Source organism: Dryas octopetala, chromosome 1 (genome assembly GCF_963921425.1).
Source record: "Dryas octopetala chromosome 1, drDryOcto1.1, whole genome shotgun sequence".
Taxonomy (NCBI): Eukaryota; Viridiplantae; Streptophyta; class Magnoliopsida; order Rosales; family Rosaceae; genus Dryas; species Dryas octopetala.
Window position 1 is genome coordinate 17,834,975 of NC_141366.1, and position 133,687 is coordinate 17,968,661.

At 36.2% G+C, this 133,687-nt stretch overlaps 13 protein-coding genes and 1 non-coding gene across 17 annotated transcripts; 6 read left to right on the forward strand and 8 right to left on the reverse strand.

Moving 5' to 3' along the window:
- Window positions 1–4,126: 4,126 nt before the first annotated feature.
- LOC147298734 (uncharacterized) lies at window positions 4,127–5,326 on the reverse strand. The gene has a single exon (XM_086229381.1). The coding sequence runs from the start codon at window positions 5,189–5,191 to the stop codon at window positions 4,286–4,288; it is 906 nt and encodes a 301-aa protein (XP_086085507.1). The 5' UTR covers window positions 5,192–5,326; the 3' UTR covers window positions 4,127–4,285.
- Window positions 5,327–10,461: 5,135 nt separating this feature from the next.
- On the reverse strand, window positions 10,462–13,894 carry LOC147298735 (uncharacterized). Its single transcript, XM_086228218.1, has 9 exons — window positions 13,699–13,894; window positions 12,754–13,517; window positions 12,429–12,617; window positions 12,219–12,327; window positions 12,080–12,138; window positions 11,825–11,999; window positions 11,651–11,727; window positions 10,995–11,433; window positions 10,462–10,904 (listed from the first exon to the last, which is right to left on the reverse strand). Exons 1-9 carry the CDS (start codon window positions 13,838–13,840, stop codon window positions 10,801–10,803), a joined length of 2,058 nt encoding a protein of 685 aa, XP_086084344.1. The 5' UTR covers window positions 13,841–13,894; the 3' UTR covers window positions 10,462–10,800.
- Window positions 13,895–15,548: 1,654 nt separating this feature from the next.
- Window positions 15,549–17,073, reverse strand: LOC147298736 (F-box protein At4g05010-like). The gene is made up of 4 exons (XM_086255318.1): window positions 16,916–17,073; window positions 16,447–16,761; window positions 16,243–16,317; window positions 15,549–16,154 (listed from the first exon to the last, which is right to left on the reverse strand). The coding sequence occupies exons 2-4, from the start codon at window positions 16,714–16,716 to the stop codon at window positions 15,897–15,899; spliced, it is 603 nt and encodes a 200-aa protein (XP_086111444.1). The 5' UTR covers window positions 16,717–16,761; window positions 16,916–17,073; the 3' UTR covers window positions 15,549–15,896.
- A 26,327-nt stretch (window positions 17,074–43,400) lies between these two features.
- On the reverse strand, window positions 43,401–45,109 carry LOC147298737 (putative FBD-associated F-box protein At1g61330). The gene is made up of 3 exons (XM_086227954.1): window positions 44,141–45,109; window positions 43,882–44,046; window positions 43,401–43,760 (listed from the first exon to the last, which is right to left on the reverse strand). Exons 1-3 carry the CDS (start codon window positions 45,107–45,109, stop codon window positions 43,401–43,403), a joined length of 1,494 nt encoding a protein of 497 aa, XP_086084080.1.
- Window positions 45,110–46,829: 1,720 nt separating this feature from the next.
- LOC147298738 (Transducin/WD40 repeat-like superfamily protein) lies at window positions 46,830–51,060 on the reverse strand. Its single transcript, XM_086228678.1, has 14 exons — window positions 50,677–51,060; window positions 50,513–50,575; window positions 50,263–50,315; window positions 49,916–49,996; window positions 49,661–49,734; window positions 49,367–49,449; window positions 48,918–49,024; window positions 48,681–48,823; window positions 48,558–48,605; window positions 48,291–48,343; window positions 48,099–48,183; window positions 47,916–47,982; window positions 47,678–47,809; window positions 46,830–47,172 (listed from the first exon to the last, which is right to left on the reverse strand). The coding sequence occupies exons 1-14, from the start codon at window positions 50,883–50,885 to the stop codon at window positions 47,060–47,062; spliced, it is 1,311 nt and encodes a 436-aa protein (XP_086084804.1). The 5' UTR covers window positions 50,886–51,060; the 3' UTR covers window positions 46,830–47,059.
- An 11,413-nt stretch (window positions 51,061–62,473) lies between these two features.
- On the reverse strand, window positions 62,474–66,535 carry LOC147298739 (bifunctional riboflavin kinase/FMN phosphatase-like). The gene is made up of 11 exons (XM_086243384.1): window positions 66,407–66,535; window positions 65,702–65,835; window positions 65,337–65,523; window positions 64,743–64,873; window positions 64,540–64,609; window positions 64,370–64,435; window positions 63,738–63,892; window positions 63,548–63,643; window positions 63,101–63,252; window positions 62,941–63,024; window positions 62,474–62,846 (listed from the first exon to the last, which is right to left on the reverse strand). The coding sequence occupies exons 2-11, from the start codon at window positions 65,787–65,789 to the stop codon at window positions 62,718–62,720; spliced, it is 1,158 nt and encodes a 385-aa protein (XP_086099510.1). The 5' UTR covers window positions 65,790–65,835; window positions 66,407–66,535; the 3' UTR covers window positions 62,474–62,717.
- Window positions 66,536–66,641: 106 nt separating this feature from the next.
- Window positions 66,642–66,713, forward strand: TRNAD-GUC (transfer RNA aspartic acid (anticodon GUC)). The gene has a single exon. It is a non-coding gene; the product is annotated as a tRNA-Asp (tRNA).
- Window positions 66,714–66,836: 123 nt separating this feature from the next.
- Window positions 66,837–75,267, forward strand: APC4 (Transducin/WD40 repeat-like superfamily protein). 2 transcript variants are annotated; one of them, XM_086250586.1, is made up of 19 exons: window positions 66,837–67,042; window positions 67,133–67,244; window positions 67,343–67,434; window positions 67,711–67,797; window positions 68,098–68,337; window positions 68,483–68,563; window positions 69,170–69,321; window positions 69,620–69,780; window positions 69,873–69,973; window positions 70,081–70,155; window positions 70,529–70,708; window positions 71,342–71,427; window positions 71,505–71,603; window positions 72,929–73,033; window positions 73,601–73,739; window positions 73,884–74,111; window positions 74,192–74,344; window positions 74,874–74,955; window positions 75,104–75,267. In XM_086250586.1, exons 1-19 carry the CDS (start codon window positions 66,974–66,976, stop codon window positions 75,196–75,198), a joined length of 2,337 nt encoding a protein of 778 aa, XP_086106712.1. In that variant the 5' UTR covers window positions 66,837–66,973; the 3' UTR covers window positions 75,199–75,267. The 2 variants fall into 2 exon arrangements, with proteins under 2 accessions (XP_086106712.1, XP_086106721.1); XM_086250595.1 differs by lacking the exons at window positions 66,837–67,042; window positions 67,133–67,244 and having other exon boundaries at window positions 67,707–67,797.
- Window positions 75,268–82,424: 7,157 nt separating this feature from the next.
- On the reverse strand, window positions 82,425–87,540 carry LOC147298742 (calmodulin-binding protein 60 B-like). Of its 3 annotated transcripts, none has more exons than XM_086244806.1 (9): window positions 87,394–87,540; window positions 86,943–87,092; window positions 85,904–85,979; window positions 85,330–85,388; window positions 84,707–85,200; window positions 84,455–84,615; window positions 84,171–84,374; window positions 83,782–84,013; window positions 82,425–83,546 (listed from the first exon to the last, which is right to left on the reverse strand). In XM_086244806.1, exons 2-9 carry the CDS (start codon window positions 87,053–87,055, stop codon window positions 82,975–82,977), a joined length of 1,911 nt encoding a protein of 636 aa, XP_086100932.1. In that variant the 5' UTR covers window positions 87,056–87,092; window positions 87,394–87,540; the 3' UTR covers window positions 82,425–82,974. The 3 variants fall into 3 exon arrangements, with proteins under 3 accessions (XP_086100932.1, XP_086100924.1, XP_086100940.1); XM_086244798.1 differs by having other exon boundaries at window positions 84,707–85,203; XM_086244814.1 differs by lacking the exon at window positions 87,394–87,540 and adding an exon at window positions 87,207–87,361.
- Window positions 87,541–89,000: 1,460 nt separating this feature from the next.
- LOC147298743 (ribosomal RNA-processing protein) lies at window positions 89,001–92,075 on the reverse strand. Its single transcript, XM_086229282.1, has 4 exons — window positions 91,891–92,075; window positions 91,619–91,724; window positions 90,128–90,263; window positions 89,001–89,535 (listed from the first exon to the last, which is right to left on the reverse strand). Exons 1-4 carry the CDS (start codon window positions 92,007–92,009, stop codon window positions 89,282–89,284), a joined length of 615 nt encoding a protein of 204 aa, XP_086085408.1. The 5' UTR covers window positions 92,010–92,075; the 3' UTR covers window positions 89,001–89,281.
- Window positions 92,076–95,459: 3,384 nt separating this feature from the next.
- Window positions 95,460–99,625, forward strand: LOC147298744 (sphingosine kinase 1-like). The gene is made up of 10 exons (XM_086249957.1): window positions 95,460–95,853; window positions 96,206–96,328; window positions 96,422–96,522; window positions 96,901–96,973; window positions 97,164–97,250; window positions 97,435–97,512; window positions 97,686–97,756; window positions 98,427–98,705; window positions 98,844–98,966; window positions 99,105–99,625. The coding sequence occupies exons 1-10, from the start codon at window positions 95,520–95,522 to the stop codon at window positions 99,294–99,296; spliced, it is 1,461 nt and encodes a 486-aa protein (XP_086106083.1). The 5' UTR covers window positions 95,460–95,519; the 3' UTR covers window positions 99,297–99,625.
- An 848-nt stretch (window positions 99,626–100,473) lies between these two features.
- On the forward strand, window positions 100,474–105,738 carry CARB (carbamoyl phosphate synthetase B). The gene is made up of 3 exons (XM_086235407.1): window positions 100,474–101,978; window positions 102,385–103,077; window positions 103,814–105,738. The coding sequence occupies exons 1-3, from the start codon at window positions 100,638–100,640 to the stop codon at window positions 105,362–105,364; spliced, it is 3,585 nt and encodes a 1,194-aa protein (XP_086091533.1). The 5' UTR covers window positions 100,474–100,637; the 3' UTR covers window positions 105,365–105,738.
- A 7,313-nt stretch (window positions 105,739–113,051) lies between these two features.
- On the forward strand, window positions 113,052–114,952 carry LOC147298746 (LOB domain-containing protein 1-like). Its single transcript, XM_086235418.1, has 2 exons — window positions 113,052–113,374; window positions 114,177–114,952. The coding sequence occupies exons 1-2, from the start codon at window positions 113,093–113,095 to the stop codon at window positions 114,546–114,548; spliced, it is 654 nt and encodes a 217-aa protein (XP_086091544.1). The 5' UTR covers window positions 113,052–113,092; the 3' UTR covers window positions 114,549–114,952.
- Window positions 114,953–128,806: 13,854 nt separating this feature from the next.
- Window positions 128,807–132,608, forward strand: LOC147298747 (uncharacterized). The gene is made up of 4 exons (XM_086248155.1): window positions 128,807–129,617; window positions 130,070–130,848; window positions 131,149–131,340; window positions 131,774–132,608. The coding sequence occupies exons 1-4, from the start codon at window positions 128,955–128,957 to the stop codon at window positions 132,201–132,203; spliced, it is 2,064 nt and encodes a 687-aa protein (XP_086104281.1). The 5' UTR covers window positions 128,807–128,954; the 3' UTR covers window positions 132,204–132,608.
- Window positions 132,609–133,687: the final 1,079 nt, after the last annotated feature.

A 133,687-nucleotide genomic window follows, 5' to 3' on the forward strand; every position in this document is an offset into this window, starting at 1 on the left:
TTTTGCTGCTCGATTTTTGTGCTGGGTAGCCTGGGTAATATAATGGTTGATCAGCTCGAGAAATTTTTTTATGAAGATTGGACTGTGATGATTGCGTTGCAGAAAGAAACTATGATATTTTGTTACTTTTTTTTTTCTTCTAATTTGGGTTTAAAGAGTTTTATGTTTTCTGACTTATCCGAAACAGTCTTGCTCTATATATCTTATGTTGACGTTTACTGGCAAATTCATGCACGATGAAAGTGATTTCCTCTTTAATTTCCTCTTTAAGTTTTTAACTTTTATGATATATGATTGCAATGGTTCCTTTGGATAAACTGCACATCAGATAGAACAAATGGAACTTTTCAGTTGAATTATTGATTAGGCAGAAAGATACCATGCATGGTGCCATGAGATTAGAAGTTTGACACAACCATTTGTGGTGGTGGTCACCTTGTCACCCATATGATTCTTGGTTAAATCACATCAAAATTGGGACTGCCTTCGTTTTTGGAGACAAATTAAGCACATAAGGAGATGATTCCTTGCCTAAACAGAAGCTATTTTTTAATCTGTTATACGGTTGGGTTTATCGTTTATATCTTTTTTACTTCCTTTTTTCCCACTGAAATGTTTAATTTGCTGGGTTTATGAGTCTAAGTGTCTAAGTCTAAATTCCCATATCTATTGCAATTCTAGATATGAATCAGGTATTATATGTGTTATTATATATGACTGAATTTCATTGGATCAAGTACTTTTGATCTGGATGGGCATAAGCCGCATAACCTATCTTACATATATATTATGATCTTATCATATATGTCAATTATATATGAGTATATTTGTTCAATGTTACATAAAACTTACTATATAATTTGGTAAGTTATATTCATCAGCGCGCATTATATTCATCTTATATTATATAAAACTTACTATATAATTTGGTTTCTTCAATGTTTTTTATCAATATAGTAGATAATATGTTAAATAAGTATATGGTCAAGTTTCATTCAAAATTTCCATATTTTGATAACAATTTCCGTCGTTTTTATCTAATTTTGTCGAAATCGAAATTTTAATCGAAATTTTCACGAAAATTTCCGTCGAAATTTCCATCGAAAATTTCCTCGAAACCGAAATTTTACTCCTTGGTTGCATGACTAAATGATTTATGATTTAGTTAATTTTTGTAAGAATGATTCTTGAGTGGAGATCTAACAAATTGACAGTTCGGATCATTAAATTGCATTGAGAATTCAGTTCACATGTGACCCCATTTTATGCTTATCAAGAGAGATCCCTCTTAAGAAGTTCCTTGTATATATATATATATATATATATATATATATATATATAGGAGGTGCTTCTTAATTAAGGGGATTTATTTTGACAAGCTATCTCACATTGTGAACCAATAATCTGAGCTGTCTAATTTTTAGATGCATATTTAATAATTATCTTTGCAAAATTTAGCGAAATTGGAACTCCTTTGACCATTTGATTATCATCGTGATTATTTTACTGTTTACGAAAATTGTTTACGAAAATATTTTATTCGTCTATTAATTATTAGATCACTAAATGGTTTTCGATTTAATTATTAATTTTTTTTTTGTAAAGATGATCTTTGAGTAGGTACCTAATAAATGGACAATTGAGATCGATCATTAAATTGCATTGAGAATTGGTTCTACGTAACATCCATTTTATTCTTATCAAAAGAACCCTCTAGGATTCGCCTCCTATAGAGATATATGTATGTTGTTGTTTTTCATCATACATAATTATATATATTCTTTAGCACTCAGCAGCAATTTCATTCCTTTTTCTCATCCATGTCTTTTGGGGCTTCGGCTGGCAGTGAAGGAATTTTAAGCTCAATCCATATGCTTTGCATGGGGTTGGGTTTAAAATGAGCCTAAATAGGCCCACCACAGCTGGGCCATCCTGGACTTGAACCAAAGACCTCACCCGTGAAGTAAATCATCGCACTTACGGTCCAACCAATTGGGAGAGAATCAATAGATTTCTTTTCGGGAGCGATTCATCCTTCCCGAACGTAGCATACAACTCTCTGTTGTACTGCTCTCCAAGTGTGCTTGTTCCTCCCTTCTTCCTAACCATGACAAGTCTTTGTGAAATAACTTCGATGAGAAGAAAAAAGAAGGTGTTAAGAGACCCTCCTGACTCAACCCTAGACACTCTAAGATCCTTTTTCAAACCTACTCCCATTTCGAGTCAAGAGATAGATAAATAGACACATCCCATTGCACTGATTGGGGGTGTTCGTAGTGACTGAGGGGGTTGAAGACCAAGAAGTGAGTTATGTATCAGCCAAACATTCTTCTTACGCTAGATCCAATCTCCTGGTCCTGCAGAAAGGTTAAAAAAAAAAAAAAAACAATAATAGGGACTAAGTAGTTGACTTCTTGAAATTGAAGGAAGAAATAAGGGATTGACTTATTGGTTATGACCCGACATGTATGAAAATTAATGAGAAAGTGAAGCTGTTCCTGAATTTAGGAACGAAATTAATAAAGAAGTGCAGTTAAGCACGGAAAACAAGAGAAATATAAGCATCAGACAAACATATTTAATCAAGAAAATGTCGACTAGCTATGGCCTATAGGGCTCATGAGGTATGCATGGCACAGTAATTAATGAGTACGTAAACTATTGTATCCCAAACCTTGGAGCATTGGTGTGGATCTAAACCACTATGACTGTATAGTCTGTAAATGACTCTGTATGGCATTTTATTTAGTTTAGTTCATAAGATTCTGAACCCACCCTACTGGACTTTAGTACGTCTGCAAAAGAATCTAAAACTCAAGGTGACGTAGTTGATGATCGAGAAACTTCCCACAGACAATATATTATAGAGCAAAAGCACAGAAAACTAAGTATGGGAACTCCGAACTCATATATATTATCAAACGCTTTAAAACCAAAGATTACAGAAACAGCTTATATATAACATGCATATACATAATTAGCTAGCTAGGTAGAGATTATAAAGCTCTGAATTCCAATGACTACGTAAGGGTGTACAAGATTTCATCATAATTTTGTGGTGGCCGGCCTAGGTGTTTCTATGAGAGAACAACAACAACAGATATGGGACTATAATTGATTGGCATACATGCAGACACGCAATGAAATGACTATTGAGCAACTTAGGTTTGGCATGCTAGGTGAACCTAATTATATATACACAGTGCAAAGAGTATAAGGCATAATGCACATCATATCATACCTCTGTTTCAATAGCACTGCTAAGGTTTCAAAAGCCTAGCTAGCTCATTAATTAGTCCCCCTTCATATTTTGGGCACATGTATGAGCCAGCTAGTTGGTACGTGATCGAGTCATACATTATACATATCAATTATGAATGTAAGGGAATTTTCTACATTACCGGTGTTGATATCGGCCTTAATTTTGATTTCAGATACACGTTTCATTAGCCACCTTGAAGAATATTATGAATTTGATCATAATTTTGTGCTAGCTTCGCATACATCTTTTAAGACACTCATTGAGTTGTTGGCTAGGCAGACTAAAAGGACCTCCAAGTAGGAGTAAAACTTAAATAAGACTCCGGTGTCTATTTCGATCGATCTCTCTATCTCTAGCCATCACCCTCACCACACTGAGGGTATATACAAATGTGATAAGTAAGTTTCTCTCTCTCAAGGAGGTGAATTGGCTGACTATTTCAAACATGGCGGCCTGAAAACTGAAATTGATGAAAGCCTATTATAAAAAGCAAGCTAGGCTTTTGTACTTGAGCTTTGAGGCTAGTATGCCACATGCAAACATCTAAATTGATAACTATCTATTTATCTAATTTAACATTGTCTCCTCCTCTGGTACATCAAATCTCTATCACTTTTTTTGTTTTTTTTTTTGTTGAGAATAATCTCTATCACTTCCTAATTTCCATGTTCATGTACATTGTACATGACTTTTCTCCTTATCAACTGCACTTTGAGCAAAACGTTAAATTTTCACTACCCCAAAAGCTCCACGTGTCTCTCAAGCTTTTAACCATAGTCATTGATCTTATCGAAAAACAAAAAAGTATAGGGGCAAATTAGACATTCCAATCAAACACTTAAACCTTTGGATCAGTGATTAATATGTACTTGGAACATTGGTATAATCAACGGTAAACCATTACACAAACATTCAAAACCCCAAAATCCCAAATTCTAAATTTTCACCATCTCAAAACACATTAATCCATCTTGTATTATATTAACCATGAACTAATTAATTAATTAATTGATTAACCCAACATTAGCTGAACCTGACTTCACCGGAAAACTGCCATTTCTCGCCGCAAAATTCACTGTTTCTCGTCGGCGATATATCGATCTCTATCAAATTCTCTTCCTCGACGTGAAAATCCAAGCCTCTCTTCGCGCCACCATCCAAAGCAATCTCTATCAGCCCTTCTCTGTCTTCCTCTTCCCACTTGTAGCACCTCTTCTCCGGCGAGTCCCAAGCTTCGGTCGCCGAATCATCGCCGTCGGACGAGCTATCCGAGTCCGACTCCGGGTAATACATAGACAACGAAGGGTGCCTTTCAAGACCCAGAACTCGGTTCTCTTCCTTTTGACTATTCAAATTCGGATCATTCTCATTCAGATCCAGCTCGTCTTCTTCACCTTCGGGCTCTTCGTAAATGACCTCTAGCGGTGCCTTCAGGTTCCACTCGACGAACAAGTCTTCGAAACACAGGTTCGGGTCGAAACCCGTTTCGGGTTCGGAGTCTGTTTCAGATTGGTACCCGAAAAAGCTGTGATCTTCTTCCGTACTATGAGTGAAAGTTGTATCCCTGTTTTCTGTGTTTTCTTTGCTTTCATTGCATTCTCTGCTCTCAATGGTGGTTTTGGACTCTGTAATTTCGACCTGGGAAGAAGGGTTTTCATTTAAATCTTTGTGTTCATCTTCGAATCTTTGAAATGCACCGAGTCGAAGAAGAGTGAGCAAGAGAACTGAAGTTATGATTATCACCGGCGAGAAAACAATTCGGAGAAAATGGTAGGGGAAATATAGGAGAATCAGAGCGTAGAGAGTGACAATGCTTGAAAACAGAGGACTCGAAGAAATTGAAGCCCAAAAGTACTTCATTGTATGCTCAATAAACACTAAGGATGAAATGGAATTCAATTCCCACATCAGACTCAAATTTTCTCCCATGAAGATGTCAATCCCATTAGCCAAACCAAGGTCAAGTAATGGGACTCAAAGCCTGGATTGGATGGGAATAGACATAAAGGCACCAGAGAAGAGTAAAGAGAGAGATGGGCTTGGAAGGATTTGACGGTGGGGGTTACGAGCCTTTAATAAGTCTTTTGGATTCACCATTAATTGATACAAATATTTATAGAATTTTTTTTTAAAAAGTTTTGTTTGTATAATGATTAGATTTTGTTTTTCTTTTATAATTGGTGCATAAGTGATAAAAAAAATAGCAAATTTTTAAAAAGTCAATAAAAATTCTCAATATTACTAATAGGTCGATATAAAATTTCATATCTCATATTAGTCAATAGTATATTTTGAAAAATTACATTTTAGTTAATGATTCATCCCATTTCAATCACTTGATGATGTTATGCATTTTGGTGTATTAGAAAATACTAATTTATCATCCTTTGTTTAATTATTTATAGACGTAAAATTATGACGTTACTTTTAATTTAGTTTAGGGTATAAAAATAGAGTGCATGATATATAAATAGGGTTTAGGGTTTAGAAATAGGGTTTACAGTTTAGAATTAGGATTTCGAAGCTTATGGCCGGAAGCTCAACCCTAAACCGTTTTACTGCGTAGTAGTCTAATACAAATTTAAATATGAATAATAATATATGTTTATTAATTTATTGTAATTCTTTTTTTTTTTTCATTTTAATCAATAGTGACTAAAATAAAATTATGAAAAAATGTATTGATTAAAATTTAATTGTGAAAAGTTTTGTTGACTTATTTGTAATTAGTCCTAAAAAAATGTGATTAAATTTTTAGCTTACAAGTCAAATTATGATATATGTGACTAAATATTATACGTAAATATTGAATTATTTGACATAATTAATTAAATAAATTATATAAAATTTGATTAGTATTTAATACAAATACCAAATGCCATGACAAGAACACAACTCATAAACAAGAATTACCACTTGAGAGATGGGAGAGTGATAGTGGGTGCCATATGGTTGTGTGGTTTGTGTTATGCATTTACAAGGTGACCTTTGTCTCATAAAATCTAGAAATCAACCTTAAAAGATGTTTTAAATTATGTGTGCATTCATATGAGTTTAATGTCACATTCACTTAATAAGCTCTCAGAAGCAGTCATCGGAAACATCAACCAGTCCTCATTCAAAGTTTTAATTAATCATAGGAATTTATTACAGAAAATCGACCACTTTCTGAACTCTCACTAATCTTATAAGAAATTATAAACATTTTGTTTAGTCTTCCTTTACCAGAGGCTGTCCCTTTTTTGGCTGGGCTGGTTTGTCGTCAAGTTCATGAATCAACACCCTTCTTAACTCCTAGACATACACTGATACACGAACTTATAGGAGATTTTGTTTCGATTAATTCGTAAATCGAAACCTTGTGTTTGGTAATAACCCCCATTGCAGTGAGTTCCCAAACAACCAAAAAGAAATTTTCCGTGTAAAAGTTATTAGTATTAAAGTTATTTGATATGGCTAATCAGAGAACCAAAACGAAATCAAGTCTAGCTCAATCCGACTAATTTAGTTAATCGTGAATATTGGTTCGGATGGTTTGGTTATGGTTATCTGGAAACTAAATAACAACTAGACCAAAATATTAAACCCAACTTTGTGAATTTTTTGGATAATGGCCCATTTTAGCTAAAGACTCATTTTGCACACTTCATATGGCTAGATGAAGGCCCATTTTGACAATTTAAATACTTTTCAGAAATTCAAACACAAGTTACACAAGATATACAAGTTCTATAAACTATATATAGTATATAGTATTATGAACTATATAGTATTATAAACTATATACAAAATAAACTATAATAAACATATACAAAATTACAAACAAATATAATAGGAAATTTGATTTACTCTATAATTAATAGGTATTAAAATCATATATAAAACAATTAATATATATTATCAGTGGTGGTTTGGTTCGGTTAAAACTGAAAATTTCCATATTGAAAACCAAAACCAAATCACAAAGTTTGGAAACAAAAAAAAAAAAAGACTAGACCAAACCAATCCAATCTGATTCGAAACTCGTTTTTCAATATTTTTGCACACTCCTACTAAATATTCAGAAACAAGAAGTAATCAACGAAGCATGTGGCCGGTTTAAATTTAACGACAGTGCGTTGAAAACCTGGTAGCCAAATCAGTGCCATTTTGAAAGTATGGCTAAACAAAAGTATGGTTTTAAAAGTTATGTTAAATTGAACATTAAATGTATTGTCCCTCAATAAATCCAAGAAAAATAAAATTGAAATCCACGAAAGTAAGAAAAGTCTCAACATATATGCATTGTACTAATTCTGATTAAAAGTTGTGTAAAGCTAATGACAAACCTGTAACAAGGGTTTAAGAACTAAACATATCAATCTTAATTATAATAGTTAAGAGAACCAATACTGATCCTAATTAAAAAACTAAAACTAAAACACTATAAATTGCCTAAAAATTATGATCATATATATAAACGATCTTATTTGGTTAAAAACTTAACGAGCTCATATGATTTTGTAGTTCCTCTGTCATTTTCTTCCAAATGACATATTATGGCCCAACTGCTGCTCCAAGAGTCCAAGGTACTTCAACTTGAAATATCCAAAAATATCTCATCATTTGTCTATTTAAATATCTATGCACTCTTGTTTCTGATTGTGGATGGCCTTAATTTCTTTGTTTTGCTAAGCATGAATTGACCCATTCTCATCCTACATCACCTAAATGAGAGGATATAAGTTTTTTTTGTAACCATTATTGTTTCGCACTAGAAATATATACCATCAACCCAATTGTGATAAAATCAAGCTGGCTCCTATTAGAAGCATGAGAGATGGTGGCCTGGGGAATAGTGCTAAAATGGACCAAAAGGCATCAAAGTCATATGGCATTCGACTTCCACTTTGCTTATCATACATGTGCTACTGCCTACCGGTAAAGTTATGGTGTCCATGAAAATAGCTTTTTTCACACTGAAAAAGCTAACTGGAGAAAAGAGCTTGATAGAGCAACCAAAAGAAAATGCATGCCTTTTTCGCTTTTCTAACTTCCGGGTTTGGTTAAACTGAAAGGGATAGAAGTCTCTCTCTTTTCCTCTACAATTAGTCAATTATAGTATGCCTCTCTGGACTCGATCTGGGTCTACCACTAAATCCTAGCTTGACTTTCAAGAAAATAATGCAGGGTTATGATTGGATGTGAAAGAACAACCAACCAAATCCATGTTGGGTGAATGCAGAAATATTTCATATTGCTGATGTAAATGAAGGAATTTATTGAACTGTATCTATGAGAGAGAGAGAGAGATAGAGAGAGTTAAGGGGACAAATCCATGTGATTAATGTTCCTCTCTGATTATTAAAATTGATTAGTTATACCAGTTATTAGGAATTAATGCATTTCCTAATACGAGTGAGATGCAATGATGAAAACACAACAACAAAACAATGACACAAAAGCACAAATATTTACACGATTTACTGTTTTAGAATGATGAGCCCACAAATAATTTTGAGAGTAAAAACCTAAAATAAACCTAGTCATTTAAACTGTTGTATAGTCAAGACTTGTTGGAGCGAGCTTAATTAATATAGGTTATACCAGTTGTTAGGAATTAATGCATGTTCCTAATATAGTGAGAAGCAATGATGAAGAAAATAAACACAAGAACTTCGAAAAAAATGACATAATTCACTTATTTAGAATCAGGGCCACAAACAAATCTAAGAATAAAAACCTAACATAAACTAGTAGCTTAACTAGACTTTTGTCTCATCACGATTTGTTCTAGCGAGCTTAATTACCGTATCTTGCCTGAGGGGGTTAGGTGCCCTCAACTCATTTGACATGAGTAGTCCAATTCAAACTAGTTCGCTAGTCACAATGTGCTCATATGCTTGATTTTTCTATTCATTTCATTTCAATTGGTTTCAATCAATGCAGAAGGATTCTAGCATGGAAGGAAAATGAAACGACACTCGAGCTGCTTCTAGACAGGAAACCACGCTATAAAGGCAAAGTTGATGGGCGTTGTTAGTTGTGGCAGACAACGAATCTAACCCACCAATTCATTGTTCAAAGCCAAATGGGTGATAAAACTTTAGGAAGGCTCATCACATGGTTTGGGACCCTTCACTTCTGTGTTCAAAACAAGCCAACTCATTCAGCTTGGTAGCTTGATAGATGCAACTCCCATTTTCTTAGGCATGGAAGCAATGGGCAAATGTATTATGTATAACTATAATGCGACATAGTAGAGTAATTTAGGAATTCTTATTAACCACCACTCAGGATCGGAAACGAAATGGAGAAGAGTGTGGAAAATGGTGTTTGGGAGAAAAGAAAATCTATGCCAGAGAGAATTTCTGAAACCTTTTCTCATTACTGTGATGAACATAAGGCACTGTGATGTCATATTTACACAATGAATAATCTAACTAGTCAGCTGCCAATCAGCTAGAGCCACAAGTGTAGGTAACTTGTAATAAGGATCGATCACACATAAAAATTCGCAGATCACTCAAAAGAGAGATCGTTCAGTCCACGTGTATGACCACCTAAAAGAGGGATTCCTCGTGAAGAAAGTGATGAGCATTTGTTCCGTACTGAATAAGTAAAGTCTTTAATACGGCCATAAATAGCCTTCACATAATACGTGAACTTTTAAGATGAATATTCAATAAAAATATAAGAAGACCGAATATTCAATAAAAAGAAAGCAGGACCGCAAACCAAAGGGAACGATATCCATCCATATTGAGAGAGAATGGTAGATACAGACCGCATATCAGGTAAATAAGACAGGGAACCTACATTTTACCATAGAGGGAGAGTGTAACTGTTGCAACTATGGGCATTCGGAATGTGGTGAAGCACAGAAAGAGGTGGGCATTCTTATGTGCCACAGTGCCAAGACTGTTGTCTAATGCATGTGTATTTCTAACTACCTCTCTATTCTCTACTAGCTACCGATGGAAGCGACCAGCGTGTGAAAACTGGAAAGCTCACACTGTTATGTTATGCAAGCATATTTTCTTCAATTTTTTCTTCTTAGAGGGGGAGGGCCTCCAAATAGGTACCAAAATACAATGTTTCTAGCCCTCCCCTAGATATTGGGAGAGTATTTTGAAAACAAGTTTGCCAAACCAAAAGGAAGTTCACAAAACACAGCCCTTTTAGCTATTTTCTCACAGCAAGCATGGCTACCAAAAGTTTACTGCTAATGAACAGGAGTCATATAACATCCAGTCAGGAAATAATGACACATTTAGCAGAACTAAAATGCTATAATATGCAACCCAATGTTGAATAGGTACAATTAGTTGAAGTCCCTCCCTCTCTCTAATCTTATAAAATTTCATATATCCAGAAAGAAGCAAAGGAGAAATGTTCATATTATCCTATGTAGTCATGGAAGATCATAAACTTCTAATTACAGTATGCGTTAGTTCACAAATCCTAATTTTTCTTCTACTCTTTCTCCTTCCATGAATAGGCCGACTTGAGGGGCAGTCTAAGGCATCAAAAGAATGGCCGTCAAATCTATACAGCAGTCAGTGGTATCTGGGAGCAGGAGGGGCGTACCCTGTAGGATATGGCGTGTAAGCAGGAAAATTTCTGTATTGAGGTCTAGGATCCAGAGTTCCATGTGGTGGACCTGAATTGCCGCAAATCAAAGAATCAGAACAACATGAATCAACAAAAGAAATAGGGGGAAATGTAGCAATGATAAATATAACTGAGCTACCTCCATATGCAGGCAGGGACGGACTAGGAAGAAATGTAGGGGATGGACTAGGAGGAAATGTAGGTGCTCTTGGAGCTTGCGGAGCAGGACGTCTGTTATATCCAGTACCACCAAAATGTCCAGGAGCATTGTCTGTGAATGAAGTCATTGCACTTCCTACTGGTGAGGGTTCAATTATACCACTACCGTAAGGGTTAGTGGCAGCACCAAAAGTGGTACTATTGCCTTCAAAATTTAGGCTGCTGTAGGGTTCACCTGCTCCATAACTCTGATAAGGGCCTGTACCACCCATAGGAAGGCCATTGTAACTGCCAGAGTAGCCAGAGTAAGTCGCATAAGGAGTAACTGCCCTAGGTACAGGTGAACTTTGATTTCCTTGGTACGGTACTGAGAATAATCTTGCACTCCCAACTGGTACAGCTCCCTGACATGTATTCACCTGCGAATTGAAACGTAAGCACACACCTATATGAAACTGATAATATACAACAGATGAAACATAAAGCAGATGGCATAGACATAGATAACAAGGTGAGGGTATGACTGGGAATAAATATATACACACTAAAAGTGATGAATTTCAATTCAGTCATGTCCACCCTCTCCATGGAACAATTTACAAAATATGCAAGGATCTATGAGCAACCTCAACTTACTTGGTTGGGCACTTGATAATTATTGAACTCAGATGGAGGGACAGATGAATAAGAGCCGTTCCAACTTCCAGTGGTAGCTGGATAAAAAGGAAGAACATGAGAACTGTATCCACATAAAATATTTGAATATAAGAATCCAACACCAGTTACACCCATAAAAGGATAGACATGAACATGCTAAAGCTCCTTGATATTGTGGTGATGGATATGGTGAAAAGTTATAAAACGGGCTTCCACTGGAATACGGTGAAGAGTTATTCGAGTTCAAATTAGATTGACATGCAAGTGACTGCTTCATCACATCCAAACATCCCTGTGACTCTTCACTGTTGAGTTCTACAAACATAACCTTATACAAAAAGACAAGAATTAGCCATAATGTAAAAACAGCAACTATAGTGGCATTTTTCAAGTTTTTGAATAACTTACCTGATCAAAATTCTCATCCGAACCACGCATATCCTTGCTGACAGGTAAAACATAATTGGCTGCCAGAAACATAATACGGGTCTCAATAAAACCACAGATATGAAATCAGAAAACAAATTGGTGAAGGAGAACCCATTACCCAACATCTTATTTACTTCCTCAGCAGGTACCTCCTTTCCCATTTCTTCCAATCTTTTCATAGAACGAACCTTCAAATCTTCAGGGCTTGGAAACACCACAACAGCGATCTAAAAACAGAAAATTAAAACAAATAGATCCATAGTGATTAAATAAACTGAATACAGATAACGTATCCTCCAACATAAATTTATCATGGATATGTAGCTACCTTACGGAAGAGAGCGAACGGTCTAAGTTTTCGTTTACGGGCACTCTTGTATACATTTGTCTGATCCAAAATGTAATTGCGTGGAATGTTGGCTGCTCTAGACAAAAGAGTATTGAAAATTTCAGTTGCTCGAGTTATCAGATGATCAAACCGTTCACCATAATTGTTCCTACGCAGAAGCCCTGGCACCTGCACTGAGTTTTACCTCCTGTCAAGCAGCAATGGTGGAAATATACTGAACAACAAAACAAACACCAGTAGAAGATCTACCCGGTGCATATGATGGTGATAATGAAAAATCAAAGAATACCAAACAATCATATACCTTCATCTGATCAAGAACTAAATTTGTCCCAAGCAAAACATAACGCTTCTCAGGGTGCTCTTTCACCCACTTCTCTGCCCAAGTTGTTTTGCCAGACGCAGGCAAACCCACCATCATCATCACTTCACAAACCCTCGGGTCCGAAAAAGCGGGTCCCATTATTGAATTCCCATCCTCAAGGGCACAATCCCAAGGCTTAAAACCCTCTTCAGGAACAAGTCCATCTTCAACACTGAACTGCAATTTGACCCCCACATTTTTCAGCAAAACATGTGGGAAAACCGCTGATTCCCACTGCAGCTTTCTTATTGGAGAATCCACCACTGCAAGACGCATAGGACCAGCATCAAATTTATTCGCCGTACCAAGCCATTTCCCATTCTTAGAGAAACCAATGGAAGCAAAGGGTTTCTCTTCAAGGTTGACAGCACAAACAATTGTATCCCCAACTCCAAACTTTTCACCATAACCTGTAAATCTTCCAGCATTTGAGAACTTCCCTGTTCCTCCATACCCAAAGCTGTGCTCTGTTTCCCCAAGCTTTCCCACTGCATCATCCCCTCTAGAAATTCCAAGCCGGCACAGATGTTGCTGATCAGGAGCAGTGTCCTCCATATCTACAGACTGAAAAGACACAATCTTGCAACCAAAACAGTACTTCCCTCCATTAATACCGGCATTCGCTCGAGCTCCGGACCAGCAATAAGCAAAACCCTGCTCGTAAAGTGCAGATCCTAGAAGCCCATTGCCTCCAATATTAAAATCTTCAAACATGACAACAATACATATCATTAATCACATCATCAATCACATCATTAATCACAGCATTAATCACATAATGTACATATAGTAGTACTATATTGGTTTTGGTTTAGGGTTAGGGTTTCATCCTACTTAACAAAAATCTTAAATTCCAATGACAATCCACGAAATTCAAATACCTACCTATGGCGCAATCGGCGGGGTTGAGAGCCACGAAATGCTTCTGCTTTGGTTCTGAAAAATACGACACGTCGTAGTTGGACTTGGCCTTCTTAGAGGCCTCAGGTTCGTCTTCACTGGGACCTTCGCGTTTCGTTGGAGCCATGGGAAAGAGAAGAGAAACTGTACGGAGAGGACAGAGGGATATAGAACGCGCCAAGTGAAACGGCTACGAAATTTGGGCAATTGGCTACCACTATTGGGCTTTATATACTGGGACGGTGGACTTACAACTTACAAGGACCAAATTTGAAACCGACTTATGGTTTTGGGTTTTGTCCAAAATTGGGATTTGTGAACTGGACAACGTAGGACATATGGGCCTTGTATTCATATTTGTATCAACTATCAAGTATTTCATTTATGTGTTTATTTATTTTGAAATGAGACTGAGAGTAATAAGGCTCATATAATGATCCAAAAGTCCACTATATCAATGCAAACTTAATGCTAAATATTTAAACCCGGTCCGCTTGATAAAATTATGTTGCTCTTGTTATTGTCCGTGTATTAACATTCTACAATAAATGGTAGGGAGGCTCTGAAGGCTTTCTAAGACATCGCTCGCACAAGGAACTTCAAAGCCATCCCAGCTTGCGTAGTCCCTTTTGGGCTAAAAAGTCCCTTAGCTGTGGAATCCCTTTTGTCTTGATTTAGGGGAATAGGCGTCTAAATGTGCCAAGGGTTGATCATAATTCATAAACTAGGGACGATGAAGGAATTTCCAGTGGGGAACCCGCTCATACTCAAAGGTTGGCACGCTGCTGTGTCTAGCCCGACAATCCGATTGGGGGTCAGAACATCCATAGTACTTGCAGCCCCACGAACTTCATATTCATCATTTTGAGTCGTTCGAACGCTCAATGTGAGCCGTTTGAACGATCAATATAAAACACTTAAAAATGGATTAGGTTTAACTGCTTAAATGCAATTGCACGAAATGAACATGAGACAAGCTGTAATCTTTAGAAGTCGTAGGTTGAATTCTTATAGGTATTTTAAGGTCTTATTTCCAAACAAGAGAGTGAGACATATAGATCGTTATCAAAATGTGAAATCTTTTGATAGAATATATATGTCGAGCATATGACGAAATTCCTTCGATTAACTACAGCCAACAAAACTCGATTCCTTTGAGAAGGCAGAGAAGAGGACAACAGTTGAAGTCAAGCTGATAATCAATTCTGCTTCCTTTTTTCTGGATTTGGATGCTTAACTTATGAACTCTAAAGGAAATGTTAACCAAAATAAATGCTACATATTAATCGCATACGTTATGGAATCAGACTGAAATTCCACATATAACCACATAAGCATTACAGAAATACAAGAGGGGCGCCCAGCACTACTTTACCAGAATGGCATTTACAGAAAAAATTAATTTTAACAGCTATAATTTAGGCAATCTACACTTAAACTGGTACAGCTGGTATGGCAACTACTCTTGGCCATTGAAACCTTACCAAGTTTGCAAGTGTGATGAAACATAAACCCACCAATTACTCTCAATAAGAAGATCTTCAATTGATTCTGTCCCCAAAATTTCTCATACTGTCATTAAAATTTTCAACTCAAAGTCTGAAACGTTGAAATGCTGCTTCTCAATTATTAGATGTAAATGCGTATGAATATAGATAATTTGATATGCTAAATTTGGGTTTCGAATGCGCAAGGATGTACCCTCCAAAGCTTTGTGCATTTGCACAAGCTCAAAGTGCTAACTACAGTTGTGAAATCAATCCATGAAAAATCATAGAACTAAAAAGAAAATCAATATAGTAGAAGTGTAAAACAGAGAAGAAACACAGAACAAGTGCATGGAAACATTATTGCTTTCATTGAAACTCAAAAGGTTCAGAAACAATCGTACATTCTCCATTTTATTATCAAGTGGGAAAGGGCAAAAGATTAGCCCTTCACAAAAGAACATGGATAGTGGAAAATCTCCTTCTTTCTCTCTCAAACTCCATGTACAAAGAGAGACAAACAAGCAAGTTACTAACTTCAATGATGGATTTGAAGAAACTGCTTGTAACAATTTCTCTATATGTACACTACAACTACTCCAACACCCTCTCTTTAGCTCTTTGGGGCCTAACCAACCAAATCTACAACAACAATCACAATTACAAATTTCTATTTACAAAACCCACATTGCATACTCAATTATCTGCTTCCATGAACAGCCCTTTTTTGGGTCCCTGCTCCTCATCCACTGAAGCAAACAAGTCAAACAAGTCCACGGATATCTCCTCCAGCTTCTTCCGGCTCGGCATTGTCCTGTGAAGCCTCGTCTGTCTCGGAGCATTGGGAGCTTCCATCTCATCGGCATCATTATCCAAAAAGTGAATCGAAGTTCGAAAAGCAGGGACCTTTGAAGGTGTGCTATAAGCAAAATGCCACTGCTTCGCAATCAGAGTCTGCAATCACACAAAATGCAGATCAAAACCCATCCCAATTTCCAAAACAGATTAAAATCAATCAATGAAGTAAACTATATATACTTACTGCTTCTCTAATCACTTTTGAAACGTGGATAAGCTGTTTCAAATCCTCATGATCAACCCCACACAAAATCCTAATCTGCAATGCAAAAAAAAAACCCACATTTGTATCCGATTAATAACAAATTCAATCAAAAGTCAAAACAGATTCACAAACTATACATTTCTGTATTGATTTCAATTAAAAGCTTGGAAATTTGGGACTAACCAGAATCTCCTGAGGCAGAGCTTCGAGCGGAGAAGAAGTTTCAGAGCCCCAAATCATTCTCCCACTGCGCTGCTTCTTCAATGGAGTCTTGGGGCACAAGTCGTAAGTAGGTGAAGAAGAAGCCTCGCCGCCATTACTCGAAATCACAACCCTCTTCCTCCCCAAAGCTCGCGTGTACCTCACAAACCCTAACCCCAACCCCTCTTCAGCCACCAACCCACCGCGCTTCGATTTCAAGCAACTCCCCCCGCATTTCTTTCCCAAAGCCATTTCTCCAATCACTCCAAAAATCAAATCAAACTTGATACTAAATCCCTATCCAAAAAAAAAAAATCACAAACAAGATTGAATCAATTAGCATCTAGCAAGCAACAAAAAAAACAGAAAATAAAACAATTTTCAACACCCATTTACGAAAACTAAAATGCATAAAACCCCCAAAAACCCAAGAGCAAAGAGAGTAAGAAACCTGTGCTGGACCGAACACTAGATTCGAGAGGTCTGTTTATAAAATCGTGTTTTGCTCTGTGTGTGTGTGTTTGCTGTGGAAACGGAAACAAGAAGAGAATCGAGCGATTCAGTTTTGTGCTGGGTACGCTAATTGGGTTTTATATATGGGAGCGAAAAGATAGCTTTTTGAAAACAGTGAAAAATGGTAATATCTACGCGCTTTGCGGAATCTCCTCGAATGTTCTGGGAAATAATCTTGCGCCAGTGTAATTTATCCTTTTGGCAGTTAAAATAAAAAATGGAGGTAAACTAGCCGTTTGAGTGGGACACGTGGCGGGAAACGAGGGCAGGTAGGCTGCAGCACGTGTGCTGCAGGGTGATATGGTCGGTCCGAGTCGGCTGTGTCTGTACTACAGCTTGCTCAACACGTCGTATTCGTGTTCCGTGGGCTAGGGGTCTGCTTCGGGGTTTTGCTACAGTGCGGTCAACTAGACGTAGAATTTTAGTGGAAACTGTTGTGATAGCGACACGTGTAGGTGGTATAATCGAACGGTGAGGATGGAGTCATGCAGAGAGGAGGTCCCTCTATGGCGGCTGATGGCATTGTTTGACTGAAGATTCTAGATTGGTGGGCTGACTGCTGTCGCTTTAGAAGCCGTCAATACTCGTGGACGCTTTTAGATCTCGCGAACCGAAAGCATGTCTTTTTTTAATGAAAGCGAAAGCATGCTTAATTTAAATATTTATTTATTTTCTGTGTTGGTGACTTGGTGCCTTGGTGGACTTAGTTTTACTTATTGGTTGCTATCCTTGTTTCTTTATCTTGCCCAAAATTATATTTGGAAAAGTCTATCAATTCATTTATTTTTCAAAATCAAACCTTCAAACAGTTTTTATTAAAAAAGAAAAACTTCCCAAATTTTGAAAAATATGATAACTATCTTCATTTTAAAATTTTAAATTGGTGATTTCTATTTGTTGAGGTAAGTGAAGAACAAAATTGGATAAAATATGGACACGAATTTTAAAAGACCATGAATTATCTACATTAACTTCAACATGTATCTTTTATTATTGGTTTAAAAAATTAATCTTAGGCTTTTAAAAAGAAGATTAAAAGGCAGGGGAAAAGGAGTGAGTGGATAGACTTAAAAAACAACTTACTGCAACTAACTAGTTGTGTAGTGAAGAGTGGTAGAATAAGAAACAAATAGCCAATTTTGAGGAGGCCAAACAAATGAGGAACTGTGTGAGTTTTAACAGCCTTTCATTAGATTTTTTATTTATTTCTGTATGTATGAAGTCTATACTGTTTATTGAGCTTTTGATTCTGATCTGTTATTATAGTTAGAAGATGCATGAATAATGTGGTTAAAGAAAACAAATGGGCTGCTGGGCTCGATCTTGATCTCCCCCAGCCGAGTTAGGAGAGTGATTGCCAAGGACCTTGTCTTTGTATTAGGCATGGCAATTGGACACCACTGGATTGAAGACACAAAATAACTAAACCTGGCTGGTAATTTGTTTTGGGCCTTTGGCTCCATTGAAACAATGTAACCTACCTAGAAGAGAAGAATCCAATAATCTACTCTTTATGATTGACAGAAAAGATATATAATCTCATAATGCATTAGATAAAAAACACCCCAATCGATCCATACTTGCTAGGTGTGGCAATTTTGGACATGAATCGAAAAATGACACAAAATAACTAAATCCGGCTGTCCATTTGTTTTGGGCCTTTGGCCCCATTGAAACAATTAATGTAACCTACCCATAAGAGAAAAGAGATAGATATGATCTCATAACGCATCAGATGAAAAACACCTAATCGGTCCATGCTTGCTAGGTGTGGCAATTTTGGACACGACTCAAAAAACGACACAAACTAAATGGGTTTGCATTAGGTATAAATGTATAATCATATTGGTGTCAATTAGCTTATCATGTAATCATCTTCTTTTTGAAACCCAAAAATAACAAGAATTGACACGTTTAATAATCATGTCGTTATTAATTAACTATCGTCTATGAGATTCGAACTCATGACTTACCCCAACAAAGGGAGACTGTGTATCATCTACTAAACCATACAGTCATTGGCTCGTATATATGTTTAATAATCATGTCATGTTGACACTATTATAACCTATTCTATTTAATATGGTCATAATTTATTTAGAAATTACCTTTTTTTTTTAATAGAAATTTAATTTGCATTTAAATTTAATTTCTTAATGTTATATATGATCTTTTAAGTTTAATTGTGGTGACAAATAGATAAGATTTTAATCGTATAAGGTTATAAATGTGTTAAAAAACTGGTTAATCATGTCAACCCGAAATTTTAATCGTATCAGGTTATCTGTTAGATAAACTGGTTATGCTTGTCATCTTGTTACACTTGTAATAATCATGTTGTGTTTGTGTTGATAAAATTCAACATCATGCGTGTTCGTATCGACCAATTATTATGATATGTGTGTTTCAACACGACACGCGAATCCCTATTACCACCCATCATGTTGTACTGGATTGCAATATAGCCTTTGGTGTCACTAATTAATCGATTTTATGCATAGTGTTTTCTCTATGAATCTGTCCATGAACTGATTCATGAACTAAATGGGAAGTTCTTGAAATAAAATGCAAATTAAGTTCAAATAGCCATGTAATTCCAACTGATTGAGTAACAAAAGTAATCAATCCTTTGACACTGTGGCATACATAAAATTGATGCTACAATGTTTCGCTAGAGACCATTCAATCATCTTATAGAAACATACAACACACTAATGCTATAATATTCAACATATAGACGTGTATAACAAACACTAACCTAAATGTCTATAAAGTTTTGGAACCAATTAACCATTGCTAGCTCTTCGATCTTGATCATCATCAGTACCAAGTCTAGCTTGGATTGTTTAGCATAACCATAGATCTTCTCAGTGAGAGGTTCACATATAACTATTTTGGCTCGTGAAGATAGTTTTAAAAGTGACAAAAGAGTCTGATACAAGTGGGTACATGACTTGAAAAGGCCATTTCTTGGAAGAACTAGTACCAGAAGAAGCCTTGACAAATGTAGTTCATGCCCTTGAAACTTAAAACACCTTTTGTTTTGACAAATTTGAGGTGATTGAATAAGCTAAATTAAATTTTGACAAAAAAAAATAGCTAAATTAAATTGATTAACCTAATAGATAGAAAGACTCATTGAAGAGTATTGTACTCACATTTATAAATAATTTCTCTAGGTAAGGATAATTTATAAGAAAACAAATAACATCATCAATATTGCAGAAGATTGGACCTAGCTTCTTCCATAAGCAATTCATTAAGGTTCCAAAAGTAGTATTGCGCCTTTCTGAAATACCCATCAAGAATTTTCGGGGTGTCTAAGCATTAATCTCAATCCAAATGATATTCATACACTCTTTGACCTTCAATACCTAAAGCGCTTGTTTCGAACTCGAATCCTCTGTAGCTAATGTCCTAGCAGTTACCTAAGTTGAAGGTCTCGGGGAAAGCATAATGGTAAAACACTATGTCCACCATTTTTGATAGAATATAGACTTTTCTGAGGACTAGAGTGGTGAGAAACGACAAACTTTTGAGGTTTGGGTGAGATTTAGGACCACATTAGAGAGCCTCAACATAGTGTTTTAACTTCTATAAAGCAGGGAGGTGGTAAGGTCATATTTCTTGGCAAATATGAAGATTGAACTCTTCGAGGCCTTTTTCGATGCATTTTTTGATCCATCTCTTCAACAAGGATTGGAGCCTGTTTAAGTCGAAATGGAGCCTGAGATATCTTGATCTCAAGAACTGAATCAACATCAAGAATCGGAATCGCTATAACGATGAAGTCAAACTAATTGTGCTTCATCGAAAACTCTTTGTTGAAAGTGAGTTTGCGACTAAACAACTAGGACTTCGTGGACCTCTTTTGCCACGTGGAAAGTGAGTCTGAATTGTCTTTTTTATGGAAAGAAAGTGAATATGTGTGTCGATGACCCTATTAGGGAGGCAAAAGGTACATTTTCAAGGGGTACTAATGAGATCACTGTGATTTGGTGAGACCCATTTAAATTGGGCCAATTTGTGCTATGTGTAATTGTGTTTGTGTTGGTCATCTTGTCGTGCTCGTGCTGGCCCATTTGATAATATTGTCATGCTCTTGCTAGCCCATATAGGTAAGACCTAGGACTGACACGACCTTTGGCTTGCAACTCATTCAAGCTAGTGCCTTTAATGTGTTGGCCAACATACCCTTTTCTTTAAGAGTGTAACGGGTTGAGTGGCCAAAAAAAAAAAAAGAGTGAAACGGGTTTGTGCCTAGTTTTGGCCCATTTTGTGCTCGTGCTCGTGCTCGTGTCTTGTTTAGCTTATGTCGTGCTTGTGTTGTGCCATATACCTAATGGTATTGCGTCTCTTTGATATATCTTTGGGATTTGAAAGAGATATAAAGCTACATAAGTGAGCCTCAACACTTTCGAATCATAGGTACGTTGAGATATTACCGCTCTTACTTGTGGAGACAGTTTCCAAGTGACAAAGAGTACGTTAAAAGTGGGCAAATCCTCACAATTAACCAAATTGGAAAGGTCATTCCTTGGAAGACTAGCTAGCACCATAGTTTCCAAGAACATTGACTTCCCTAAAGCACCCTTGCTAAATGTAGTTCATCCCCTTCAAACTTAAAACCTTTAATTTAGATGAATTTAAGGTGATTGAAGAAGCTGAAGGTCTTCTATACTAGTTCCCAATAATGTCCAGCACCTTTAAAAGAATGCTCACTCAGCTACAAGATGAAGAAATATTAAGACAAGATTAAAACTCTACACAAGGATGACCTTGGTTGACATCTAAAATAAGTCTTTCCATACAGATAAAGCCTAGTTTTGTTAGCGGAAGCTTCTAAATTAAAATTTGACACCCATCAAAATTGAGCTCAAATATTTGGATTTTACACATATGTACAAAGCATGAAAACAATTTGTATGTCACTGATCGAAACCATTGTTTGTAACTTTGTATTCAATCAATGTACAAAGATTAGGCAAATGATACACAACTTAATCTTTAAATATAGCAGAAGCTCGTATGAATTATCAAGTGCACACTTGGTTAGGCAGAGGCTATTGTATGTGACTAGAAATCCTGGTCATCACCATCAACTTTAACATCATTCTCCAGTCTCCACCATTAAAGCCACAAAGAAACTGCTCACAGGAGCACAGTTTTTGTCACCTAAATATCCAAGAGACATATTTTTAAATAGTAGATACACCTGTCTGAATTTTTTTTAACAATCTCTAAGTGCAATATATGACCCTTTCTTATGTGTTTTATAGTTTCAGCGGTACAAATAGTTAATTAATTAATTAAATAGTTTAAATAATTAATTAGTTGGATGCCATTTGATCGATAAATAGTTAACTAATGCTAGAAAAGTTTAAAGTAGTAATGGGCCCGTGCTGTAGTTCATAATTGAACTTAAAAGTATTTTTAGAAACATAGTTTTCGTATAAGAATTTATAACTGGAGCGCGCCCAAAATCTACTATCATGCATGTGCGAATCTCATTTTGTACATTTTACATGCAAAGCATGCATTGACGTACATACTACTATTCGATTTGCATACTCCTTATAAATTTATTTTTCGTACAAAACATCGACTTATATAAGTTATATCAAACTCGGATAACCCCTAAGATATGTTAAATAACACCACATTAGTACATTTTCAAGATTTTATCATATGATAATATGAATTTTTTATTAATTAGTTTATAAACCCTATAGTCAACAAAAACAACATAAATTAAAACATTTCACAAAAAAAAAAAAAAAAGTCACTATAATTGCATATATTGACATGAGCATTTGAGTTTTTCCTCTTAATTTGAGTGATTATGAAATAGCGAGCTGAATGGACCAAAAGGAAAAACCCCCAAAATAAAACCTTGAAATAAAATGTTGTTGGGGGCTATATATATATATAATTTCCTTGGGCCCATTACAGATCTTACGATTCGAATCGTTCATTTTTTGTGTCCTTATTTAAAGATGATTTTTACAAAAAATCATTCAAATCCAAAAGTATTTAGTAATTTGATTATTATCACAATCATTTTAATGTCATGATAATGAAACAGTCACTTTTACCAATATTTTCACAATGTTTTTTAGCCTTTAGATCTCATATACTCCAAAGCCAATGAATAAAACTGATGCTTAAGTCTCATTGAAAAGTCCGAATTGAAGTTAAAAAAAAAACCTCAAAGGACCTCATATATGATATATCATCACATATATTAAAAAGAAAACAAAACGCACAGTTTTAAAATGAAATAGGAAGGAACAAACCAACAAAACAATTACAACGAAAAGAGTTAATTACACTTACACCCCCTGAGGTTTATTGTCTTTTCACATATACTCTTGGGGTTTCAACAATTACACATACACCTCCTGAGGTTTCAAAACTATTGCATATAACCCCCTACAAGAGAAAAAAATAAATAAACAAAAAAGAAAATATTTGTATTGAGGTTGGACCTTACACCTTGAGTAATCTTATTAGGCCATTTCACCCCTTACCATGCTTTTTTGCATAATTTCTCATCATTTTTCATCTCATATAGGGGGTTATACGCAACAGTTTTGAAACCTCAAGGGGTGTATGTATAATTATTAAAACCCCAGGAGTATATGTGAAAAGATAATAAACCTCATGGTGTAAATGTAATTAACTCACAACTAAAAAGAACAATCTCAAGCGTCCGCAGCCATGTTCGCTTTCCTCTCTACCCAAGTCCAGCGCACCGAAGAAAAATGTAATCGCTGATTCAACAGCAATCTCTGTAAAGCCTTCATCTTTGGCACAAGCTAAGCCTTCACACACCGCTTTAGCCTCTACCAACACCATGTAGAGCAGACCCACCAGCCAATTACTTTGATCCAGCTGCATGGGAAACTTTGTCTCAGGAGAAAGCCAGAAACTTGGAGAAGATGAGTGAGGGAAGCTCGCCTTTCACTTTCAGAACTCACCACAAGCTCGTATAGCTTCTCTGAAAGACAGCATAACAGCGGAACTTCCAGATAGTCCAGCAAATGAAGCAAACCCAACTCAAGAGCAATCAAAACTCCTTCCCCAATTGATCCAAAATACCAAGAAGCCAATTGTCAAGCCAGGTAATCTCTGACTTTGCAACCCTGTACCCAATACATTCATACCAAACCAGATCCACCTATGGACATAATAACAGAAAATGTTCAATGGTTTTAGGGGCTTCTCCACAAATTGAACAAAGGGGATGGTTTGAAATCTTTTTCCTGGTGAAGATTGCTGTTTGTAGCCAGGGCATTTGACAACACCCTACAGATGATGTGAATCACTTTTGGCAAGGTATGAGCTTTCTATAGCATTTTCCATACTCTACAATTTTATTGATGAGATGTATGTCTAGAGATAAAATTTGGAATAATCTTCTGTGAGTGGAGCTAGTGATATCCCCTCTTAACAGTGTATGTTCCTGATTTCAAATAAGGCCTTATATATTAACTTGTCTAAAAATTACTCTGATAAGATAGGAATCTCTTCAATCTGTTTCAGTATAATAGGAGAAATATAATAGGAATCACTTGGGATATTCCACTGCTTAGCTTCCCAGTCAACAAGCTCAAACACCTTAGATGGAATGTCAGAAGCCCCAAGAATAGGATTTCAAGTAATAGGAGAACAATTACCTGGAATCCAGGTATCTTGCTAAATACTAATAGCTTTGCCATTACCAAACTGCCATCTTTCCCCAGATTTAAGAACCTCTCTTTCTTCCAGAATACTAGACCAGGCCCATGATGCATTCCTACCTTTTTGAGCACATCAAAAGTAAGAGTTAGGGAAATAGATCCATTTTAAAACCTTAGACCAATATTAATCTGGTTCATGGCACAATCTCCAAGCTTGCTAGGCTAACAAAGCCTTATTAAACTTAGACAGATTTCTGAATCCAAGTCATCCCTCTTTTTTAGATTTGCATAGCTTATTCCAACTTAACCAATGGATTTTGTCCTCGTCCTCTTTTTGCCCCCACTAGAATTTTGCTAAGATAGATTTGAACTCATCATAGAGGGATTTAGGAGATTTAATTAGATTTAATTAGAATCTCCTTTTTCTCATTTTTTAATATGTATTATATAATCTATTGTAGAATTATGACTTATTTGTATATGGTTTTATTAGTATTATGATTAAATATATTTTTTATCTTTTAAAGGTAATGCATAAGTAACTACTTTGGTTTAAAAATACAAGAAATTATGTTTAAGTTTTGGGTCACTATATATATGGGTCAACCCAAAAACGACACGAAAATAAACAGGTTGGGTTAGGGTTGAGTCTTTTGACCCGATTAATTAAACGGGTCAGATTAGAGTTGACTAATATTTAACACGAACACGGAATGACACAACACAAATCCTACATGACATGACCAATTGCTAGCCCTAGTCCCAGGATTCTGACCTATATATATGTGCATAAATTCTCTTTGCAGGACGGAATGCATATGTTTTATGGTTTTTTTTTTTATCAGTTAATCTTAAACTTGGCAGGATTTAAATATTTAGGCTATAAATCATCAATCGAGACATATTTCTTGGTTTTAACTCATGATTTTGAGTTCCCGTTCCTTGGTTAAAATTTAGGTTTTAACTCCCAAGTTTTGGGCGGTTAAAACCTAAAATATAACCTCTACAATAATTCTATACCCTTAAATAAAGAACCCTATACCATAACATGTTGAAGTACCCTATAAAAAATGGCCTAAAAATGACAAAATGTCATAGAAATACCTATGTTTGTTCTTTAACGGACGTCCTGCAGAGAATGTTTGTGTATATATGTGTGTGTATATATATATATATATATACAGGGTATACATGCCCCTTTCGTTGAGGTTTACCTCATCTTAAACATAATGAGGCATACACATATAAACCAATTTTTAATAATAAAGACAAAATTTACTGTAGCCATTTAACCAATTAGGGCCCCTTTTGCGTTCCTTGATTGCAAGACTTAATTTGGAGGCTCGTGTTATATTTGAATATGTATGTGATGGAAACATGACTTAAAAATAATATATTTGTAGTGTAAAAATACATTTAATTTGTAACTTAAAAATAAATAGAAAAAATGTGTGGGTTTATAACTAAAATGAGTTGTATTTTGGGGCTTATAACCAAAATACTCTTGTGCATATATATATATATGTATATATCTAATGCAAGTGTGGAAACCATAAATTTTTTCAATCTGTAGTCCGATTTGCGGGTACATGAATATAGACTTAAATTAATATATGGTGTAACTAATATGCATAGTGTTTTGTGTATGAATTTGTTCATAAACTAATTCATGAACTGAATGGGAAGTTGTTGAAAATGTATGAATATGAACCACATAGGAAGTTCTCTATGAATATTTTTTTCTTCAACTTGGAATGTGGGAAAATGAGAAAGACAAAATTTGAAATGAATATAAGTTCAGATATTCAAACAAAAATTTTTATCTAATTGAGTTCCAAAGGCAATGATCGTTTGACACAGTGACATACATAAAATTTATACTATAATGTTCTCTAGAGATCATTAATTCAATCATCTTTAAAAAAACATAAAACACACTAAAGCACCTATATTCAACCTATAAACTGTGTATAACAAACACTAAACATAAATGCCTATATAGTTTTGGTACAAATTAACCATTGCTAGTTCCTCTTCATCATCATCGGTACCAATTCTTGGAATGTTTAGGATAATCATAGATCTTCTCATTCATAGGATCAGATATAACCACACAATTGCTTGTGAAGACCGTTTTGCAAGTGACAAAGAGTTTGTTAAAGGTCAGTACACCATTAACCGAATTGGAAAGGCCATTCCTGAGAAGAACTAGCACTTTAGTTTCCAAGAACATGGACTTCCGTATAAGCACCCTCGCCAAATATAGTTCATCCTCTTGAAACTTAAAACCTTTAATTTTGACGAATTTGAGGTGATTGAAGGAGCCGAAGTTCTCTACCAATGGCTTTTGTACCAGTTCCTATTAATGTCTAGCACCTTTGAAAGTATCTCACTTAGCTGCAAGATGATGAGATCTCCAGGCAAGATTAAAACTCTACAAAGGTCTTTATAAATCTAAATCGAATATGTACACATACTATTAATTGTACTCACATTGATAAATAATTTCTCTAGGCATGGACAATTCATGTGGAAAGAAATAATGTCTCCACCATTGCAGAAGCTTGCATTAGACCTGGCAAATAGGTCGTGTTTTGTAGGTTCAGGTCAAACACGACACGACCCGTTAGGTTACGGGTGACAAAAATCCTAACACGAACACGACCTGTTAAGCTACGGGTGACAAAAATGCCAACACGAACACGAACACGACCCGTTTTTTTAACGAGTGAACACGACATGACCCGTTCTACCCGTTAAAAAAATTAGTATAGTAAAATTATAATTAATAAATCTTACAATACTCTAGAAAGTACATAATTTACAGCCTGAATTTATTAATTACAGCCCAAAAACTCATTGAAGCTTCAAGGCCATCATCACAATCGATTTACAAGCTCCGAGGCCGACGCCGTCAACCAAAACCTCATCGAAGAGAAGAGACCAACCCGATCCTCGCCGATGCCGATATCTAATCTCCTAACAACCCCCAATGACCCGGATGACCTAACCTAGAGAGCTAGGAAATATAGAGAGAGAGAGAGAGAGAGTGAGTGAGACAAAGAGAATCGAGAGATCAGTTATGGGTTCTTCAACCACTCGACTCGCAGCTGCTTTGGTTCAGGTCTGCGCTATTCTTCTCTGAGTCTGTCACCTCCAGACCTTCGACACACCCCGAAGGATCTGAGCTCTAGTGAGAGATCAGTGAGAGGCTAAGAGTTTGGCTGCTTAAGGCCTGATTGATTGAGTTTTCTACCTTGAAAGATTGAGAGTATGTGTTTGTGAGAGAAAGATAGAGAGAGAATGGGTCAGGGGGGCTGCTGAGAGTGCTGATTAGTGATTGCTGAATTAGGTTAGTGATTGTTAAGTGTGTAAAATTACTTGAATGCCCTTATTCTTAACAAGTCTAACAGGTTTCGCATGTTAGCACTGACACAATCCGTTATCTTAACAAGTTGTTATCAGGTCAACACGATTTTGACATGACCCAATTATCTTCAACCCAAACCCGCAAATTTACGGGTCGTGCTGGATCTGGCTTGCATGAACAATTAGAGCTCCTTCAAATTCCAAAAGATGTAGTGCAGCAGTTCTCTGAAACACTCATCACGAATTTTAGGAGACAAACCCTAATTCACAAAAGTTAATTAGTACTCAAGGAGATAAGAATTATATATTAAAATTAAAAGGAATTATTAATTACCTCAAGATATGAAGAAATAGTGGTGAAGACATCCATATACCAGATATCATAAACCAGTTTCTCAACATGCAAAAGGGCTTATGAGCCCTTTCGAGGACACAAAATCCTGCACAGCTTCATCCAAGTGTAAAATATTATCGAATACTTTGAAATGTGTAACAGCCCCATTGTAGTTAAGAGAGCGGAGGGTCGAAGCATCGATCTCAAGCCTAAAAATGTCCGTACAATCTCCGACCTTCAACACCTTGAAACGCTTAAGTTTCCGGGCTCAAATTCTTTGGTAGGTAATGCCCCAACATTCTCCCAAAGCGAAGGTCTCAAGGAAGGAAAAGTGCTTAAACACTGTGTCCACAATACTAGGGAACATACTGACTTTTCTAAGGACTATATTGGTGAAGAGGGACAAACATTTGGGATTTGGAGGGAGATTTAGGAACATATTAGAGAGCCTCAAGACTTGAGTGTTTCAACTTCAATAAAGCAGGCAAGGAGGTTGTAAACCCCTATGTAGTTGCAAATATCAATCAAACTTCGTAAGGCCTTTTTCAATTCACATATTTGAGGCCGTTCGGGTTGAAATGGAGCCTGAGAGTCTTGATCAAACTCCATAAGGCCTTTTTCAATTCAGGCCCCAAATGAGTAGCAAGAACCCGGTTGACTGCCTTGACATAGTCAAACCGGCGCCGAAACCTCATGGTGAAGTCTGTCGAAATTGAGATTTCGACTGAACAACTAGGTGTTCTTGAACCTCTTGGCCACGACGCCCGTCTGGCCGTCTGACCACATTTGTGATGGTGAGGAATGTAAATATTTGTTCAACGAGGTCGTCAGGGAGGTCAAAGGTAGGGTTTCAGCGAGTACTTATGAGATTTGTATGGTTGTTGAGGGCCTAAAGGTGGTCAAGCCCGGGTCTTTTTGGGGGTAGTACGTGGTGGACCTAACGCTAGTTTTGTTGTTGGGGCACCATTTCTTCTTACAGAAGCCATTGAGATGGTGATAATATGACGATGACAATATGATAATGAGGACTGTACGTGATGAGGAAAATGAAAATCTTATGCTTTTCTCATAAAGGCCTGTGTATAAAAAGTACTCAAGAGTAAATCTATGGGGGTGAAAAGAACCTGGTACAAGTGAATTAAAATAAAGAGGGGAGACTTCAGGTGGCTTTAGGGTATAGAGACTGCTTTCTTTAATTTTTGGTACGTATGTCGTTTATTGCGTGTTGTAGAGGAATGAAAGCAAGTGTGGCCCTATTGTTTACTAGGGCACTGGGTCAGCAGGTAAGCACAAAAACGCAATCGTGTTGTGTTGTTTGTTGTTGTGTTCACGTGCTATAGTCGGTGGCTATTCGGTAGGTACGTTCTTCTCTCCTGGACCAAACACAAGAAAACGTCCATTTTGCCTGACATGGAAGTTGACTTACGTAGTTACGTGGATATCAATTGGATATGAATTTAATTTAATTTATGAGCAAGGAAAAGTCGAGTGGTGGACCTAACGCTAGTTTTGTTGTCGGGGCACCATTTCTTCTTGGAGTAGCCATTGAGATTTGAGATGATGAAAATATGATGATGATTGATGACGATATCCTAACCAGGACTGTATGCGATGAGGAAAATGAAAAGGTTTGTATATACTAATCCATTCCCACCTTCTAGTTTATCCTCTTATTTATCTTTGATTTTCAATTTTAATTTTGTGTTTAGTTGTTAGGTAGCTTTTTTTACAATTTTGGCCTTTTTAATATAATTGGCTTGTTTAAAAATTGAATTCAATAAAGGATATTCATGTCATTTCAAAATTTGGTGAAGCTTGTAACACCAAAGGTGTCTTTTGGAAAATTTTGTTATTTTAATTTCAAGTGATATATGGAATTATTTACTCAATGTTTACAAACTTTCATAAAGGATCAGTTAGTTGGACGACATTTGATCTATAATTAGTCAATTAATGTTAGAAAAATATAAAGTAGTAATTGACGCCGTAAATATTATTTGAAATAAATGTTTAACCACTTTTCAATACATAATTAATTAAACTGAAAAGTATTTTTAGAAACACATCTTCATATAAGTACTCACAATTGGCACGCACCAAGAATCTATAATCGAGCATGCGCCGATCACATTTTGTATATTTAACATGCAAAGTACAAATATTCAATTATTACATACACCTTATAAAATGAACGTTTTAAAATGCATTAAATTATATAAGTTATATCAAACTTGGATGGTCTAAGGCCCTGTTTGGGATTGCGGTGCTGTGGATGACAATTCTCAATCACCTACAACAGTTTTGGTGTTTGGTAAAAAAATTAAAAACTGCTTTTTCTCACAATTCTCAACTCCCCACAACAAAAACAGAAAGCAGGTTTCTAGGTGTTTTTGAAAGCTGCAGTGAATCACAGCAACAATGAATATTTTATTTTACTCATAATATCCTCATTGATTTCTATATTTTTAATTTATTTATTTTAAATTAAAAAATATGTCTATTGTTAGTTATATTTTATATTGTGATAATTAATTATGATATTTTATTTGCACGATTAAAATTATAATATACCTAAAAAAATAATAGACATAGTTATTTAATAATGTTATTCTTAGAAAAATTAATGCTAATAAAAATTTGTAGCAAAAAATTTAAAAAACAAGTAAAACACATTTTATTTTTACCAAACAAATAAGTGAAAGACACTTTTAGCATCATATCTATTTTAGTAATTATACACAGTCACAGCACTTTTACATTAACATTTACCAAACACTAACACTTAACTGCTTTACTTTACAGCTGACTTTACTTCACATCTGTTTTACCTCACAGCTATTTTTTCACACAGCAATACCAAACTGGCCCTAAGTCTCTAAGATATGTTTAATAACACCAAATCTTTATATTTTTATTTAAAGATTTTATCACATGTTAATGTCACTTGTTTAATTTTTGTCGGTAGTTTATAAACCAATAGTTAACAAAAACAACTTAAATTAACATTCCACAAAAATAAAAGAACAGTCACTATGATTGTATACATTATATTGGCATGAGGAATTGAGCTTTCAATTTGGCTGAAAATGAAACAATACGAAATAGCTTAATGGACCCAAAGGAAAAAACCCCAAATAAAGCTATGAAGTAAAAGGTTGAAGGGGGCTAAGGCAGCATATATAGTTTCAGTGCATATACTTATGCAAACCAATGTCCTAAGAACAAAGATAAAATTTACTCTAGCTTAACCCAAGGATGCAGCGCACACGACTTAATTTGGAGGCTTGTATTATATTTGAATTATATGTTTGACTGGATAAGGCCTAAATAATTATGCAGATCTTAATCAAGTATGGAAACCATTAATGGTACAATTAATTTATGAACTGATTTGAAGGGTATTTCCCCCTTCTAGGGTGTAGAATGAGTTTTGTAGAGGCTACATGTTAGGTTTTAACTCCAAAATTTTGGGCGGAAAATAAAAGGACTTAATTAAAAACTCTAAATCACTACCGGTCTCAGTCTAAGAAAGACATATAAAATGGACTGGACTCTAAATCTCCCTAAAAATAAATTAGTTAGGTCTAAATAGCAGCACTCCTAACTATAATGTCTATAAAGTTTAAGTAGTTATCGGCATATGCCGCATACATTTTTTGAATTAAATGTTTTACTACTTAATTTATAACTCATATTTGAATGGAAAGTATTTCAGAAACAAAATTTTCTTATAAATACTGATAATCAGCATGTCTTGAGAATTTATTATCATGCATGTTCTGAGAATCAATTATCATGCATATGCCGAGAATCCATTATCATGCACATACGGATCTTATTTTGTATATTTTACATGCAATTAAAGCATGTATCGATGTACTACTATTCAATCTACGTATGCCTAATGAAAAGATTGTTCTAGATAACATAAACTAAGAGTTATATCAAACTCGGACGACCTATTAATATGTTAAATAACATCGAATCAGTACATTGCATGTTAAAATTTTACTATATGATAATATGGGTCGTTTTGTTTGTTTATTATTATTTTTTTGATTGAATGAGAAATTTTATTGAAATTATAAGAGAATTACAAAGTCAGTAGCAAGCTAACCATGAAGCCAAACAGGTGCTTCACCAACCCAACTCAACATCGAACCACAATACAAAGTATGCCGAGCAAGCAAATGAGCCGCTCGATTACAAGAACGAGGAACATACTGACTAGTAGAATTAGAAAACAAAGACCAATTAAATTCCCCTTCATCCATAAGATGATCATCAGGTGGTAAATCATCACTGTGCATCTGAAGTCTGGAGAGAACCACCTGAGCATCAGATTGAAGACAAATAGAACTATAACCCGCATCCAACGTGAGCTCCAACCCATGGCGAAGAGCCAAAATTTCTACTTGTTGGGGAGAAACGATGCTACCAAGAGGGAAGGGCCACAACCTCTCATGCCTCATTACGGACACCCGCATCGCCAATCCCAGTCACCATATTGTATGCTCCATCAATGTAAGTAGTTTATTTTTGGGTAAAATACAAAAATGGTCCATGAACTTTACAGTGAATCTCAATTTGGTCCACAAACTTTTCAAGTTGTACCAAAATAGTACAAACGTTAACTTCTATCAAAAAATTTAACGGAAATTGGTCATGTGCATAACAAGTGACCACATTTTCAGGGACATTTCAGTCCGTTCATCACATTTTCATGTGATTAATTCCGTTAATTTTCGGATGGAAATTAACATTTGTACTACTTCAGTAGAACTTGAAAAATTCGTGGATCAAATTAACACTTTTTATAATCACATTTTCATGTGATTAATTCCATTAATTTTCGGATGGAAATTAACATTTGTAATGCTTTGGTACAACTTGAAAAATTCATGAATCAAATTAACACTTTTTATAGTTAGTGAACCAAATTGAGAATCAGTGTAAAGTTCGTGGACCATTTTTGTATTTAACCCTTTATTTTTTAATAAGTAGTTTATAAATGCTACGATCAACATAAGCAGTATAAATTAAAAGATTTCTCAAATATAAAATAAAAAGTCACTATAATTTCATGGCATGAGGATTTGAGTTTTTACTCTTAATTTGAGTGATAGAGGAAACAATATAAAATAGCAAGCTGAATGGACCCAAAAAAAAAAAAAAAAAACCACCCAAATAAAGCCATGAAATAAAAGGTTGAGGCCTTGAGGGGGCTACGGCAGCATATATACATATCCAGTTATCTTACCAAGTTACCAGAATCTGGAGCTCATGGTCGACCGGCATGTAAAGAATAACGTTACACGTATGTAAGAGCATGCTAGAAAGTGATAATTAATCAAGCAAAATCAAACCAGGATTTCAATCTTTTATATATGAATCCTTTTTGTTCACTAAAGTTTTTTGTCAGGAGCACATAATATTTTGTCTTTTTCTAAAACCAAACACATTTCGAGTTTTCACCTCTAAAAAAGCGTTTTTGAGTACTGCATGCACATATAAACCAATGTTTTAATAACAAAGACAAAATGTATTTAAACTAAATAAACCCAATTAGGATGCAGTTTTGCGAGCCTTGATAATTTGGAGGCTCATATTATATTTGAATTATATATGTGACTGGGATAAGGCCCAAGTGAATATGCATATATGTCTAATCAAATATGGAAAGTTGGAAACAATATAATTTTTCATTTTGGGTCCAATTTGTATTGGATTGCAGACAAGAAATAAAATTTTGTGGTTCCGAGAAAATTTCGACGGAAATTTCGAAATTTTTTTAATTTCGACATAAATTAAACAGAAACGACGGAAATTATTATCAAAATACGGAAATTTTGAATGAAACTTTACCATATGTTTATTTAACATATTATCTACTATATTGATAAAAAAACATTGAAGAAACCAAATTATATAATAAGTTTCATGTGATATAAGATGAATATAATGCGCTTTGAAGAAAAATACTGTTAAATAAAATTAGTATAATGAATAAATGAAATTAGTATATTCTTTATTATAATCTATACACGAAATCCTAATACTAAACCCTATATACCCTAATACTTTTTATATTCTATAATCTATACACTAAACCCTATATACTTTATAATCTATAATCTATATTGTTTAAGATATCGTATAGAATATTAGAGTTTAGACTCTTTAGGGTATTTTTAATTATTTTTTATATAAAAATATATTAAAGTTTATTGGTTTAGGGTTTAAAAACAACTAAACGAAATCCTAAAACGACCAAACAAAATCCCAAACCATTTTTTTTCTTTCCAATTGTCCAAAAGCCCCAAACAGTCAAACACCAATCAAAAGAAAACTTTTTTTTTTTTTCTTTTCTTCTTTTTCCTTTTCTTTTTTTTTTCTTTCCTTCCTTTTCTTTCCCCATGGCTCTCATTTTCTCCTTTTCTACTTTTCTTTCCTTCCTCTCATTTCTTCTCATTTCTTCTTCTCCTGTGGCTGTTGCGCTTCTCTCTTTCTTCTTCTCTTGTGGCTACTGCGCTTCTCCTTTTCTACTTTTCTTCCTTCCTCTATCTTTCTCTCTCTGCATCTCCACCCTCACCTTCATCTCTTTCTCCCTCATCTCCCCCTGCCGCCGCTTCCTGCAGCCGAAACCCACCGAAAATCAATTCAATCCAGCCCTCATCTCTTCCTCCCTCTATCTCTTCCTCCCTCTATCTCTTTCTCCCTCATCTCCCCCATGCCGCCCCCTGCCGCCGCCCTTTCTTTCTCCCTCGATCTCACCGACCGAAAATTTCAGCGAAATTATCACGAAAAATTGAGGATTATGAGTTTCGATTTCGATCCCCTCTAAAATCGAAATTTAAACCCTTGATTGCAGGTACATGAATACAAATAAAGGTTACAATGGGCTGGGTTGGCCCGGATCCGACACTGGCACGACCTGTCCTTAATTGGGCCGGGCTGAGGCAAGGATTTTTATCCCGTTGGGCCGGTTTAGCACGAGCCTGTCTTGGGTTAGACCGGCCCAAACACGTGACAAGCTGGGGTCGACCAGAGCCCATTATGGGCCAGCCTGTTTTCATTAATTTTTCTCAATTTTTTTCAAATTTTTAAAACTAAATTTTGTCTCCATAAATGAAAATATTTATTTAAATTCAAAGATTTCCCAAAAATTAAATACAACATCATATATTTTATTCAAAAGTTATTTATTATTGATTGCTATTTTCTTAAAAAATATTTTTTCATTAATGTTTTTTTTATAAAATTTTTTCTTTATGTGACAATATTCCAATTGTACAACTAATCCTCCTATAATTATTGAGACCATGTTGAACAACTTAAAAAAAATAATTAATAATTTTTATTAAATAATTATTAAAATTTACAAATTGGAATATTGTGTTCATCAACTTGGAATGTGGGAGAATGAGAAACACAATTGAAATGCAAATCAATTAAGTTCAAATAGCCAAACAATAATTTTAACTTATTGAGTTTCAAAGGTAATGATTATTTGACATTGTACTGTGACATACATTAATTTTATACTACAATGTTTCTCTAAAGATCATTAATTCAATCATCTTTCAAAAACATACAACACTACAGAGCCTCGTATTTGGACGAACACGGTTGTTAAGGGGCTTGAAGGAGCGAGGGAGGGCATGGGCCTTTTAGGGTGGTAGTGGTGGACCTAATTAAGGCTAGTCTTTCAGTTGGGGCACCATTTCTTCTTAGAGTAGCCATTGATATGATGATGGTGATGATGATGATGATAACGAGGACTGTGATAAGAGAAAATGAAAATCTAATGCTATTTTTCTCAGAAAGGTTTGTGTATAGAAAGTGGTCAAGAGGAAATGTATGGGGGTGAAGAGAAGTTTGGTGCAAGTGACGAATCTAGAGATGAGACAACTCTATTGGATTTAGGGTTTTATAAACTGATGTTGAGGAAAATTGAGGTTTTTGCTGGTTTTGCCTTTTCTAGCTTCTCTGGAGGAATGAGAATTTTGTCCGTTTAAACTGATGTCCTACCCGATCGGTTAACACGACACAAACAATTTTGTGTTCGGGTTAAGGTTTATTATGTCGTGTTGAAATCGTGTGGACCAACTAGTAACCTATTAAGTTTTCGTGTCATTTTTTTGTTAACCCGCAAAATCCGTTAGTAACTCACTGTGAAGAAAAATATACTTTATTTTTTTTTCTTATTATATTTTTCGTATGTATTTATCATTTAATTTTCACATTTTTTAGATATTTCTTATGTATAATGTTTAAACTATACATTTATGTAATAGAATATATTTAATTTAAGATTTTTAGTTGAGAAAATGTATTTTTTTTCTTAACGAGTTTCGTGTCGTGTTCGTGTTGACATTTATTTTCACACATTGGCTTAAATGGTCGTGTTGTGTTCACCCACGACCTGAACCCGCAAAAACGTAACTCGTTTCCAGGTCTACTGTGTGTACTCTTACACATTAATTTTTCTTTTTATATTATATATTAATTTTATAATTATATATTGTTAATAAAGGAAAATATAAACATTTATCCATTCGGATTTTCAAGTGAAAAGCATATCCTCCTTTTAGTTAGCTATGAAGGATGAGGAGTTAGGAATAGCCTTTAAAATCGTTTGGAATTGACTCCTTCACATATTTCTCTCCAATATAGTTCAGCTTTTAAGCACTGGCCTTTGATTACTAATTATTTTCTTGCCATGAACTTTGTATATAGCCATATAGGTACAATATTCATCTACATTGAACCAGAGTTGTCATTGAATCTTATTGTAAAGAGTCTGGTAATGTAGTAATGTTTGATATAGTATTTATTAACCACATTACCAACCACATCTCACACATGCCTGTAGGATTCATTGACATAACTATAAGTAGCCTAAGTCAATGTTCCAAAAGAGATGCGGTCAACAAGTATGATATAGATAATTAATTTTATTCTTGCTTGTGACCTCAAGTTGTTCTATGAGGAGAAATAGGGGTGGGTATCGGTCGGGGTGGTTGGGTTGGGACCCAACCCACTGGCCGCCCAAAGGGTTCGGGTTACAGTTCCTTTAACTCGTAACCGCCCAAATAGTAGACGGTTAGCCAGGTTGTGCTAAGCTTGGGCTGTGGGTTGTGTCGATCAGGTTCAGTTGGGGTCGACAATGACGACGATAAGAGAAATTTGGTGGAAACAGAATTGAAATCCGACAAAAGCTGACTTAGAAAGTAAAGGGAGAGGAAGAAGATTGATGAAGAAGAAGTCAAGAAGACTGAAGAGGAGAGTGAGGAGGAGGAGAAGAAAAGCTTAGTGAGTGATGAGTGATCTGCTTTTCTGAATTGGAGAAGATGGGTGGCAGCTAGGTTTATGTGAAAATATCATATGGAGATTGGAGACTGAGAGGGATGAGGTATCTGAGGAGAAAGAAACAAAAGAAATAATAATAAATATAAATTATTTAATTGTGCGGGTTGGTCGGTTTGCCACCAATCGGTGGAGGCCTAAAGTCGAAATCAGACCATTTATAGTTGGGTTGGGCTGCCAATTACTAGGGGGCTATTCGCTGACGTGGACCCGACCGACCCAACCTAACCAATTGGGCTGGGCGGGTTGATGGGGTCTGTGGCCACCCCTAAGGAGAAATACTCAGATTAGATTAAGTTTACCAATAGTTATTAAATGGAAAAATTACAATAAATAATATCAATATTATTAAGTTTCATCACAATATTCATTATGCATTGAAACAAATTGTTGTTTAATCGATGATATTGTAAAGGGTGTTTGTTAATGTAGTAATATTAAATGTATCTCATTTACGAACTATATTACCAATCACATTTCTCTCATACCGTGAGAGACTCGTCATAATTGTATCCGTGCTAGTGACGTTAAATTATATTGTATGAGGAGGAACAATTAGATTAAAGTTTATTAGGAACTGTTTATTAGGCCAAAAAATATTTTTAGCCTAGCTATATGCCTATATATATGTTTTCCTGCAATTAAAAATAAAATATAAAAATAAGGGCCCAACCAAGGAGTGTAATTTCGATTTCGTGGAAATTTTCGATAGAAATTTCGATGGAAATTTTCGCGGAAATTTCGATTAAAATTTCGATTTCGATAAAATTAGACAAAAACGACGGAAATTACTATCAAAATACGGAAATTTTGAATGAAAATTGACCATATGTTTATTTAACATATTATCTACTATATAGATAAAAAATATTGAAGAAATCAAATTATATAGTAGGTTTCATGTGATATAAGGTGAATATAATGCGCACTGAATGCAAATACTATTAGAAAAATGGGTCACTGATTAATAATTATATAAATAACACCTCATACCCTAAACCCTAGACTATATACCCTCTATATACCATATATCATGTAAGGCTATAACCCTCCATATACCCTATACCATGTAAGGCTATACCCTCTATATACCATATACTGTATATTATTAAATTTACTCAACCCTACCTCCTAAACCATAAACCATCAACAATAAACCACTCCATAAACCCTAAATTATATTAAACTTATATACTTACAAACTTATATAAAATTATAAACTTAAATACTCCATAGTGATATTTAGTTTATAAACTTATATAAAATTACTAAATGCATATTATAGTTTTTCTATAAAAAAAAAACCATATTATAGTTTATATTGTTTTGAACTTTTAATTAGGTTTTATTACATTTTTAATACCCTAATATCTGACAAAAAAACATTTTTAAGTATGTAATGTATATAGTTTTAGTACAAAGTTTTTAATTAAACTAGTTAATACTTAATAGTAATACCCATAGATTATGTAATTATGTTTTTTTTTGTACAAAAATTATATAATTATGTTTATATAGTTGTTTAGTTTATATATGTTTTTATTTTTTTTATTAAGTTTCTTATACATGAAATTCCTAAAACTCTAAAACTCTAAAAAATATAAAACATGTTACTTCCACCACATGATTCGAACACAAAACCAGTAGAAGAAGGAAAGCCTCCTCCACTGGACCATTGACTTGTTATGAGCGTTTGTCTAAGATATTATATTTATACTCATATTCTTTAATAAACTAATATTAATAATTTAATATATTATATATCAAGTTGTTAACCAACCCTAACATATCTCTTCAGTGTTTCATTCTTTCTCAACTTATTTGTGCCGCCTCTTCTCTCTCTCTCTCTCTCTCTCTCTCTCTTTCTCCCCTCTCTCTGTTGCTCAGTTCTCTTTCTCCCCTCTCTCTGTTGCATCTCTGTCACCTCACTCTCTCTTGGCGCCGATCTCTGTTTTGGGTCACGAGAGGGGGAAGCCAGTGGGGGAGGGAGCTGGAAAATGTAGAGAAGTCGCCGAGGGGGCTGGGAAGTGCAGAGAACTCGTCGAGGGGAGGGCTGGAAAATGCTAAAAATGGATGGGTTTATCGAAATTTTGCCAAATTTGAGCGAAATTTCGCCGAAAGTTTACAAAAACATGTGTGTGGCAGCTTCGAAATTTCGCTCTACCGAAATTTCGTCGAAAAATTAACGAAAATTAATAGATATGTTATAAAATTTCGGGATCTCTTAAAAACGAAAATTTCGGCGAAATTTTCGAAATTTCATTCCCTGGGCCCAACAAAATATCAAGGCTAAAAAAAAGGACCCAATTGTTTCTCTTTCTTTCTTGGTCTACAGCGTGGTTTTTAACTTTCTACTCCTACATTGCTTCTCTTTTTTTTTTTTTTTAATTATTATTACATCTAACTTCCAAATTAAACTACTCTCCAAAAAAAAAAAAAGTCAGCGTGAACTGACTAATTTATCTCCATTTTTTTTTCTCATCTACTCTTCGATCAGTTCGACAGACTATTATTCACCATCCTTAACCTTTGATCAAAATTTCTTAATAAAAATTCAGCAATCATTGAGACTGTGGGCCCCAAAAACCTTTGGGATGGCTCTGGACAATGATAAGGCAAATGATGCACATCTCAATCTTTAAATACATACAGAAGCTCGTATGAATTATCAAGTGCAAGCTAGCTTGGTTAGACAGAGATTGTTGTATTATGACTAGGGATATCCTGGTGCCGGTTCTGCCTGCTCTGATCATCACCATTAATTTGAGCATCATTATCCACCATTGAAGCAACAGAGAAACTCCACACAGAAGCACAGTTTTGGTCACCTGCATACCAATAGACATACTTTTATATAGTACACACACCTACCTGATAACCTGAAAAAGAATTTAACCATCTCTAAGTGCAATGACCCTTATGTACGTGTTTCACTTTTCAGCAGTAAAATGATGCAGCTCAAATTATAACTCAGATAAGCCCTGTCAATAGCTAGCTAATTAATGACAAATTTCAATTTTCTAATGAACCCTATTATAACGTACGCCTCGTGTCATCTTAAGAGCCTGGGAAGTAGCTAAGTAATTAAGCAGTATTTAAAAAATCAACACACCACAACACTCCACCCACAGGTTCAGCTCATAATCAATACCAGCTGAAAACCTGATTTATCCAACTCCACAAGCGATGTGTCCCTTGCATCAAAAAAAATAAAATAAAGAAACCAATGTGTCCCTTTTAGTCTTTTACCATTCAGCTGGTTATAGGAGCTACCACTCAAATTCAATTCCACATTAATTGCCATCATTAGGAGCAACAAATCTTCGCTGCCCTAAAACGAAGTAGTAGCCATTGGCAGAAATGGATGAAAATTAAGAGAATCCGTTAATAGCATCTGCATAGTTTATAGAACAGAAGAACAAGTTAGTAATAGAAAATACTAAGTTATATGTGTAATCCCACCTTCACGGCCATGTAATACATATAAAAGTTCCATATTATGCCTGTTCACAATACACATGATGAGGTATGCGCACTTAATTTCAGTATTTCTTTATTATATCATCAAATTAAGCAGCTATTTAGAGAGCTAAACTAACAACTTGTACCATTCTGCCCTTCTTTATTTCCTTCAAGTGTCGAATACCGTTCAAATATATTCTCTACCAGGGCGATGTAAATCAAACACGTACCCTAACAGATTTGTTGTACCCTTGCAAAAATCCTACAAAACAAACCCAAGAGTACCATGCTGTTAAATCATCTGTTATTTCTTATTTCTATGAAACCAGCTAATTAAGTAAATTGTTTATACCAAATTAGAAGAGACACACGGGAGTGAATATGACAATTCTGAGGCAACTGTACAGACATTTCCCCATGATGTCCTATACCACAGTTCATTCTAAGACATTAGAATCCCATTTCAGTTCAAAAGTACTTATAAGTTACATCAAATCCAAAAATTAGTGTCCATTTAAATGAAGTAGAAAACATGCATTTAACATATGATATAACCCTTTAAGAAAAAATCGTGCTTACTTTGTTCCAGTGGGATTAAAGGCAATTGAAAAGGCAGCTGTGATTCACGGCATCATGATCATAAGCACAATAGGTGCAACGTAGCATCGTATGGTAATGACTAATGAGCGTCTACTAATGGAATAATATTGTTAGATGTATATTGTTTGTTGACCACTTTACCAATTTTATCTAGCTTACACATACCTTTCATTGACATAATTAAGCGGATTTAACCGTAATTCTCACGTTTGTATGTAAGAGATGTGGTCAACAAATATGGTACAAAATAATTTTACTCTTCCTATTGATATAAATAATTATATTACTCCTAGTGAAGTCAAGTTCTTCCGTGAGGAGAAATATTTAGATTCTCAATATATTACTATTTTATATATCTATTCAAAGTTTACAAACTTTAACAATGGATTAATTAATTAGTTGGATAACATTTGATGCATAAATAACTATAATGTCAGAAAAGTTTAAAGTAGTTATCGTCACGTGCCGCAAACATTTCCTGAATTAAATGCATGTTTTATTACTTTATAACTCATAATTACACTAACAATTATTTTTGGAAATACAATTTTCGTATAATTAAGTACTCATAAGTCATAACCAAATATGCGCCCAAAATCTAATATCATGCACGCACCAAGAATCTATTATCATGCACGCACAGATCTCATTTTGTATATTTTACATGCATCGACGTCGTACTATTCAATCTACGTACATGAACCTTATAAAAAGATTGTTCTAGAAAATAGAAACTATATGAGTTATATCAAACTCGGAAAACCTATAAGATATGTTAAATAACATCGAATCAGTACATTTCTAAAAAACTTTTACATGATAATATGACTCGTTTTGTTTGTTTGTTTTCTTTAAGTAGTTTATAAACCCTATAATCAACATAAGCAACATAAATTAAAACATTTCTTAAAAAAGTCTCTATAATTTCATTATATTGGCTGGCATGAGCATTTGAGTTTTTCTTCTTAATTTTAGTGAATAGAAAACCATTTGAAATAGCAAGCTGAATGGACCAAAAAGATCAAAAACCCCCCAAATAAAGCCATGAAATTAAAGGTTGTAGGCGGCTACGTCCGGCAGCATATATATATATACATACAAATAGAATTTTGATCATATTATTTTTCAATCTGGGGTCCAATTTGTTCTGGACTGCGCGCAGGTACTTGAATGTAACTAATCGATTTTATGCATAGTGTTTTGTCTTTGAATTTGTTCATTAAATGAATGGAGACGTTGTTGAAATTGTATGAATATGAACTGTACAGAAAGTTCTCGATCTATGAATATTGTGTTCATTGATCAACTTCGAATGTGGGAGAATGAGAAATACATTTGAAATGCAAATTAATTAAATTCAAATAGCCAAACAATAATTTTAACTTATTGAGTTCCAAAGGTAATGATCCTTTCACATTGTACTGTGACATACATAAAATTTATACTAAAAATGTTTCTCTAAAGATCATTAATTCAATATATCATCTTTCAAAAACATACAACACTTTAAAGTACCAAACTGTTTATAACAAACACTAGCTAAACCTAAATGCCTATATAGTTTGGGTACAAATTAGTCATTGCTAGTCTCTCTTCATCATCATCGATCAATACCAAGTCTTGGAATGTTTAGGGTAATCATAGAACTTCTCATTCATAGGCTGCGATATAATCACTTTTGCTCGTCGAGACAATTTCCATTCGACAAAGAATTTGTTAAAAGTGAGTACATCCTCGCGAGTAAACAAATTCGAAAGGTCATTCTTGGGAAGAACTAGCACCATGGTTTCCAGGATTTTTGACTTCCCTAGAAGCAGCTTTGCTAAATCTAGTTCATCCTCTTCAAACTTAAAACCTTTGATTTTGATGAATTTGAGGTTTTTGAAGAAGCTTAAGTTGTTTTCTAACAATGGCTTCTGAACCAGTTCCCAATAATGTCCAGCACCTTTAAAAGAATGCTCACTCAACTACAAGATGAAGAAATATGGAGACAAGATTAATTAAAACTCTACAACAGCTAGCATATATGCATGTCTAAATCTAAATTGAATACGTACGTGTACAAATATACTATTAATTGGTACTCACATTGATGAATAATCTCTGCAGGCATGGACAGTTTGTGATGAGAGAAACAATGTCTCCAACATTGCAGAAGCTTGTACTGTGCAGTAACAATTGGAGCTCCTTCAAGTTCCAAAAGCTGTAGTGCAACTCTCTGAAACAGCCATCACGAATCTTTGGAGACAAACCCTGATTCAGAGAGCTCATCATGAGTATTGAAGGAGCTAGATCGATACTATATTATTGAAATCGAAAGCAATGAATTAATTAATTTAATTAATACCTCAAGAAATGCACTACTAGCGGTGAAGACATCCCCATAGCAGATATCAGAAACCAGTTTCTCGGCATTCAAAGGGCTTATGATCCCTCTCGGGGGCACAAAATTGAGCACGGCTTCATCCAAATGCAAGAAGTTTTGAGCTACATTGAAATGACAAACAGCCCCATTATAGTAAAGAGATCGGAGGGTCGGAGCATCGATCTCAATCCTAACGATCTCCGTACACCCTCCGACCTTTAAGACCCTGAAGGTCCTGAGTTTTTTGGCTCTAATTTTCAAGCAGCTAAGACCCCAGCATTTGGTTAAGTCGAAAGTCTCGAGGAGGGTACAGTGACGAAACACAGCGGCCACCATGTTGGGGAGAATATCAACTCTCCGGAGAATGAGAGTTGTGAGGAGGGACAAACAGCTCGGATTTGAAGGCAGATTGAGGTACACATTACAGAGCCTCAACCTTCTCAGGGTTTGAACTTGTAAACAGGTAGCAGGGAGATCATAAGCCCCTATGCCTTGGCAAACCTCCAGATCCAACTCTTGAAGCCCTTTCTCAACGCATCTCTCCATCCATCTCTCCAACAGGTGATCCAGCCCGTTGGGGTTGAAGTAGAGCTTCAAACTCTTGATCTCAGCTCCCAAATGATTTGCCAGAACCCGGGTCACTCGAACCACGTAGTCGAACCGCCGCGTGTACTTCATGGCCATGTCTTTGTCGAAATTCAGATTTCGACTCAGCAGCCCGGAGTCCTTGAACCTCCTGCCCACCAGGCCCATCTGGGCAGCGTTCTTCACTGGCAGGAAGGTGAATATGTGCCCGACAAGGTCTTCGGGCAGGTAAGCGGCGGAGGGAAGGTTTCGAAGAGTACGGCTGTTAAGGGCTCGAAGGAGGGAGGGTTTGGGCCTTTTGGGTGGTAATGTTGCACCTAAGGCTACTCTTTCAGTTGGGGCACCGTTTCTTCTTGGAGGAGCCATTCATACGATGATGCTCAATTCGTGCTATACAAAGAGGTCAAGATCGACTGATGAATATAAACAGAAGACTTAGGGTTTTACAGAGGAAAGTTGGCTGGTTTTGCCTTTTCTGGCTTCTCCGGAGGAATCACCTATAGTCCACGTGTACCTGCTCAGCAGGTAAGGGCAGCCCGACCCTACCAAACGCAGTCGTTTTCAGCTTACTGTTCCTGCTGGCCGGTCGGTAGTAGGTACGTTTCTTCTTATCTGGACTAAACACTAGAAACGTACGTACAGTTTGCCAGACATGGAAGCTGACTTCTTCCTGGTCATGTTTTTTCTGTCAAATTAATTAGATTTGTAAGAATTCAATTTAATGAATGGGGAAAAAGTCAAGTTTGCCCTTCATTAGCTGCATGTGGTTCGAACTTCGAAGGAGTTGACAACGGACCTTTTTTCTCATTTTTTTTTTATTTATATTTATAATGTAGTTATAATTCTCAATATGTAAAAAAAATATTCTTAGTCCTTGTGTTTTATCCGGTAAACATTTATTCTCTGAATTTTATATTTTTTACAATATGAGAATAAATTTAACAAACTCGAAATTTTTATTTTTATTTAAAAATTAAATATTAGGTTATATATATGATCGATTTTTTGTCATTTTTTTAGTAAAACTTGTGAATTTATTAGTTTTAATTTGAAAAAAAAAATTCCTCTTCATTAAAAAATGTCCTTAAATTGCAAACAATGTAAAACACAAGAACAAATACCAAGTTAGATGACCAAATTTATTTTTGGGATAAAACACAAAGACCAAAATTATTTTTTTCCCTTGTCAATATAAGGAAAATGCAAACATTTATTCATTCAGATTTTCAAGTGAAAAAGCATATCCTCCTTTTTTGGTTACTTAGGAAGGGTGAGGAGGTAGGAATAGCGTTTAAAATGGTTTGGAATTAACTTTTCTTCATATTTCTCTCCAATATAGTTTAGCTTTCCAACTTTAAGCAATGGCCTGGCCTTTGATTACTAATTATTTTCTTGACATAAACTTTGTATATAGCTAGGTACATTCATCTACATCCAACCAGAGTTGTCGTTGAATCTTATTGTAAAGAGTGTTTGGTAATGTAGTAATGTTTGATATATTATTCATTGACTGCATCACCAACCACATCTCACACATACTTGAGGGACTCATTGACATATTTAAATATAATGTAAATCAATATTTCACCTTTTTAAGAGATGTGGTCTACAAGTATGATACAAATTATTAATTTAATTCTTGCTCAACTCCTTAACTGATCTGTTTAATTTAATGCATGTATCATAAACTTTCGTTGAATAGAATTATAAAATGGATTTTGTCAATGACCATAAATTTAATCTTAGAGCAATGAACTTTTACTCTCGGCATTTTATAAACGAGAGCTTCTACAATGACGGCAGTCATTGTATGCTGTCAACAAAAAATTACTACTTTTGAACAAAAAATTACCACTTCTGGACAAAAAATTACCATTCCCTGATACATTGCTCAAGTACTGCAGTCATCGTAGAATCTCACTTTATAAACATACCTTCTATTTGTTATTAAACGACTCATCGTTTCCCTTCCCTCATAGCCAATATCTAATACTGGAACTTTGAACGCAAAAGGTCATTTTGAAAAGGACCTTGGTTGAAACTAGAAACTAATTCAGTCAGCAAAAGCTTCTAATAGAAAATATACCATACATTATACACCCATCAAAATTGAGCTCAAATATTTGGGTTTTACACATCGGTACAAAACATGAAGACAGTTCCTATTTGACTGATCGAGAACATTGTTTGTAACTTTGTATTCAATTAATGGGCAATGATAAGGCCAATGATGCACATCTCAATCTCTATATAAAAAAGAAGCTCGTATGAATTATCAAGTGCACACTTGGTTAGATAGAGACTGTTGTAATATGACTAGGGATCCTGGTGCAGGTTCTGCCTGCTATGATCATCACTGTTACTTTGAGCATCATTATCCACCATTGAAGCAACAGAGAAACTCCACACAGAAGCACAGTTTTGGTCACCTGCATACCAAGAGACATACTTTTATATAGTACATACACCTACCTGAAAAGTGCAATGACCCTTATGTGTTTCACTTTTCAGCAGTAAAATTATGCAGTTCAAATTATAACTCAGATAAGCCCTGCCAATAGTTAATGACAAATTTCATTTTTCTAATGAACCCTATCATGTCGCCTCATGTCATCTATAGAGCCTGGGCAGTAAGTTGAGGACAAGTAGTTTTTCAAAAATCACAACACCACAACACTCCACCCAGAGGTTCAGTTAATCAAAACCAGAAAACCTGACTTATCCAACACCAAAAGTGATGTCCCTTGCATCACAAAAAAAAAAAAAAAAAAAAAAGTGATGACCCCAACTCAGTCATAACCATGTTGCAGAGTGACCAAAAAAAAAAAGCCACAATACGAACACAGCAAACACAATTAGCATAGGAGACTCAAACTAGAAGGATATACAATGTAATTACTGGAAAATATCCCCAGCAGAAGAAATATGTTTTACCATTCAAGTTATAGGAGCTACCACTCAAATTTAATTCGTCATTGCCATCATCAGGAGCAACAAATCTTCGCTGCCCTGAAGAGGTAGTAGCCATTGGCAGAAATGGATGAAAAGAGAATCCGTTAACAGTATCTGCATAGTTTATAGAACAGAAAAATGAGTCAGTAACTGAAGACACTAAGTTATAATTATATGCAAGTAGTGCTCTCATATCTTTATAGGATAAAAAATTAATTACCCGATGCAGCTTGGAAGCCTGAAACCCATTGTCCAGTTTGAAGATCATATATATGAACTAAACCATCCTGAATCCAAAATGCACAAATAAACAGAAAGGTAACAATTAATTGAAAGTGGGGTGTTGATTTGGTTGTGGCATAATTTTTGGATGTAGAAGCATAATTTAAAGCTAAGATGCTACCTGACCACCTGTACAAAGATGGCGGCCAAGTGGCTCAATATCAAACAGAATTCGCTGGTTGGTATCTTCCGATGACCTGTATAACCTAATTTCAAGGCACAAATAAGATAAAATGGGCAGAAGAGATCTCCAAAGTTCAAGAAACTTGACAGCTTTCTATATTAGAAAAGAAACAATAAATAAAAATCTTACTTGTACACAACATCAACAGCTTTACGTATATCCCAGCATAGTATATACGGATCCTTCAAGTAAATTTAGCAAGCTAATATCAAACACGTTTAGAGTAGAAAGCAAGAGCACATATGCTAATATATAGTAGAATGCGTCAAATATATTCCAAGATAAATATATTATGGCTCACATCATAAACTAACAGTTATTACATACAACTTGTTTACTGCATTTCCAAAAAATGAAACCAATGCCAAAAAAGAGAGAACATGTAAAGCATTTTACCTTCCGGCCTCCAGTATATAAATAATTTCCATCCTTTGAGAACTGGACCTGAGAGAAAAATGCTTTGGTTCATATGTTGAGTTATGATCAAGGTCAAATGAAGGATAATGAATGCTGACTTACATGTGTAATCCCACCTTCATGGCCATGTAATACATATAAGAGTTCCATATTATCTTCTCTATATATTGCAGTAGTCTTGCTGTAAGAACCTATAGCTAGCATTCCAGTATGGGTTGGACAAAAAGCCATTGCAGACATTATGCCTGTTCACAATAAACATGATGAGGGATGCGCACTTGCAGTATTCCTTTATCATATCATCAAAGCAGCTATTTAGAGAGCAAAATTAACATGTACCAGTCTGGCCTTCTTTATTTCCTTGAAGAGTCGAATGTTGTTCAAAATCTCTACCAGGGCGATGTAAATCAAACACCCTAACAGATTTGTTGTAGCCAGCAAAAATCCTACAAAACAAACCAAGAGTACCATGCTGTTAAATCATCTGTTATTTCAAACACCCTAAGTAAATTGTTTATACCAAATTAGAAGAGTCGCAGAGGAGTGAATATGACAATTCAGAGGAAACTATAAAGGAATTTCCCCATGGTGTCCTATACCACAGTTCATTCTAAGACATTAGAATCCCATTTCAGTTCAAAAGTAAGTTACATGAAATCCAAAAATTAGTGTCCATTTAAATCCCAAAAAAATTTCTACTCTTGAACATGTAAGGTTAATAACATAAAAACAAAGTAGAAAACATGCATTTAACAAATGATAACCCTTTAAGAAAAAATATTGCTTACTTTGTTCCAGTGGGATTAAAGGCAATTGAAAAGGCAGCTGTGATTTCATCCACGGCATCATAAGCACGATAGGTGCAACGTAGCTGCAATTTTCAGTCAGAAGGAAATGGCTGTAACCAGATATGGGAATATAGAATCTACAAATACATATTAGAGCTGCATATACATGAAATGGAGTGATCTAAACATGGAAGAACCCATATTGTGTATTTCACAATGCCATTATCAACTCCTAAACTTTACAAAATTAATAATTTGTTAGCATAATGCAGATTTGCAGTAATGAGTCAGCACCTGCCCAGAAGAAGCATCCCAAAGATGAATTGGATGGTCACGAGTTGTACTTGCAAAAACACAGGTAGCTGGGTCTGCAAATGTCAACCAAAATTTCAAATCAAGCTTTAATTTACAGTATCATATCAGTCACAGTAAATCACTTGGAAACACAACGAAAATACATAATTTTTTGAAATATCGAATTGAGATTGTCATTGTGAGTAATATGATAAACTTAAAAAAATTCTCCTATTAGATGAGTCACCAAAGTACCTGAAGCAGACATGTACGGATACCAACAAAAGTCATATACAGACTCTCCCGCATTCACAACAAGGTTTGCAGCATAGGAATCTGCAGCTTACGAGTAAAGACTAGTAAGTACATATATGAAGTTTTAAAGACTAAAGCATGACTTCGCTTAGATGTGAATACAAATTTAATCAAACCTAGCTCCGCACTGAAAATTTTCACTCTCATGTAATAACAAGCAAAGGCATTTTGCGGGTACACAATATTCCATTTTATTTTCTTCCTCTCATGAGATTAACTTTTTAAGAAAGCTAATATTCTTGACCTATAATAAGCTCCAAAACAAAAATAATGTAAGCAAAACTGACCTTCATCAGCAGCTAGACAACACGCATTAGCATAATCACTCCCATTGTCTGGTCTGTCGAAACGTAACAAGTGTAAAGTTAATTGAAGTGGTCTATTAAACAAACTTAAATAAATAAATATAAAACAAAGTATTAAATGTAGACTAACTTGTTTTCTCTAACATTAAGCAAGTAGAAGCGAACTCCATTGTTAGACAATTTACAAGCCAAATAAAAAGAACATGAAAACAGTCACACACAAAAAACTTACAATGCGAAAACACGAAGCGTGTTGTCCTCAGAACTAGTAAGAAAACACGACCCATCCGGAGACCTTCACCCAAAAAAATACACACACAAAAAAAAACCAAATTTATAAAAACAAAAACTAGTAAAAACCCAATATCGAAAAAACACAAATGGGGCAGCAGGTACCATTTGACGCCCTTGAGAAAGTTGTTGGGGTCTGTTGCAGTTCTGAACTGGTGGGAGAAGTGGTAGCTTCGCATTGGAGGGACATCGAACCGAATCGCAGGCCACGAGTACTCTTGCTCTTGCTGGCTTGTTGGGTTTTCCGTAATTTCTGAGACTATGTTGGGCGAATTGGGTTGGTGAAACTGCTGCTCTTCTTCTACTTCTTCCATTGCTTACACACCTCACTGATCACTGTGTTGGCTACTTAGCTTTTGCGGGTTTTGAGACTGTGTTTGGTATTGCCGCCAAAAATAGGGTCCGCACCTGAGCTAAGTCAAAGGGGGTTTGACTCTTGGCCCCAACTTGGTAGACAAAGAGAAGGTAGGGAACATCCGAAATGGAGCCGGGTCATGACTTGTGCGAGCTTCGGTTTGGGTCTTTAGGAAGTTAGGAAGAATATCAGTTTTAAGCAAATAGAATTATGTTACGTCAAGTTACAAAAAATAGCTCAAATAAATCACTAATGTCCATTTAGGGAGAAATTATTGTGACCGTAATCAAGAAGTAAAATTTTGGTTTCGAGAAAATTTTACGGAAATTTTAATTTTAATAAAATTAGACAAAAATGATAAAAATTGTTATCAAAATTAAAAATTTTGAATGAAATTTAACATATTATCTACTACATAGATAAAAAACATTAAAAAAATTAAATTATATAATAGGTTTCATGTGATATAAGATTAATATAATGCGCGCTAGAGACAAATACTGTTAAATAAAAATGATTCACTAATTAATAGTTATATAAATTTTATTGAACAAACACCGCAGAGCTTAAGTAATTTATTTTCCAAATTTTCATAAATAAAAAAAACATTTCAGAGCTTTGGATTATTGTTGTTTGTGCTTGTTTGAAGTTGTTCTATTATTACTTTCTTTAGGAATTTCGAAGATGAAATTCTTTTAAGGGGTTGGATTGTGAGACCTGTATTTTTCTAAGTTTTATTTTGAAAAATATTTTAAATATTTTGAAAATTTATTTGATAAATAAAATGTTTTGGGTTAATTTTATAAGTTTTGTTTTAAATTAGTTTGACTCGTTCTTTGACTTTTTGAACTATTGGGCTTTTGACTTCGATTTGTGGCTTGTTGGAAAGGTCTCGAACACACGAATACGTGAGCGCAAACTGTGTATCAATCAAAACTACGGTTTGAGAGATACGAGCGTTTGAAGCGAGGGGCATTTTTGTAAATTTGCAAATGTGAGTTTTAAAAATCCAAAATTAGATTTTTATCTGTATTTCTATCTCCTCATTCACATTCACGCAACCCCCACTAACACACTCATTCTCTCTCCTCCCTCTCTGGTCACTCTTTCTTTCTCTCTCCATGACTTCACTCCCTCTTTCTTCTTCTTATTTCTCTACGCCATCCCTATGCTTCTCTCTCTCTCTCTTTCTCTCTCTCTTTCTCTCTCTCTTTCTCTCGACATCTCCATCCCTAGCCCAGCTCACCAGCGCAGACCACCAGCCCACCCTCATCTCGCCTCCTGCCGCCGAAACCCACCAAAAACCCAGCCCCTCCAGTCTTCCACCCGGCCACCACGGCCTCAGCTCCTCCCAAAACTCAGTCCCTCTCTTTCTCCCTTAATCTCCCAAAACCCATAAATCCCACCAGTCGAAGATTTCATCGAAATTTTGGCGAAACTATTAAAATTTGTCCGAAAACGAGTTGGTTTTGTGTTAAAATTTTCATAGCCCAAAAAAACGAAAAATTTTGGCAAAATTTTTGAAATTTAACTCCTTGATCGTAACACCAATGTGGTGGTGTGATCAATCTATTATAATTATAACATGTGTACAATTATTAATATCTAAAACCTTAAATTTAAAAATTGTGGTCCACTCATATTATGAACACGTGCATTAGAAACATTAATGCATGATGTTATGTTCACGTACAATAATTTTTCTCATTCATGATAGTTTTGTTTTTATTCAAAGAACGGGGATCATTGGAGCAAACTCAGGTTTAGAGGCAATTTTACAACCCTTCCAACCGGGCTACCCCATCAACTGGCCTTTTTAGAAGGTTTAGTAATAGTTAGTAATATACAGGACAATAAATGATGTGTTTAGTGTTAAAAGGTCCATCAATTATTTGAAGATGTTAAACCGATCCACGTTATAAAATTAGTGGTTGTGTTTTACACGACCTAGTGCTCAGCCCCCTTGGTGAGAGCTCAACGTGTTTTTTTTTTCTTCATATAGACCAAACAGTTTCATTGCTTGACAAACATTAACTAAAAAAATTAAGTTGGATGTGATTCAAAATGATTGTCCTTTTATGTTTTGTCTTTAGGACATCTCGTTCCTTAGGAAATCACAATTCGTTCCCTGAGAATTTTAGCTCGTAACTTGGAGAATTTTAAATGTTTATACCCTTGGTGCATTTCAAATTGTATCTAGTGACATTCCAAGTCATGTTTTGACGCTTCTCAAGTCATACCTTAGAGTTACTCAAGTCGCTCCTTAAGCGCATGTCCAGTCGTTCTTTAAGAATTTCAGTTCGTATCTCAAGAGATTTTAAATGTTTATACTCTTGGTGCATTTCAAATTATACCTAGTGATATCTCAAGTCATGTTTTGATGTTTGCTAAGTCATACCCTAGAGATTCTCAAGTCTTTCCTTAGGGTATTTCCAGTCGTTTCTTAGAGTATCCCAACTTGTTGGTTGAAAATTTCAGTTCGTAACTCAAACAATTTTTAATGTTAACACCCTTAGTGCATTTCAAATTATACCTAGCGACATCACAAGTCATGTTTTGACTCTTCCCAATTTATACCTTAGAGTTTCTCAAGTCGTTCCTTAGGGCATCTCCAGTCATTCCTTAGGGCATCCTAAGTCGTTCGTTGATAATTTCAGTTTTTACCTGGAGGGATTTTAAATGTTTATTGCCCTTGGTGCATTTCAAATTGTTTCTTCTGACAACTCAAGTCATGTCTTGACGCTTCCAAAGTCATACTTTAGAGTTTCTCAACTCGTTGTTTTGGCCATCTTTAGTCGTTTCTTAGGGCATCTCAAGTCGTTCTTTAAAAATTTATGTTCATTACTCGAGAGATTTTAAAATTTTATACCCTTCGTGCATTCAAATTATACATATTGACATTTCAAGTCATGTTTTGACGCTTCCCAAGTCATACCCTAGAGTTTCTCAAATCGTAATTTAGGGTATTTTCAGTCGTTCCTTAATACATCTCAAGTCGTTCGTTGAAAATTTCAGTTCGTAACTCGAGGGATTTTTAATGTTAACACCCTTGGTGCATTTCAAATTTTATCCAGTGAAATTTCATGCCATATTTTTATGCTTCCAAAGTCATACCTTCGAATTTCTCAAGTTGTTTCTTAAGGCATCATCAGTCGTTCCTTAGGGCATCCTATATCGTTCGTTGAGAATTTCAGTTCGTAACTCGAGAGATTTTAAATATTTATACCCTTGATGTATTTCAAATTCTACTTAGTGACATCTCAAGTTACGCCTTGATGCTTTTCAAGTCATACCCTAGAGTTTTTGAAATCGTTCCTTATGGCATCTCCAGTTGTTCCTTAGGGCATACCAAGTCGTTTGTTGAAAATTTTAGTTCGTAACTCGAGAGATTTTAAATGTTTATATCCTTGATGTATTTCAAATTATACCTAATGATATCCAAAGTCATGTCTTGATGCTTCCAAATTCAAACATTATAGTTCTTTAAGTCGTTCCTTAGGGCATCCTAAGTCGTTCATTGAAAATTTCAGTTCGTAACTCGAGGTATTTTAAATGTTTATACCTTTAGTGCATTTAAAATTGTACCCAGTGACATTCCAATTTATGTTTTAACGTTTCCAAAGTCATAACTTAAAGTTTTTAAAGTCGTTCCTTTAGGCATCTTTAATCGTTCATTAGGACATCCTAAGTCGTTCATTGAGAGTTTTAGTTTGTTACTCGAGGGATTTTAAATGTTTATACCATTGGTGCAATTTAAATTGTATCTAGTGACATCTCAAGTCATGTCTTAATCCAGGCCAAGTCATACCCTAAAATTTCTCAAGTTCTAACTTAGGGCATCTCCAGTCGTTTATAAAAGCATCTCAAGTAGTTCGTTGAAAATTTCAGTTTGTAACTTGAGGGATTTAAAATGTTTATACCATTGGTGCATTTGAATTTGTACCTAGTGATATTCCAAGTCATGTCTTGACACTTCCAAAGTAATACCTTAGAGTTTCTCAAGTCGTTCTTTTGGGCATCTCCAGTCGTTCCTTAGGATATCCCAAGTTGTTTCATGAGAATTTCAATTCATAACTCGAAAGATTTTAAATGTTTAAATCCTTTGAGCATTTCAAATTGTACATCATGACATCCAAAGTCAATGGTTGACGCTTCTAAAGTCATACTTTAGAATATCTTCAGTCATTCATTGGGTCATCCCAAGTCGTTACTTAAAAAATTTCAGTTCGTAAGTTTAGGGATTTTAAATGTTCAAACCCATGAAGCATTTCAAATTGTACCTAATGACATCCAAAGTTATGTTTTGAAGCTTCCAAAGTCATACATTAGAGTTTCTCAAGTTGTTTCTTTGGGCATCTCTAGTCGTTTCTTAAGGCATCCCAAGTCGTTCTTTAAGGCATCCCAAGTCGTTCTTTAAGGCATCTCAAGTCGTTCCTTGAGAATTTATGTTCGTAACTCAAGGAATTTTAAATATTTATACCCTTGGTGCATTTTAAATTGTACCTAGTAACATCTTAAGTCATGTGTTGATGCTTTTAAAGTCATACCTTATTATTTTTCAAGTCGTTCATTTGGACATCTCTAGTAATTCCTTAGGGCATCCCAAGTCGTTTGTTGAAAATTTAAGTTCCTAACTCGAGAGACTTTAAATTTTTAAACCCTTCGTGCATTTCAAATTGTACCTAGTGACATCCAAGTCATGCCTTGAATCTTCCAAAGTCATACCTTGGAGTTTCTCAAGTCGTTCCTTAAGTGCATCTTCAGTCGTTTCTTAGGGCATCCCAAGTTGTTACTTGAGAATTTCAGTTCGTACCTCGAGGGATTTTAAATGTTTATACCCTTGGTGAATTTCAAATTGTACTTAGTGACATCTCAAGTCATGTTTTGACGCTTCCTAAGTTATACCCTAAAGTTTCTCAAATCATTACTTAGGGTATCTCAAGTCGTTTCTTGGGGAATCCCAAGTCGTTCCTTGAGAATTTCAATTCGTAACTCGAGAGATTTTAAATATTTATACCTATGGTGAATTTCATATAGTACCTTGTAACATTTCAAGTCATGTCTTGACGCTTCCTAAGTCATACATTAGAGTTTCTCAAGTCGTTCCTTTAAGCATCTTCAGTCGTTCCATAAGGCATCCTAAGTCGTTCCTTTAGAATTTCAGTTCGTAACTCGAGAGATTTTAAATTTTTAAACTCTTGGTGCATTTCAAATTGTATCTATTGACATCTCAAGTCATGTCTTGATGCTTTCAAAGTCATACTTTTAGAGTTTCTCAAGCCGTTCTTTTGGGCATCTTCAGTCGTTTCTTAAGGCATCTCAAGTCGTTACTTGAAAATTTTAATTCGTTACTCGAGGGATTTTAAAAGTTTATACCCTTGGTGCATTCAAATTGTACCTATTGACATTTTAAGTCATGTTTTGACGCTTCGTAAGTCATACCCTAGAGTTTCTCATGTCGTTTGTTAGAGCATTTTCATTTGTTCCTTAGAGCATCCCAAGTCGTTCGTTGAAAATTTCAGTTCGTAACTCGAATGATTTTAAATGTTTACACCATTGGTGTATTTCAAATTGCATCCAATGACATTCTAAGTAATGTATTTACCCTTCCAAAGTCATACCTTAGAGCTTCTAAAGTCGTTCCTTAGACATCTTTAGCCGTTCTTTAGAGCATCTTAAGTAGTTCGTTGAAAATTTCAATTTGTAACTCAAGAGATTTTAAATATTTATACTCTTGGTGCATTTAAAATTGTACCTAGTGACATCCCAAGTCATATGTTGACCCTTTTAAAGTCATACCTTATTGTTTTTCAAGTCGTTCATTTGGGCATCTCCAGTCATTCTTTAGGGCATCCTAAATCGTTCCTTGAGAATTTCAGTTCATAACTCGAAGGACTTTAAACTTTTAAACCCTTGGTACATTTCAAATTGTACCTAGTGACATCCAAGTCATGTTTTAACGCTTTCAAAGTCATACCTAAAAGTTTTTTAAGTCGTTCCTTAGGCGCATCTCCAGTCGTTTCTTAGGGCATCTCAAGTTGTTACTTGAGAATTTTAGTTCGTACCTCGAGAGATTTTAAATGTTTATACCATTGGTGAATTTCAAATTGTACCTATTGACATGTCAAGTCATCTATTGATATGTCAAGTCATGTTTTGACACTTCCTAAGTTATACCATAGAGTTTCTCAAGTCATTACTTAGGGCATCTTAAGTTATTTCTTAGGGTATCCCAAGCCGTTACTTGAGAATTTCAGTTCGTAATTCGAGAGATTTTAAATATTTATACCTATGGTGAATTTCATATAGTACTTTGTAACATCTCAAATCATATCTTAACGTTTCTTAAGTCATACCTTAGAGTTTCTCAAGTCATTAATTAGGCGCATCTTCAATCGTTTCTTAGGGCATTCCAAGTTGTTACTTGAGAATTTTAGTTCGTACCTCCAGGGATTTTAAATATTTATACCTTTAGTGCATTTCAAATTATACGTACTGGCATCTCAAGTCATGTTTTGACGCTTCTCAAGTCATATCCTAGAGTTTCTCAAGTTGTTACTTAGGGCATCTCAAGTCGTTCCTTAAGAATTTCAGTTCGTAACTCGAGAGATTTTAAATATTTCTGCCCATGGGGAATTTCATATTGTACCTTGTAATATTTCAAGTCATGTTTTGACGCTTTCCAAGTCATACCTTAGAGTTTCTCAGGTCGTTCCTTTGAATATTTTCAGTCATTCCTTAGGACATCCTAAGTCGTTCCTTTAGAATTTCAATTCGTAACTCGAGAGATTTTAAATTTTTAAACTCTTGGTGCATTTCAAATTATACTTAGTAACATCCTAAGTCATGTCTTGATGTTTTCATTATACCTTAGAGTTTCTCAAGTTGTTCATTTGGACATCTTCAGTCATTCCATAGGGCATCCTAAGTCCTTACTTGAGAATTTCAGTTCGTTACTCGAGGGATTTTAAAAGTTTATACCCTTAGTGCATTCAAATTGTACCTATTGACATTTCAAGTCATGTTTTGACGCTTCCTAAGTCATACCCTAGAGTTTTTCATGTTGTTCCTTAGAGCATCCCGAGTCGTTCGTTGAAAAATTTCAGTTCGTAACTCGAGTGATTTTAAATGTTTACACCCCTAGTGCATTTCAAATTGTATCCAGTGATATTCCAAGTGATGTATTTACCCTTCCAAAGTCATACCTTAAAGTTTCTCAAGTCGTTCCTTAGGGCATCTCTAGTTGTTCTTTAGAGCATCTCAAGTAGTTCGTTGAAAGTTTCAGTTCGTAACTCGAGAGATTTTAAATGCTTATACTCTTGTTGCATTTAAAGTTGTACCTAGTGACATCCCAAGTCATGTGTTGACGCTTTTAAAGTCATACCTTATTATTTTTCAAGTCGTTCATTTGGGCATCTCCAATCATTCCTTAGGGCATCCCAAATTCTTCCTTAAGATTTTCACTTCATAACTCGAGAGACTTTAAATTTTTAAATCCTTAGTACATTTCAAATTGTATCTAGTGACATCCAAGTCATGTCTTGACACTTCTAAAGTCATACCTTAGAGTTTTTTAAGTCGTTCCTTAGGCGCATATCCAATCATTTCTTAGGGCATCGCAAGTTGTTACTTGAGAATTTTAGTTCGTACCTCGAGAGATTTTAAATGTTTATACTATTGGTGCATTTCAAATTGTATCTAGTAACATCTCAAGTCATGTTTTGACACTTCTTATGTTATACCCTAGAGTTTCTCAAGTCATTACTTAGGAAATTTCAAGTTGTTTCTTAGAGCATCAGAAGTCGTTACTTGAGAATTTTAGTTCGTAATTCGAGAGATTTTAAATATTTCTACCTATGGTGAATTTCATATAGTACTTTGTAACATCCTAAGTCATGTCTTAACGTTTCCCAAGGCATACCTTAGAGTTTCTCAAGTCGTTCTTGAGGCGCATCTTCAATCGTTTCTTAGGACATTCCAAGTTGTTACTTAAGAATTTTAGTTCGTAACTTGAGAGATTTTAAATATTTATACCTTTGGTGCATTTGAAATTGTACTTAGTGACATCTCAAGTCATGTTTTGATGCTTCTCAAGTCATACCCTAGAGTTTCTCAAGTTGTTACTTAGGGCATCCCAAGTCGTTCTTTAAGAATTTTAATTCGTAACTCGAGAGATTTTAAATATTTATGCCCATGTTGAATTTCATATTGTATGTTGTAACATCTCAAGTCATGTCTTGACGTTTCTCAAGTCCTACCTTAGAGTTTCTCAAGTCGTTCCTTTGGGCATCTTTAGTCGTTCCTTTAGAATTTTAGTTCCTAACTCGAGAGATTTTAAATTTTTAAACTCTTGGTGCATTTCAAATTATATCTAGTGACATCCCAAGTCATGTCTTGATGTTTTCAAAGTTATACCTTAAAGTTTCTCAAGTCGTTCCTTTGGACATCTTCAGTTGTTCATTATGGCATCTCAAATCATTACTTGAGAATTTCAGCTCGTTACTCGAGGGATTTTAAAAGTTTATACCCTTGATGCATTCAAATTGTAGCTATTGACATTTCAAGTCATGTTTTGACACTTCCCAAGTCATACCCTAGAGTTTCATTCGTTCCTTAGAGCATTTTCAGTCGTTCCTTAGAGCATCTCAAGTCGTTCGTTGAAAATTTCAGTTCGTAACTCGAGTGATTTTAAATGTTTACACTCTTGGTGTATTTCTAATTGTATCCAGTGACATTTCAAGTGATGTATTTACCCTTCCAAAGTCAAAACTTAAAGTCTCTCAAGTCGTTCTTTAGAGCATCCCAAGTCGTTCTTTAGAGCATTCCAAGTTGTTCGTTGAAAATTTCAGTTCGTAACTCGAGAGATTTTAACTGTTTATACTCTTGGTGCATTTCAAATTGTACCTAGTGACATTCCAAGTCATGTCTTGATGCTTCCCAAGTTATACTATATAGTTTCTCAAGTCGTTCTTTAGAGCATCTACAGTCGTTTTTTCAGATATCTTAAGTCGTTCGTTGAGAATTTCAGTTCGTAACTCGAGGAATTTAAAATGTTTATACCCTTGGTGCATTTCAAATTGTATATAGTGACATCCAAAATCATTTTTTAACGCTTCCAAAGTTATACCTTATAGTTTCTTAAGTCGTTCCTTAAGGAGAAGTTATTGTGACTGGAACACCAATGTGATGGGGTGACCAATCTATTAGAATTATAACATGTGTATAATAATTTTTATTATTCATGATAGTTTTGTTTTTATTCAAGGAGGAAGGATCGTTTGAGGAAACTTAGGTTTATAGGCAATTTTATGATCTTTCCAATCAGGCTACCCCATCAACTGGCCCTTTAGGATGGTTTAGTAATAGTTAGTAATATACAAAACAATAAATGATGTGTTCAGTGTTATAAGGTCCATCTATTTTCATTTTTTTTTTTAAAGTCCATCAATTATTTCAAGATGTTAAACCAATCCACATTATAAAATTAGTGGTTGTGTTTTACACGGCCGAGTGCTCAACCCCCTTAGTGAGAGCTGATCGTTTTTTTTTTTTTTTTTTTGTATAGACCAAATAGTTTCAATGCTTGACAATCATTAACTAACAAAATTAGAGTGGATGTGATTCAAAATGATTGTCCTTTTATATTTTGTGATGGGTTATTCATTTTTTTCACATGTATACAAGGAATTAAATTTCGTTTTTTTAGGGTGTCGAAATCGAAACACATGTTTAATAATTTTTCGGGAAGATTTTGCCGAAATTTTTGAAATTTTTGAAATTTTGGCGAAATTTATCGAAATTATCGAAATTTTCATATTTTCTCCAACTTCAGAAATTCACCAAAAATAGCTCGAGACTCCAAATAATTCACCGAAAAATTATACGGACTCGTATTTATGAGTATTAATTTCCTATAACCTCAAAATAGTCAAATTGCTTTCAAAAAAATTATGAAAAATCCTACTCTTATAATTTAATTTTGAAAAAAATAATAATCGTCAAATTCTTGAATTTTCATTTTCTAAAATTCATTTCCACACAACTAAGCTCTAGAATCACAACCAAAGGTCTAAATTAGTTAAAATAAATTTAAAGAAATTTCTAATTCCTTTAAACAAACCTTAAAACAAATTAAAAAAATTTAAGTAACAAAATTATCATAAGCCAAAATTTGGGTTGTTACACTTAGTGAAGACAAAGCTTGGCTAAATAAGAGACACGGGAAAAAAGGAAGGAAAGATAAAAAATAAAAAAAGGCTGAAGAGTGAGGCACGAGGAAAAAAAGTAAGGAAAGAAAAAAAAAATGAGGGGGGGTTTGGAGCCTTTGGGCAATTGGAAAAAAAAAAAAAAAGTTTGAGATTTCTTTTAGTTATTTTAAACCTTAAACTTTAATACATTTCTATATAAAAAAATAATTAAAAGTATCATAAAGGGCTTAAAACCTAATATTCTAAAAAATATAAAGTATATAGGGTTTAATGTATAGATTATAGAGTATCAATAGTATTAGGGTATATAGAATATATAGAGTATTAGGGTTTAGATTTTAGATTTTAGTGTATAATTAAATTATACAGTATAAAAAATATACTAATTTTGTTTATTAATTATACTAATTTTATTTAACAGTATTTGCTCCAGCGCGCATTATATTCACCTTATATCACATGAAACCTACTATATAATTTGATTTCTTCAATGTTTTTTATCAATTTAGTAGATAATATGTTAAATAAACATATGGTAAAGTTTCATTCAAAATTTTCATATTTTGATAGCAATTTCCGTCATTTCCATCTAATTTCTGTCGAAATTTAAAAATCTTCGAAATTTCCGTCGAAATTTCCTCGAAACCCGAAATTTTATTCCTTGCATGTATATGAAACAAAAATACAAAAGACATTTGTGTAAATATAATTTTTATACGATTTTAGGATTGAAACTATCCAATAGTTTCTAAGGCTGTAAACCTTTAAACATTTTCAATGTTGTTTTCTAGAATAGAAAAAAAGACGCCAAACGTTCGGCTGATTAAACAATAAGCCAAGTTATATTATCAATTTGTGTGTGGATCGTTTAGTGTTGAGTGATCTTCATTTGTACGCGCCCTCTTTAACCGCAAACAACCCTATAGAATATATGGGTCTCCTAAGTTAAGGCATGCTCGTGTAGCACATCTTTGACTCCTAAGTTTTGACGGATTCACTTTTTTGTTATTAGGTATAAATCTTTAATCATTAGATTTGTTTGTATGTTATACACTATTCATACCATGGAAGAACTCATGAGTGAGATTGTAAGAGGCACTTTTTTGTTATTAGGTATAAATCTTTCATCATTAGATTTGTTTGTATGTTATACACTATTCATACCATGGAAGAACTCATGAGTGAGATTGTAAGAGGCAGCGTGGTCACGGGAGAAGCAGCATTTTTCCAATAACATGCAATCTACAACAAATAATTCACAAAGAAAGGGTTACAAGTATTCTAGTGCTAAGTCTGGTAGCACTCTAACACAAGCAAAATCTATCTTGTGGAATGTAACTGAGATGTGTATGTATGAGTATGACCATTATGACATGACTCATAATTTATAATACAACAAAATGAATATATGGTTCAAGGCACTGTATAGTCTGTATTACACCCATTACGTTCATGAGACTGGCATAGAGTCTCTTCAAAATGAAAGAATATTACTGTCACAATAATGAGTGTACAACAACTTCAAATACTGTTGTAGCCAATGAGGTAGAAAAAGTAGACTTCAGGAAATTCCTGAGACATCCTTATGTAGAACTTATAAGATATGGGTCATCCTTGAATTTTGAGTACATTGGAAGATCAAGAGCTTCTTCTGCAATTCTTCTGTCATCATGAATCTTTGCTATCAGGCTCTCCAGTGATGGGAAATTGGCCTGTTTTCCACACACAAACATTAGCAAAATCGGAATTAACAGGACGAGGAGCAATGGATATTTCACAGACGAGATTGACCAATTTTAACCATACCTCAGGCCGTATGTAGCCGACTATAATAAGATGCAATTCCTCCCCATAGAAATCCTCAACAAAGTCATGAAGCAGCCATGGCTCCTGCATTACAAACTAAACTTAGCAGAAAGAAGAAAATTACTTGTAAAGGCTACCTTATGTGTCTTGAAACACTCACTATAGTCTTTTCGGTGTTGTTGAAGTAAGGATTCCAACCAATACTCATGACCATTTTAAAGACACCTCGGTTTGATAATCCAGCCCAACCAAAATATACACCCGAGGGATGTTCTGAAAGGAGAGGTGCATATTGTTCGGTGGATAAATTAGCTGGAGAAAAGATGTAGTCCACTTGTTAGGATAACAAAATGAAATGATTTATCGAACATAACTGGAAGAGAAACAACTAATCATAAGCAACAAACAAATAATCTCAAGTTCAGTCAAGCAAAGTGGGACCTAACGCAAGGACATCAGGAGCATGCACAGTATTAGCTACATATGAAATAAAGCTAAATGACTTGTATATATTATCTCACACTAAGAACTGCGGTTATCACTGTTTCATCCAAAGACTTATAGAGTTCAATAAAGATTCTAACTGAATAGCTTTATTCCGACAAACCTGTAGGGATCCCAAGTACTTTTGAGCCCCGACCAAATCCTTTAATGACAGGACCACCAATGTTCCATGGTTCTATTGGTAAAGTATTTTTTATCCCTGCAACAACAAATCAATGGTACTAATGAAAATGGCTTATGCAGAAAGAAACCAGTCACACATGATTGAAACAAAGAGAGATCCTAGCGTTTACAATCTTCGAAAGGAGGAAGGCCCCACTTTTCAGGTCTCAAATCAAGTAGAGAGTTGATCACCTCATCTGCTGAAGTATAAAGATGGGATTGCTTTGGGAGGGAGGGTACAGCAACCACCTCCATTCCAGCAGCCTTACCAGCTGTAACACCTGGTCTGACAAAACCCAATACAGAAATGTTCAATGAAGAAATTCAATTAATTTAATTTACTTCCAGGGGAGGTGTTGGGTCGCTACAGAACCAGTTTTTAAATTCATGGTAAAAATGCTCATGAAGAAGAGCACATGAATATCTGTTTGTAGTTATTTGCCATCTAAATTGAAATTAATAATCTTAATAATATAACTTAAATTCCAATATAAAAAATGCCAATCCTTATGAGTGTTAATTTGCATATAAATTGTTTGAGGAAGGATTGCATATAAAATAGAACAAAAAAGCAGAAACCCAGGTTTTCATTCAAGTTATAGATTCATTCTTGTACTGAAGTTTTAAATTAACCAAGGTTACGTAAAGAACATAAACAAAAACTACGGCACTCAAACAAAAAATGTTTCTCTAGTTTTTTATCTGGATACTTTAATAAATAACAAACTTGAATCTGTAAAAAAATCAAAGTAAGGCTACTTACAGAGAATCTTCAATGACAAGGCAGCTGGAAGGTTCAATGTTTAGCCTTTTAGCAGCTTCAAGGAATCTACAATGTAAAACCATATTTCGAGTTTCAGAACATGTATATTTAATCCTTGATAGGAAATACTCAAAGAAGTTAAGACCAAACAACATGTTGTTGCATCTCACATTTCAGGAGATGGCTTCCCTGATCTTACTTCGTCACCACCAATGATGACAAAGAAGGATTCCTTCCAGCCTACATATAAAAATAATAAGCAAATAAGTAATTGGTTAGTGTGATAAAACAAATCATAACATCCCCAATGCATGTCATAGTAAACAAGTTTCCATCTAAGACAAATGAGCAAATTGTTTCTGAAGAAGTATACCCTGATGAAAAGAAATTTTGGTTTCTATGTTTTCCCTTGGAGAGTTTGAAGCCAATGCCAATGGCACTCTATGACCAGTCAAATGTTTAATTAACCGATTGGCACCTGGAAGTGCTTTGATGTTGCACCACCTAGAGTGACAATTTTCAAAAGCCAATCAACAGTATGCCATAAAAGTAAGGCCTGAACACATAAAAGTGAGTGAATAATTTGCGCTGATTATTATTATTTGGAAGTACGCTAAAAAACACATGCTGTAGCTCCATTTAGTCAAGTACAAATATGTACACACACCTAAATGTGCACTTATAGAAAAAGTCTTTAAGTAACACATTTGACATAATTCTTTGATATATTGACCATAATTACATGGTTTGATAGATTGGCTCTAACACTACGGAAATTCTTTTCACTGCAATGGCAGGGTTGCTTTTAAGATCAGAATCAAGAAAAGAAGGAATTACTTTACACAAGAAACACGACTGCCTAACTTGAGGAAAAAAAACCCATTTCGAGAAACTGCTAAAAGAGAAGTGAGCAAATTCTGATTCATATATATTTATAGACATATAAGTAAGTGCAGTAGTTAATTACTGATGGGAGAACATTGGGGTAATCTCTGAAAGTAATTCACTCGTTGTGCAAGATAGCCCATAATCTTCTACAACTGAAGTTGCAGCTTCCAGTGGTGTTTTTCCAACTATTTTTTGAACTTCCCGCCCATCCCATTGCTTTCCATACTTGCCCAAATAAACTCTTAAAACATTAGTTACAATGCCATCTGTGATTAAATTAAGAATAAGAGGAGTCACTAACACTAGTAGAAAGCAAACAGCTGCTTATAAGAAAAGTAGCATCCAGCATAGGAGGAAAAAATGCAACATCAGTCCATTACCGCAGATCAAATAAAAATGAAGTCAAAAGTAAAATTTAAAAAGCTACCCAGAGTATAAGCTGACCTGTGTTAAGTAGTGTACCATCCAAATCAAGGATAACACATGACACTAATTTCTTTAAAGGCTCTGTGATTGACATCTTCACAACCATGCATAAATCTCACAGTTAGGATTACACTCCGATCAATGGAATATATCTGAAACAAAGAAACAGATTTTTCAATTCAATGACTGAATTTGAAAAAAATTATCCAAATCTATTACCCAAATCTCACAGTCAAATACAAATTGATTAACCAATTATTAACATCAATATTTGACTTTCTCTAACCGTCTTATATTGAACCAAACATCCCACAACTCATTTCAACAATGCTCTATGTTAAAGCATACCTTGTTGCTAATAACTATTGGAGAATTCAAACTAAGTCCTTACAATATTAATTTCTAACATTCTTGAGTAAATATCAATTTCATAATTCACTGACTGTCAGCAAACAAAGATACAAAACCAAACCAAAGCAAATTTATTTTCATACATTTTCTTAGTAAATTACTCAAAGTAAAACAAAAGAAACAATCTTCAGACCAAAATTGAAACAGGGTAGGAACCTGTTTTGTGAGAAAGCAGTGGACTCACAGAGAGGTTCGTTAAAATTGTTCAATTACTTGGGCTCAGTTTGGAAGTGTTTATCCGTTATACAAAACATGGTATCACCGAGCTAAAAAGAAGACCAAGAAGAAGAAAAGGGTGTAGTTTCATTTTACCTATGCTTCCTCCTCAATTGCCTGCTACTTTCTTTACTGCCCAAAACAACTGAGAATCAGAGAGTCGGAGATGAAGAAGATTGGCTTCTGAGACTCAGAAAACAAGACGCGCGCCTGTGTGTGTTAGCGTTGGGTAGTGACGTGGCGTAGTATTGCCCAATGAACTTGGCAGAGGAACTTAGCACAGAAACATAATTAGTACAAATATTTATAGTAACCATTAATCAACAACCAAGTCGTTGTAGTATAGTGGTAAGTATTCCCGCCTGTCACGCGGGTGACCCGGGTTCGATCCCCGGCAACGGCGATTAATTTTTATACGCATTTTGATTTATTTTTTATTTTTTGGTTTTCAAGAAGCATAAACCCAAAAAACCAAAAGAAAGCCCGCCTCAATTTTAATCTTCGCTCTCACATCTCCCTCTTCACTCTTTCAGTGTTCACCACTCACTCACTCACATTGATCAGCGATCGGTTATCATCTTCTTCTTCTTCTGCTTTAACGACGCCGTCCTTGCTCACACTCACTCTGGTGCTAGTAGGGTTTAAGGTTTTAGCGATTCAGCCATGGAAACCGACGAAGCCCAGCGTGTGCTTCCCTTCCAGCTTCAGTTCGACAAGCCAGTTGCTTCTCAGGTCTAGGATTTACAATTTTGAGTTTTCAATGGCAAGTTAAAATTTGAGTGGCGCGAAATGGATTACAATTTTCAGTTTTTTCAATGGCAGATAAAAATTGCAGAGTGGAACCCTGAGAAGGATTTACTAGCTATGGTCACCGAGGACTCCAAGATTTTGCTCCACCGTTTCAATTGGCAGAGGTTGTGGACCATCTCACCCGGTATATATCTCTCTCTCTCTCACTTTGTGTTTTTCTGGCCTTGAGTGCTTTGATTGTGAACTTAGTACTTTTTGTTTTGCCTTTTAAATTTTCTCTAGGAAAGAGCATAGCATCCTTGTGTTGGCGTCCTGATGGTAAAGCAATTGCCGTTGGGCTCGAAGATGGAACGGTTTCATTGCATGATGTTGAAGTGAGTAGCGTTGATTTTTCAGTAAAACATATTATTCTTACTAATTGGTTAGTGTAAGTTTGTGATGAACTTATAAATACAAGCAGTAGTGCAAAAATTTACCATCCCCATTATATTGTGCTGGAGATACATCCTATATGCTATAGTTGCTCCCTTTTCTAGTTTTCTTTGAATAAAATTTGGTTACACACTAAAAATAGTGCATATATGATAGTGAATCCATGGCTACTTAATTTATGTTTTTCTAATCCTTTTTGTTTTTTTAATGCAAGGCAGAATGGAAAGTTGATGAGAAGCTTAAAATCCCATACAGTTGCTGTTGTTTCTCTTAACTGGGAGGAGGAGGATGGACATATGACTAGAGTATGCTGTCATTTATCTAATTGTAGGCCATGTAAAAATTTCCATCTTAATGGATGAAATCACTTTGTTTTTACAAGAAAGGATATTGAATGTGTCTATTGGAGATAACATATTAATCTAATTCTGTTTCTAATAAAAATTTTGAGTTACTTATTATGGAAGTTTTCCGAAGTCATCCTTGTTAATATTTCTTTTTCTTTCCCCTCTAAATTTGGGGGAAAGTGGGGCGGGGGTTAGTTTCTCTCTTTGAGTGGTAATGTATGCTCTCATTTCAATCCACTTCTCAAAAATTGATTTCAGGATGAGTATGGTAGCATATCAACATATGAAGACCGTACTGCTCGTTTCTTTCCACCACCTCCAAGAGTTCCACGAATGCCTGGACTGGTATCTGGAGATACCAGCTTCATGGATGATAGTGAAGATTCGTGTCAAGAGCTGTCAAATTCTTCACAGCAACGTTTTAATATCCTCTGTACTGGAGACAAAGATGGATTCATTTGCTTTAGTATATTTGGGATTTTTCCAATAGGGAAAATTGTAAGTTGTAACTTCTGAACCATTCTGAGAAAATGATGGGTTTGACGATGCTTAATTATGTGAAACTACTTATTTCAGTTTATGTTTGATGTGTCACTTAACTGCCTCTGTCATTTTGAATTTTTTGTACCTGCATATGTGCCAGAACATACACAAGTTTTGTATTCCCAGTCCACTTACGAATACACAAGCTGAGTGCAGACTTCTTAATGCATCTGTTTACAAGGTACATTCATCCTTAATGTGGATGCTCTCCAATTTATGGATTATATTTAATGATATAAAGTTCATGATTGTTGGAATTTGTATGCTATATACTTGAATTAAATTTACCAAAGCTGGTTCATGCTGAATTTTCTATGCATACCTATGAATGGGTATAGTCAGTTAAGTTGAAAAGGAAAATGCAAGGCCAAGTAACATTCCAGAAGTGACAAAAATATGAATAGAATTAGGAATAAGTCCATATGGGATAACTTTTAGTCACTTAAGAGTGTTCCATAGTGCAGCAATTGTCAGGCTGCCCTTTTGCCTTCATTTATAGATAAGCAATAGCATTTTAAGCAAAATATGGATTTCATGTGAAAGCCACTCTTTGTGCTTTCAAGAGTTAAGTAACTAATCAAAGAGCAGAGGAATGGATGGCAAAGTTACTGTCATGGTCTTGGAAGGCCCAGCTGTTGTAATTTTCAGTTATCCTAATGCCAGCATAATTGTTAACTTAATGATTTTTTTTAATGTCATATGCTTCAGTTTTTAACAGCTTCTCACGCGCTAACAGAAAACTAGTTTACCAGACCAAGCTGATGTTATTACTTGTTGCTGTCATTAGGTTGCTTTGTCAAAAGATCTTTGTCATTTGATCGTCATGTGTTCAGGAGAATTAATTGAAGATGGGGAAGAATCAGAAAACAGGCGAATGACTCAACATGGTATGCATGGCTTACATTGCGTAGTGCTTGACACATCTATATTTTGGAAGAGGTAACTTTCCTATAGAACAGGATACCACAGTTTGTTCAATAAATATTCTAATTTGTGTTTTCATATGGTTATATTATTAATTTCTCTCTATAATTCGCTTTCTCTTATCTTCTTTTCCACTGTTTAAATGATTACCAATTGCTGCTCTAGATTTAAAGTTTTGGGCTCCGAGATGAGTTTAGATGTAGTTGATATAGTCATGCTATGTGCTGCACCCTGTTTAAATATGTTTTCTACTCAACTGTCGATTTCCCCTCGGAATTTAAAATATGGCTTGCCATCTTCTTTCTCATCGTAGGAAAAATGAGCTTCATCAAGTGGCTCAACAAGCTTCTAACATTGAGGAATTGACGGAGGTTATTCGGGCATCACTTTCAGTTATGCATAAGCAGTGGTCTGACGCTATGCACACTTTTCATGAAAAGTTTGATTCCCTCTCTAATCTGATTGTTGACCATGGTAATTTCTGGATAACACTTAATCCTACTTTCTTGATTTAATTCTGGGTGGTTTATTTTTTCATTCATTCACTTCCTACCTTTTGTATATAGGACTTGACTCTAGTCCACAAGAGGAGTTTATGAGTCTCTTAGGTGGTGCAAGGACTAGTCCACCAGTTCATCAATTTCTAGTTAACTCTCTTGGTGAAGTGGTATGTTTAGTCCCATGTAGCATCCTCTTTGACATTGTGGTTATATATTACACTTAACACTGTGTATATGATCATGTAATTGATTCAACAAGTGCATTTACTAATAGGGAGTGAAGCGTGTGTCAAAGGCTGTTTGTGGTGCTGGGAAAGAACTTCAGCTTATTGTCCTAAATCATCTCCAGGTGCTTTATTGTTAGCTCTTGCAGTTGATGCAATATTTTTTGTTAGGAGCAATTAATTTTTGTCGTACTTTCTGTTGAGGTCATATTGTTGGAAAAGCTACAGCATTTGATAGATTCTTGATCACAATCTATATCAGAATGCAATGCTTCTCATATATGGATATGGAATTGGCAGAAATAGGACACATTGAGAACCTGTTTTGAAGTTCACAATTAAAGTTTTCTTTGGTTACTGGTATGGGTCAACAATCTGACCCATGTTTATGTTCATCCCCAGAATGTTGTTCAGTGGTAGAACTATTGCCTAATATATATGCTGTTTTCTAATGTTTCTTCACTTGGGTGGAAACTAAAGATAGCTACCCTCTTCCAGCCTGCAGCAGAAATTATTGCATTCAGGATGGGAGAACTAAGAGGCCTTTCACGATGGAGAGCACGCTTTCAGGGTATTGGTTTGGATGAGGCACTCATCAATAATGCGACAGAAAAAGCTGGAATGATACTTGTACAAGTTGAACGGTTTATCAGGGTGCTTTCATCTGTGGTGCAGCAGGTTTGCATTGGATCTCGAATCATTGTTGCTCTTATATCAAGCAGTTTGCCTGCATTTTTTTTTCTACTGTTCTTTAGTATATCTAGGCTGTAGTCAGAAATGTTAAGTGGTCAGATATTTTCACTAAGATTTACTATTAATTGAGAGAAATTATTCCTTTTTTAACACCAAAACCCACGTGAAATTCAAGAAGAATAGATGAAACAACTGGATAACTATCGTATTTCAGGCAATTTGATAGTTAGATACTGTACAAAATGAAAAAGAGGACAATTTCTTTGTTAAGGGGAGAGAGTGATCCACGGGTGTGGAGCACGAACGCAGGAAGAAGGAGTCTTTCTTACTCTAAAAAGTAACCAATGGATTACCATTGAATTGTCTTTATAGCGGGAGTGAGGGAAAGGACTCATAGAGCTCTCCCGTTAGCCCAAAAAGCTATAGGGAGAGCGTATACGAGGGAGTGACCGAATGAACCAATGTGTCTTGCTTATATTCTTGATTGAAATCCTTGATTTCACGAGATGAAAACTGAAAGGGAGAGAGTGAGCCACGGGTGTGGCGCACGAACAGTCTCTCGGTACTTATGATTTATGCAGTTCTTCCATTAAATTCTGATGTTGTGTTTTCTTTCAGTTTTCAAATTTCTTCAACTGGCTCTTGAAATGTATAAAGTTACTTATGTCAGAACCTAGTGATCATCATCTTCTACTGTACAATAGGTCTGTGCCAAATATTCCTCTGTGTTTCATCTGGCTGTCAGCATATGTTTGTTTACTCACACTTTTGGTTTTGGCAGTGAACTTGTTGTTATATTCTTGAAGTTTCTATATGATCAAGATCCTGTTAAGCAGTTGCTGGAAGCATCGGAAGCCGATCACAGTATTGAAATTGGTTTGTAAGTTATTTTTATATCACACTCACAGACAATCTAGTGTAGAGTACAACCATTTTCTCAATTAGAATAGTCTATCATGTAGTAACTTTTGTGCATAGCATAGTCAATGATTTTCTAAGGGGGCTGCTATTTGCACACCCTTTTTTTTTCTTTTTGCACACCCCTATTAAAAAAAAAAAAAGACTATACAGCCCTTCTTCTTGGCACACCCCTTCTGTTTTTTTTCCCTCCTTTCCACTCGCCCGATCACCACCTTCCTCGCACCACCACCGTGTGCCACCACCTTCCTCGCACCACCACCACCGCGCGCCACCACCTTCCTCGCAACACCACCACCTTCCTCGCAGCACCACCCAAAACAGCCACCACAACCAGCCCGGCAGCCCCTCCTCGGCTCCTCCCTTTCTCCTCTCTCTCTCTCTCCTTCCCTCTCTCCTCTCTCCCTTCTCTCTTCCCTCCCTTTCTCTGTCGCTGCAGTTGGTTCGGTAGACAGCCACCGAACGAAACTAACGGCTTCGGCAGATGACTGCTGAACGAACCCACCGGTTTCGAAGGATGGCTGCCGAACGAACCCGCCGATTTCGGCGGATGACTTCCGAACGGTGGTGGTGTGAGGAAGGTGGTGCTGCGTGCCTTTCTCTGGCTTTTCTCTCGGCGACGACAACCTCGGCCCTCCCAGCCCAGCCCTGCCACGCGCCTAACCCAGCCCCGCGCCGACCCTCCCAGCCCAGCCCAGCCCTGGCTTTTCTCTCCGGCGACGACAACCTCAACCTAACCCACAACATCGGCGTTGTGGTTGGGTGTCGAAGCTCGTTTGTGTTTGCGGCTGGTCTTGGCGGGGTGGCAGGGTTGATAAGCTAGAGAGAGAAAGGGAGGGAGGAGAGAGAAGGAAAGAGAGAGATGTGGTGGTGCTGCTGCTGCTGCGCGCGGTGGTGCGGGGTGGCTGGGGTGGGGTGTGTTTGATGGATTAGGGGGGTGTGCAATGAGGAATTTGGTGAGATGATTAATTTTGGGTATTTTGGTAATGAGAAGGGTGTGTTAAAGAGAAATTTTAAATTTTAAAAAAGTGAAAGAGGTGTGTAGAAGAAAAGTGTGTGCAAAAAGAAAAAAAAAGGTGTGCAAATAGCAGCACTCTTTTCTAAATGATTGACATGTTTGGCTTTAACTCTCTTGGAAAGTATGTTTATGTTGTTGCACATATATCTGTATGCATGTTTGTCTATGAAGACAATGGACTGGTGTCCATGCATATCCGTAATTATACAAGTATTTGGATTCTCATTTTAGATCTCTAAACAGCATGAAGTTGCCTTTCTTTTTTTCAGGGAAACAATGCGGAGAGTTAGAGAATTAGTTCAGTTTGGGGGATTTTCAGATTTTGAACAACTGCAAAGGACATTAGCCATGGAATTTCAACAGATGGAGTCTAGGTATGCAGAGGGTTAGAGAATTAGTTCAGTTTTGAGGATTTCCATTGCCTCATCTATGAATGTTGGATGGTGTTAGTCTGTATGTCAATATGTTGAACATCGGACATTGTCTTGCCAAATGGTAGTAAACTTCATTGTCATAAATGGGCATGCTTTGGTTCCTCAAAATGTTACAATATCATTGTTCACTGTTGAAGGACAATGTATTATTGGTTCTCTGACCATAGAAATGATGCTTTAATGAGTTCAAATCAACATTCTTGTTCTTACTGATTCTAATTATCATACTTTTTTATCTTTTACTGCTGGAAGTATACTTAACTTCATTACTTCAACCACTATCAAAGCAGAAATTTCTTTATCCTTTACTCCAAAACTTACCCCTTTATTACATTAAAAAGGAAAATCAAATCCAGCACCCCATTTTCTTTGATTAACTTAGCACTGAGTCACAGAGACAAAAAACAAGCGAGCTCACACACACATACAAGCGTATATACATACCATCTTCATTGAATAGTGCTGCTTTTTCTATTTCAACTTATAGATGCCCCCTTGGTCTTTTAGTTTTAAGGAGGCTTTTCTGATGCCGTTTACTACAATTTCAAGAAAGATACTTTGCGAGGATTTATTGCCACTTTGCCCTCTTCCAGCTTTGCCAGCATCTTTGTCTACCACCATTCCTATGTCGGTATCGTATTACGAGGTACTTATTATTTTTGCAATTAAGGATGCTTTGAATTTGCATGGTCATCTAGTAATTTACTTGTTCTTTTATTTAGTAAAATCAAATATAAGTTTCCAATATTTGAATTCATTATCAAACATTTGTTTTTTTTTCTCTCTACAGGATGCCTCCCAATCTGTCCCTCCTCATCAGCCCTGTCAACATATGTTTCTCGATTACATATCTTTCCAAATACCAGATGAGTCTTTCTCTGGTATTGAAAATTGTATAGGCATTGTGAGAGGGTTTATGCATGACTCGAGAAGTGTAAAGAGGGGTTATACTTCATTAGAAGCTGTATTATTGTGTATCCCTGTTGGTTATTACTGTGTCGATCTTTCCTTATATAAGGTAGAGACCTAAATTTACTAAGTGCAGTCATTTTAATTTATGCTTTCTGGATATCCAATAAGCTGTTTTATATATAACAGGAAAATCAGATTGTTGTGTTATTAAATGAAACAACTACCACTTCTGAAAGCTCTGGAGGTGCCTTTATGATGATTGTGCAAGCAAATGACCTTCCATTTGTATCTATCCCAAGATCCACTTGTCTAAACTATTGGAAGTTGCAGAACCTAAAGGTAATTCTTATCTTTGCTCCCTCATATATTCCTTCAGTTTTTTACTTACAAAAGAAATCCCATAACTCTATATCTCTCTACATCTCAATGTAAATTGCATTTCAGACCCTAGTATTTCTAGGTATGGTCAAGCTGTTATGCTTAAGCACCTCTGTCAATACAGTGGAACCACTCTTTCTATAACAACATGATGTCAAAATTGAGGCATATGGTTTATGTTTGAAAACTGAAACTCCTCCCCTGTTGAAATACTTTTCTTTTTCTTTTTCTTTTTCTTTTGGATGAGTGCTTAAATACTGTTGTTACAGCATTTCTATTTGTTAATTTTAGTATCATGTCAGATGTTTATAATCTTCTCTTCTTCCCTCCATTTTTTAACCGTCATTTTGTTTCAACTTCTGTTAGGGCATTATTTTTTCAACGAATTGAATATCCCAATGCATTTATTTCCTCATTACCTCTTTGTCATGCAATTTCTGTTCCCAAGTTGCTTTGTGGTAATGATACTTTCCCAAATATGTACATTTAGGACTCGGTTGTTCACTTGAAAATGGAGAATGAGAAAGTTCGCAGGATACCTCACTCTGTTATTGCTCCCCTGGCAGTTAGCTGTAAGTCCTTAAAATTGTTTCTCTGTTCATAACAGAAGGAGAGCCAACCAAGTTGTCTCCAACTTTTCTCAATCCAGCATTGTTGGTTCAATTAAACATGGGAATTATGCAGTTTTTTTGACATTTCTATTGAATTTTATGGTAACAGCATCGAGAGGCGTGGCTTGTGTTTTTGCTGCAAGAAAGCGTGCCTTGGTCTACATTCTGGAGGAAGACGAAGATGAAGTCTCGGATGCAGAATGACTGTTTTATTTCTGTATATTAGATTCTTTCACTCACTATTTAGTTTACTCCCAAGACAAATTTGTTTTATGGGTTTCGTTGTTTTTACATTCTGTTTCTCAGTGCTTTTCTGATTCCCAAACTACCAAACAGCAAATCCTGCCCTCCATACCCCAAACTATAACTAGTGCTAGAATTAAAAAATAAAAATAAAAACCGTTTAACCAGTTTTAATGAATTCTTACCATTATATCTGAAGATGAAAGCAAAGGATGAGGAGGAAAAAAATAAGAACCATGAAAAGGAAAGCATCAAGAGCTTTAAGCTTATGGTCACCAAAAAAAAAAAAAAATGCTTGAGCAGTTAGTGGAAGTGTAGAACAACTTCTAACGTACAGGGAGGACCTGCGCTCAACGGTAACTTTTACATCTGTGTTCATGTGTTGTAGAAGTTTGAGAAGCACACCAGGGGCAAGATTCGCCATTTTTACACCTCCAATAGGCCCATAAACAACAACCTAGACTACATAGCTAGAAAGCCTAGAATAACTTAAAACAACATAAACAAGAAATACAAATGACAACATAACTAGAATAACTTAAACATACACAAGAAATTGAACCAAAAGCAAAACCCTCTCAACGTGTGAAGAGCTCTTGAAATTTGGATTGGCAATTCTTGCATAATACCTGTCTAAGGCATTCATATCCTGAAAGATAGAGGTTGACGGAAAAAGAAAGGAGGAAGAGGTTGAGGGAAAGAAGAATGGAAGACTACAAAGAGCAGAAAAGTGGTACAAGGCGAGCCCAGCTGCAGCGTGCTTTTCTTGCTTTTGGATTTGTAGAGTTGTTTTATTTCTCAACCAAATCCATAAATTTGATCCTCACCGAAAGACCAGTAAAGAATTAGAACAAGTGAAGGCTGAATGAGCTTTGCCAATCTGTGGCATGGAGCCCCCACCTACAACACCACCATGCGAGGCAGCACTGACCACATATCTCGCTTCTCTGCAGCAGTGTTCATTATGCCCCCTCAAAGATGCGAGGTATGTTGTCGGTGCAGCCTCACTTGGTGGTGTTGTAGGTCGAGGGCTCCATGCCATAGACTGGCAATGCTCATTCAACCTTGACTTGTTTGTTCTTGCATTAATTTTTCACTGGTGTTTCGGTGAATATCAGGTTTATGGATTCGGTTGAGAAATAATACCCAACCCTACAAATACGCAAGCAAAACACACTGCAGCTGGGCTCGCCTAGTACCACTTTTCTGCTCTTTTCAGTGCTTCCCCTTCTTTTCCTCAACCCCTCTTAAATTATTCTCCTAAAAGGAGAGTAGGAGACTTCCTCGATCTATTTTAGGAGTATTTAGGAGGATTGTAGATAAAAAGTTGTGTAGGATATGGCAAGTAGTGAGTGAAGACTGAAGAGTGGGAAAATTGGGTGGAAATACAATCAGTTAGAATAAAGGAAAAATAAAGAAATTCAAACCTGAGTATTAAATTAAATATATCTAATATTAATTTGATTTTAAATGTCTCATTGTAATATTTACAATGACAATTTTTAAATTAATAATATTCAAAAATGTCAATTTCTCAAGAACACTTTTAACGATGTCAATGTCAAGTTGTGAGAACATAAAACGACAAAACATGATTGTAACTATTATTCTCGAGTTCAAAGCAACGACATCAAAAGCACGTTAGTTGTGTCAGATTTTCACAAACACAGTATGCAATGAATTGAGAAAAAAGTGGAGATGATAAAGGAAGAAGAAAGGAGCAGAGCTCCAATGGAGTCACTGCTGTTATATTCGTAAACCAGAAAATACAAACTGTTTTCCTTTGGAAAGCCACCAGACAATTTAAGGCTTCCCACCCACAATTCGTGTGCCACCTGGCCCACTCCCAATAACAACCAAAAGACCCAATCCTAGTTACAATAGTAAAACTGTAATGTAAATGAGTAAATGAGTAACAGTAAAATCACAAGGTTCCTAACAATTATTCTCCCCTTGAGTTCAACCTTGTCCACAAGGTTGTGATTGATCTATGACTAATCTTCTATGGTAGAAACTTCTGAGATAGAAACTAGTCTGCTAAACCTGGAAATTTGGAAACTTAACAACAAATTCATCAAAATCTTCCCAAGTAGCCTCATCTGGAGTGTGTCCCTTCCAATGCACCAAAATTTGAACACCTGCAGCATTTCCTTTCCGGTAGATTCTTCTCTGTAAGATTGCTTCTGGCTCAACTTGCACGATTCCCTCTTCTGTGATCAATGGCAGGACTGCTCCTGGAACAATCTGAGAGCCCAAGTGCTTCTTTAAGCAACTCACATGGAATACTGGATGAACTTTTGTGCCAGTATGGAGTTTCAATTTGTAAGCCACCTTTCCGATCTTCTCTAGAACCTCATAAGGACCATAGTATCTAGGATGTAATTTATGATGTGAATGTGAAGCTAAAGACTGAAGCTGATAAGGAACCAACTTAAGATATACAAAATCACCAATAGAAAACTCCATCTCTGTCCTATGCTTATTTCCTTGAACCTGCATTCTGTTTTGAGCAACTTCCATATTAGTTTTCAACATCTTCAGCATTTTGTCTCTCTCAATGAGGCTTTTCTCCACTGTGTCTAGCCTTGCTGAACCCAACTCATAAGAAGAAATTTGTGGTGGAAGGTATCCATACACCAACTCAAATGGTGTAGCCTTGGTGGAAGTGTGATAAGCTGTATTGTAGCTCCACTCAGCCCAGGGAAGCCATGTGACCCATTTCTTCGGTTGGTAGCCAGTGAAACACCTTAAATAGGTTTCTAAACACCTATTTACAACCTCTGTTTGTCCATCACTTTGGGGGTGATAACCAGATGACATACACAATTTTGAGCCATGTAGTTTGAACACTTCCTTCCTAAATAAACTGAGGAATATTGGATCTCTATCACTAACAATTGTACTTGGCATTCCATGAAGCTTAAACACATTGTCAATGAATACTTGAGCTACCACAGCTGCTGTATAGGGGTGTGCCAATGCTATGAAGTGAGCGTATTTAGTGAGCCTGTCCACCACTACCAAAATCACTGTTTTTCCCTTGCTTAGTGGTAACCCTACAACAAAATCCATGCTTATATCAGTCCACACATGCTCAGGGATTGGCAAAGGCTGCAGCAAACCTGGAGGGGAGATTGTTTCATACTTGTTTTGCTGGCAAATAGCACATTCAGCTACCCATTGCTTCACATCATTCTTCATACCCTGCCAATAAAACCCTCTTTTCAGCCTCTGATATGTTTTGAGCACACCTGGATGGCCTGCAGCAGGAGTCGAATGGTGTTCATCAAAAACCTTGTGTCTCCATGGAGAAGATGGACTGAGAACCACTCTAGCTTGATACTTGAGAAAACCATTATCCACATGAAATTTTCTCAGCCTAGGTTGATCATCAAGGTTAGGATCCAAAGAAGCTACCTCTTGTAATTTATTAAGGATCCACTCATCCTGCTCTACATGCTTCCTCAATTCATCCAGCCATCCAAAATATGGGTAAGATATGGCTTGGAGCTTAATTGTAGACTATTCTAGCTGTTCAGACCCTTGCATTCTTGATAGTGCATCAGCAACCACATTGTCCACACCATGTTTGTACTGGATTTCATAGTCATACCCCAAGAGTTTGGCTGCCCATTTTTGCTGAAAGGGTGTGTTTGCTCTCTGTGTTAAGAAAAACTTGAGACTATTGTGATCAGTCTTGATCACAAAATGTCTTCCTTGAAGATAACTCTGCCATTTCCTGATTGCAGAGACAATTGCAATCAGCTCTTTTTCATAGACTGAAAGGGCTTGATTCCTAGGCCCAAGAGCTTGGCTTGTAAATGCTATGGGCCTTCCCCTTTGTTGTAGCACAGCTCCTATCCCATTCCCAGAAGCATCACATTCCAAAGTAAAGGGAATGTTAAAATCAGGGAGAGCCAAAACTTGTGGGGATACCATTATATCTTTGAGCTTCTGAAACGCCTCTGTAGCTTCATTATCCCAATGAAATCCATCCTTCTTAGTGAGCTTGTACAATGGTTGGCAAATTTTGCCATAACCAAGTACAAACTTTCTGTAGTAACCAGTGAGGCCTAAGAAACCTCTCAATTCCTTCACATTTCGAGGTACTGGCCAATCCACAATGGCCTTGAGCTTGGAGGGATCAGCAGAAACCCCTTCCCTGGAGACTATATGGCCCGAATACTCCACTTTACATTGTCCGAAAGCACATTTTTGTTTCTTAACATATAGCTGATTGTCTTGTAATACTTGCAAAGCCTGTTGAAGGTGTTTCAAATGATCCTCCCAAGTGCTGCTATAGATTAGGATGTCATCAAAAAATACCAGAAGAAATTTCCTCAAATAGGGCTTAAACAAATCATTCATCAAGTTTTGGAAAGTGGCTGGAGCATTGGTAAGCCCAAATGGCATCACCATAAATTCATAGTGTCTTTCATGAGTTCTGAAGGCTGTCTTTTCAATATCTTCAGAGCTCATTCTTATCTGGTGATAGCCTGATCTCAAGTCCAATTTGGTGAAGTATTGGGCACCAAATAGTTCAACCAGCAAGTCGTCAATAAGAGGAATTGGGTACTTGTCCTTGATTGTGAGTTGATTGAGCTCCCTATAGTCCATGCACATCCTCCAAGTGCCTTCTTTTTCTTAACTAGCAGCACGGGTGAAGAGAAAGGACTGTGACTAGGCCTTATAAACCCGAAATTGAGCAATTCTTGGACTGCTTTCTCAATCTCTGTCTTTTGTAATGGTCCATAATGGTAGGGCCTTATACTTGGGGGTTTCGCACCATGAACCATGGGTATTTTGTGATCATGAGGCCTGCTGGGAGGCAATGTAGATGGAGTTTGAAACACTGCGTCGAAAGAATGTAACACAGTCTGCAATTCCTCCATTTGCTTGCTGCTCAAATCACTGGCCTCAAGTTTTTCAGCCTCAATTGAATACAAGAGTAGGCCCAAACTAGAAGTCATTAACTCCTTTTCAATCTGATGTAGAGATGCTTCTTGAATTAAGGGGGCTTGAGTATCAATACTAGACAAGTGGTATGGGATTGAATTCACAATGAACTCCATAGTGAGGAGTTGGAAATCCCACAAAATTGGGCTTACAGAGGCTAGCCACTTGATTCCCAATACTACGTCACAACCTCCTAAAGGCAATACATACATTTCAGCATCATAAGTATAACTCCCCATATCTAAAGGAGCCTTCAAACACCCACTGCTTTTTACTTTCCCACCATCTGCAATCATGACCTCAAACTGATTGGTTGTGTGAGCTAACCACCCCATTCTTTTAACCAACCTAGAGTCCACAAAATTATGTGTACTCCCAGAATCTAACAGCACTCTCACAGCACAATTCCCAATCATTCCCTTCACTTTCATGGTTTTGAGTGACTGTTTGGCTTCAGTGCCATAAAATGCACACTCACTTAACTCCATATGTTGCAACGCACCCATAGAATCAGTGGTGTTTCCCTTGTCCACCACAAGCTCCTCATCTGTAAATTCCCCTTCCTCAATATCAAAGTTCACATCAAGCAAGAGAAGTTGCTTTTGATTGCACCGATGGCCCCTAGTATACTTCTCATCACAGTAGAAACAAAGCCCTTTGGACCTCTTGTTTTGCACCTCCTCTGGAGTGAGTTTTCTAACGGGTATATTACCAAACTTGGAAAGGGTGTTGGATCCAAATTTAGTGGCTGTATTGGTGTGGATTGGTGGAGCTGGAAGGGCTAATGGTTGGGTTTTAACATTGGGGTTGGATTTGGGCGGAACAGGTTTCAATTCAGTGAGCTCGGTATCTATTTGAACAGCAATGGAAATTGCCTCATGAACAGTGGCTGGTTTAAATAGCTTAACATCAAATTTCAACTCATTTTTTAAACCACCCAGAAAGCAACTCTTAAGCAACACAGGTCCAACATCTCTAGTACGAGTAGCTAATCGACGAAATTCATAGATATAGTCCTTAAGAGTACCCGTTTGCTTGAGCTTAAACAGTGCCTCGGCACTATCATCAAATTCAGAAGGCCCAAACTCTTTGCAAAAGGCCCCGATGAAGTCCTCCCAACGAGGCGTGGTGACAAGGCAGTTCATCCACCTAAACCACTGCAAGGCTTCATGCTCAAGGTTAAAGGAGACGGTAACCACCTTCTGATGCTCCGGCATGTTGTAGAAGGTGAAGAATTGCTCCGCCTTGTAGATCCAGGTGAGCGGGTCGTCGCCGGCAGCGAATCGAGGAAATTCGAGCCGAGGCTGCCATTGGTGACGTTGCTGAGCTCCCCCACCCCCATCAGCATCGATACGCCGTCGAAAATGAAAATGGCCACCAGCCGCAACCTCTGCCTCGTCATCAGAGCCGCCACCCCCACCACGAGCAAGATCGCGACGAAGCTGGGCAAAGTAAGGGGCGAGGCGGTCATCGATCGTGTCAGGGAGGGAATTGCGGAGGGCCTGGAGGTCGGCGGTGAGAGTACCAACCGAGGTTTCAATGGTAGTGAAACGGGTCTCCATTTTACGATGTCGAGTCAAATAGCGGGGCATAAAAGGAAGGGAACAGAGGATCGGGTTGGCTCTGATACCAAATGGTGAACCTCTTTCAACCTTAACCTAACTATGCAAAGAATTGAGAAAAGAGTGGAGATGATAGAGGAAGAAGAAAGGAGCAGAGCTCCAATGGAGTCACTGCTGTTATATTCGTAAACCAGAAAATACAAACTGTTTTCCTTTGGAAAGCCATCAAACAATTTAAGGCTTCCCACCCACAACTCGTGTGCCACCTGGCCCACTCCCAATAACAACCAAAAGACTCAATCCTAGTTACAATAGTAAAACTGTAATGTAAATGAGTAAATGAGTAACAGTAAAATCACAAGATTCCTAACATTTTATGAGTATTTAGGAGGATTGTAGATAAAAAGTTGTGTAGGATATGGCAAGTAGTGAGTGAAGACTGAAGAGTGGGAAAATTGGGTGGAAATACAATCAGTTAGAATAAAGGAAAAATAAAGAAATTCAAACCTGAGTATTAAATTAAATATATCTAATATTAATTTGATTTTAAATGTCTCATTGTAAATATCATTGTAATATTTACAATGACAATTTTTAAATTAATAATATTCAAAAATGTCAATTTCTCAAGAACACTTTTAACGATGTCAATGTCAAGTTGTGAGAACATAAAACGACAAAACATGATTGTAACTATTATTCTCGAGTTCAAAGCAACGACATCAAAAGCACGTTAGTTGTGTCAGATTTTCACAAACACAGAACAATTAAGAGCAAGATCAAATTACAACAACCTAGCAACAAGTGTAAAATTCATCTTCACTTCCCTCACAGTTACTTTGAAATGTAAATAAGAAAACACCTTTACCCCCGAAATCTTGCAAGTCTCACATTTGCTACGGCCTTCAGTTGAAACAGCTCAACTCTATTGGTTTCAGAACTTGCAGTAAACCGCAACTGTAAGAAGCAGGTGCCAATAGAAGACATAAGCTAACTGTACATTAACTGTACAAGCAGAGAGGTCCCAAGATGTCAGGTTTCTACTCCAAGAAACAGCAGGAGCTCCGACTAAAGGTTTACCCACCAATTTATGCTAACAACCGTAGTAGTTAGTATCCACTCGTTAGAAACTGCAGCATGATAAGAATCTGGTAAGGCGGGGCCAATGAAGCCTCTAATGACACCAAAACCAGTCAGCTTTGCTTCGCAGAAATCATATTTATGATTCATCCAACTCAACAAGCTGAGCCCGTCTCTCGGCAGCTTTCTTTCTGATGAATATGCCCCATCTAAGGGCTGCCTTGAGCTTGAGCCAGCCAACAACAGCTTTGCCAGACGAACGGCAGCGGTCATCCTCAAAACTATAGTTAATTGGTGGAGTGGGCATGTATCCTGACGAATAAGGATACCTGTCTTCAGTAACGTTTATGGAGGCCTGACCATGACCAAGACCAAGACCATGACCATGACCATGACCACCCATGTTAAAGATACGAAGCAGATGCTGCATATCTTCATTTTCAAGCATCTCATGGCTCCTCATACGAATTTCTTCCTCAGGGAATAAGTCTTCAACACCCCTGTAAGAAGTAAGATTGGATGTACCAACATTCTGGAATCCTGATGTGGATGGCTGTGTTGGACCAAGGGCAAGCATGTTTTGAGCCTGGTGTGAAGTGCTGGGCAACTGATTCTGTAGAGGGAATGAAGAGCCATCAAACTGAATGGGAGCATTGACATGTACATTCTGTGACTGTATTGAGAATCTGGTAGCCATGCCATCATTATAACCTAGAGAGAGAGAGAGAGAGAGAGAGAGAGAGCATACACAAGTTAGCAACCACATAGTTTAGCTGAAACACGCAAAACCACATTTTTTTCTTTTGTATCTTTTGGGATTTTAAAACAGATTCCCACAGACTCACAGGCTTTGGTCCAAGCAGTAAGGGTAGTGGAAGATAGGCCACGAATTTTGCTAGAAAATAATTGGATATGATCATTTTTGGCCAAAAAATTAATTATATACCTCCCACAGTTAGGCCGGAATCCATGGTGGGCTGCTCTGAAGAAACTGAAACTGGCAGGCTAGGTAGGGTGAACTGCTGCTCAAATGAGTTTGAATAATCCTGTGCGGCCATTGGAACCTCATGTTCAGAAGCACCTTTCTGCTGCTTAAAGCTTAGAAGAGACTTTCCATCATACTCCATAACATGCATCCAGTTTTCATACGCCTTCTTCACCAAACTGTCCACATAGACCTGCAAGAAACAAAACCATTCACAGTTCTCTATGATTCCACCTTTTTAACATAGTTCATAAATGAAAGAAATCTCTGGAAAATCCACTAATTTATAAATTCTATGGCTTTAACAGCCCTAACACCAGCTTTATAAAAGAACCCAGAGGGTTGCATACCTTCTGACTTTCCAAGAGTGAATCAGCGGAGTAATATTGTTCATTCGTAATTAAGCCACTCAACTGATAGATATTGTTAAAAACAACACCAACATTCCTTGCATCATCAGGATAGTATACATAGAGTTTCCCAGATAGAAGACAAGTCTTTGCATGCTGTATAAGGACATCCCACATCTTATTCGACATGCCACTTCCAAGAATCTATGACAAATGGACAAAAAAATAATTAGGAACTGCAATTTCTATATCTGAATTTTGCCAAACAAATTCTGCATTCTTACATTCCGCAATCTCTGCGAGTCTCTAACCACAAGCCGGAGGAAGTCTTCAACAGTAAAAACTCCAGCTTTATTCAGTCTCTTGTGGAACGAGCCATCTTTCCCAATCTTCTCCAATCTCCAAACTTCATCATTCAACGCAGGTGGGTAGTGTTTCTTGTATACTGTAAAGCACCAAAGAAAAAAGAAAAGATTAACCTTTTTTTTACACAGACAAACAACGAAAATATAACATGGCACTAATTATTAACTCACATTCCCCACGGTGATCCTTAACGGTGAAGGCATCTGTTTTTGCTTCGCGTATATGAATGCTCTCGCAACAGCCTGAGGCAACTTTCAGTCCTAGCCTGAACTTCCTGCTTCTGATCCAGCTAGAATTATCAGTAAATGTCAGCTCCCCTAGTGTTCCTACACCTTCCTTCAGTGTCACTTGCAGATCCCCTGTCAGAAGTGGCCTCTTTCCTTCACGCTCTTTCACAATATGGCTCTCAAATTCTTCTTGAGTCCAGTTATCATCATCCTCATTGTTAAAATCACCTTCAAGCACAACAACATCTAGTTTCACCATGGACTCTGGACCTGATGTCACAACATTGTGCGTATTTGCATCAATCAAGACAATAGGGATTGCAGCACCCCACTCCCCTTCTACTTTTCCACCAGTAAAGAGAGGAAGGGACAACCTGGACCTAAAGTGCAGCTGCAATTTTCTTCCATCAGGCCCTTCAATTTGTTTAGGAGAAGACCTGCTATTTTTAAACCATTAGTAGATAAATTATTGACTTAGAAGAACCCCAATTGATTAAATAAAAAAAATGGAAACAACAGAAAGATTGGGGAACCCATTAACAAATAAGAAGGAAAAGGGTTGACACCTTCCAGTAAGTTTGGCAGGGGCTAATTTTGCTAAAGCACGCTCCACCTCTTCACTAACCTGTTCAGGATTAACTAAATAATAAAAACCAACCAATGCTTCAAACACCAGATGCACATATCAAAGGATGATATCAACAACAGCCATGCATTAAACTCTTTCAAGGAGTCGTGTTGTCATAAGCACCAATACTTGAACAACAGCCCTTTGAAAAATCAATGGTACTTCTATGACTTACAGAAGACATTCAACTCACAAATGCTTTCATCTCAGAAACAGCAAATACTTGTCGAGACAAAAAAAAAATGTCTCTTTCGAATATCCTATGTTTATGTAACATAAATTTTCAATTGAACATAGTTCTTTCTGTATTTTTGTTTTATGTACTGAAAAACTACATATTTTAGCCAAGTGAAAAGACAACTAAAATGTCAGTTAATCCAATTCCATTTACTGATAGATTAGGAAGCAATAAATGCAAGAAATTTCTTTGAACATATGAAATATGAAAACAGACAGTTCTCCTAATCATCCAAAGAGAAAACAAAAGTCCACAAGAAATTAAAATATCTTACAACTCTACGTAGAATTGGCTCCAAGGACGAGCAAAGTTTTTGCAGACTATCCACCTTGAGAGCTTCAACAATTACGCTGCATCAAATTGAATAAATTTAAAAAAACAACATTTTGAGCACATTCAAACATTAACAAGGACATTAAATTCAGTCCATAAATTTTTTCTTTGTTTTTATTTTTTAAGTAACTTTTCAGTCCAGATATAACTAATGGATCAAAAGAATCCACAGAGTAATTCATTTCAAGCTCTTGTGCTAACATAATCCTTAAGAGAATTAGATAACAAACTGGAATTCCTACGTTAGAGAATAAGAAAAGCATCAGACATCTGAAAAGACATGGATGGAGGCATCCGACAATGCCACATAATTGTAAGTTTAATGACCCCAGGCCAGGTTTAAGGAGCCCTCTTTGTAGGAGCTATTTCATTTTCATGCCTGAGTAGGAATCACTTACATGTCCACGTGTACTATATGGGGCACTAACACTCTTTTCCCCTCCACAAGTAGAAACAATGACACTTGTAACTCATCCACCATCCATCATGGGTGTAACTTATCACTAGAACAATACAGTTGCCACTACTTACCATATATGAGCAATTGGGGACCAAGACACATTAATTAGAGAGTTAGCAACTCTAACACCAAGTTTTAAGCAATAAGGAACTGTTCGCATCATTGTGACATCAAAATCAATTTGATACATTGAATTGTAACCAAGACCTTTATGTTAAAAGAAAGTCTTTATCAAAATTACTCAATGAGAAAAACCAATCCAGAGCTAATTTTACTTTCTAGTTGCTACATATTATTCACAGCATCTAAGTAAGACATAACATTTAAAAAGCTTTCTATTTCTGGGAAATAACCAAAATTAAACTAAAAAATCCTATCCAGTTTTACATTTCGGCTCAATTCACAAAAAGAACACAGCCAAACAATAACAAATTGGTTCAACTTTATAGCAAAATCTTATAGAAGTAGAACACAATTAGATAGAAATCTAAGTTTTTTCCACCAAATAAAAAAGAGGCACCTGGCTAGAGCAGGCCGTTTCCTATCTGGCTGGCCTTCTTCAGCTGAAGGCGAATCCAAACCTCGCTTCTCCCGCGCCATACTGTTGGATCTCTCCATGTACCTCGTCTGCATCTTAACCTTTCTCAAAACTAAACCTCGTGTTTGGCTGCTGAGAAAGTGCCCGAAAACAATCAGAAAACAAAAAATTAACAAACGTTTCAAATCACATAGAGCTAATGTTTAGTTTGACTTGAAAGTCCGCATCCCAGACGCAAACACGCACCAATAAACAAACAAAAGGACTCGGATTTTAATTTTCCCTCCGTTTTTTCTGAGTAAACAAACGAAATCTGATCCAAAACAGAAGTCGTCGTCGTCCTCTTGTTTATTCCATGTGCGGAATCGAATTGAATGAGAAAAAGGAAACAAAAAAAAAAGCAAGAAAAAGCGAGTAGCGGGAAAGTGAAAACCTGAGTGGGTGGTCGGGGAGAAATTGGAGAATTTTGTGAGAGAATCTGAGAAGTTTCGGCGAAGCGTCTGCGAATTTTCTCTCTTCGCTAGCGTCTTTGAAACATTAAATAGAGGGTGTTTTCTTCTGTTTTGTCCCTGCGCTCGGGTCACAGTGAAGTCCTTTTTTCTTTTTCTTTTTTTTTTTTTCCTATTTTCTTTACTCCAAACAGTGGCGAATCTCTTGCTGCTCCTTTGTCGGTGGCTGAGATCTTTCGGGAGCACCCGATCGGCTGATCGGGACCATCCGATGGGTTGAGCTTTGGGAATCTTTTCAATTTTTTATGGATTCGCCACGTGAGGCTTTGGGTGGGCTTGTCTGTGTTGTCAGGGTGGTAGGGACTTTGTGTGATCATGATTGTAGCCGTCAGATTTGAGATTTTTTACTTGGTTAAATGATATGAGAGTGAACAAAATTTTACAGTACGTACACGAAATGCAAAGGATTTTTATCTCTAAATATTCATGAGTTCATATTTCCACTACTAAGATATCTAAATCTTTTTTCTTTTTTTTTGGGAATAGGCATAATCTAATCTTAAATCTATCATATTTTTAACTCATTTTTCACCGACCATCACCATTTGTAGCAATTTATTTCTTCAAAAAACAAAAGCTTGATCCAAAAAAGTCAAACACTTGTTGTAAGTATGAAGCGTTCGAAACTACTTTGAACGCTTTATATCACCTTCAATAGTTCAATTACTAACACTTCAAAATGCATTCAAATAAAAGGAATGCTTAGTTACCTTCTTTTTTCAGTAGTGTAGATATCTCACATTTTTATATCACAATTTTATATTACATTGTGACAACTTACATGACATTCATACATTTGATACTAATAAATAAAAATAAAAACTCAAAAAAAAAAAATCATATCCAATAAAGTAACGACACATACGATAATATAAAAATGTGATAAATATAGTATTATTGTTCTTTTTTTATACCTTCTTCCTCTACATTTTCTCTCCATTTCCTATCATGCAATGTAGTTGCATGATTGAAACTATTCATATTTTACATCATCATTAAAAGATCATCTTAAAAAAAAACTAACTTAATCGAAAATCGTTAGTTATTTAATTGTTATCAAATAAATAAACTCTAAATTTAGTTACTACTAAAATCGTTTATTTATGTGATAACAACTCTTATCATAAGACTATACTTCGGAATGGGCATGAGGAAAGAGAATTAACACTATTTAAAATGTGGAACTTAAGATTGGACAGGATTAAAATATATTTAAAACGTAAGTTTTTTATTATTATAAAAAATGAAATTGTGTTTTTTAACATTTACTATGTTTTACTAATTATTTCCAAAATATATCAATATTGAAGAAAAATGAGGTTGTTAAGAAAGTCAACCATCCCTTGAGGAAACAAAGTTCAATTTTACTTCCTCCAAAGCCCACAAACTTGTATATTAATTTTGTTATTTTTCAAACAACTTCGTATTTTGATTAAGACATTTATCTAAATAATGAATTTGATCATTTAATATTACCCAATTATTACTATTATTCGGACCTTTCAAAGGTCTAATATAAAAATGGGGTGTATACAACTAAAACCATGATCTTAATTCAGTCAAACTGGGATGCCACATTCTTACAAATTGTTCAAAATTAAGCCAAAATGAAAGCCACACTCCCTGTTGTTAAGAGAAACTTTCACAATAAAACCGGGTCAATGGCCGATCTAATCATAGAACATGAACTGACAACCAAAAACTCTAAAACCCCAAATGGAAGTTATCGGCAGCTGAGCTCATCTATGTTTCTCTGAAGGAGAACAAGTTGATCCTACAACTTTGAAGAATTGGAAAAGGGAAGACCATTAGCTAGCGCTTCTTATTGCTCTTTGTATTTCCCTTCCTTTTATCTCGCTTGCTTTGCAGCTTAGGCCGTGACTTGTGTCTTGCAACCTTTTTGAATGGTTTCTTCTTGCTCATAGGTGCATTGTGCTTTTTATTAGCTCCAACTGGTTGGGATACTGTTGCCTCTGTCTTTTCAATTGGATAGATTTCCTCTTCTTGAGAGATTTCGCTTGTTGTCACCGTGACTTTAATGTCACCATTGTCATAGGTTGTTGTACCTTTAAACAATGAGAAAGGGTAAACTCACATGCTGATTACTCATAAACTTAAGCATTACAGTATAACACACCACAATCCACATCTAAACATATAAAATCAAAGGAAAGATTCATTCACAAGTTCATATCTCACATGCAAAAGGCCATTGCTATGATTTCTTTTATTTTCTATATATGTTCAAGCAATCAGTACCATAAAAAAATTTCTTCTTTCCCCACTATGGGAAGATCTGTGATAAGACATAACTTCTATCTTGCCATACATAATCAAATAATTTGTGATCAGTCACAAGTGATGTGATTAAATTGCAATAAGATTTTCTAAATTCAATAGTGCCTTGATCCCAACTCTGTTGCTATGTCCTTTATTATTGAGATATCAAGACAAGAACATCTTTCTGGTATGATTTAAACTGATCACTGTCTCACTAAACCAGAAGACCAACTTCATGGTAACGCTATAGGCAGCAGGGGTTAGCAGCAACAGAATACCCAATATATAGTTACACATGAGCGCTTTATAGTAGGTACTGACGATAAAAGTGGCTTAAATATATGTTTGTATCCAGTGCATTAGAGTTTTGGAAAATACCAGAAACTGATGCAGCTGGCTCACTATTTTCATCGTCCTCTTGCTCATCACTCTCATCAGGTGCTACATCATCAGTTGCTGCATCAGTGGGTGGGTGAGCTCCACCATTGAGAGCATGCTCCTTTTCTAGTCTCCTCTGCAACAAAAAATTACTAAAGATAAGACAATGGAAACTTTAAAGTTGTCTTTCTAGTAAGTCAACATATATTTATCAGTGCCCTTGCAAACATACAGGATAAATAAAATAGAAATCTCAAAAAGGATGAACGGATACATGAATGATGGGGAGTAGGATTGCAACCCCCTTCCCCAACACACACACACACACACACCCAAGAAGAAAAAAAGAAGAAGAAAAATCCTTTTGTCTCAAAAAGGACAGGCTTAATAAGGTTTGAGTAGCTAAAGTGAACCTAAGGTCAAAGCCCTAGCATACAACATTGCCCTTAATGAGGTGAACAGTTTCAATATGGCTTGACTGCCTGAGAAGAATAGGCTTAGAAGCATTTCCCCCATCATGTCATGTGCATCGTATATAAACCTGATGATCATATGCATTAAAACTCATTTTGTCATTCAAAGCCGCAGCTGAGCAGATATTAAATGTTTACCCTATACACATACGAGCTCAGCCCTCATCATCCATGAAAATAAATTAGAATGAAACTATCAGAGTCGACATCTAGTTCACATGAGAGCCAATGAGGACAGGAACAAAAGAAAACATACTGGCGCATTCACTTCTGACTTTTATGGTGGAAAATATTTGTGGAAAGAGAATAAGTGTATTGATGTTGGTTACCAAAATTTTCAATTTTTGGCATAGAAAAACGATGCTGATGCATATAAATTAGGATAAAACTATCAGAGCTGACATCTAGCTCACATGAGAGCCAGTGAGGACAGGAACAAAAGAAAACATAATGGCGCATTCTCTTCTGACTTCTTTGGTGGAAAATATTTGTGGAATGAGAATAAGTTTGTCAATGTTGGTTACCAAAAGTTTTAATTTTTGGCATAGAAAAACGATGCTAAACATCCTACAGTTATAGAGTTATACAGTCCCTAGCAAAAAAGGCTCTTATACAGTTATACACTCCCTAGCAGAAGGATCACTCTGGGCCTCTCCACAGTTACTACCATCCCACTAAAAGTTCAATCCTCTGCACTATAATAAGGTTTTGATGTTATAGAGCCCGCTAACATCATACTAGGCGAAAGAGAAACACATTTTATTTACAGAAGACAACACCTGCGTACTGGCAGAGACAGAAAAACATTCTCATGTGGCCACCTCCGACAATGTTAAGAAAAATTTGAAACTCATAAACAAATGCTTGCAAATAAAATAGCTTAAGCATCAATTTGCTTGCAATTAAATCAATCGACTATAGTCCAAAACGTAATAGAGCACAGATACATCATTACACTAAACAATAACATATAAATTTAGGTCCTCCAATGGTCAAAAAATAACCATAAATTTCAAACCTTTTTGCGCAGATCCAGACGCTTACGCCGTAGCGCCTCCCCTTGCTTCTTCTCCGCTTCCTTTCTCCTTTTCTTCTTCCTCTTGTGAAACCCAGACACAAAGTCGCTTCACAAACCAAAAGCCCCAAGTTAAACACACAAAAAAACACAACAACAATACCCAAAGCTCCAAATCCAAAGTTGGAAAAGACCCAATTCACCAAATGCAAAAAGAATACAAGTTCAGGGCTTAGTTTTCATTCCTGAGCAAATTTGTGATGGAGGTTTACTACCTGAGTTCTTTCTCGTTGAAAGTGACGGCGAGAGACTTGTTTTTAAGAACCCTCTTCTTTATGTGACGGCCTCGGGCATCTGTGGCCGGAATCGCTTCCACTTCGTTCTTCTCTACCATTGCAGCTTCAAAGCTGTTTGTGTGTGCTTGTGCTGCTCGGTCACTACTTCCAACTGTTACGCTTGTGCTCTAAGAGCCCGGTTCACGTCCGTTGTTTGACTTGTTTCTGTGTATTAGACTGAATGACTGATTTGGGTTGATTAGGTTCGGCCCAAGAAAATACATGATTTGGATATCGAGCCCAAAATGAATGAGCATGCTTTGAGATGGAACTTTCAAAACAGAGGTCTGATCAAAAGCCCAAAAACAGTACAAGACCTAAAATCTAGCATCTTACGATTCTTGCAACTAGATTGCATTCAGACCCACAAAGAAAAAAAGAGATTGTGGAATATGAGAGATTCCTAACTATGACTTCTCCGACGTAAAAAAATTATTATATGTGACCATAACATTATGTGGCATAATGACGTGGTAAAACTAATTTATTAAAATTATAACACGTGAATGATTTTAAGAGTTTTTTTTTAGATTTTAGGGTTTTTCCTAGATTTTAAGGTTTTAGAAATTAATTATAATACACGTGTTATAATTTGAGTAGATTGGTAATACCACATCACTACATCATCATGTCACATAATTTTGACACGTAGTGTTATAATTTAGGTAAGTTTTGACTCGTATGTTTACTTGGGATTATTATCTTATAATTGTAGTATTGTTGATCCAAACTCGAGCAAATTAATATCTTACAACTATACCTATGCATTTGACCAAAAAAAAAACTATACCTATGAATATACCATATTAGATGATCATTGAGAGAATTCATATTCTTCGCCCAACAAAATAGAAAAAAAACGTGTTTGGAATGTGTTTGGGAACCCCTGCACAGTGGGTAAGTGGATAAACCCTAACAAAAGCTTATGATATTTTTTTTACCATTAACATAAGCTTATGTTTACTAATATGGAATGAGAGTAGAAAAGGAATCAAAGAGAACATGAATGTGGGAGAGAAGGAATTGGAGTAGGAAGAAGTCATTCTCATATCGTCATTTACTAACCATCTAGAATTATAATGACAATGAAGTTGATTTACACTCCAGTGTTTACTAATGATTATAAATCGGAATCAAAACTAGTTTAATTACTAAAAAGTTAAAGGGTATAAAAAAAATCATTTTCTTAATAGGTGTTTTGGGATTACTAAAAAAATGTGAAGGTAATTGTAGTATGAAGCTATGACTCTAGGTAGAATGGAAATACCAAGTCTCCCTCAAAGAGTGTGATTGATGAAAGAAGATGATGTGATTACTAATTTTGGAGTAGGCCCCACTTACTTTTTGATTTCCAAATATAAAAAAACACAAGGTTGGACTGGAATTGAAGTGACTCATATTTTTTCCACTCTCTTTCTATGTTGTTATCTAAATGCAAAACCACATATATTCATGGCATCTCAAGTGAATGGTAGGTTGTTGACGTTCCAACATAAAAGGGCTCTTCTATAGGCCTTTTTTTTTCTTGGGCCAAGCCATTCATAAAAGCCCATTTTCTAGCCAGGCTAGCAAACCTTAAATCTCCATGTGGGCATGATCCACAATCATGCCCACATTAAGGGGTCGGGGGTCCATTAAGCATAGTGAAACCACTGCTTGCTTAGGCAACTTCCAACTCCCCTACACATTGGAAGTGATTCCAGTAGGGCAGGAATTCAAATTCAGTATCAATTGGGAATGTGCCATGTGGCTCTAGCAGTTAGCCACAACCAAGCATTCTCTTAAATTTGAAATACAATTCCGAGTATTTTTTGGTGGAAATTTCGAATTTTTCAGATGGATTTTTTCGGTGATCTTTTAGGGTCCGTTTGGTATGATTTTCAAATGCCCATTTTCATTTTCAAAAAACGAAAAAAAAAAAAAATGTGTTTGGTGGCCCATTTTGCTAAATAATTGAAAATGTTTTCTGAAAACATTTTCAACTTTTACACTGTAAGTCAGAAAACGTCCAAATGACGTTTTCTGTTTTTCGTTTTCTATTTTTCCTATACTATCTTCTTCTTCCACCTCTCCCACAGACCCCCCCTCCCCTATTATCTTCTTCTTCCTCCCTCTCTCCCGCATACCTCCCTCCCCTCTCCTCCCAGACCCCAACCCAGCGAATCCCAACCCCCATCGCCGTCCCGACCCCAAGCTTGACTGCCGGCCACTCTCTCTCTGCCTCACTCTCTCTCCCTGTCCCTCTCCTCTCTCTCTTTGCCACTAGCACCACCGAAACCTCCCCTCCTCAACCCCAGCCCCAACCCCGAAACCCAACCCATCCAGTGAAAGAAAGCCAACCCCTCACTATCTCTCCTCACCCTTCTCCTCTTTCTCTGCCGCCCAAACCCCAGCCCATTGAAGAAGCCAGCCCGAGTTCAAGAAGTCACTTGGCAAGGAACAAGTCCATGGGATAGAAACCTTAATTAAGAGGTCTCAAGATCTTATTTTTGATGTGCCTCTGTGGGTATTTGGTAAAGATGAAGAATAGGGGGAGAGAAAAAGAGGAGGCCTGAAAAATTTAGTTACCATTTTCATTTTCTCATTTTCATTTTCTCATTTTCTCATTTTCTGTAAATTCATTTTCTCATTTTCATTTTGCAAAAATGTTTTACAAAAATACTTTTAGAAAATGATACCAAACGAGCCCTTAAAGTCTTACGATCAGCTTGGTGGAAATTTGCTTCCACAATCACTAAAGCATTAGAAAAAAAAATTTTGAAATTAAAGACCTGTTTGGCACTGCTTCTTGGAAGCGCTTTTACTTAGTAGCACTTTTATTGAAAGCACTTCTCAAAAAAGTACAAATATATTTTTATAAAAATTCTAAATTGTTCATGGAAAAAGCACTTCTCAAAAAACTCCTTAAAAGCATTTTTATAATCCAAAAATATTTTTATTTATTTTTGTCAAACACTAAAAAAAATGCTTCTACTAATCTAAAAATACTTTCAACAATTCTAAAAATTGTGCCAAACGGGCCTTAAATCTAATTGATGATCAAACTTCAAAGAACCAAGTCCGAAATATAACTATATCATTAAAGCTCAAAATGATGAAGGAGGTAAGAAAATGAGTTGGGATAACGTAGGATTGAGATCTTAATATTATCTGATATGTAACTAAAAATTGACAAAAAAAAAACATCTTGTTTTTGGTCGACAATAAAAAAAAACATCATGCATATTATACACACTGTTGCGTGCTGCTCTAGAAAGGCCAAAACTGAAAGATATATACATCCAATTTCCGTGTGTGTTGGTAAATGCAACAAATTTCGGTTGATGTTATCGGAAATCCGAATCGTACACCAACCGAAATGCATGTATCAAACATCGATCACATCAAATCAAACCCGGTTCGATTTATCCAAACTCAACCGAACCGAACCCGTTTATTCGCCAACCAGCACATAAATTTCCACGTCAGACTCTCAGACCCCGCAAAAAAGCAAAGAAGCCTTCAACGACTCTTCAAGACTCTGGAAAAAACGATTCTTCCAAGACTTTAAACAACAACAAGCATCCGAAATGGACCAACCCGACTCCCCGCGACCGCAACCCGTAGTATCCGACCGGGTCCTCATAAACGACACCGTAACGACGGCGACGTTGTTCGACGACGGCGTGCTGCGGTGGTCGGAGAATGGTCAACGGAGCTTCGTCCTGGAGAAGGAGGTCATCGGGTTCGCAGCGGAAGGTCCGAAGATCAGGATCAGAGCTTTGGTGGAAGACGGAGATGGAATCTGCTGCGTCAGGAGCAGAGGAGGAGCTGCGGTGAGGAAGGACTTGGTCTTCGAGCCTCTCTCCCAGGACTTGCATAGACTCTGGTGCCAGAAGCTCCGCGAGTACATCGATTCTCTCGGTAGTTATCTTGCTGTTATGTTTTCGTATTTGGTTTGTGTCGTGTTTGTTTTGGTAGGAAAATGCAGGAAAGGAAAAGTATGTTTTGAAAGTTTTTGTATTTTCAGTTCTGGTTGTTAGGCCGGTTCGAGATTTTGAATTTCTGTTGTTTATGCTTCAATTTTGTCAGTTTAAGTTTAAGCTAAGCTTATTTTTACTCTAATTTCCGCTTAAGTTGGAGTGCATGTTTTTCTGTCTCTTTTTTTGCAGCATAGTTTTGGATTATTTTGAAGTTTTGGTTGGTTTTTCTGTTTATTAGTACTTTTGGCATTGATTGCGATAACAGAGATGTCAACTTTTTTTCTTTGTAACAGGACGGCCAAAGAGGCTTTTTGTTTTTGTGAACCCATTTGGTGGGAATAAATCTGCTTCGAAGATATATCTTGATCTAGTAGAACCTCTTTTCAAAGATGCTGGTATCCAATTTACACTTCAAGGTTCGGAATTTTGATACTGAGTTTTGGTTTTTCGGATTCTGGGTCATGTTAATGTTTTCCTTTTATAAGTATTTGTTTCTATCAAATTTTCAGAAACTCAACATCAACTGCATGCGAAGGAAGTTGCTAAAATACTGGATCTTTCAAAGTATGACGGCATTGTTTGCATTAGTGGGGATGGAATCTTGGTTGAGGTTGGTTGGCAATGATCAGTGGCTATATGTGAATATGCTTTTGTTGCAGCTTTAATGTACATGATGAATGCCGTATCTTGATTGTGGCAACAACTGCTTTGAGGAATTACATATTACTTATAATGACCAGCGTGTGTTCTCGTTTTTTTTTTCTTCCAATGAGCTAGATTTATATGCAGGGAGAACTGCTGGTAAACATGTTGTGTTTTTTGTTTGAACACATTTGAAAGCTTCGATGGTCTCAAACTGAATTAAAGTGACGAATCTTTCATGAACTTTTGTGCTTGTATCAGGCTAATAGAGCACATTTGTCTTCAGCATCATGTGTATATATTAAGCTTATCATTTTCATCTTACAAGCATTGCACTCTTTAGTAGGTAGTAAATGGACTCCTTGAGAGAGAGGATTGGGACGCTGCAATAAAGATGCCTGTTGGAGTGGTTCCTGCAGGTTCAATACTCTTCATCTCTCAACTTTTTACATTTAGCACAATTTTTGTCTGATAATTTTTAGATCATTTCATGTTATGGAAAGTCAGGGCGAAGCAGTGAATTGTGATATTTGGTGCATCTAAGTGTTCATAGTTATTCGTCAGTTGTTTTCATGATTAAATTCTGACAAGAAATGTTTCTGCATTTAGGTACTGGAAATGGAATGGCAAAATCTCTTTTGGATTCTGTTGGTGAACCCTGTACAGCTTCTAATGCTATTCTCGCCATTATTCGAGGTTACATATGCTGTCTGTCTATCAGTATATTGTGTTTAAAATTTTATAACTTCTCTCTCCCTCTCTCTCTCTCTCTCTCTCTCTCTCTCTCTCTCTCTCTCTCTCTCTCTCTCTAATCCGCTGGTAGGGTACATAGTTCTTTCGATTAATACATTTTTCTTCTTCATGGTTTATTTATGGACAGGGCATAAGCATTCACTGGATGTAGTTACCATATGTCAGGGGAAGACCAAATTTTTCAGTGTGTTGATGCTTGCATGGGGTAAGTCAAAAGTATCACCACTGGATAGTGGATTTAATACTTATGTGGAGTATAATATGCTCTTTCTAAAGTGTTGCTGGTTGTACTGTCATATACCAGAATGTCTGGTTCTCATTATGATTGTAAGAAGTGATGATTTTGTATTTTACTAATAAAATTTTCTCTCCTTTCAGGTTTAGTGGCAGATGTTGACATTGAGTCTGAAAAGTATAGGTGGATGGGAAGTCATCGTTTAGATTTCTATGTAAGTTTAAACCTCTCATTTGTTATGTCCTCCTAGTCTACCAGATTATTCTGTTGCTGATTCTGATGTATGTCTGCTTGTCTATCTTTTTATGCGATTTTTTGCCCTGGAAATATTCCTAACTACTGCATTGCATTTAGGCCTGCAATTAAAAGTTCATAGTATAACAAAAATAGCAAAATAATTTTTTTATGTTTAATTAGTTGCTATGTAAATCTTTTAGGACCTAATAGAATCCTCAAACAGAAATCATTAATTGTCTTTTGATTTCAAGTTTTTTTTTTTTTCTTAAAAAAAAAAAGTTATGGAGAATGCTTTCAACAGGTGTGTCCAAATTCTACCATTCATAATCTTAAATCAAATTTGTATTACAATTAGCTCTCCCACAGCTTCAAATAATGAAAACATTAGTATCAAATTCTTAAAGATTTCTTACTTAAAACGTCACAATAGGGCACCTTTTTTGCTGCATTTATTGGTGTGAAATACATGCAATTGACAGTTGGTCGCTTATAATGGATTAAGGTATGACAACTATGGTAATGCTTATTAAATTTGGTTAATTACTTATAATTGGTTAAGATGTGATAACTTAAATAATGCTTAATTAATTTGATTTTGGGATAGTGGTGAATGGCAAGACACTGATACTAATTGTTTCTATATTTAGGCTGTTCAACGAATTGTGCATTTGAGGCAATATAACGGATCTATTTCTTTTGTGCCTGCACCTGGCTTCGAAGCTTATGGAGAGCCTACTAGTTACAATATTGGTGGTCCAAGTCAAGAGGAAGAGGAGCCTGTTAAGCCTCAACATCATGTCTATGAGGGACCCAGTATTAACTTGGAGAACATGGACTGGAGGACTATCATTGGACCATTCGTTTCAGTCTGGATTCACAATGTACCTTGGGGAGGTGAAGACACAAAGGCAGCGCCTGATGCCAAGGTTGGACCGTAAAATTGATTAAGATATTTCTCCACTAAATACTCTCAAGGGATATTTTTATTGAAACTTGAATAATTCACATCTGATTCATGTGCAAAAATAATGTATTTGCCCTCCTTTTTTCCTGTTGGTATGCAGTTCTCAGATGGTTATCTAGACTTGATAATTATGAGGGCTTGCCCAAAGTTATCCTTGCTCTCGTTGATGTCAGGGTTGAGCACTGGAAGTCATATCAATTCACCATATGTTCTGTACTTCAAAGTGAGCAAAACCAAATTGTCGAGCCATTTACTTTACTTTTAATTCGATTGTCTACCTTTTAGCATTGATAAGAAGCTTTACTATCTTTCTGCTCCGATCTGTTTACTGTTTCTCCTTTTATCTTGCAACATTATACAGGTGAAAGCAGTTATTCTGGAACCTGGTCCCCGCGCTGAGGACCCGACGAAGGAAGGAATAATAGACGTAGATGGTGAGGTCCTGGCTAGAGGCAAAGGAGCATACAAATGTGACCAGAAGACACTGATGTCCTATGATAAACTTCAAATGACTGTGGATCAAGGTTTAGCTACTTTGTTTTCCCCAGTATAGAATATGCATTTTTGGTTACACATAGAAATACCACGCAGAAGAAATTAAGTTGTCGTCGGCTTGATTTGTTCTGCCCGTATAAAGCCACAGCGAGAATTCAAAGGGAATAGGATAGAAGAGGCATGCCTTCTTGGCAAGTTGCTTGCTGAAAAATGATTTTGTAATGTGCAGTTCGGCTTTCATTCTTTTGCTCTGATTTTTCCAACTTCTTCTGTTGGATTGAAATGGATTTGTATCTCTGATCAATTCAGAGATCGTTTCTATTCCATTTGTAAAACACATGTATTCTGCTAATCTTTTAATAAATCTTAATCCTAATTGTGAATGCAGATTGCTGACTCACATCTTTTTTGGATTTCTATATTCCTTGCAAGCAACTACTTCTCTATGTAGCATGTACTAAATAACCTTATCACCTGTCTCTTCAGAAAATGCATATAAAAAAAAAAAATTAACCGATGAAATTCTGGAGATATAATTGAGTGCATTTTTAAGGGAAAAAACTATCCCATCACGATACATGATGTGTGTATATTACGTAAAAGCTTTTGGTCTACAATGATTTATAATATGATTAGTACATGATAATAAGACATGGCCATGGAAAATTTGCAAATTAGAGTAAGTTGCAAAGCAAATACAATCTCCCAATTGATCCACCCACCTAGTATGAAAGCCAAACTTTAGTGAACAAGTCTTAATATAAACCAATCCCAATATGGTATGTACCAAAAACTCTTCCATATCCAATTTTAGTACAAGTAATTATTTTAACTGCAAGTCCCAATACAGTTATACAACTTATACATAATAATAATTTTTTTAGTACAAGGCTATATCAAGTAATTTGTGTCCAATCAGAATGTTTGTTTTTGAAAGTAATTTCCGTCAGAATTATGAAGTCTTGTCTTGAACATGGTCACGGAAACGTTTTCTCTATTCAACGGTTCAACCACCCAACCGGACAGTCCGGACCCAGAAAACATTTTTTGGGATGGGCCGGCCAAACTAGAGACCCACATCCCACTACCAAGAGCGGGCCTAAGCCCAAGTCCCAAGACCATCGGGTCCATCTCCAGTGCGTGATGTGACGGCACATAAACCCTAATGTTAGATGCCCTGTACGGCTAACCCCCACTGACCACTGCCCACTGCCCACTGCGTTGGCTTCCTCACACCAAACGACAAATTGCGCACTCACTCAGTGTCTGGGCGAAGCTCGATACTTTCGAAACCCACTCAAAAACCACCTCCATTATCGCATCCTCCGAAACAAAACCCTAGCTTTCCAAACCATCTCTCCCTCTCTGTGACAATTTCTATTGCTGGCAAGAAGCAGAAATGGGTCATTGCATGAATCACAGTGGAATTCTCTCTTCGCGTTTGGGAGTTTTCGGCGGTCACTCTAAGCCGTATTTGTCGAAACCAAACCACTTCCGGTTCTTCCTCTACTCCAAGAAGCTCGGAGCAGGAATCGCCGCTGCTCCTTCTCTGAGCCTCCGACGACCATGGCCGTCGCAGCTGGCGCCCCCGAGTTGCCGAGTCAACCCGGTCCGGAGCGAGTTGTCCAATGGCGGGGTGGCGAGCAAAGAACAACCGCAGAAGCAGCTGGGCAAGAGGACCGACTTGAAGAAGATTATGATACTCGGTGCCGGGCCAATTGTGATCGGGCAAGCTTGCGAGTTCGATTACTCGGGGACTCAGGCGTGCAAATCTCTGAAAGAGGACGGATACGAGGTCGTTTTGATCAATTCGAACCCGGCGACCATCATGACTGACCCGGATTTGGCCGATAGGACTTACATTACGCCGATGACGCCCGAATTGGTGGAGCAAGTGCTCGAAAAGGAACGGCCGGACGCGCTCTTGCCCACGATGGGCGGCCAGACGGCACTGAACCTCGCGGTGGCCTTGGCGGAGAGCGGTGTGCTTGAGAAATACGGCGTCGAGTTGATTGGAGCGAAGCTCGAGGCTATTAAGAAAGCAGAGGATAGAGATTTGTTCAAGACGGCGATGAAGAACATCGGGATTAAAACGCCGCCGTCTGGAATTGCCAACACGCTTGATGAATGCGTGGAAATTGCCAAAGAAATCGGGGAGTTTCCGCTGATTATTAGGCCGGCATTTACGTTAGGCGGGACCGGAGGTGGCATTGCGTATAACAAGGAGGAATTCGAGACCATTTGTAAGGCGGGGCTGGCGGCGAGCTTGACCTCTCAGGTTTTGGTGGAGAAGTCGTTGTTGGGGTGGAAGGAATATGAGCTTGAGGTCATGAGGGACTTGGCGGACAATGTAGTTATTATATGCTCCATTGAGAACATTGACCCAATGGGGGTTCATACCGGGGACTCTATCACTGTGGCGCCGGCGCAGACTTTGACTGATAAAGAGTATCAGCGGCTGAGGGACTATTCCATTGCTATAATAAGGGAAATTGGAGTGGAATGTGGCGGTTCTAATGTGCAGTTTGCTGTCAATCCCGAAGACGGTGAAGTTATGGTGATTGAGATGAATCCCAGGGTGTCACGGTCCTCGGCTCTGGCATCCAAAGCTACTGGTTTTCCGATAGCAAAAATGGCTGCCAAGTTGTCAGTTGGTTATACCTTGGATCAGATTCCCAATGACATTACAAGGAAGACGCCTGCTAGTTTTGAGCCTTCCATAGATTATGTGGTGACTAAGGTAAGTGCTTCTTCATTTACCTTGCAGTAACACTGTCATTAACATTGCTTTTTGTGCTGTTTTTTCTTAGATTACATTAGTTGTTTTTGTGCTTCATTTAAGGATCTTCAATTATGTTTTTCAGTTTTAAGAAGGTTGTCTCTCTTTGGGTATTGCTAGATTTGTTGTACATTTTTAATCATATGCAGCACTGGTGCTATCGTCAGACCTTAGATAGGACTTGTGTGAAAGTCAAATGCTAGATAGCATTGTACATTAGCGTCCTGGATAATATGCTATCACTATTACTTATGCAGGGAGGAATATCATCCATTATTGTTGTTGTTCATCTCAGTGATAACAATAAAATTCTGTTTTCCATGCCATTTAAATTTTCTTACTTATTTTCATCATATTGATCATGCAGATTCCCCGGTTTGCATTTGAAAAATTTCCTGGTTCGCAGCCAATATTGACGACCCAGATGAAATCTGTTGGTGAGTCAATGGCACTGGGTCGCACATTTCAAGAATCCTTTCAGAAAGCAGTTCGATCGTTGGAATGCGGTTTCTCTGGGTGGGGCTGCGCGAAAATTAAAGAACTTGACTGGGATTGGGACCAGTTGAAGTATAGCCTCCGAGTCCCTAACCCCGACCGTATCCATGCCGTATATGCTGTGATGAAGAAGGGGATGAAGGTAGATGAAATTCATGAACTGAGTTACATTGACAAATGGTTCCTCACACAGCTTAAGGAGTTGGTAGATGTGGAGCAATTCCTCCTGGCTAGAAACTTGTCTGATCTGACAAAGGATGAGTTCTATGAAGTGAAAAAAAGAGGTTTCAGTGACAAACAAATAGCTTTTGCCACTAAATCCTCTGAGAAAGAAGTCCGGTTGAAGAGGCTATCATTGGGTGTTACTCCAGCATATAAGCGGGTAGATACTTGTGCTGCAGAGTTTGAGGCCAATACTCCTTATATGTATTCTTCCTACGACTATGAGTGTGAATCAGCTCCCACCCAACAAAAGAAGGTTTTGATTTTAGGTGGAGGACCAAACCGGATTGGTCAGGGGATTGAATTTGACTACTGTTGTTGTCATACGTCCTTTGCCCTTCAGGTATGTCTCTTATACGTTTACTGGCCACTCACCTGCCTTTCCTTTTTCAACTCCATCGCCTTACCATACCCTTTTTATTCATGAACTTAAGTTCCTACACGAAACATAGATATCTTTTATTAACTTAAAATAACTGAGGTGATTAGGTTGACCTGCTGAATGGAGAATTGGTTTTAATCATCAATCATGCATTATTTGTCGCATGCAGCAGTGGGATCACAAAACTTAGGTAGTTACAAGTTGGGCAATGTGTGACCTTTTTTTTTCTCAAGAACAATTTAGCGAGATTCCTATAGGATTTACACTTGGGGGCTGTGTGTATGATAAACTTCAATTTGATTGGTAGTTGATAAGCATTCTGGAGTTTCAATATCATTGATGCAGTTCCAATGCTTGTATTAAAAAGAAGAAATTTTGATTACTTGGATATCTGAAATAATTGTAAGGTATACACTGAATTTGGTGGTTGTGTTTTGTGAATGAACTTACTGGATGAAGCGATCCCCACTGTGTGATTGATTTACACACATGTAAAATATATTGCCTGCCATTATTGAAATTTTTTCTGTGCTATCATAGCTACCAACATAAAACTTTGCCTACTGTTTGTTTAATTTGATTAATTGGTGGAGCCTATGCTGTGAGATTTATAATTCTGCCTTGTTCCTCTGATATGTGGTTGCTTTTGCTCATATCTTTCATTGTGTTATCTGCTTCTCCCCTTCTCTTTTTGCAGAAAGCAGGATATGAGACAATTATGATGAATTCAAATCCTGAGACAGTATCGACAGACTATGACACGAGTGACCGTCTATACTTTGAGCCCCTGACTGTTGAAGATGTGCTGAACATAATTGATTTGGAAAGACCTGATGGCATCATTGTGCAGTTTGGAGGTCAAACACCACTGAAGCTGTCTCTTCCTATCCAGAAATATTTAGATGAGTACAAGCCTAGATGTGCAAGTGGGATTGGACATGTACGCATTTGGGGTACATCACCTGATTCCATAGATGCTGCTGAGGATAGAGAAAAGTTCAATGCAATCCTTAATGAGTTAAAGATTGAACAACCAAAAGGAGGAATTGCCAAGAGCGAAGCTGATGCTATTGCCATTGCAAAGGACATCGGTTACCCAGTTGTTGTCAGGCCTTCTTACGTATTGGGTGGCCGAGGCATGGAGATTGTATATGATGATGACAAACTTGCGACCTACCTTGAAAATGCTGTTGAGGTGGACCCAGAACGCCCTGTATTGATTGACAAGTATCTATCCGATGCCATTGAGATTGATGTTGATGCACTTGCTGATTCTCACGGCAACGTGGTCATTGGTGGAATAATGGAGCACATTGAGCAGGCTGGGGTCCATTCTGGTGACTCTGCTTGCTCGCTTCCAACAAAAACCATCCCATCTTCTTGCTTGGACACAATTAGGTCATGGACTACAAAATTGGCTAAGAGGCTGAATGTGTGTGGGCTGATGAACTGTCAGTATGCAATTACATTGTCTGGAGAGGTTTTCTTACTCGAAGCAAACCCTCGTGCTTCCCGTACCGTCCCATTTGTGTCCAAGGCGATTGGACATCCGTTGGCTAAATATGCTTCTCTTGTCATGTCTGGGAAGTCTCTTCATGATCTAAATTTCACAAAAGAAGTAATTCCTGCACATGTGTCAGTAAAGGAGGCTGTTCTTCCATTTGAGAAGTTTCAAGGTTGTGATGTGTTATTGGGGCCTGAGATGCGTAGCACTGGTGAAGTGATGGGTATTGATTTTGAGTTTCCCATTGCATTTGCCAAGGCTCAGATTGCTGCTGGCCAGAAGCTAGCGCTTTCTGGCACCGTGTTCCTCAGCTTAAATGACTTGACCAAACCTCATCTTGAGAAGATTGCGAAGGCCTTTTTAGAACTTGGATTTGAGATTGTTTCAACTTCTGGGACAGCTCGTGTTCTTGAATTGGCAGGAATTCCAGTGGAACGAGTGCTGAAGCTGCATGAGGGGCGGCCTAATGCTGGTGATATGGTTGCTAATGGGCAAATCCAGTTAATGGTGATCACAAGTTCGGGTGATTCGCTTGATCAGATTGATGGACGACAGCTAAGGAGGATGGCCCTTGGTTACAAGATTCCTGTAATAACTACAGTTGCTGGAGCTTTGGCCACTGCAGAAGCAATAAGGAGTCTAAAGTCCAGCACTGTTAAGATGATTGCACTTCAGGACTTCTTTGATGATGGGGATAAAGGTGGGGGTGGTAAAAAGTTAACATCGGTCGCTTCCTTGTTCTGAATTTTCTGGTAAGCATTAGTGCTTCCTCTTCATCTTATTTATTTTATTTTGTAAGATGTACCCTCTAATGTTGTTTGGAACAGGTTTTCATTAAGTTACTAGTTTTTACCAAAAAATTTCCCATCTCATTTTTCTCCTCCCCCTTTGTTTAAGCTTATAAGCAAATTTTGGATAGCTGTAGCCTATATGTAGGATCTTTTAGGCTTTGGCGTGTGTAATATAGATTTGTTAGTTCGATGGTGGTATAATCATCATTTGTTAGTTCTGTTTTGCTGTATGTTCTCAGGCACAGACATGTAATTTTCCAAACTGCTTTATAGCAAAGTTTAATAATCAGAGAACTTCTACATTAATGAGAAAGTGAATATTATGATGCATCATATCTAAGTCCTGCTTCATATGTAATATTGCAACCATCGGAACTTTTGCTTGGTTGTACTCTGTATAACTTCTATTTTTTTTCTTCTAGAAATGGTACTCGACAATTTTTGGTAGAGCTACTTGATTCAAACCGCTAGCCACAATTGTTGAGACTTCAAATTTTGGATCATATCATATTGATAGTTTTCTTATGGTCCTGTTTTTCTGCTTGGTAGACAAAGGTACAGAAACCAGGCTTAATGGATTTACCATTAGCCTGTGCCATAGAGACTGTCAAATCATTTTGATTTAACATATTATACTCATGGCATATCATTCACATTTGCTTTGATTCACAAGTCACCTAAACTAATCTCCAATTTTAGGCACCAAACTATGTGGCTGATCCTATGAGTGTCTTTTTTGCTATAAAATAATGAGATTCATAATGAACGCATAAGCAAATAAGATATTGCCACATGTTACTCGGGGTGACCTAATATTGGTCATTTTAGAGTTGTTTTGAGCTTATTGAACTTGGTTTAGGAGTAGCAGATGAATTAAAGAATCGTTGTTTTTTGCCTTCAATGATGCTCACTGTAATTATCATTTAAGGTCGTTTTCCCCAAGCGACTGCAATTTCGTTGGCTGCTTGACCCATTTTCTTGAATAATGAGTACTGTATGTGGAATTGAGCAGCTAATCTACGAATGGAGTATACTAGTGTAGAATGTTCGTTATGTTTGCACTTGAAAATACATCGAATTCTCCACTCATTTTTCTCTTCTATGGCGATATTCATGACCCTCCTTTCATTGCGATTATGATTGCTGTATGAAATAATTGGATGGTTCATTTGCTTCAAAATAGATTGTTCTTCTCCAATTATTATTTGCTTTTAAAAGCTATGTATCTGTATCCTTCTTTAGATAGTGGTCAAGCCAAGCTTACCTCTACTGTGGTATTAATTAGGACTTTCTAGAGACTAGATGGCATTTTTTAAGTTTTCCATCAATTTTTTTATTTTTTTCAATTGATAGAAACTCCAATTCATACGACTCCCATATCGGTTGCTAGCTGCTACAGAGAGCTTCTATTGAGAGATCTCGTAATACATTGTAGGATTCATTTTGGATTGCAGTTCATTGATTTTTTTTTTTTATCAAATGGGTATTACTAGATCTCATTGGCGTAGTTCAATGATAAAGGGTTTATTTTTTAATTCTCTTGCCAACAATTATTTTTGTAAAAAATTAGACAAATTAAAAATTATTTAATCATTTGGTCAAATGATCTTTTTAGTATTTACCGAAATTACTGTATAATAATAGTCTATACCAAAATACCTTTCCCTCTAATAAATAACTAACGAATTAAAATGTATTTATTTATCTATTTAGTGATAGGACACGACAGTTATGGCCTGAATATTATTACTTTCTTCATATAAATTTCGTACGTGCTAACGCGTGTAATTTTGTCAAGAAAGACTATAAACCCTCCCGCAAGTTGGCATGGAATTTTGTTAAGAAAGACTTCAAATCCCCACGTTTACAATTACAACTTTGGATGGATACTGGATAGTCATGAGAATGGGTTTGAAGGAGCCCTTCCTTTAGTCCTGCTTGTTATACGAAATTCCAACATACATCCTTTGATTTTGCTTGTCATCCAGTTGCAGTCTTCGCATCTCACGACTACTGTTATTCTGTTATTCACACTAAATAGCTGCTGCACTGGTGCCGCCTCGGACTGTAGAATTTTCCCATTAAATGATGTGGTAATATTTCATTTATTTGAATATAAGTTCACTATGAACTTCATCTAATTTCTCTGACCTATTTCAAGTTACCTTTTTGTAAGAAGCCTTTTTCCTCACTTTAGAAGCACATGGAAAAATTTATTACAAGTTATAATAAATTACTAATAAACCTAGTTTTTAAAAGATTTTTAACTACAAACTCAATTAATTAAAAAATTAAGTTAAGGCCCAATTTGATCCAAGAGAAATCATGATATATTTGACCCAATGAGTTGATTAAAAAATTAAGCTAATTAAAAATTAAGTTAAGGCCCAATCTATTTCCCTTAGATAAAATTTGACCATGAGTTTATCTCATCCATTGGAATCCTAAAATCTAACACGAGACTACAAATAAAATTTGCTTCATTATTTTCCCCAATGGGATCCATTGATGATGCTCTAACGTTATCACTACAAATACACATCTAGTACATTTCAGCAACAAATGATTGCTTTGGCCTTTACTTTGGAGTTTGGATGCATTTCTGTCATTAGCTAATGAATAACTGATGTGGGGGCTTAATATTCTACTTGTGTATTCAATGAATCCGCTGATTCGGTGATTCCTCAAGTCATTGACAAAAGAGATAAAGAATTTAACGATCTCTTGGGGATTGATTTTTTTTTTTTTTCTTTTTAATAACCAAATACTTAGCGGTCTGAGTGGGAACCTGGTTGTAACAAGACCTTACTAAGCTAAAAACGTGTGGACGCCTTATTCTTTTAAACCACATTATACTCTATGAAGTGTGAAATTAGAAGCCTAACGTCTGGAAAGCTCTAGAATACTGACAACTTGCACTCATTTTATTTTTCATTTAAGAGAGAGTAAGAGGGAGAATCAAACTTTAACACATGGTATGAGAATATGCATTTTATCACCGAAATTATAAACTGTACAATTTGCACTCACAAAAAATAATGTTGCATGTATGTATCTCAGTTAGATACCATATTATGGATTACATCTCTTAGAAAGATAAGATCCACAATTATACGTCCGTTAATAAAAGAATATAGTCAACAAATAATTTAGAGAAAATTTGGATTAATTAAATACTATAATTTTAGTATATTCAAATTCTATGATTGATTTGAGTTCAACATTTAAAATTAGTCAGTTGGTCTTTCACTGTCACAATGCACATTTATGTGGTTTACAACTTTGGTTTGTGACCCAACTGAAAATTTGAAAGTTTTGGTCAAGTCTCGAGAATGTTTTGGTCATGGTCTTATACACATGGCATAAATGCAAGCAGCCAGATGGGTGCCCTACCGCCCTACCTTGACAAGCACGGCAACATAACAATGTAACCCTCACCGTAGGATGTTGATGGATGAAATTAATCTCAGCCGTCAGATGATGTCATGACCCCAAAATCTAGGAGCTAGGATGAAGTTGCATTTATTAAGTGTGCAACTAATTAAAACCTTAATAACTATACAAAGTAAGCAAGGGAAATGAGGTTGATTGAATGCTCAAAGTACCAATGCCGTATAGAACATGTGCACTTAGGAGATTCATATATAGATCACCAGTAGTCGCGCTCTTGCCCAGTTGCTGCCATTTGTATGACTTATCATGACTATTCAACCAAATTGGGACATATCTGTTGGCAATAATAGAATGTGTTTGTAATTCTAAGTAGGATATTTAAGATGCTAATTTGATGAGACGGGCACTCGATGTTTGACTTGTTTTTCAAAGCCACCATTGTTAGCATATCAAATTAAATTGTGAGCATAGATAAGACACTTAGCCTTTCACTAATTTATGTATGTATGCATCAATTATATATATATATATATATATTTCCTCACATAGGTATGTGAAATTCACCATATTTTATCGAGATCTACACATATATACATTGTGGTGAGATATGAGGAGTTTGGATTGTGTTTATATTTAATTAAACCTGAAATGTTTAATTCTAAATTTTAAAACAATGTTATTTTAGATATAAACAAAATATCAGCACAGAAAATATAAGTAAATGATCTATTTCGTATTGAGGTTCTTTCCTCGTAGGGCTCATCATGTTTTTGCTAGGGGGTGGTTCAATTGAAAGGGAGCTGATCAAAGAAGTCAATTTTCAAATTCAGTATTGCACTCTCTAGAAACAAGATTATAAATATAGGGGAAGTAAGCCGTACCGACTGGTTTGTTGGTAAGGTATTTTGGTACCACAACTTAATGAAGTCAAATAAATCATTATGAGGGATTGGGGCATTTTGCTAAGAGTGTCAAAACATACCTGTAAGTTAAAACACGAACCGAAAAGTGTTTGAACATTTCTATAGAAAAGTATATCATTCAATTCCTCTTAGACATTTCACAAAGAAAAACAAAGCCATCTTCCAAAGATTAACGATAGCTGCTAGTTCTGTTTACAAGGGTTTGTTGCTAACTTGCTATCAATATGAACTCATTTTTTGCACATAGACTTTGTTTGGAGCATAAACCATATAAAGTAGAATTTGGAGGGATGTGTTTTCTTTTACTAAGGTCCACGCGCATAAGACTCTTGAGAGAAAAAAATCATGGTTAGTGGGGTGGGGGTGGAGATTTGGGGGATAAAAAAACACAAGTCCAACTGCTTCCACTGCGAAGTGGAAGTTTAATTAAGAAGTGGAAAACTCAGTCACTAATCAAATTAGGGAAGCAATTGAGAATTAATTATCAAATAACTATTTTGCCTCTTAGATTGAGAGGTCACAATTAATCGTCAATGGCAGCTTGGGACTTTTAGATTTAACAGAGAGTTTTCTCACATCATGTGCTCAACGAGGTGACCGGCTCCCTACCAACCATACCCCACCCAAGTCTTTATCTATCACTAGATTGTACAAAAAAACAGGAAGAAAATTATTTATACAATACGTACTCAAATTGTGTACTCAAATTTTACTGTCCTAAGTTGTGTGTGAGCAGGCAAAAAGTGAGTTTATAACATTTTTTGTATGTGAAGGGAAAATGTGGGTGAGTTAAAATTTATACATCAATAATGCAGTATATATGACATTACTCCACACAAAAAACACTTTTTTTTTTTTTTTGGGAAATTTTAAAAAAGATATTTATTGATATTTAGCCATGTCATATTTTTAGAGTGTTAAAACTATTATTTTGTAGTGATTAAATTCTCATACTTTGAACTTTTTTCAAGTCGAACACTACTTGAGGGAAGCTCAAACATTATTTAATAATTTATAGTTGAAAGATGTTAAAAGAAGGCTAAAAGTCTTTGATAAAAGCAAAAATTGACAAATTTATTTCCAAATTTCCCCTAATGTTTTTAAAGAGCATTTAAGTAGCTAGTAAGCTACATCGGGATACTTTGGGTCGTTCTCAATGAATGAGTAGGTCGTTTTAGACGGTGGTTAGGGAAGTAGAAAGCTAGCACTGTCTCAGTGGATTCAGCAGCCCAATCACTCACCCACCAAATAAACCCTACTATTACTTCTAACTCATTTCATCTGCATCTTTGCCACATGGCACCCTGACAAATGGCTACACGTACAATAATTAGTTTGAGTGTGGACCATTTTCATTTGTCTTTTGGGTAACCTCGTTTTTTTAATTAAGGAGGAAAACCCCACAAACCAAATTTTCATTGAGTACAAAGCTTTAAAAGGAAACTTGGGATGTGTAAATTACATTGCTAGCTACTTGTATTAAGTAAATGTAGATAAAGTGTGTAGGAGTTTCAATTCAAGAATTTTGTGTTTATACTTCATTCTATATTCACATTTAGTTATTATGTACTATTTTTATCTGTGTGGATTGATTAACTTGATTTTATGAGGAACTACGATTTACATTTTTTCGATTATATTTGAAGTTTGAAATTGAACTTAAAATCTCTATCCTCAATTCCTCACCCTATCCATTTCTATAACACTTAAATTAACAATTGTGGGGTGTGAGCAACTACACTTTGTAATTCAATTTTGAATGCTTAAGGAAGAACTAGAAAGGGTACGTTTTGTAATTTACCTTTGTAATTTACCATGTCATTATGTCGAATAAAAAACCATGTCATTGCCATGATCTTTGACTCTTGCAATTAATATACAAGACTTTTCTGTTTATTGTTTTGTTTCGTGTTTGAAATTAGTCATATATATGACTGAAGTCCAACAAAATGGAGAGAGAGAGAGAGAGAGAGAGAGAGAGAGAGAGAGAGAGAGAGAGAGAGAGAGAGAGAGAGAGAGAGAGAGAGAGAGAGAGAGAGAGAGAGAGAGAGAGAGAGAGAGAGAGAGAGAGAGAGGGACAAGACAAGGAGAGGCGACAAGGTTTTCGTATTAGAAAGTTAAAACTTAAAAAGTTAGGCAATAAGCATAGAATTTTCAAAGATAAAACAAAAATTATTTTAGACCAAGTAGCTAGGAAATTCCGTGCTTTGTTATAAGATCTTAATGTAAACTTCAGCTCTGTACAATTATTCACTAATTACATGTGTTGAGTAAATTGATTAATTTTAATGTAAACTTCAGCTTTGTATAATTTAATGTCTGAATTATAACTTGTCTCATACTCATTATTTCAATATAAAATTATTTGTATAGTTTCTTTAAAATAGTTATTTATCAATAAATTTAATTTTCTACAGAGCACAAAAGGTGGAAAGGAACTCAAAAAAGAGAATTTAAAGCTAAAAGAAATCTAGAAACACTTGGACAAAAAAGAAAGAGAACTTTAGAAACTTTACTTGGGAACAAAAGTTGCATGTGAAAACAACGGCCGTCAGTAATAAGAGAGGGGCAGTCCTGTAGACATGGGCTTAGAAATAGAAAGTGTCTTGAATTTTTTTCTATCATTGTTGACATGGTTTTCATTTGAACTCATTCTTAATCTATACTATAAACAATTTGACTAAACCCAACCAACTAATTTTAGGTGACAAAAGAATCCAAGTAAAATTTGATTCTCTTTACCAAACAAAATCACTCCTAAAGATTATTCATTAGTGCTTTTTTATCTGATGAGGAGGTCATACTTGAACTTCTTTAATATTCTTGAGAAAAATACAACTGGAGGCTGGTTGATAGATTACTTATTATTGTGTAAATGAGAAATAAAATATAAAAATATATTGAAATAGTGGCTATATTTTATTACCAAATAACAAATATAAATTACACATTTAGTTAAGAATCAACTTAATTAATGATCAAGATCCACAATTTGACAAACATTACATTTATTATGTTGTTAAATTGTTTGGCCAAAAATATTCCTGCTAAAATAATAGTTGTTAATTGTTATGCAGCTGTACTTAAGATTTTTAAACTTGAATTAGGCAAAATAGGTTTTCTTTTTCAGAGAAGAGATTTTCAAACTTGAAGAAGAGTTTTCCTGCAGTATTGAGGTCATATTAATAATTTTCAAAGATGACGTCATATTGACGTCTTCTCACAAGCTCAGCTTCCCTATTTATACCTTCACTTTGTGCTCCAACCAAACCCCGCCTCATCTCTCTCTCTCTCTCTCTCTCTCTCTCTCTCTCTGTTTCTGTGTTTCTCTCACACACACAAACACGAGAGCTTAGCTAGCTAAGATGGAGTGCAGTATTGACTCAAACATAAACATAAACACAAACACTACAACTTCATCAATATCAACCCCTCTGTCTCAGTCTCCTTCTTCTCCATCCTCTCCTCCAAATCCAAGTCCAGCTGCTCATCCTGTTGTTCTTAGTCCTTGTGCTGCATGCAAGATCTTGCGCCGGAGATGCGCCGACAAATGTGTGTTGGCTCCCTACTTCCCTCCCACTGAACCAGCCAAGTTCACCATCGCTCATCGTGTCTTTGGTGCTAGTAATATCATCAAGTTCTTGCAGGTAATTCATTCAATTAACCATTAATTAGTACTAATTAATTACTTTTTTGTCGTACATGTAAAGAAATAAATAAATAAAATTATTTGTACCACATTTTATATTTTATGTGTATGTATTTCTAACAAAAGTAGATTTAGAGAGGTACACATCATTTTAAGACCCACTTTATACATACACAAAATATAATACATCTAGCATTAATAGTCAAACTAAACAAGTAGAAGTACCGGGACTCAAAGTAGAGATCTATGTAGACTTTGTGTTTTGGAATATAGGAAGAGTTCCCAAAGGAAATTACAAAAAAGCTTAATGATTTTAAATGGAAATAGTTTGTTGGGTTATGCATTCAGATTTGAAAAGTAAACAATAGTCTACTATTCAATCTTGGGGTTGTTCACACGGTTGACACACATATAATATGCAGACATATCACTGTCAAAGTGGTGTGAAATTCGTCTCCAGTCTCTCTAGGCCTAATATTGTACTTTATCAAGGAAATCAAATACTCTGACTAAATTATGCTGAACAAGGAAGAAAAAAAAAAAGAGAGAATCTCACAATTAACAAATCATTATACCTTTGGCTTGCATGGTATGTTTTCCGACTATCAATTTGAACTATTAACTATTGGTGAAATTTTTTCTAAATATATGATCTTTTTTATTTTTGGTCAAAATCTATATATATGGTCTAAATTGATATTCTGATAACATGCCAGATAACTGGGAAAAAGTTTGCTTCTAGACGGCAGTTATCCCATTTTACTATACCAATTTAACTAAAGGAAACATTTAACTTTCAGGAACTTCCAGAATCCCAAAGGGCTGATGCAGTAAGCAGCATGGTTTATGAAGCTAGTGCAAGAATCAGAGACCCAGTTTATGGGTGTGCAGGGGCAATCTGCCACCTCCAGAAGCAAGTAAACGAGCTCCAAGCACAATTGGCCAAGTCACAGGCTGAGCTTGTCAACATGCAATGCCAGCAAGCCAACCTTGTCGCACTGATTTGCATGGAAATGGCACAATCTGATCAAACTGACCAGGGATCACCTCAGCAATCACTTGATCACAACTTCATTGCCAACAACACTCCTTATAGCAACCAACAGAGCAACTTAAGCTTCATTGAGGATAACACTGCTCTAGGCTCATTGTGGGAACCTCTTTGGACATGATCGATCGATCAAATCGATCAGAATCATTGATTATCCATATCACAGCGGAAGTTTGACAAATGGGTTCCAATCAAATTCTCCTAAGGAGAAGTTGAAGGACATCAATTAATTACCATATTAATAAATTTTAGGTACCTAGTACTAGGAAAGAGATAATGATCTACGGTATTTGATAACAAAAGGGAGAGGAAATATTGCAGGAGGGGACTATCTAATCACTTTGTTTAAACCCTGATGGAGGCAAAGTTAGATGGGTCTTTAATTTCTTCCTTGTAATATTCTTTTCCATATTGGAGAGAGAGATATGTGTCTGTTCTTTATGTCCATTTGTATGCTGATAATTAGTGAATCTAATTAAACCAACTTTTTGGTCACCTACTATAATTACTCAAAACTTGATGTCTGATCTGATATGTATGGATTCCTTGTCAAACTATATAGGTAGCTTGCTTTTGACCATCTTTAATACTTTAGTAACCTTTAAGCCCACACCTGCTTTCTCTTTGCAACTTGAGCTATTAAGCAGCAGCATGCTTGTTTTAATAAGCTGCTAATTAACTAACATGCAATAGTGGGTCCTTAATTTTTTTCTTTTTTAATCAACTTGAACTTTTCTATATATGCTGGAAATTTTTGTTCTTAACTATAAGCATAAATCAATCAGAAATACACATTTACTTGAAATACTCAACTGCAAAATATAAAGATGATCGAGTATGAATGGTGTAATGCCATCCATGTAAACAACTTAGGATTTGTTTTACAGGGCTTTTAGCAGTCTCAAAAACGCTTTTAGAGGTGAAAACTAGAATTGTGTTTGGTTTTAGAAAAGATTAAAATATTTATGTGCTCCTGACAAAAGATGTTGGTGAACAAAAAGGATTCATATACATATTTATGTTATTTTGATTGATCGAATATCACTCTGTAGCATGCTCTTACATACGTGTGCCGTGTACGTTATTCTATACAAGAATTTGACCCTGAGTCGTTGTTGAGAATCGACACACCATCTCAGCATCAGGGTCTCTGTTTTTATCCTCATGGGGCAATATGGACGTATATTATGGCTTTCCAATTTCCATTGCAGGTTCAATTGAAAATGAAACTTGAATACTTTGATGAATAAAAATTGACAATACGATTAATTGTTAGATTAGCTAGCTAGCTAGGCATATGCTGCTTAGGGTTGAAGTATATGCTTAAATCTTGATCACTATGTGAAGGCTAGCTACAGATGTTTTGACTGTTTTTCTCAATCTTTTTAGTGCAGCTTTCATGTAAGTAACAAGTATAATACTACAGTTCCATGGTGATACTGTGAGAATATGGAGTATCATCTCACATTAAAAAATTATATTATTGTGTAAATGCTTATAAGGATTATGTTTCTCTTTCTTTCTGCTATCAATTAATTTTGAATTGGATGAATTGCTAGATTCATTTTTAATATTAGAGCACATGTTGTCCAATTAGAATAAGTTCATCTACGTATGTAACTTAACATGTATAATTACATATTTAATCGTAAGTGTTAATTTATAGTTTAATAATATAAGATGTCATCAATGGTTTCAAACACATTTTACCTCCCCCATTATAACCAATGATTAATAGTGGTTGATGAATTACTGTCCCTAACTGTGACACTTAGCCAACACTAGGAGTCACTAGGCGTTTTTATTAGTCATTAAAAGTCGCCATCTTTATTCTTGACGATCGTGCAGAAGAATTTCGTCAACAGGAAACTGGGCCCCACAGTTGGTGGGGTCATATGCGACGTGTCCATGTGCTAGCTAGTCTTCCTTACTTTGATAGTAATTAGTAAATGTAAAAGTAATCATGGCTGTTTTGTTTGAGTCCCTTAATTAAAACGCGTTTTTAGGGCATAATTCAAATCATGTGCATACCACGTGAGGTGTTGATTGATCTAAAATTCCCCCTAGCAAAGATGCCGAGGAAGCAAGCAAGCCAACAAAACATTGTCACCTGTCGGCAACCTATTTGATGCTCTGTTTGTGTGTCTCTTTTTTCTCTAAGAGACAAACCATCTGTCTCTCACCCAACATGCCATTATTTTCTATGTTTGGAAGGGAACAAAGTCTGTTTTTTTGACCCAATTGTACTACCTAGGGGGTATAGATTTCGCAAACCTAGCTACTCAATAAAAAAAAAAAGGGTTTCCGAAGTCAATGCCAATCCTTCAAAATTATGTTTTTCACTATGGTGACAAAAATTCTTTTGTACTATAGTCAGTGTTGGTGCAAATCGTAAGTTGACTAGATTACACATGCAAGTACAGTCAATTGGTTATAAAAGAAATTAAATTAAGCGACCATCTAACCTTCATTCCATTCCATCTATACTTATCCACGATATAAACTAATGTTTTTTAAATTGTTTGAAGACATTATGTGTATAAAGAATTTTCAATCATTTGTATGAGCTACTCATATATACAAAGTGTTTGTGGATAAATTCACATGAATTTAATGGATAAATCAAACGCTTATACATGGCCTGACAAAGTTACGTGACACTCTGACTTTTCAACGATTGACCTGGTCAAAACTATCGTCCACCTCATCATTCCAGCTCAGCAAACACACGATCTCGACCCCACCAATGATGCTCGGCGTATATCACATTGTCCGAGTTGAAGCTCAACCAATGATCTGTCCATTAAAACTCGGAGGATTGCCCTCGAAGGTCTTCGGCTCGGCTTGGTGTGCGTATCATCTTCCTGCTCCGACCAGTCAAAGTAATCACTTCACACTCAAGGGATTATAGATTGATACATCTTTTGGCTCGGCTTGGATACTCTAGTCCACCACTATTCTGGAAGGTTTAGATATTATTCTCACCTACACTCAAGTGGCTGTGACATGACACTCTATAAACCCTGACAACACTAGCTTCAGATAGGACACTTTGGGTTGCCGACTATCACAAAGCCATGCTTGCATTCAATGCTACTTTGCTGGGTAGTTGTGCATGTTATTGTTCCAAACCTGTGACGTGGTCTCATCTCCATCGCTCATCCATATGCAGGTAAATATCTTGTTTACCTTTTCATTGCCTATATATACAACTTGATAGACACAAAGAAGAGGTTGACAACCCTAAATACTTACACAGCCTCTTGAGAGAATAACCCAAAATTTCTTACCTAGTTCTTTCTAATTCTCCCAAGTTCTTACCTTGTTCTTGCTTGCTCTTGCTTCCGTGCCTTCGTTTGTTCATCTCTGATTTAATCATCGGAGCGTAGTTAGCTAGTACTACACCGGTGCTACTTCTGTTGATTCTTGGTCATGCAAGTAACATCCATCAAGACACATCATCAAGCCAGTTCATCCAAAACACTCCAAATCATTCACAAAGAAGATCAAACAAGAAGCTAAGTCCATTGTTTGAGGTTGTTGCATTAACATACCGATTTTTGCATCAACACAAAGTAAAACAACGTTGTGATGATTTAAATTCAAAGAGCTTTCAGTCATTTGAATGAGCTACTCATATATACAAAGTAAAATAACGCAGGCTAGTTTTAAGTTTAATTGGTGAAATGAGGAGACAATATTAATTTGGTTTAGACACTATTATAGTTAGAAGACTTTATGTGTAATGAGTTATGCTATGTATTAATCACTCAATTTCTAATGACCATTTGGTCTAATGGATGCATTTCGTCTTTCTTATCTTTTGAGTTGTTCTGCCGGATCGGTCGCTCAAGACCTTTGGTCTCTATCCGGACCCGATGAAAAAAATGGGATCACTTCTTATGGACTCGTTGAGAATGATTCTGATCTAGTTCATGGCCTATTAGAAGTAGAAGGCGCTCCGGCGGGATCCTCACGGATAGAAAAAGATTGCAGTCAGTTTTATAATGATCGAGTGACATTGCTTCTTCGGCCCGAACCAAGGAATCCCTTAGATATGATGCAAAATGGATCTTGTTCTATCGTTGATCAGAGATTTCTATCGAAGTAGGTCATGAGTTTGAATCTCATAACAACAGTCGATTAATAGAAGAAAAAAAAAATCACTCAATTTTTAATGTTAGACATTTAGACCCTATCTGAAGGATTGACTTATGCCACATTGGGGATTTTTATGTACTTTTTGTGGGGGACATTACTTCCCCCATTGAGGGTCTCTAACTCGAGAAATTATTTTGTCTAACCGATACACTGTCACGTGGTGTAACCAATCTAACGTGTCATAATATGGGTGAATGTTATTAATACTATACCCTACTAATTAATATAAATATATCGTCCAATAATACTCTTACACGTTGAATTAGTTACACTACGTAGTGGTGTATCGGTTACACCAAATAATTTTTCCTCTAACTCCCGCTTTTATTTCCTTGTTCTGATATTTTTTTAGAGGAAAAAATTTGTTATTTTAAATTTGATGGATGTGTTGAGTAATGCAAGTGGGAATTAATAAAGCTACCCCTTATAAATTATAGTATGTTGGTCTTTTGGCTCAAGTGGCATAAGGTTGGGTGAGGAAAGTGGTAGATTCTAGATTAATTTAGATCTTGTGAATATGTTAAAGAAAAAAAAACATTACTATTATACTATATAGCTAGATATGACTTATGTAAGCTATATACTTGTATTGATATAGCGCATCATCAAATGTTATTGGTCAATATTATTAGATTTAATGGCACCAACTTAATCATAAAAGAACCATTACCACTAGTGGGTTTAGATCGATCTACATCACTGCCCATTTCCCATAGTGGCATTAGGTTAAGCCTATTTGAAGAGGTCGCATATATTGCACCAAATTTGGTCGAAAAAGGGTCATCAGATGGGACATATTAGGAAAAAGCAATTCCCTCATTCCTTATCAACAGAAAAATATATAGAAGAATTATTAATTATATATCCAACACATTAATAAAGGACTAGAAAGAGTCAAAGTTTGTAGCAAGTCTTATCCATATGGTTTGAAAACAACCATAGCTTTAGTTAAACAACTGATATGTACTAAAGAGAATATGTTGTAATGGGAACTAAACTAAGACATTGGTTTTTACAATGTGCATGCATATGCAGAAAATCATGAAAAAGATCCCAAAATACGCTCCTTTTGATTTTTATTCTCTTGCTTTTGGTCTCCTATATACCTTTTTAATTATGCTGCTTGTATATGCATGCATAGCCACTAACTAGCTCAGTTTGCAGCCATTTGAGCTTTCTTTTCTCACTTCAGGTAAGCTCGATCGTAAAGTAGAGAGCCTCTCGAGTCTCGATGTTATTGCAAAATATTTTGATTGCCTACATCGCACGTACGTCTCTTGCTCGTCATGGCCTTCATCCATTTGGGGAATTGGTTGAAATCTGAGTCTACTATAGAGGCGGTTAATTAATTTATTTTCAATAAATAAAATACGACCCTATAATGACACATTATTTGATTCATATAAATAAATTTAACAAATCTAGCATTATGAGGAGAAAACATGTTACTGTTTTAAGTCTTCTATGAAAAGGATTTTTCTTTCCTTTTAGATTAATGAGAAAAATCAACTTAGCAATTTATAGAAACTTTCTGTTGAATTCTACCATATATAAATGGTATGAGAAATTTCAAAGGGGTCAACTAGTCCAAGCAAAACTTCCATATGTATATATCATATACATGTCATTCCTTAGGTAATAGAAGTTGGAAAACTAATGGACATGACATTGAATTTGACCCGATCTGGACTTTTCCATGAATTATTTAATTTCCCACATTAGCTGAAGTGATGCCTCATATATATAGATAGGGTTTGGGAGGAGAAAATTTTTTTGATTAGACTGATAACCAAATTTTTTTATCAGTACACTACTTTAAACCGACGTAATTCTTATTAGCTAGTATGGGATCAACACATCAAGATTAGTAGAGGATCTAAATCCCTACTTAATTAAGTACAATACTTTAATTGAATGCCAATTTTGCTTTGTGTGTACCGATAAAAAAATTTAAATAGAACATTATTCGTGTGTATTCATCTTTGATCAATATTGCTCAATATATAGTGTTTGATGGAGATTCGACCACTATTTGAAGAGATTTGGAGGCAATACTTGGTGATTATATTTTTGGACTCAAATATCTAAGGCTAAAATCTTTTATAGAAGCAAAAAATGGCTAGTTTCAAAAACTCTCCTGTTTCCCTATATCATTTATTGTAATTGAATTTAGAGACAAAAACGAAACACAAAAAAAGAGTTCAGAAATCAATTTCCTTTCCCAAACATGGCCCAAAAGAAAAATGGCCATTAAAGCTAAGGCCCAAAAGAAACAAACAAGTTTTATGCTCAGTGGGCTTTCCAATATTGCTGTCTTGAGAGTCAATCATGAAGAAAGTACGTTAAGCTTTTATTTTGTTTGTGAAATGTGTTATCTTTCTCAAACCAAAAAAAACAAAACTATCTTTTTCTTTTCCTTACCTATTCCTAATTTCCAATTTCCAATAGTTAGTAATAGATAGGACAAAAAACAATATATTTGGATATTTTCTTTTAAAACATGGAAAAGATTCGGCTATATTATAATATTTTCGAGTTTTCATATTTGAGTTTTTAATTTATAATATTTTTTAAGAATATGTGTATAATAAGTTCATTTTCTAAAAAATATATATATGTATTTTTTGTCCATTAAATGTGTATGAAAAACTAGAGAATTTTCAAGGATTCAATCATTTCCAATATTACGTGATTTTACTAACTAGATTGGTTTTCTATGCAAATCTAATGAAGCCATTTACTTCATTGGCAGAGTTTCATGAAGTAACCCAAGAGGCTTCCAACTAGCATGGCTACAATTTAAAATACTTTGAAAACTTAGATCCCCAAACAAAGGGAACGATGCATGACAGATTTAAATGACAGAACTTGTCAAGAGAATTTTTTATGACATTTTATGGTTAAAATTTTGGATAGGCAGATGATTATTATGTTAAGAAATTATTTGTGTTGTTGATAAAAAAAAAAAAAAAAAAAAGTACTTTAAGTAGAAGCCTAAAATGAGAAAGAAAGATAAGCTCAAGTTCACCCAACCCAAAACTTAAGTTCCAGGACAAAAATCCTACCGAACGCTCGGCGGTTCTTGCCGAGCACTCAACAGCAGTAGATCATGCAACCTGCATCGCAACCTCAACCCTCCATCTGCAACCTAAAACATGCATCTACAATTAAAATATGTCATTTGCATCCTAAAAATATGTATCTGCAATTTAAAATCTACAAATGTAGATGAAGGATGCATCTATATCCGTCGAGCTCTCGGCAAGAGTACCAAGTTCTCGGTGTGCCGATCCCTCGGCATCCTGCCGACACTCTGTATCTTGTTTCTGGCCTCCAGGCTCGTGCACGCTAATAGATTGGGCTTCAACTTAATTTTTTATTTAGGTGAAATTTTAGTTATGAACCTTGAATTTGTTGTCTTTACAATAATTTATTAAAAAAAAACAAATAGCTAGTGAGAAAGACGAAAACTGTTAACTATGAGGGCACCTGAGACAATACAAGCTTTTTTGTTTTTTTTTTGTTCTTGAAATTCAAGTAATTTTTATTTTGTTACAAAAGCTCTTAATTATGCAATATCTTCTCTATTTTTTAAAATCTAAGTCATATGAGTAAATACCAACCCAGGAGAAGACTTATAAAAAAAAAATTAAGAGAACAAGAATATGTGGTAACACCCAAAGAGAACATGAGACTAAGAGAGGAGAGAGGAAAAACAGAAAAAGGAAAGGAGACATTTGAAAATTTAAGAGCAGCTTTGTAATTTACAGCTAGAAATTCCATTGGCCATAAACCATAAAACTAATGAGTCTGTTTTAATTAATTAATGGTTTTGTTATCCCTAAATCATAGGGGTGGGTTCGGTACGGTTACCGAACCGAGAACCCCAAACCGTGTACCGACCGGACCCCCATCGGTTGGCCATTTTGGTTATCGAGACCGGTACCGGAATGTCGATAAACCAGCACTCGGCTGGACCGACATTCTCGGTCAGCTCGGCTCAAACGGGCATTGACCGACATGGTGGTGGGTTGAGAGGTGGTCTGATGAAAGGATCAAGAACATACCAGAATCGTGTTGAGTCGCCGCTGGGTTTGCCGGAAAACTGGCAGGGAAACTAGCGACCTTTTAATCTTCGATCTGCCACCTACGATAGTCGGATGAACAACCCAAATACACCGAAAGACTCAAGCCAACTAGAGGAGGCTCTGGGTACCAACCAAGAGTCACGATGACGCCAGAATCGCAGAGTTCGTCGAAGAAGACTACTGGCCTTGACTGGGTTTTGGGTTTTCAAAATCTTCTGGGTGATCAGAGGATAGGGGAAGAGAAAGGAGATAAGGGGAAGATTTTTGGGGTGGTCCTGTCACCACCCAAGGCCGGACGACGACAATTTCGCCGGTCAATGCTCGGTGTGAGTGAAGAGGGATAAGAGAGAAATGAGCATTGAGGGAGAGGAGGGAGAAATGAGAAAATTTTTTTTAAGCCATTAAGATTTGAGAGAGAAAGAAATGAGAATTAATTTCTGATTTTGGGGGTTTGGTGTTTGGTGTTTGGTGTTTGAAGTTTTTACTTTAAATAAATTTATATATATAATACATTTCTATACCCTAAAATACATTTCTATATAATTTATATAATATATTTCTATAGTTTATATAAAACATATAATTTATAAGTTATATGTTTTTTAATTTATATAATACATTTTTATATAAAACCTAATTAAAAATATCCTAAACTCTAATATTATATCATATCCTAAATCTTAGGGTATAGAATATAGTGATATACCATATTCTAATATTATACCATATTAACCATATCCTAAATATTTTTATAGTTATATACTTATATACCAACTATGAAAGTATGAATTATAGTCTTAGGGTATCAGATATAAGGTATATGATTTAAAATTTTTAAAACACACAATAGGGTTTAGAATTTAGTATATAGTTATATAGTATGTAGTCATATATGATATATTTATGGTTCAATTGAAATAATTATATTAATTATATAATATAATTGTATTATATAAATTAAAAAACATACAAATTATTAATCATAGGGTTTAGGGTATAGAAAGGGTTTAGGGTTTATAAATTTATATATATTTTATAAATTATAGAAATGTATATAAATGTATTATAGAAAGATATTTTAGGGTATAGAAAATTAGAAATGTATAAAATTGTATTATTTTAAATGAAATGTTATATATACTCGGTTTGGTTCGGTAAACCGACGATTCTAGGATCTGAGAATCGGAATCGAAACCAAACATACCAGTTCGGTTGGCAAACTGATATCTCGGTACGGTTATTCTTGACATCGATTAGGTCGGTTTTGAGTTTGATCTCGGTTTTTCGGTCAAACCAACCCAGCCCAACCAAATCAAGCTAGCTACTAATATTATGAGTTTTCTTAATTAATTGATTACGTCTACTAACTTAGAAAAAAAATATTCCTGAAAACTCTTAATGGATAAATTTCATTTTTGGTATATATAGTTTGTTGGAAATTATACTTAAGTATATGTAGTTTTAATTTTTATTTTATTTTAACCCCATAGTTTACATATGGTTGTAATTTTAAGACATGTTTACAATTTCGTTAATTTCACTGTTAAAAGTGGAACTTCGAGCAAACTACAGTTACTAAAGTGGAACTTCGAGCAAACTACAATTACCAAAGTAGAACTTTGAGCAAACTATAAGTACCAAAGTGGAACTGGACCAAACTGCAAGTATCAAAAGCGAAATTTGGCAACATCTGAGAAGACCAAATTCCCCTCGCTTTTACAGTGAAATTGACAAAATTGCAAGCATGTACTGAAATTGCAACATTTTGCAAACTACATGACCAATATCGGCAAAATTAAAAATACATGTATCAAAGTGGAACTTTGAGCAAACTAAAAGTACCAAGCAAAATTTGGCCAATTCCTATATGAAGACCACATTAGTTCTTATCACACACCCAAAACCATATTTTTTCAGCTTTACCCTTAGGCCCTGTTTGTTTCTAAAATGGAGTTTTTGGGAAACCAATTCCTATACATTTTCCAGGAAGAGAATGCAAGATTCTTATTTCTATTTTTGGTAATGCTAGGAAAGTAATTGAGAAATATATATATATATATATTTTTCCACCCCATGTTTGCTTTGTGTAGGAATATGAAACAAAAATTGTCCATTTTTCAATTATACCCATGTCTATTATATATATATATTAGATAAAGAAATGAAACACTAGAAAGAAAAATTCATAATTAATATGGGCACTTTGGTCTTGAAAATTCATAATTAATGATTTCTCATCTAAAAGGAAAAGCAACCCAAAATTTGCTTGAGGGTTTCACTTTCCCCATTTGGGCATCATTTTTTCATGAAGAATGAATTAGTTTTCAAATGTTACAGTTATAAAATGTGGAAATGAAATTGTTTTCCCATTCACAAGCCCAAAATTTGTGAACCAAATGAGCTCTTAACGAAAAAAAAAAAACTTTTATGGTGTGTTTGGATGGAGAAAAAAAACTTGGAATTTAAACAAAACTCAGCATTTAAGAAATTACATGCTCTAATTTCCTTGTTTGGGTCCATAAATATAGAATTTCGTAAATTCTATATGGAAAAAAACTTGGGATTTGAAGGCTGTAAATTCCACCTAAATTGGTGTCATTTTCAAAATTCCAATTTTTATAAAAAAAAAAAGTCGTGTCCACCCATCACCTTGCCAAATTAATTACAATACCACCACCACTACCACCATGTCGCCGCTACCACCACCACCACTGCCACCGCCACCGCCACCGCCACCTCTGCCGCCACCATCACCACTGCAACCACCGACACCACCTCCGCCGCCACCACCACCACCTTTGCCACCACTACGACCACCACCGCCGCCACCTTTGCCACCACCACTACGACCACCACCGTCGCCACCGTTACCACCACCACCACCGACACTGCCACTGCCAACATCACTACCACTACCCGCTGCCACCACCACCAACACCACCACAGCCGCCACTATTACCACTACCATCGCCGCCACTGTCACCACCACTGACACCGCCATCACCGACACTGACACCGCCGTTGCCGCCTCCATCACCAATGCCATCACCATTGCCGTTGCCGTCGCCACCACCTTCACTGCCAATGTCGCCGTTGCCACCACCTCCAATACCGCAATTTTTGCCATCACCATTTCTCCCCTCGCCCGTGGGCCATCACCCCTACTACCATCATCAACTTACCACAAACATCATTTTTATTGTTGCCACCATCACCATCACTCTTTTATAAAACTACTATAAATTTCGTATTTAAATTCCATTATGATTACATTTATCCAAACAAGAGAATTTACAAATTCTAGAATTTTAAATCACGTCATTTTTAATTCCGTCATTTGTGAATTCCTTAGTAGTTTCAAATTACTTCATCCAAACGCACCATTAGGGAACTTCAAAGGATCTGAGCCCTTGTCCACCTTGTCGTTGCATCCTCAGTGATCACTGGTAGCCTCACCCACCTTACTATCAACGCCTTTGCTCCCATCTCTATTCCTCTCTCTCTGGTTTGCCTAATTTTTTTTAAAACATAGTTTCACGATGTGGCATTTACCTATTGGTTGGAGTATATGCTTAAAATGGAGCTTCCCACACCAAATCTTCATCCTTGTAAACCTAAGAAGTAAGAACCCTATCTTCTCCCATTTTATCCTTCATCTACATGTTTTTGGTGCCTCCTTGATCATCTTCTCATTGAAGAGTGAATGACGAGTAGAGTCGATAAAGTTGAGTGATCATTGCTTTGAGACTCGATGGATGAGAGTTTTTATAATCGCATAAACTCATTTTATCACTTTCAATTCAGGTATTTTCAATCAATTGAATGTGTTTCCTAAGCTTTCTTTTAAGCCCAGTAACAAAAATTCTTTTCAAACTAGAAATAGATTGAATAGTGGAAATGTTAGATGTTCGTGGGTTATCGAGCGCTCGAGCACCGCATTCCAACCAAGGCCATGCTGTGATAGCTCCTCATTAATTAAATAACGCCCCACATCTCAATCTTCTCTCTCAATCTTCAATTATGTATTTCTTTCGTCTCTCCCTCTCTGTCACGATTTCTTTGCTCTTGGTCGTGCTTCGTCGCCTCGTCGCTTACTCTTCTAGATCAATTTTCTGCCAAAATCAACCAAATTTGAACCCATTTCTCAGTGAGCTGATCAAGGTAAGTAGGAACTCCAAGTTGTAAGTGGGGGTTATTCTAGAAAATAGCCAACCGACGATGTCAGACTGACCGACTAACCTTATCGGTTTACGAGTTAGATTGGCCGATGCCCACTCCTATTAGATAACATACCTTTGAGAAGGGTCAAATGGCCTTTGAGAATCCTTGTTTCGTATTATTGGTCAGACTACTTAAGGAATGTAAAGATTTCCCCTATCTAGTTTCTTGAGAAAAACTTCCATTAACAGACTAACATGAATATGGCTAATTTGGTATCCCTACTTAATAACATGATGTCACATATGCTTTTATATTTCATCACATAAAATTTTCTTCAATTTTAATTTTAAGATCAAACATATCTCATGAATGCTAAGTCAGCTCTTATTCTTGTTATAGGTAAGTTTTTTCCAGTGTCCTTTATATAATTTTCTTTGCCTCCAAACAATTGAATATTCTCATGAATCAATTCAATATTTATTTCAAGATAAGTGTATTACCCACATGTAATATACTTGTTATTGATATAGTATCTTAATATTTTGTTTTGGTAACTAGTGTCTTAGGATTTTAAAATAAAGAGTCCATTAATTATAAGGTACTAACAAAATAAAATATTAACCAAAACCACTCAATCTATGTTTATTAACTTGCGGACACTATCTACCAGCCCAAAAAATAATATGCGGACACCTTCTAAAAGAAACGCATCACAACAAAATCAACTACACAAACAGCCCAAAACTGATCTTCTTCTTTTCTTTGCCAAATCGATCTCTTTCTTTAACTTTACCAAATCGACAATTGTTCATCTTCACTCACAAGCATCGTTCTGCAACTGCAAGCTTGCAACTCCAAAAAAACTGCAGTTTCAGTTCACAAACTGCTTTCAGTTCACTTTGCAGTTTCAGAAACTGCAGTTTCACTTGTAGTTAGTAATTGCAACTGCAAGCCTGCAGCTCCAATAAACTGCAGTTTCACTTACACTGCAACTGCAAGCTTGCAACTCAAATAAACTGCAGTTTCAGTTCATTTGCAGTTTCTGAAACTGCAGTTGCAACTCAAATAAACTGCAGTTTCTGAAACTGCAACTGCAAGTCCGCAACTTCAATAAACTGCAGTTTCAACTCTAATAAATTGCAGTTTCTGCAGTTTCAGTTCACTTACAGTTCCAGAAACTGCAGTTTCAGTTCACAAACTGCAGAAAGTTCACTTGTAATTCCAGATCTGCAGTTTCAGTTCACTATAAACTGCAGTTTTTTATGCAGTTCCATAAACTGCCGAAAACTGCAGTTTCAGAAATTGAACTAAACAAAAAAATCAAGAACCTAAACATAAATCGACGAAAGGGCTCGTGCAGATCTTGCACTCCTTGTTGTAATCAGCGCGCGTCAAGCCGACGTAGGGGTTGTCGCCGAGGCACGACTCGCTGATCAGGAAGTATGAACTCTCGATCTTGCGATGTCGTCCAGATCGAGCTCTTTTCTCTCTCTCTTCGCGACTTCTCAGACTTCTTTTTCTCTCGGATTGGAAAACCAGCTAGCTTATAACCACAGCTGTATGGAAAACCAGCTACCTTAAACTTTGCGCTCAATCAACTTCGTCGGAGATCGATGAAGAAGATGGATGAGTTTGGGTGTGGCTGTGGCTGTGGTTGAGTTTGGATGTGAGTGTGTGTGTGTGTGAATGCAAGTTTGTGTGAGCTATAGTCTGAATAGAGTGTAAATGCGGGTACAATAATGATACCAACTCAAAGTGACCTGATTGTTAATAAAATTAACCTGATTGTTATATATTAACAATAATGGTATTAGAAGTTAAAAACCATAGCGATGTAGTAATGAGTAATTATTTCTAAAATAAATGTATTAATAATTGATTTTACTATTTTTAAAAGTTTAAATATTATTATTGCATCACTATACGTACTCCTACTGTCGCACCAAATACGGAACAAACATAACAGAAGTCTCCCTCCTAAAAATCCAGAATCCCGCGAGACGACAACCACTTTACTCTCTCTTTCTCTCAGAGTCTCCCCATGGCTAGCACTTAGCAGAGTCTCACTAAACGACGACGACGTTCACGTCGTAATCTCCGAGCAACGCCGCGATTTCATGGCCGCCGATGCCGTCGAGTCCGACCTGGACCTCGCCTTCCACCTTCAACTCCAGGAAGCCCTCGCCGCCTCTCTCGCTCTCCAACCCTCCTCCTCTGCATCCTCTTCCTTCGTCCAAACCCCCCAAAACGACACCGTCCCAACCGTCGCCTCCCTCCACTCCGAAGCGCTCGCGAGGATGGAACAGGAAATGAAGGACCGCGTGCAAAGCGAGATTGAAACGAGGAGGGCGAAGGAGGATCTCATCCGTCAGATTCACGATCAGAACGTCGCGAGGGAGATCATGAGAATTCCCGAGGATGAGTGGGAGGAGTCCGGCGACTTCTTCGCTAAACCCTTGGACGGCGAAGGCTCCTCGTCGTCGCAGTCGGAGAAGAAGAAGAGTGTGGAGACTGAGAGCGTGTTCAGGCTCTATTTCAAGGGGTTGATGAGCGAGGAAAAGGTCGGCGGCGATGAGATAGTGGTGGTGGCTGGGATCGGGGTTGCGCTATGCGACTCCAGGGATAATTTGGTATTCGAGGTTAGGAAGCCACTGATTGGGAACGGGATTAGCACGAGTTGTGCTCAATTGAAGGCGTTGATCGAAGGCCTCACTGTTGCTCTCTCTTTGGAGTTGATGCGCATCAACTTCTTCTGCGATAGCTATCACATTTTTCAGTTTGTGAGTTGCTCTGTACTTGCTTTTTTTTCTTTTCTTTTTTTCGGGGATATTAATGAAAATAGTTAAGAGTGGATTTCGGGAATTGAATTGATTATTTGCTTTGTTCTCGGAATTGTATGTGGGTTTTACAGTCAATATTGCTCCATTTAGGAACAAAAAGGAAATGTAATTTTTCAGATATACTTGATGAAAATCGACAAAGCAATTCACTCTGAAGAATTTACCAAGAAATTTTAGTTGGGTTTTCTCAGCATTTGCTTAATTAGCCTGTCATCTTATATTTGGTTATGGTTGAAACTGACAATTAGATAAACTCTTTTGAAGTATGTCAGAATAATTGAATTTATTATTAAAATAATGTATGCAATGTTGCAGAATTTGTGTTGATCACATGAATATTGGAGAAATTTTTCAGTATGTTTCTTGAAGTTGTATTTTACATACATGTGCAGGTTAGGGGGAGATGGCCGGCAAAGCAGCGCAAGATAGCAAAGCTGGTCAATCAGGTTAAGAGCCTTCAAAGTAAATTTACACAATGTAACGCGAGGCTTGTGCCCCGAAATGATATGAAGTTTGCATTTAAACTTGCAAGAGATGCAATACAGTCTCAGTCTCAGTCCAAACAGCCTGCACAATCTACCACTTGCAAGAATGTGACCGAGAATTGTGTGATTTGTTTGGAAGATACTGATGTTAGTCGGATGTTTTCTGTTGATGGCTGCCTGCACCGATATTGCTTCTCTTGTATGAAGCAGCATGTGGAGGTGAAGTTGCTCCATGTGACAGTTCCTAGATGCCCTCATGAAGGCTGTAAGTCTGAACTTAGTGTTGACAGTTGTGCGAAATTCTTGACACCTAAACATGTGGAGACTATGCGCCAACGCATAAAGGAAGCTTCAATTCCTGCAACAGAGAGAGTTTATTGCCCATATCCAAGGTGCTCCGCTTTAATGATAAAAAGTGAGCTCTTAGAGCAAAGTAATAAAACCTTGTTGGCTATGGAACAATCAGGACTTAGGAGATGCATGAAATGTAACTTACTTTTTTGCATCAACTGTAAAGTCCCTTGGCACAGAAACATGACATGCTCTGATTACAAAAGGTTGAATCCTTATCCCCAAGAAGAAGATACAAAGCTAAAGTTTCTAGCCTCAAAAAATCTGTGGCGCCAGTGTGTGAAGTGCAACCATATGATTGAACTTGCTGAAGGTTGCTTCCACATGACTTGCAGGTATTTAGTCCCCATCTTTTCGAATTGACCACCCCTCTTACAATAAGTTTTTCAAAAAGTATTTATGTAAAAAATATGTGTGGGAAGAAGATTTGTTTAAAAGATTACAATTTACCTCAATCTTTGGGCGGTTCTACGCACTGTTGATGCCCTAACTTGAAAGGAAAAGGCCATATTTCTGGCTATAAACACGGCTGAAAGAATCATTAACTAGTGGCTTGTTGCCCAAGTAATTTCAGATTGTTTAGCATCATAGTTTGTGCATCTGGGCTTTTGTAACTGTATCTATGTCTTTTGCAGATGCACGTATGAGTTTTGCTATAAATGTGGAGCTGAGTGGAAAGAGAAAAAGCCAACATGTTCATGCCCACTTTGGGATGAGGGTCATATTTGGCATGATGAAGATGAGGAAGATGATTTTGGTGAAGAAGATGATTTTGGTGAAGAAGATGAGGAAGATGATTTCGACTCTGACTCAGATTATGACCTTCTGTAACATCCCCTCTCCAAAGAGTCCCCTCTAATTTCTCTGACTGGAAAATATTCAGTGACATTATTGTTTATAAATCATATGTTTGTGTAAATTATCAAACAGCTGTCTCTTTGTTTTGGTTCTCAACCGCTTGCTCACGAGGTTTTCCATCTCTTAATCATGAAACATGACATTATAATTATTGAACTCATATACAAGTATAACGTCTTCAAGAGAATGTGCACATGATGGCTATGGTGGAGGCACAACAACAAATAAATATATTTTATATATATATTTCTGCATGTGCTGCAGATTTTATTCTTATTTGTGTGTGTGTGAATCTGCATTTTTATCAATATGATTTGTGCTAATTGCAATGGAAAGCTGTTGTAGATCAAGTTTGCAAGTGGCTGTATCTCTGTCATTCTTATGCTTTTATTGCTTTTGCAGACGTGGGCATGAGATTTTATGTGACTGTGGAGCTGAGTGGAAAGACAAAATTCAAACATGTGCATGCCCACTCTCAGATGAGGATGATATAGAATTTGAGGAGGAAGAAGAAGGTGATGGTGATGGTGAAGATGCTGATGAGGATGAAGATGATGATTACAGTGATGAGGATGAAGATGACGATGATGATTACGGTGATGAGGATGAAGATGACGATGATGATGAGGATGAGGAGGAGTATGAGGGGGTTCAGGGGGAGGACGAGGAGGGGGTTCAGGAGGAGGAGGATGAGGTTCAGGGGGAGGACGAGGAGGAGGTTCAGGGGGAGAAGAATATCTTGCCTGATGAGGATGATAGAGATTTTGATGAAGAATATGAGGAATGTGAAGAGGAGGAGGAGGAGTATTATGACTCTGACTCATATTATTAGGTAATGTAAGATCCCCACCCCAAAGAATTTCCTGACTGAATATTCAAAAGCGTTTATGATCATATATATACAGTTGTAGAAAGCATCAAACTGTCTCTTTCTTTTTGTTCTCAACTGCTTGCACAACAGGTTTTCCGTTTGACCCGTCTTATGCGTTCATATATTTCATTCATCTTAATATGTTGAGGAGAGAGGGGAAAGCTGAAAAGAAGATGAGAAAGAGAAAAGAAGTGAGAGATCTCAGAGAGGAAGAGGAAGAATACATAAAATAGTTTTAATTTAAATATTAAAAGGCTAAAAGCCATTTATATTTTAAATGTTTTTTTCTATTTTCTTTTGTTTCTTATCTTTCGTAACTTTGATGTCTCATCCTTTCACTCATATCTTTCATGTTTCTCTCTTTAATTAAAGAAAATATTGTCAAATGAAGAGTAATAATTTTTTGTGAAAAAGAACCTGCATTATAATATTTGAGCTCATATATAACCTTATCAAGGAAAATTATTGTATACAATTACAATATTCTTTCTTATAAACCCTCCTTAAATGCTGTTCATGTGATATGTTATTGTGAGAGATATTGTATACAATAAATTAATACATGTTGTATGCAAATGTGGTGTTTGGTTAGTGTTTGTTTGCATAGTAGTTGAGAGAGCACTATACATGATTTCTTTGACACGTGGATCTTAAAAGACTGGATAAGGCATAATGGAGATTAAGGAGTAAAATTTCAGTTTCGAGGAAATTTTCGATGGAAATTTCGACGGAAATTTTCGCGGAAATTTCGATTAAAATTTCGATTTCGATAAAATTAGACAAAAACGTCGAAAATTGCTATCAAAATATAGAAATTTTGAATGAAACTTTACCATATGTTTATTTAACATATTATCTACTACATTGATAAAAAACATTGAAGAAATCAAATAATATAGTAGATTTCATGTAATATGTGATGAATATAATGTGCGCCGGAGATAATACTGTTAAAAAAATACTTCACTAATTAATAATTACATAATAAAATTACACGAATAAATCACTAATGTGGCAACGAAAAGTAGCAAGCTTGCTCAAGGGACTTGGAAATGGTCTTCGATAGTTAAATTAAGCCGAATTGGGTTAAAATAGAACCAATCCGATAGCAGCAACGGCGACAACTGTTTACTTAAAATTTCAATTTTACAAATTATCAAAATTAGAAACCATTAAGAAAATGAAACTTCATGATAAGGGGATAAATTTCTTTTTCATAATTTATGTTTATAACTAAACGAAACACAAAAATGACCAGATCAAACCCCAAATAAAATCTCAAACCTTTTTTTTTTTTTTCCAATTGTTTAAAGACTCCAAATCTCAATCTACCTTAAAAAAAAAATAATTATTTCCTTTTTTCTCTTCTTTTTTTTCTTTCCTTTTTTTTTTTCTTTTCTCTTCTTTTTTTTTTTTTTTCCTTTTCCTTTCTTTTCTCTTCTTTT

Bases quoted from the DNA above. Each gene is read 5' to 3' on its own strand.
- LOC147298734 (XM_086229381.1), bottom strand. From the start codon at position 5,191: ATGGGAGAAAATTTGAGTCTGATGTGGGAATTGAATTCCATTTCATCC.
- LOC147298735 (XM_086228218.1), bottom strand. From the start codon at position 13,840: ATGGCTCCAACGAAACGCGAAGGTCCCAGTGAAGACGAACCTGAGGCC. The intron at 12,328-12,428 runs GTAGCTACATAT...TTCTGTTTTTAG, and splicing joins CGTTCGCTCTCTTCCGTAAG to ATCGCTGTTGTGGTGTTTCC. The intron at 12,000-12,079 runs GTAAGTTATTCA...TTTTTGTATAAG, and splicing joins CGGATGAGAATTTTGATCAG to GTTATGTTTGTAGAACTCAA.
- LOC147298736 (XM_086255318.1), bottom strand. From the start codon at position 16,716: ATGGCTTTGGGAAAGAAATGCGGGGGGAGTTGCTTGAAATCGAAGCGC. The intron at 16,318-16,446 runs GTTAGTCCCAAA...TTTGCATTGCAG, and splicing joins CTCTGCCTCAGGAGATTCTG to ATTAGGATTTTGTGTGGGGT. The intron at 16,155-16,242 runs GTAAGTATATAT...GTGTGATTGCAG, and splicing joins CAAAAGTGATTAGAGAAGCA to ACTCTGATTGCGAAGCAGTG.
- LOC147298737 (XM_086227954.1), bottom strand. From the start codon at position 45,109: ATGGCTCCTCCAAGAAGAAACGGTGCCCCAACTGAAAGAGTAGCCTTA. The intron at 44,047-44,140 runs GTATTAATTAAA...TCTCTGAATCAG, and splicing joins CTAGTAGTGCATTTCTTGAG to GGTTTGTCTCCAAAGATTCG. The intron at 43,761-43,881 runs GTGAGTACCAAT...TTCATCTTGTAG, and splicing joins TGCAGAGATTATTCATCAAT to TTGAGTGAGCATTCTTTTAA.
- LOC147298738 (XM_086228678.1), bottom strand. From the start codon at position 50,885: ATGGAAGAAGTAGAAGAAGAGCAGCAGTTTCACCAACCCAATTCGCCC. The intron at 47,983-48,098 runs GTAGCATCTTAG...TTTTGGATTCAG, and splicing joins ATCTTTGTACAGGTGGTCAG to GATGGTTTAGTTCATATATA. The intron at 47,810-47,915 runs GTAATTAATTTT...TAAACTATGCAG, and splicing joins AGGCTTCCAAGCTGCATCGG to ATACTGTTAACGGATTCTCT.
- LOC147298739 (XM_086243384.1), bottom strand. From the start codon at position 65,789: ATGGTTGTGAAGATGTCAATCACAGAGCCTTTAAAGAAATTAGTGTCA. The intron at 64,874-65,336 runs GTAATTAACTAC...TTGTCACTCTAG, and splicing joins ACCCCAATGTTCTCCCATCA to GTGGTGCAACATCAAAGCAC. The intron at 63,253-63,547 runs GTTTGTCGGAAT...TCTTTTCTCCAG, and splicing joins AGTACTTGGGATCCCTACAG to CTAATTTATCCACCGAACAA.
- APC4 (XM_086250586.1), top strand. From the start codon at position 66,974: ATGGAAACCGACGAAGCCCAGCGTGTGCTTCCCTTCCAGCTTCAGTTC. The intron at 73,740-73,883 runs GTACTTATTATT...TTCTCTCTACAG, and splicing joins TGTCGGTATCGTATTACGAG to GATGCCTCCCAATCTGTCCC. The intron at 74,956-75,103 runs GTAAGTCCTTAA...TTATGGTAACAG, and splicing joins TGCTCCCCTGGCAGTTAGCT to CATCGAGAGGCGTGGCTTGT.
- LOC147298742 (XM_086244798.1), bottom strand. From the start codon at position 87,055: ATGCAGACGAGGTACATGGAGAGATCCAACAGTATGGCGCGGGAGAAG. The intron at 85,204-85,329 runs GTGTCAACCCTT...GTTTAAAAATAG, and splicing joins CCTGCCAAACTTACTGGAAG to CAGGTCTTCTCCTAAACAAA. The intron at 84,616-84,706 runs GTGAGTTAATAA...GGTGCTTTACAG, and splicing joins TAAGGATCACCGTGGGGAAT to TATACAAGAAACACTACCCA.
- LOC147298743 (XM_086229282.1), bottom strand. From the start codon at position 92,009: ATGGTAGAGAAGAACGAAGTGGAAGCGATTCCGGCCACAGATGCCCGA. The intron at 90,264-91,618 runs GTTTGAAATTTA...TTTTTGTTGCAG, and splicing joins GTCTGGATCTGCGCAAAAAG to AGGAGACTAGAAAAGGAGCA. The intron at 89,536-90,127 runs GTATTTTCCAAA...CATTGTTTAAAG, and splicing joins GCCAGCTGCATCAGTTTCTG to GTACAACAACCTATGACAAT.
- LOC147298744 (XM_086249957.1), top strand. From the start codon at position 95,520: ATGGACCAACCCGACTCCCCGCGACCGCAACCCGTAGTATCCGACCGG. The intron at 97,757-98,426 runs GTAAGTTTAAAC...TTCTATATTTAG, and splicing joins GTCATCGTTTAGATTTCTAT to GCTGTTCAACGAATTGTGCA. The intron at 98,706-98,843 runs GTTGGACCGTAA...GTTGGTATGCAG, and splicing joins AGGCAGCGCCTGATGCCAAG to TTCTCAGATGGTTATCTAGA.
- CARB (XM_086235407.1), top strand. From the start codon at position 100,638: ATGGGTCATTGCATGAATCACAGTGGAATTCTCTCTTCGCGTTTGGGA. The intron at 101,979-102,384 runs GTAAGTGCTTCT...TTGATCATGCAG, and splicing joins TAGATTATGTGGTGACTAAG to ATTCCCCGGTTTGCATTTGA. The intron at 103,078-103,813 runs GTATGTCTCTTA...CTCTTTTTGCAG, and splicing joins ATACGTCCTTTGCCCTTCAG to AAAGCAGGATATGAGACAAT.
- LOC147298746 (XM_086235418.1), top strand. From the start codon at position 113,093: ATGGAGTGCAGTATTGACTCAAACATAAACATAAACACAAACACTACA. The intron at 113,375-114,176 runs GTAATTCATTCA...TTTAACTTTCAG, and splicing joins ATATCATCAAGTTCTTGCAG to GAACTTCCAGAATCCCAAAG.
- LOC147298747 (XM_086248155.1), top strand. From the start codon at position 128,955: ATGGCCGCCGATGCCGTCGAGTCCGACCTGGACCTCGCCTTCCACCTT. The intron at 129,618-130,069 runs GTGAGTTGCTCT...ATACATGTGCAG, and splicing joins GCTATCACATTTTTCAGTTT to GTTAGGGGGAGATGGCCGGC. The intron at 130,849-131,148 runs GTATTTAGTCCC...TGTCTTTTGCAG, and splicing joins TGCTTCCACATGACTTGCAG to ATGCACGTATGAGTTTTGCT.